Source organism: Eleutherodactylus coqui, chromosome 4, assembly GCF_035609145.1.
Source record: "Eleutherodactylus coqui strain aEleCoq1 chromosome 4, aEleCoq1.hap1, whole genome shotgun sequence".
NCBI classification, from domain to species: Eukaryota; Metazoa; Chordata; class Amphibia; order Anura; family Eleutherodactylidae; genus Eleutherodactylus; species Eleutherodactylus coqui.
Window position 1 is genome coordinate 36048938 of NC_089840.1, and position 105710 is coordinate 36154647.

Below are 105710 nucleotides of genomic sequence, written 5' to 3' on the forward strand. Positions count from 1 at the left end.
AAGACTTCTTCCAGTACTCACATGTACAGTCATTCTATGCCCCCACTCAAAATCCTGTGCTGCTATCTATACTGCATTAACCCCTGCAGCACACATTCCTTCAGTCATGAGCCACCAAGTCAGGATGTGATACAATGTAACATAACAATAAACATAAAAACAATTATAAAAATGATATTGCACCAAAGAGCGGCAGCCACCAATATACAGATGTAGTAGAGGCAGATATCTAGAAAAAAAGAAGTAATATATTGGTCAGATATGGATATAGTAAATGTCCCTGGAAGTTATATCAGAGCTGGAGCGATTGATTTCAGTCACATATGGATGCAAATGTCTTTGGGGGTTCCTAGCATCGATAGGGGATACTGCAGTCAGCCCCTCCGCAGGCTAAAAATGGCTGATAAAAGAAAACAGTAGATCGCTTGCACTTATTCTGCAATCAGCCCCTGCAAATGCAGAACAGTAGATTGCATTCACCTGTTCTAGTCAGCATCTCCCCATGATTTAAAGTACTCGCCAGTTTTACATTCAGCCTCCCATATCATTTTCTAGATAATCCAGATCTATAGTTATATATAAATCACATGTAAACCAATATAAAATAAAACACACTATATCCACATAGACATCACACATACAAATAATTTACATAATCCACAGCTATATCCACATAGACATCACACATACAAATAATTTACATAATCCACATCTATATTCATATATACATCACACATACAAATTATCTAGATAATCTACATCTATATCCACATATGCATCATACAAATTATCTAGATAATCTGTATCTATATATACATTAGGGCAGATGACCATGATTGTGCAACGTTTTGTGGGCATGATGCCCGCAAAAAGAAAAGTGGCAAAACAAATGCATTAATTTCAATGGTTTCATTTTCACTTGCGTGATTCTCGTGCGATATTACTATACATGAGAAAAAAAAATAGGCCTTGCCCTATCTTTCTCGTATGTAGTATTTATATGTGCGAGAAAAGATAGGTCCGGCCCTATTTTTCAGCTTTTTTTTCTTCTCCACGCAAAGTGTAAACAGTAAGACTTTGGACTGGTTCATGCACGAATACGCTCCATAGCGGCAATACGCCCATCTGAAGAAGCCCTCACACATACCACACATGACACACAATATCCACATATACATTACATATACAAGTTATCTAGATAATCCACACCTATATCCATACATACATCACAGAAACCGTTCAATCAACAGTATATTACACAGTCTATGGCCGGCAGTATTTGCGCACGTAAAATTTACACACACAATAAGCAAAGAATAGAACCCATTGATTTCAATGGGTTTGTTCACAATTCTGTATTTTCTATGCACGTGTTGCGCAAATAAAAACACAGCATGCTCTACTTTTCTGCGCATTTCTGCATCAAAGGTCCTCATAGACGTCAATAGGGTGCACAAATGCACGCGCAATACACAATGCGATGCATGATACGCTGCGTAATTCTGCTGGAAAAAGAACACATCTGGATCTAATTAGCTATTTCAAGTGGTGCGTCTTGTTTACCACATGCAAATGAACATGCCCTGTGGGTGGAAAAAGTACAGTAAAAAACGCCAATATACTCGCAAAACAGCATTATTCGTTCCATAAAAATGCAGCGTTGAGGTGCGCACAAATGCATGTACATTTGTGTGAAGATCCATATATGCATGTACATTTGTGTGAAGGAGCCCTCTATCCATATATGCATCACACAAGTTCTGTCCAGAAAACACACAGCTATGTCTATATATATCACACCTACAGTTCTATCTAGTAGATGCACAGATATATCCACCTGCATATCACACATGCTTTCTATCAAGACAATCCACATCCACATACACATCTCACATACAGCTCCATGTAGATGATAGTCATAGGCCATATACATCACAAATACTGTCCTATCTAGATAGTCTACCATTTATGCATACTACTGTATATACAATTGCATGTCGATACTAACAACCAATTTCCTTAAATACTGTACCTTCTACATATAGGTCAATCTAGACAATCCTCATCTGTGTCTATATATACATCAGAAATACTGTTCTATCTACAAATGTATGTAGCTATTCAAAATCAGTGTCCATATGCAGTATACAACACACATACAGTTTTATCTTGATAGTGCACGTCTGTATCCATATGATATACACACATATATATATATATATATATATATATATACATATATATAATGTATACTGTATATCATACATACAGTTTTATGTAGATAATGTATTTGCATATTCATATATACATCATGCATACAGATCTATCTAAATAAGCCACACGTCCCGTAGGTCGATACATATTCCACAAATACACTACTATGTAGACAATACACATCTATATCCCCACATTTATCATACATACAGTACTGTCTAGATAATAGATATCTATACCCATATGCACAGTACATTATACGTGCAGGTCTATCTGATACATCAGATACATCGGTCTATTCAGATCGTTCACAGCTACCTATACATTACACATACATACTCTCCAGATGACATTCGTCTACAATATATCCACGTGTACAACACAGAATACATTTCTATCTAGATCGTATTCATTTATATTGATATACACATCACAGATACAGTTCTGTCTAGATAATGCTCATCTATATTCATATATACATCATAGATATAGTTCTGTTCAGATAATACATATCTATAGCACACATACAGTTTTATCTAGATAACTTACACCTATATCCATATATACCCCACACCTATAAGGTTCTATTTAGATAATCTACATCTATATCCATATATACTTCATACATCCAGCGCTATCTAGGTAATCCTCGTCCATTTACATGAAGTTCTCATATTTATAGTTCTATCTAGATAATACATGTCTATTTACATATATACAATACACATATAGTTCTACCTGGGTAATCCTCATCTATGTCCATATATATATATGCATTACACTTTATATGTTCTATCTAGTTAATATACATATCTATTTACATATATACTGTATATTCGTTGTGTGACAGTCCGAGGACAATGTTTCGGTGCCTTTGGTTTCGGCTCTGGGCGATAGAAGGGTTCTGCTGTCGGATTATTCCGAAATTCGCGGATTTCTTGTTCCTATAGAGACGCTGCGACAAATTCAAGGGCAAGAGCTCTGCACACAGCAGGAAGAGGACGCGATCCGAGCAGAGAGATGATACAGTAATATTCTGTACCAGGACACAAAACCTACAGGATGCTGCAGATTAGAAGTATATACTGTACAATAAATGATATTATAGGCTTTAGAAAATTATATTTCAGGTATCCCTGTACATTATATGATAATATACGATTATTATATATGATGTATGAGGAGTGTATATCATGTATCAATGTAGAATATATATTATATTTAATGAACTGTATGAGGATTATATATTATACTTAATCATACACTAATGTTACATGATTATATGTATTAGCAGTATATATTATGTTTTGCTGTGCAATATACAATATAGGATTATTACAGTGAGGTATGAAAATTATATATCCTGTTGCACTGTACCATATATATTATAGGATTATGATATGTGATGTATGAGAATGATACATTCTGTTTGACTGTACATTAAATATTACTATAGAATTATGATATGTGATGTATGAAGATTATAGATCCTGTTTCACTGTACATTGTAAATTATTATAGGATTATGATACTTGATGTATAAGCACTATATCCTATATCAATGTACAATATATAACATTCTAGGATTATTATATGTCATGTATCACTGGATAGAATGTGTTGTATGAGGATTATACTGTATATAATTTAACACTGTAGAATATATCATATAATTAATATATGTTAGGATTATGTTTCATGTATCACTGCATAATATTATGGGCTATTATATGTGACGTATGAGGATTATATATTCTGTACTACTGTACAGTATCTGATATTTTAGGATTATTACATATATATATAATTTATTAGTGTATAACATATAATATTAAATTTTAATATGAGATGTATGAGTACTACATATTTTATTTCACTGTACATTATATAACAGAGTTAATATAAGTGATGTATGAATATTATATATCATGCATTGTTGTACAATATGTACTATTATAGGATTATTATATGCAAAGTATGAGAATTACATATTAAGGTTTGCTGTACATTATATAATACAACATTATCACTTGTGATAGGATTATATATCATGTATGAATGTGCTTTGTATAATATTACATGACTGTTATATGTGACCTATGAGTAGTACAATATCACTGCACATTACACAAGATTATATAAATAGGATTATTTGTTCTGTATAAATGCTGTTTACCATATATCACACTGCACAATATAGGATTATTATATTTGATGCAGGATGATTTTGTATCATGTATTATTTACTGCACATTACATAGGATTATCTGATTATGTTATTATGATAATTACATATTATGCTTCACTATACAATATGTAATATTATAAGATTATTACATTTGATGTATGAAGTCTATATATCCTCTATAATTGCAGAATATATAATATTAAAAGTTTATCATATGTGTTATATAGGGATTACATATCATGTAATATTTCACAATATACAAGTGGACCCTGACTTCTGAATATTAATTGGTTTAGAAATGACCAATGTAACTGAAACTATTGTATGCTGAGATCATAACTCTATGGAAAACTGGTAACTAGTTCTGAAGCTCCAAAATTTCACCTAAAAGTAAAACAAAATAAAGAGTAAAGCAAATTAAGCAGATAACTAATACATGTAAAATAAATTCTTAAACAGTGAACCAGAAATTGAAAAGGAGTTGCAGGCATCTGGTGTACAAAGGAGCAGCTCATTATAGTGCAGGTAAAGGGCAGTACAGAACATACAATATGGTACTGCAGAGAGGTGCTACCAGACAGCCAATCAGCACCTGCACTTCAGTAATACAGGTGTTTGACCAGTGAAATGCCTATGCTGATTGGCTAGGTTTTCCAGCAAAGTGCATATACTGCAGAACCAAGCTGTCTAAGCATTGTATGTTGAATCTGGCTTCAAGTTACAGTGGCCTGGGAAATACCATTGTATGTTGAAAATATTGTATTCTTAGGCCATTGTAACTTGAGGGATCACTGCATAATATTATATGATTATTATATGTGAAGAATTAGGGTTGAATATCATATCACTGTGCTACATAAAATACTATAGGATTATTAAATAAACTGTGAGAGGATTATTTATCATGTATTACTTTACAATATGTATAATATTATAGCAACATCACATGTGATTATAAAGATTATATACTGTATATTACTCTGCAATATATCAAATTCTGGGATTATTATATGAGATGTATAAGAATTATATATCATGTATCACTGTACAGTCTAAAGTATTATAGGATTATACCATGAAATGAATGATTATACAGTATGTCATGTATCACTGTACATATATAGTATCATAGGGATATTTTAGATCAGTATTTATCACTGATATTTGGCACAATTCATATATATCACATTTAATAATCTTATGTCTACTCTTAATCTTATACATAATCTAATAATATACATGGGGACATGTGATATATAATCCTCATACATACCATTAACATGCAAATGATATAGTATTGTGATACCTGACATATAATCCTCATACATCACAAATAATAATAATTTTATAATATATACTGTATAGTGATAAACAATATACATTTCTCAGACATCACATGTAATACTTTTATATAATGTATCGTGATACATGATATTTAATCTTCATAATCACATATAGTAATCCTATAACATACATATGTTACAATAATACATGATATTACATGATAGATAATCCTCATACATCAGATAATAATCCTATAATATATATTCTACAGTGACAAAAATGTAATCTTTATACATCTCATACTATATATTAATCCTCTATTATATATTGTACAGTGATAAATGATATACAATTCTCATACATCACATATAATAATCCTATGTTATAAATAGTACAGTGACATGGTAATGTAATTGTCATACATCACAAACAATAACTCTATATTATATATTGTCCAATGATAGATTATATTTTATCCTTATACATCACAAATAATAATCTTATATTGCACACTGATACACAATATATTGTCCTCATACACCACATCAAAACCCCTATATTACAGATTATACAGTAACACATTGAATATAGTCCTCATGGATCACATATAAAAATCCTAAAATATTATAAATTGCAGAAGTACATTATACATAATTCCCATGCATCACATATAACACAATATTATATATTATACAGCAATACATGATATGTAGTCATCATACCTCAAATATAGAAATCCTATATTATATATTGTGTAGAGAAGCGCATTGGAATAAATTGGTGCTATACAAATAAAGATTATTATTATATTATTATTATTTTATAGTCCTCATGCCCCCAAACCCTTTGATATTTTATATACACTTCTGATATACTATTCTCATATATAACATATAGAAATCCTAAAAGATTATATATTATGTTGGATATTGCATATAAATTTGTGCATATAACTCAAGATTGAGCATTGTGGATGTGGATACTATATACCTGTCATAAGGCTAAGGTAGATCATTATAGTCCCTGCTGATGTACTATTCCTAATTTTTATTCTGAGGTGTATGTTATATAGTATAATATTATATTACTCTTACAAAACCAGACTGAGCGCCCCTTTAATTCGAACCTCTCATTGCCGCCTCCAAGACTTCTCCAGAGCAGCACTAGTCCTCTGGAACGTACTACCCCCAAACTATCCAGGCAATTCCTGAAGCACAAAACTTCAGGCGTGCCCTAAAAACGCACCACTTCAGGGAGGCATACCATATCCCCTAAACCAACCCCCTCTGTACTCCGCCTGATAACATGCTCCCTGTCCTACCGACTGCAATCCCAGCTAGCCATAATCAACCACCCCCTGCAGTCATACCGATTCAGCCACTATACGGCTTGACCATTGTCTATGTGTATAGCATCCCTCACTCTCCACCTCGCCATACCGTGCACATCTCCAGCCCCTTTACCTCCTGTATCACCCCATTATCTGTAGTATGTAAGCTCGTTGGAGCAGGACTCTCACCCCTACTGTTTCCATCAACTGATTACTGCATGTAACCGTGGTTTTTGTATTTTTGTCTTTCTGTATCCCCCTGTCTTTGTAAGCGCTACGGAATATGTTGGCGCTATATAAATAAAGTTATTATTATTATTATGTCCACTGATCTACATTATTACTCTAGCAGAAAATTGCTGAGCACAGCTACTTTAAATCCATATTCTCTGCTATATGGAAGGATGTAAGACACAGTAAAGCATCATCTGATTATTCTGACTCTACCCTCCATCTTTATTTCTTCATTAGCTTTACTGCTTTTCTCACAGATTTTTCATTTTGTTTAAAGGGGTTGTCCCGCGGCAGCAAGTGGGTCTATACACTTCTGTATGGCCATATTAATGCACTTTGTAATGTACATTGTGCATTAATTATGAGCCATACAGAAGTTATCAAAAGTTATTCACTTACCTGCTCCATTGCTGGCGTCCTCGTCTCCATGGTGCCGACTAATTTTCAGCCTCTAATGGCCAAATTAGCCGCGCTTGCGCAGTCCGGGTCTTCTGCTGTCTTCAATGGGGCCGCTCGTGCAGAATGCCGGCTCCGTGTAGCTTCGCCCCGTCACGTGCCGATTCCAGCCAATCAGGAGGCTGGAATCGGCAATGGACCGCACAGAAGCCCTGCGGTCCACAGAGAGAGAGGATCCCGGCGGCCATCTTCAGCAGGTGAGTATGAAGACACCGGACCGCCGGGATTCGGGTAAGTACTACCCGGTTTGTTTTTTTAACCCCTGCATCGGGGTTGTCTCGCGCCGAACGGGGGGGGGGGGGGTGTTAAAAAAAAAAAAAATAAACCCGTTTCGGCGCGGGACAACCCCTTTAAGCACACAAAAAAGTCATTAACTTCAAGGGGTATTCCATTTGTGAAGCGATTTTTCAAAAATACCAGATATGAAAGCTGTTTGCGTCATGTTTATGCACTGCTGGCTTTAGGTATAGATCGAGCAGCCATTACCTTCTTATCCAGTCTTCCATTTCTGATGTTTCCCCACATCGCTATTTTCCAATATGGCCGCTGCATCCCTGCGGACATGCAGCTTGAAACTACATTTCCCACAATTCCCTGTTCTGTACTTCTTTCCTGTGCACATCCCCACTAAACGCTGCCCTGCTATTGGTCAGCAACCGGTCCTGAGAGTTGAAGAGCAAAAAAGTCATCTCTGGTCGTTCCTACTGAGCATGCCCGACCTGTAGCGCGGGAATGCCAACAGGACGTATCCATGGCAACCTGAATAAACACTTCTGAATTGCCAGAAGCAGGTGATAGTTTTTAGAACTACAGAAGCAGAATCCCATTGCAAACCTTAATAACCTTTGATTAATATTCATTTGACAGCAACTTTGCATAACCGAAACAGAATACCCCTGCGGTCACATGACATTTTCCTGGCATCATCGTCCAGATGAAAGGAGCCATGATGTCAGGAGAACAAAACCTGATCGCTGTGACCTCTGATTGGCTGCAACAGTCAGGTGGTAGCCGTTCCTAAGATCGGGAGGATCGCGGGGCTGCAGTGCTGGATCGCCAGGAAGAGGATGGGTAAGTACCACTGCTTCTATTTTTTTAACAGATGTGGGTCAAAAGACGGATTCTGCATGTGGGAGCCTGCAATGCAATCAGACTCTGACAGCAGCCGACGTCTACGCGTACCTGTATTTTCGCTTCATCAGTATAGCGGATGGTCGTGGCGAGCCACCCTCAAACATGCACAGTACAGATTTTCTTCTATTTTTTTTCCCACCAGGCAATGACGTGGAAGCCGCGACCTGTCCTCAATGTTAATTGTGGACGGGCCGCAGGTCAGGCGGCTTCCATTGACCTCAATGGAAGCCGTCCACACGGAATCCACACAAAAATGGGGCATGCTGCAATTAGTTTCTATGGGTGTGCCGGAAAAAGTGTTTTTTTCATAGCATGCTATGGACGGTATTTGCTGCAGATCCACGGTGCGGACAGTCACTGCGGATTCTGCAGCAAAAATCTGTTCCATGTGCAGGCGGCCTTAAGGTAGATAGAAGATAGACTACTACTATCTAATCTGCTCATCTCATACAATGTATAACTCCCATCATCCCTGTCCCCAGGAAGCCACAATCTACAGTAATATCTTGTATGGGTAGCTGAACCCAGAGCAGGAGACTGTGCTGTCTAATGGATTGTTATTTATCATCTGATGCTGCCACCTAATGGACAGAGAAGGAAACACATACAAGTCTTTAACATGCTGGAAAATCACCTCTAAACTGCCACTGCCCCCACTACTGCATTGTACACAATATATGATGCAACTTTGGATACCAGTTTTATTAATCTCTTAACAAAAGCTATTTTTTGCTTTTTCATTCCCACCTTTCAAGAACCATAATGTTCTTATGATTCAGTATGAACACAGTGATAAAAAAAATTAAAGGGGTATTCCAGAATTTTTTTCTATTGATGAGCAACAGGCTATCAATAGATGATCGGCAGGGATCTGCCGCCCAGATCCTTGCCGTTCAGCTGATTCCATGGGCTGCGGTCAGGAAGCAGAACGTGGTGACCACAGCAGAGCATCCCAAGGTTGGTATTGCAGGCCCTGCTGCAGCTGAATTCACTGGGAGCTGCGCTGTAGTACCAACCCAGGCTGCTGCACTATTTTCAGAACTTTCTGCTTCCTGCGCTGACTGCAGTGACAGCGGCCCTGGAAATCAGCTAATCGCTGGGGCCCCATCAATCATCTATTGATGAACTGTCGGCCATCAATAGGAAAAAATAGATCTCACAATTCTCCTTTAACCCCTTAGTGACCAAGCCTGTTTGCGCCTTAATGACCAGACCAAATTTTGGAAATCTGACATGTGTCACTTTAACATAGAATAACTCCGTAAAGGTTTTGCATACCCAAGTGATTCTGACATTGTTTTTTTTGCCACATATTGTCCTTCATTTAGGCGGAAAAAATAGACCGATAGAATTTGTGTATATTTATTAAAAGCAACAAAGTTCGGAAAATTTTGAAAAAAATCATCACTTTTTCACATTTTCAACTGCAATATCTCAAATATGTGCAAACATAATATAGAAAATTTTGATAAGATATATATTTCTATCTATTTACTTTATTTTGGCCGCACATTGGAAAAACTTTTGGTTTTTTTTAACCATTTAGGAGACGTACAAATTTAACATTAATTATTAACATTTTGAGGGGAGCACTTTATTTTCCTACACCAAGCCAAGCTTGTAAAGGCTCATAGGTGTCAGAATGATAGATACCCCCACAAATGACCCCATTTTAGAAACTGCACCTCTTAATGTATTCACTGAGGGGGTCAGGAGTATTTTGACCCCACCGTTTCTTTTCAGAAATTAATGCAATTTAGACGAGAAAAAAGAAAATTTCATATTTTTGCAAATATGTAATTTTAAACACAGTATTTTTTTCCATAGTGCAAATGAAAATGAGGATTTGCACCCAAAAATGGATCCCCCCATTTGTCCTGTGTTTAGAAACATACCCATTGTGGCCCTAATCTTATGTCCGTATGCACAACGGGGCCCAAACCGAAAGGAGCAGCCGGTAGATTTCAGAACAGACATTTTGCTTGAAGGCGTTTTATGCCCCATTGCCCACTTGTAGAGTCCTTGAGCGGCCAAAATGATAGAGAACCCTCAAATTTTGGAAACTAGACCCCTTAACGAATTCATCTAGGGATGTATGGCATATTTTGACCCCACAGTTTTTGAATGAATCTAAGCAAAGCAGAAGGAAAAAATTCCTTTTTTTTTTTTTTTTTTGCAAATATGTCATTTTAAAAATAGTTTTTTTTGTACAGCACACATATGAATGAAGAATTTCACCCCAAAATGGATCCCCCTGTTTGTCCTGTGTTTAGAGACATACCCATTATGGCCCAAATCTTCTGTCTGTACGCACAACGGAGCCCTAACCGAAAAGAGCAGCGGGTGGTTTTCAGAACAGACATTTTTCTTGAAGGTGATTTAGGCCCCATTGCCCACTTGTAGAGCCCTTCAGCGGCCAAAACGACAGAGAACCCTCACAAATGACCGCATATTGAAAACTAGACCCTTAACCCACTCATCTAGGGGTGTACTGTGTATTTTGGCTCCACCGTTTTTGAATGAATCGAAGCAAAGCAGAAGGAAAAAATTACGATTTTTGTTTTTTTGGCAATTGTTTCATTTTAAAAATAGGGTTTTTTTGTACAGCACACATAGGAATGCAGGCTTTCTCCCCAAAATAGATACCCCCCTTTGTCCCGTGTTCAGAGACATACCCATTGTGGCCCTAATCTTCTGTCTGGATGCACAATGAGGCCCAAACTGAACAGCACATCAAACTTTAACTGTCCTTTAATTTTTACGTGATCGCCATTATCCATGGATAATGGTGATCATGTGACCGGGGACCACTCACCGCGGCCCCCACATGACATCTCCAAGCTCTCAGCTACCTTTAGTAGCCAGGAGCAAGGAGATTTTAAATTTCCCCTTGCCCTCCCCAGCTTCTGCGCTTGCGTCCGCCATTTTGGCGATGGGCGTATGCGCCAAAGCTGGGGAGAGGTCCACAGATAAGGATCCTGTCTTGGGACATCGCCGGTGGCCTTAATTCAGTAATTTCACCTCCCCTTACGGATCGGATCCGTGACGGGAGGTGAAACTTTAGCTTTTTTTTACTTTTACGTGATCGCCGTTATCTATCTTGGCGACGGACGCGTGCGCAGAAGCTGGGGTAAGGTCTGCGGATAAATCCGGGGCCCTTAACTACCTAATTTCATCTCCCCTCATGGATATTATCCACTAGGGGAGATGAAACAAACTTTTTTTCTTTTTTTTTTTTACTCTTTTTTTAAACTTTTTAAAACTTTTACATGATCGCTGTTATCCATTGGATAGCAGCGATCATGTGACCGGGAACAGCATACAGCTCCCTGCTCTCAGCTACTCATACTAGCCGGGAGCAGGGAGTTTTTAAATTTCCCGGGCCTCCCAGCCCTCTGCGCATGCGCGTGATGTAATGCGTCTGGCGCGCATGAGCAGACGCTGGCAGCGGGTCCAGGGAGGAGAAGCAAGATGCCAGACAGCGTGGAGGACGGGGGGTGAGTATTCTCAGCTCCCCTTATGGATCCGATCCGTAAGGGGAGCTGAAACTTTAATTGTTTTTAACTTTTCATAGACTTTAATGCGATCGCCGGTATTCGGTGGATACCGGCGATCGCGTGACCGGGAGTGGGGTCCCGCGGCCCGGGATGACAGTTCCATGCTGTCGGCTACCTTTGGTAACCGGCAGCATGGAGCTGTCACGTCCTGAGCCTGCAGGGCTGTCATTCCCAGAGGATGCATGTTTTTACGTCCTCTGGAAATTAAGCCCAGCAGGCCACGACGTAAAAAGGCAATGGGCTGGTCACTAAGGGGTTAATATACACTATCATTCAAAAGTTTTAGAACATCTTAATTTTTTCATTTTTTTTAATGTCTCAAATGTACTTTGAAATGAAATCAGAGAACACATAAACAAGGTAAAATGAATAAAAATAATGGACTAACTTTGTTCCATCGAGTTAAATCTAGATTTCTGACTCTCCAAAGCGGCCCCTCTAGCTGATAGAACAGCTATAAACAATGTTTCTACAACTGCGTTCAGATATTGTTCAGAAAGTTGTTCCCAACATTGTTGCAGAAGCTTCCACAAATGTGCTGCACTTGTAGGTTGTTTTGCTTTCACCTTTCTGGCCGGTTTATACCAAAAAAGCTCTAAAGGGTTTACGTCTAGAGACTCTGCAGGCCATTCCATTCTTTGAAGCCTACCGGCTTCTTCTTGTCTTCTTACATAGTTGTGACATTATCTAGGATTAGGTTTTGAATCATTGTCTTGCTGTAATATGAACCCCGGACCAACCAGGCATGCATCAGAGGGTATTGCAAGGCATATCGAAATGCTGTGGGAGCCCCTTTTGTCTAGTGTGCATGTCACCCTGTGCAACTTGCCACCTGTGGATCCAGCAAAAGAGCCCCAGACCACCACGCTTCCTCCTCCCTGTTTGAGAGTTGGTGTCACACACGCAGGAAGCATCCTTTCACCTACTCGACGATGTACAAAACACCTGCATGATGCACCGAAGATGACAAATTCTGATTCATTAGTCCATAAGACCTCTTTCCACTCCTCAGTAGTCCACTGGAGGTGCTGCTTGGCTCAGGCAAGTCTTTTTTATTTTGCAATCTCAGCAGTGGCTTTCTTACTGATCCTCTACCTGTCAGACCTGCAGATAGAAGTCTTATCTTCACAGTTGAAATGGACACTTGCTTATTTTTCGCTGCATTAAGCTGCACTTGACATTTTTGCGCTGTGAGGTGCCAATCATACAAACTGCTGACTCTCAAAAACTTATCATCTGATTTTGTAGTGGCCCTTGGTTGGCCAGACCTCTTCCTGCCAGTTTACAAGTGGCTTTTGATGATATGGGAAACTGTACTGATTGCCACCTTGACTTTCTTGGCCATTTCCCTGTGGGTCAGACCTACACTTCTAGTAGTTATAATTGTCTGTTTGTCGTCTTTGGTTAATTGCCTTTTTCTGGCCATTATTTATAGCAATGTACTCTGTCCTGAAGAGCAAAACTGTCCAAATCCTGCCCCAGAGGGTGTTGTAATGCAGTCTGTTCCAACACTGGTTATATAGAATTAGAGGGTTTGAAAGTAATCTACAAAAGTTGAGACACCTATATGAATAGTTTGCACCCACTTTCAGACCATGGTTTGCTTTCTGTGCTGCAGAGCAGCTGTCCTTGATGTGTTCCCTGAAAAAAGCCTTTTGGTTAAAATATTGTTGCATTTCAGATTAAAATGTTATCATCTTTTTAGGTTTTTAACTTACTTTTGCTAGACGTGAACTGTGTTAAAAAGAACTGGAAAAATTGAGGTGTTCTTAACCATTTGACCAATAATGTAGTTTATGTTTTGCTAAGAGGCGCTACAGAGGGGACATTATAACTAAGAGGAGCCACAGAGGGAGCACTGTAACTAGGAGAGGTCACTAAAACAAAGAGGAGCCACAGAGGGAGCACTGTAACTAAGAGGGGTCACTTACACAAAAAAAGGACACAGAGGGGTCATTACAGTGTGTATTATAACTAAGAGGGGGCACCATAACTAAGCTTGGTCACAGAGGGGGCACTATTACTTTGTAGGGCCATAGAGGATACACTATTACCAAGGGGCATTGGGGGTAGCAGCAGGATGGGGAGAGTGTGCTGACAGGAGTCGTGACTGGAGGAAATTTTAATGGCTGTTTGGGCCCATGGAGAAGAAAAACAAAAATGGATGTTACTATTCAAAGGAGACCTGCGATCCCTGGAGGTTACTGAACTATAATCACTATTACTGTGTAGATGGGATATCTGTTCTTTAGAGAAATACTAGTACTGTGAGGAGTTTGGGTCACTGAGGGGCACTATTAATGTAAGGGGACACAAACAATATTTTTAGTGTAAAAGGGGCGTAGGAGAATGTAATTTGCTACATTTTTTACAAAACTTCTTTCCGTCCTACTAGGGTGTGCCCGAACATGCTACCTGTCAACCTTAGCCTATTAAGCACTGCCTCTGACAGGGACTAATAAGCTGACTAAGAATCTGACCCTGCCCGCAGCCGGTAAGCTTGCGTACCTGTCCGGGTCTGTACCGTGGATGTTTGCGGAGGCCGGCACACGTGCGCAGTACTTTTTTTTTTTTTTTTTTAAACTCCTGCTTTCCTGCGGAATCCATGGGAACTAGAACCTGCTATGTTAATTGCAGACAGGCCGCGGATCGGACAGCTTCCATTGACTTCAATGGAAGCCGTCTGTGCTGGAACCGCACTGAAATGGAGCATGCTGCGATTTGATTTCCGCACCCAAAGATCTGCAAATCAAATTTGCTTGCTTTAATTTAGGTGCGGACGCCCGTTTCCCTATGGGCGGCTAGAACTGCGGATCATCCGCGCGAATGCCCCGCACGGATTCCGCAATTCAGATCTGCCCATGGACATGAGCCCTAAGGTGTTTTTACACGGGCCGACAGTTGTTTCAGTGACTGCATGAGCGCTGATGTCACCGCTAAGGTCGTTAACGCTCGTGCAGTGCTTTCAAACTGAAAGTCCTGTCGGCGGCTTGCTGGCTTCTTGTCCGCTTCTCGCTTCCCGCATCTCGCTTCCTATGAGTCCCCATGACTGATGAATGGATCCTTAGGTATTCTGGTAACTTCTGCTTTTGGTGGATTGAGTCCATTAATGTCTTTATATGGGGGCAAGAACCATTATTCATATCTACATCAATAAAGAACCGTTCCCTACTGATCGTCGGCCTGTGGAACATGAAACAGTCAGCATAAATATGAGCAAACCTCATGCAGGGTGCATTCACATGGGAGGTGCGATGTCGCTGCGAGAAACTCAGACTGATATCACTCTTACTCCTGCAATTTCTGCTCCAAGTGTAAAGTGTTTTTGCATCTCAGCAACATGCTGTTTTCATGCATGCGAAAAATCGCATGCTGTTGCAATAGGAAAAATCGCATCGCACTCATGTGAGCAGCTGGGGTCCATCACTCAGGACCCCAGCCAATCAGCTGATTGGGCGCTTGCTGTCACACAGGGGTACAGCGGAAGCAGTTGGCTCCGATCCCTGTGTAGTGGCCGGCGCTTGTAATTACAGGCGCAGCTCTCATTAAAATCAATGGAAGCTGCACCTGCAGTTGCAAGCGCCGGCCACTACACAGGGGTTGAAGCAGCAGCTTCCGCTCCAGAACCTGCATGTAGCGCCGCTAACAGAGGGTGCTCAATCAGCTGATCGCCTGGGGTACTGAACAGTAGACAACAGCTGATCAACTATTGATGCCTTATCCTGAGGATGTCACTAATAATATTTCCCTGGAAAACGCCTTTAACAAGCGATGATTTGCCACATATTAACAGCAGTAGCTAGTGCCATCCAACATGCCATATCGTCAGTCAACAATTGTTAACAGGCGGAAAACCCCAAACACCAACTCTCCCAACTACAGTTTAGGACAAAGGCAGCCAGTGGACATATACTCTTTGTATCACATTTTGTATCCAAGCTAGAGGCAGTACAACAGGGTACTAGAGCCTCCATGCCCACCTGTATCACATCTTGTATCCCAGCTAGAAGTGGTCCAGCAAAGTACTAGAGCCTCCATGTCTCCCGTATCAAATCTTGTATCCAAGCTAGAGGCGGTACAACAGGGTACTAGAGCCTCCATGCCCGTCCGTATCACATCTTGTATCCAAGCTAGAGGTGGTACAACAGGGTACTAGAGCCTCCATGCCCAGCTGTATCACATCTTGTATCCCAGCTAGAGGCGGCACAACAGGGTACTAGAGCCTCCATGCCCGCCCGTATTACATCTTGCATCCAAGCTACAAGTGGTACAACTGGGTACTAGAGCCTTCATGCCCTCCGTATTACATCTTGTATCCAAGCTAGAGGCGGTACAACAGGGTACTAGAGCCTCCATGCCCGTCCGTATCACATCTTGTATCCAAGCTAGAGGCGGTACAACAGGGTACTAGAGCCTCCATGCCCAGCTGTATCACATCTTGTATCCCAGCTAGAGGCGGCACAACAGGGTACTAGAGCCTCCATGCCCATCTGTATCACATCTTGTATCCCAGCTAGAGGCGGCACAACAGGGTACTAGAGCCTCCATGCCCAGCTGTATCACATCTTGTATCCAAGCTAGAGGCGGTACAACAGGGTACTAGAGCCTCCATGCCCGTCTGTATCACATCTTGTATTCAAGCTAGAGGCGGTACAACAGGGTACTAGAGCCTCCATGCCCGTCTGTATCACATCTTGTATTCAAGCTAGAGGCGGTACAACAGGGTACTAGAGCCTCCATGCCCAGCTGTATCACATCTTGTATCCAAGATAGAGGCGGTACAACAGGGTACTAGAGCCTCCATACCCCCTGTATCACATCTTGTATCCAAACTAGAGGCGGTACAACAGGGTACTAGAGCCTCCATACCCCCTGTATCACATCTTGTATCCAAACTAGAGGCGGTACAACAGTGTACTAGAGGGTAAAAGTTTTCTGCAATAAATTCTCCTTTTGCTCTAATTCTGTAATCACTTGTATAATCGTTACAATCACACAGAACGTTTTGATTGATAACTTCTTCTAGCGGAGGGATTGGGTTGCTGACAATGGGTGAATATTGTCTCAGGATTTATTTTACTTTGTTGAACTGACTGTAACGAATGTCAGTATAACAAGATTTGGGGCCCTAATTTTTCCCAGGGCCACACGTCATCTAGAACCGTTCTGCTACAGACATATCTCCCAGGTACCAGGGTGCACGGGGTAGCTCTCGGCACTCATGGTGTTCACTCCTCTCCATCAGCCTCTGTCTGCACATGGTGGGAATTGACCTCATGACCCGTCTCTGAAACTCAACCCTGGCAGGGTCAGACACCCCGAGGAGCTCCTGACTGACCCCATGTCCCCCAGGATGGGAGAGGAAAGCCCGGTGTCTGGAGCTGATGCCCCCCTCTATGTTCTGTAGAGGCGTTAACCCATTCTGTGAAAGACATCAATAAAAACATGGTGGCTCCTCCTCTGACAAACCAGGACCGCCCCCTAAATATATAATACTGATTGGGGGGGTCTATATCATATTGTATAGAGGGAACATCTGGAAACTTCAAGGAAAAACAGCTTTCTCCAGACATAGAGGGGAGCTGTGGAGCAAAGCGGCAGAATCTAAGAAGGGGGGCAAAAGTATCCCCCCCCCCATGAGGCCATGTCGTCGTCATCATCATCATCATCAGACAAGGTGAACATTGAGGAGTGCATTCTGCAAGATTTCTACCTTCACAAGGGGGTTTTCCCTGCGAGTTGTATCAGATTCTAAGGCGGACTGAATTTGCACAGGAAAAGAATGGGTTAATTTAGACAAGTGATTTTTGACACATCTCTGCTTGTACGATTTATGTGCAATTCAAGAATCCCCCATTATATTCTATGAGAGGGTAGAAAAAATAACGGATCGCGATCGCATGCCATGTGACTAGCAGGTGAGGGCGATGTGTTTTCATTGTTTTTTACTATGGGAACATCTAAAAAAATAAAGTGCAGAGAAGTGAAAAATGAGGCAAATCAGGTGTTAAAATTGCAATAAAACCCCCACATCGCAAATGCACGAAAATCACACTAAAGCGGTCCTTACGTTTCTTCCTCCCCATCAGACTCCTGTGATGTTATATCCCATAATACAAGTGTCACTAATACTTCTCACAGCTGATAGTTTGTTACAATTGTATCCAGTCTGGACAATTCTCTGTGAAGGTACCTTTACACAGTAAGGGCTCATTCACACGAGGGAATTTGCGCAGCTAACATACATACGTGCAAAAAAAAACGTGACTATTAGAACAAATGATTTCCTATGGAAACATTCAGACGAAGGAATTTTAGACACGCCAAAAAAAAAAAAATTGCACATAAAAAGATAGGAGATCAGCGACTGAAATTTCCTGCCGCACAAAAATATAAATCCTGACCTATCTTTGGTGCCCAAAGCGCACAAGCCTGCATAGACTCATATGGGAGACTATGTGAGCTGGCCAGCATAGGGAGTTGAAGGGATTCCCCAGCAACGCGCCTAGAGGGGTTCCGCTGCAGAGTTAATGGGGGATTCCCCAGCAGTACAGCTGGAGGGAAATCACTTCATCTCCCCTGCAGAGGAACCCCACCAGTCGTGCTGAGATGAAGGGAACCCCTGGGGAGATGAAGGAAAGCCCCACAAAGTCCCCTCATCTCTCTCTCCAGCAGCGCATATTTTCAGTCCCTCCTGTTTAATGTGGAAAAATCGGGACTTCAGTGGGGAAAAATTGTCCGTTCAGACAATTTTTCCTCAGCTAGGGTTGCGATTTTTTTGCGCAGCCAACAGCTGTGTGAATTCCACGCCCGTGTGAACTAGCCCTAAGACTTTCACACAGGAGCGCAGGTCTGTCAGTGACTAGAGGCCGAGCAGGCAGGGATCTCTTCTGTCGTCCAGTGAAATGGAGCGATTCTGGACCTAAAGGTTCTCAAATCCAATCCACATGCTTTATTTTATTTGCGGGCGCCCATGCTTCCTTATGGGGGCTTGATTTGCAGATCTTCCACGCGGGTGCCCCACAAATCAAACCCGCCCGTGGACATTGGGCCTAACAGAAAGTAGCAGAACAATGAAGAATCTCTATGTGTGAGAAGACATTCCTAGATCAGCATATTTAGGAGACTTTATGGGTATTTTGGAACTTTTGAAAATGTTTTCTGTTGATGACTGAAAGGGACCTGCCGCTCGCACGCCGATGAGCCGATTCCCAGGGCATGTTGGTCATCCATAACATAAAAAAAACATTAAAAAGTCCCAGAATACCGCTTTAACCCCTTAATGCTACAGGACGTAAGTTTATGTCCTAGGCGCATGGTACTTAACAAAACGGGGCGTAAACTTTATGGGCTTAGAAATGAGCTTGCGCCATCCCGTAGTGGGAGCCGGACTCCTGCTGTAACAGCAAGGATTGCTGAGAACATCGAGCCCCGCACTAAACCGCTTATATAACCCAATCACTGTAGATCCCGGTATGTAAAGGATTCACAGAGGGAGCGTGCTCCCTCTATGGAGTCACCGGCACTCCACGATGCAATCATGGACGGCCGATGGACTGCCATGGCTGTGATTACTATTGTGAGCGACAATGCATTGCAGTACAGAAGTAATGCAATTCATTATTATAGCAGTCAGAGCTTTTATGGTTCAAGTCCTCTACAGGGACATAGAAAAAATAACAAAAAATAAAAATAATTAATTAATAAACACAAAGCACTTTCCCGTTTGTATAAAAAAATATAAAGCAATTAAAAAAAAAACCAAACACATATTTGGAATTATTGTATTTTAACTACCTGTGCAATAAATTGAACACACAAAAAAAACTAAAAGAAAAAAACAAAGGTAAAATGCTTATTTTGGTTATTTTGACTCCAAAAAAAAAGAAAACAATAAAAGTGATCGTATGTATCCCAAAATTGTACCAATGAAAACTACAGCTCGTCACGCAATAAACAAGACTCACCGAGCTTATGGGAGCCAATGACAGTGGCCGGAGAAGGGAGGTGGGAGTTTAGCAGCGTGTCTGTTAAACTCCCCCTTCTTCACCCCTTGCCGCTGTTTGCAATGAGAGGGGGTGGGACGGGGAAGCGCTAAGCTCCACCCATCCCATCCCCTGTCATTGCAAACAGCGGCAAGGGACGGAAGCTCAGCACACCAGCTCCCGCCCCATCCCGCTTCCTCCCCTTGCAGAGAGTCAGCGAGGGGGAGAGAAGGGGGAAGACAGCTTAGCAGACCTAAGCTGTCTCCCCCCTGCCCCACGGCATATACGCCGAGCCCGTGCATCAGATGGTAGGGTATATCGGCCAGCTGCTCTACGCTTGTGTGAATAAGCCCTTAGAGCGTGCTCTGATTTGAAAATCCGCAACATGATTATTTTCCGCAGCGGATTTCTTCTGTGAGTTATCGGCACTTTGTTGCAGGATTTGGCCGTATATTCTGCTATGGGTGAACTTACCCTCAGTAAACAAAGCTGAACGCAGGTGCATCGATTGTTCCGAAGGTTTGATCATTTGGCACCCGACTTGTTCGCTGGGGGCGGGATCAGCAGAATTGGCCACAATAGTTAATGAAAGATGTCCGGCAGTGGATGATAGGAGTAATAGTTCTGGCCCATAGAAACAAAATGCTTCGCTACCAGGTTTATTTCCTAGTCATGAGAACCAAGCCCCTCTTAAAGGGACAGGGTCCCATTTTCTATACATAAAGCTTGACAACTTCCCGTTGCAGCCTTTTTTTCCATTTTTGTTTGTCAAACCCACATTCAAAAAAATCCTAACTTATTTTCCCAGTGACACAACCACATGAGAGCTCGTTCTTCTGCAGGATGAATTGCATTTTTCAATTGTACCATTTAAAGTATTGGGGTGAAATGGAAAAATATCACAATTTCGGCATTTTGGGGAGTGTTTTTTTATGGGGTTCATTCTACAGTAAAGAGTATATGCTACCTATATCCTCGGGGTCTGTAGGATTACGGTATGACTAAATTTAAAACATTTTTTAAGAAAAAAGAAACAAAAAAAGAAAAAAACATTATTTCAGTCATCATCTTTTGACCACCATAACGTTTCTATTTTTCTGTCAATGGGGTTGTGTGGTGGTTTGTTTGTCTTCTGGGGCGAACTGTTGCTTCTACTACTTGCCCGTAGACATGAGCCCTTATTTTCACAGATTGTACTCTTATGGATGCAGGAATACCAAATATTTTTTTTCTTTTGACTTTGTGTTTCAATATTTCACAATTTTTGGGATCTCTGCTTGCTGTTACTGAATTGATTACTTGTATTTTCAAAAGGACTTCTGCAAAACAAGAACTTGAATCTGTTTGGTTGCGATGGCCGTCTGCTTCTCTGTTCATTTGCACCGATTTTGATAAATTCTCCCATTCTGGTTTAGAAATGTAGGCTGAGAACAAGTGCTGACTGAGTCTGAGAGGAGCTTGCTATAATGTATCAGCTTAGGCAAAATATCAGAAGATTGTCCTCACAGATACAATGCAACAGCCTTCTTACATCGTTTCCCCAAAAATAAGACCCTGTTCTATATAAATTTTTGCCCCAAAAGAGACATTAGGGCTTATTTTCGGGGGAATGGCTTATTTTACTTGGATAGCAGGCTCCTCAGGGACCCTCCTGACACTCTCCAGAGGCCCGCTGCGGTTCCTGTAGTCCTCGGCCGCCCACACAGGATTACCTCCTGGTTATGGGATTCATAAATCCCGCCTCCACAAAGCAATGGCTGTGATTGGTTCTTCGAGTGCAGCATTGATTGGCTCTTTGAGTGCCACGGCTCAGCCAATTACAAACATCAGGTAGTGGAAGTGGGATTTATGAATTGGCTGAGCCGTGGCTCAGCAATTCATAAATCCCGCTTTCATGATGCGATGGCTGAGATTGGTTCTTTGAGCGCTGCTCAGCCAATCAATGCTGCGCTCGAAGAACCAATCACAGCCATAGCTTCAGGGAGGCAGGATTCATAAACCAGGAAGTGATACTGTGTGTGCGTCCAAGGACTGCGGGAACTAGACTGAGCCTGATAAGTTATGTATTCAAAATTTTTTTTAACTAGGGCTTATTTTCAGCATAGGGCTTATATTTCAAGCCTCCCCGAAAATCCTGAAAAATCAGGCTAGGGCTTATTTTCTTGGAAACAAAATAGTATACAAATGAAGAAGCTTTATTGGTACAGGACTGGACAAGCCCTGGCAGCAGTATAGTCAGTGCGCCCCTCACCTGGTGAGAGGAGGTCAAGTGATAATTTACAGATGTGGTCATCTTAGTCCAACGATCCTGCAGACCTTGTCATACACAGGAGCCGCCAACTCCCGTGCCCTATGAGTCCCGCGAGTCAGCACCTCCCTAAGAAACCCCTTATCCCCCCTGAGTCTGTGAACCTCCTCCTGGATGGGCGTCAGTTTGGTGATCACCGCCTCCGCCACCACATGCTTGTACTGTGCGGTCTCCAGTCCACGGCTCTGCTTCACCACCTCCTCAGGAGAAAGGCCAGTCACGGCACTATGGATAGCCACCATGTTCGAGACACCCGGTCGCTTTTCGGGGTCATAGGTCACCTCTGAGGTAAAGTCTGTCACTGCCTTGCGGAATTTCATCACTATTTCATCTGGGGTGTCCGTCAGCCGCACAGTGGCCAACGTGTGGGGGTCCGATTTTGACATCTTCACCAAGGGGTCTCGGAGGGAGCGGATCTTCTTGGAGCTGCCTGTAAACAGTTCACACCATTACATGTCAGGAGGCAGAATGTCATATTAACCCCATCTTATCCCAACGTGGTCACCCAGCTTTAACAGGCTTCCGAATGAAGAAGCCCTCTAGTTACTATCAATACAGGAAGATGCAAAATCACATAACTAGTCCAGGTAAGATGGGTGGCAACTACTCTGGAAACTGTAATAGCGGCCATGTTGGTTGCCATGCAGCTTTCCTAGATAGTCTTAAAATTTCTGTTAGCGGTTAGTTAAATGGACTCACTGGATTCAAGACAAAATTCAGTCCTGGGATCAGAAGGGTTGGGGGGTATATTACCCGCACTTGTTCTTCTCTGCCATCTGATCTGGCGGTTCTAGTCCCAATTTTTGGCCAACCAGGACGGCTGTAGCAATGTTCGATCTAGCTAATTGCACACTGTGCACGGCTCTGTGAGCAGCACTGGCCAAACAGAGAGCAGGTATTGCGTATTGGTAATCAGACACGAAAAACGCAATATGGGGATTAGGTAGTCTGACAATTGTGTCGGGCATCTTGGGCAGCCAAAAACGGGACCCAAAACCGGCAGATCATATACCACCCATCCTCTCTGGTCCCAAGATCGGAATTTGTCCCAAAACCATAGGGTCATCTTAAGGACCCCAAACCCCCAAAGTGAAACAATGGCAATCATGTATCATCAACCAGCCGTCACTCACCCATCAGAGCTCTGGGGATAGGAAAGAATTCTCCATATTGATAATTAAAGATCCGCGCCAAATCCTGCGTCAGCTGCAAGTGCTGGGCCTGGTCATCGCCAACCGGGACGTGTGTGGAGCTGTGACATATGGAGAGAGGACATGGTAACTACACCGATCCAGCACTACTGACTGTATATATAGGCTGATTGAACATTACATCACACGCGAAGAGCTTCGATTCACTGACGCATCTCAGGCCATACCGTTCCCGAGTCACAGCTATTATATCACATTGGTAGACGCGTCTTTATTACATCAAGCGTACATGTATCCTCAGTAGGTAGAGGGAAGTAAGCTGCTACCAGCCCGCTCCGTCCCCCGCCAAACCCCTCTGATCCCAAACAAGGATCAGATTGTAGGCCAGTCCAGCCGGTGTGGCCTTGTTCATCTGATGTGTAGGCCAGCTTTAGTTAGAGCTACTTTAGTACATCCCAACTTAAAATCAATCAAAACCGACGCGTTTCAAGACATATTAAAGACCCCCCCCCACCTTCCCCGCCCGGGACTTACAGGTAGAGCAGAATATCAGCCGCCTGCAGCACCGGATAGGTGAAGAGCCCCACGCTCCCCTCATTCTTCTGACTCTCACTTTTCATCTGTCAGTCATTAAAAAAAAAACACAAAACATTTAGCCGCTCCGCCACAAAGGGTTAAAGGGGTTTTCCAGGGAAGTACTAATAACAATGCCTCCTCAGGATAGTTGATCGTCCGGGGTCCGCCGCTCTGGAAGATCAGCTGTTCAGGAACCCGCTGTCAGCGCAGCTCTACACGGGGTACAGGGCGGGAGATTACAATGTAAGCTGCGCTTACAGTTACAAGTGCTGGCCAACACACAAGGGTTGAAGCAGCAGCGTCCTCTTCGTACCATTTTGTAGCGACACTGACAGCTTGCGTCTGATCAGCCGGGATCCCAAGCGGTGGAACTAGTTGATCAGCTATTGATGACCTATCCTAAGGACAGGGTAGCAATAGTATTTCCTTGGAAAACCCCTTTAAAGCAACACTTCATGCTGGAAAACCTACATGTACAATTTTATATCTCCTGCACCACTTTTGCCTTATGCTCCAGTCCCAACCAAAGCTGCATTCAAAATTCTGCTGGTGTATGTTCATGTCTCAGGTTGTCTGATCTTATATCCCCTGCTGGTTCAGTGAAGGATATACCTCTGGTGTTGGACGGTTGTAGTTTTGCAGTACATATACAATACAGGACCACGTGCTCCATATCAGCTCCTTCGCAGGTAGGTAAGCGGTGCGCTCCGGCATGGACCTAAACTGTAGGTGCCCGCTGCAGGCGGTGCTATAGAAGTGACACCCGCCTGCAAAGGCTGAGATAAGAGCTAGTTTCAAATACATCTGTTTAACACTAAAGCTGCCACTGTCCATAGCAACGGTGGCATATAAACGGTTAAACAGAGGGGAGGGACTCCCTCGGTGGCTTCATTGCGTCCTGCGGGTCGGCGCTTCTCTCCATCAAAAAAGGCACCAGATGCGACCAAAGCGAACTGCGACAAAATAAGTCCCTTTAAGTCAGTGCGGATCTTCCTGAATCAGTTTTCGTCCATTTTTCGGCTTTTAGGACAAAACAGGAAAACTGAAAACAAAACGCTGATGTGAACCCAGCCTTACAGGGGGGTCCTGCTGTTAGATTCCAAGCGGCGGCACTGTGGATGCAGCTGTGACTGGAGTATAAGACCTGATGGAAAAGCAAAATTCTGAATGCAGATCTGGTGGTGACTGGAGTAAGACATGACGTAAAAGGATTGTGAATGTAGATCTGGTGGTGACTGGAGTAAGACATGACGTAAACAAATAGTGAATGCAGATCTGGCAGTGAGTAGAGTAAGACATGATGTAAAAGGATTGTGAAGGCAGATCTGGCGGTGAGTGGAGTAAGGCATGATGTAAAAGGATTGTGAATGCAGATCTGGTGGTGAATGGAGTAAAATCTGCTGTAAAAGGATTGTGGATGCAGATCTGGCGGTGAGTGGAGTAAGGAATGATGTAAAAGGATTGTGAATGCAGATCTGGTGGTGAATGGAGTAAAATCTGCTGTAAAAGGATTGTGGATGCAGATCTGGCGGTGAGTGGAGTAAGGCATGATGTAAAAGGATTGTTAAATGCAGATCTGGTAGTGAGTGGAGTAAAACATGATGTAAAAGGATTGTTAAATGTAGATCTGGTGGTGAGTGGAGTAAGACATGATGTAAAAGGATTGTTAAATGCAGATCTGGTGGTGAGTGGAGTAAGACATGATGTAAAAGGATTGTTAAATGCAGATCTGGTGGTGAGTGGAGTAAGACATGATGTAAAAGGATTGTTAAATGCAGATCTGGTGGTGAGTGGAGTAAGACATGATGTAATAGGATTGTTAAATGCAGATCTGGCAGTGACTGAAGTAAGGCATGATGTAAATGAATAGTGAATGCAGCTCTGGCAGTGACTGAAGCAAGACATGATGTAAATGAATAGTGAATGCAGCTCTGGCAGTGACTTGACATTCATACTTCCCATAGCGCTCACCTTCCACTGCGGCAGATGGCGGAGCCGCGGCAGCGACGTCAGACAACTGAGAATCCACCCAAGCTGAGCGTGTTCCGGGACCTGCAGGATATAAAGCAATGTATTTGAAATCAGCAGTATATATGGCTGCCGGCTATATACTATATGTACCCACTGCAGCCTCCATGACATGGACTGACCTGGGACTGCTGGAAGAGACAGCTCTTGGCAGGGTTCACCCCACAAGCCAGCAGACAGGCCGTCATGTCCAGCACGCTGTCCCGCAGGGCGTCCGGGTTCTGGGGTACAGTGATGGAGTGCAGGTCCACAATGCTGTACAGCACCGAGCTGAACTCCTCCTGCAGGCTGACCCAGCTCTGCAGCGCCCCCAGATAGTTGCCCAGATGGGGGATCCCGGTCGGCTGGATCCCAGAGAAGACGCGTGGGGTGGGGTTCTGGAAGACAGGAGGAACAGAGACCGAATATATATAATATATATGTCCACCATTATACACATTCCACAGCTACAGGCTCAGCTCTGCTACATCTGTGTGGCTAGTACTGTGGGAAGGAATCGCCCCCTGCTGATGTTTCTGACAGGGAAGATAAATGCGCAGTTTCCCCCTGAGCTGCGGGAGCTGACACCGGAATGACTGAACATAATGGGGGTGATTAATGAGGCCGATGGAAGTGGGGAGCAGAGTCCCCATCCCCCCACACCCTGCGCCGACAGCCGCTGCACACGTGTGCACACCCGAGCGGCTGACCGCAGCGACTATGTCACCCCCTGTTATAGAGAGCTACGGACAATGACCCCTCAGAGACAGAGTGACCCCCATAATATAGACGTCCCCCCTCTGTTTATTAAGGTCTTTGGGCTTTTAGAGTGTGACTGGTGCCGAGTGCCACCGAAGCAGCGCAGCGCGGACGAGCCCCGGCAGGAGTACATATGATAGGTGCCATAATACAGCAGCAACCAGAGAGAACTAGCTGGCAAGAGTGAGCAGAGCTGAGCGGAACCTTCACACTATTCCTCACAAGGCCCTTAAGCCATGTTCACTCGGGGCGGATTTACCATGGAAGCGCAACGCCTGTGCATTCACGCTTTTTTTTTTTTTTTAAAGTGTTTGAAAAATGGATAGATAGAAAAAAAAAAAATGCATAAAGATCGCAAGAAAAAGACTTGCACAGAAAAAAAAACCGAACCTTTTTTACGGATCGCATTAGCTCGTATAAATATAGCGTAAATCAGTGTGGGGACGGACCTACGGCGCGGGATTCAGGCAACAGGTCAGATTTAGAAGCAGATTTGAGGCAGAAACCTTGTGGGTTTCTACCGCTGACTGCAGCGGAGAGGCTAAAATCCGCACAAAATCCAAGGCCAATCAGTACATGGCTCATTCCATTTAAAGAGGGAATAAAAAAAAAAATATATATATATTTATGTTAATATTTTTGGATGATTTATGTTTTTATGACTCTTAGGGCTTATACAGACGTCCGTATATTGGCTGGGTTTTCACGCCCGGCCGATATACGGTGTCCCTCTCTGCAGGGGGGGAGGATGGAAGAGCCAGGAGCAGGAACTGAGCTCCCGCCCCTTCCCCGCCCCACACCACTATTTACAATTGGAGGGGCGGGACGGGGGCAGAGCTAAGTGCTGAGACTTAGCTCTTCCCCTGTCTTGCCCCCTCCTATTACAAATAGTGGCAAGGGGCGGGAGCTCAGTTCCTGCTCCTGGCTCTTCCATCCCCCCCCTCCCCTGCAGACAAGGACACCGTATATTGGCTCGGCGTGAAAACCCAGCCGATATACAGTCATCTAAATAAGCCCTTAAAGAGTATATTTTACTATTTTTAGTAGGTTTACATTCAAACACGTCCTGTCTGTTACCATATGAAAAAATAGATTTAGGGGTGTTTATAATGAACAGATCAGAACAAGTACAAAACAGACAATCTTTTAAGAGTATACTGAAAATAATGCGAAAGAGTCTTGATGATATATTAATTAGGAGAACAGAAATTTTGGGGAAAAAAACAAGCATTCTGCAATGGCTATTCATTTGCATGTCATTTACGAAGAGTTGATAGAAAGTTAGGAGGTAGGTATGACATGGATACATTTGTCACAGTGCAGAGTTTAACTACCTGTAGCTATTTTCAGACAAAAATATATTTTAAAAAATTAAAAATGTGAAAAACTTTGCGTGTGCGTGTCCTGTCCGTTACCATGGAAAGCACCAAATGTTCACACGGCAGAGCTCACCGCAAACATTTACTGTGCAAATTCCATCTGTAAAGACCGCGGCAAAACCTGCATCTTTTTGCCCAGTTTTTGGCGCAGATCCGTGCGTGGATTTAGCCCCATCAGTGGAGTTCCAATGCAGAAAATCACGTTCCCGTATCCAGAAGTGAAGTGAGGATTACTTCTTGACTTGGAAAGGTGGTTTTTTGCGGCGGAATTCCACACCCGGATATTGCCCACGAAAAAGATGTGGATTGTGACGTGGTTTGTAGAGGTGGGATTCACAAAGAGAATGAGTTCCGCCCTAAACGCACCCCACCGGTCGCTGCGGATTTGGAGAGAAGATTTCTTCAGCACAGAAAGATTTCTGAACACGGCCCAGGAAGGTACAGTGCAGACCGGCAGGCGTTATCCGCCTACTTACCTGCAGAGATAAGCAGTCGGCGGTCTGACATTACTTCTAGGCTGATGGCCGCCATCATAGAACGAAATAGTCTGTAACTTTCTAATAGACTTTATATTTCAATTTCTGACAATTTACAAAACCTCTGCTTCCTGTCAGTGAACTGGAGCTTCCATCCAGAGACTGAAAACCCAGTGCACAACTGAAGGTTTGTTACAATGTGTCAGTGCAGAGATGTCATTTCCTATTCCTAGGCCCCATCTATCCTGTGTGATTTATAAGGCCTCGTTCACACGGGCGTACTTGTGCTCCATATTACGCCCATAATATGTAAACCCCACTGATTTCTATTGGGGGGGGGGGGGTTAGCATGTACAAGGTTAACAGAGGGAGAACGCTCCTCTTTGACGTAACGGACCGTCCACAATATAAAAAAAAGGGGAAAAAATGCAGAAGATGGGTTGCCAAGGCAACTAGACACTAGTCGATGGCATCCAAGTTCGCTATGGTTTGTTATAAGCGGGAAGAGTGGCAATACACTGCAGTACATAAGTACTGCAATGCATTGTCTGAGCGATCTTGAGATTGCAGGTTCAAGTCCCCTACACAAACCTAAAAAAAGTGAAAAAAATAAAAACGATCCATAAAAGATAGTAAAGAATTTTTTTTTTGCGAACTTTTTCTTTTATTTCAAAATTTTAATTTTGCAGCAATGCAAAAAAATAAAGTTTCCAAAAAAGGGTTTTTATTGCAAGAAAGTGAAAAAAACTAAAATTATTATGGCATCGTTGTAATCGTACCAACCCGCAGAACAAAGTTATGGTTTCATCCATATTGCATCGTGTGGGCGTGTTCTTTCCCGCACCACCGCATTAGTGAGGGGCGGGGGGTCACATCAGTGAGTGGTGGTCACACATGCGTATAGTCATCCATTCATGTAGGGTATTCGGGTGTCCCGACGTGATGACATCTCTGTACAGCGCTGCGGAATACGGATGTGCTTTATAAGCAAGCAACATCTGACACTAAATACACCCTATAGAGACAGGAATCTGACCCTAGAGGGCGCTCCAAACCACCAGTAATCTCTATTTAGATTTTAGAGATTCTGGGTTATCAGTAATTCTCTATTTGGGGACAATACAAGGATCTCTGCCATGATCTGTTTATACCCAGGACTGCGACGGTAACAAGAGGGCATCCGCTACGTCTAGAGGAAAGCAGGTTTCATCACCAACATAGAAAGGGGTTCTTTACTGTAAAAGCAGTGAGACTGTTGAACTCTCTGCCTGAGGATGTGGTGATGGCAAAATCCATAGAGGAGTTTAAGAGGGACTAGATGTATTTCTAGAGCGCTACGATATTGCAGGATATAAACATTAGGTGACCAGCGGGTTGTTGATTCGGGTCTTGCAGGTAGGAACTATCAAAGGTTGATCCAGGGATTAGTCTGACTGCCATTATGGAGTCGGGAAGGATTTTTTTCCCCCTGAAAGTGCTAATTGGCTTCTGCCTCTTGGTTTTTTTTGCCTTCCTCTGGATCAACAAGGTGGGGGGTGAAACAGGCTGAACTGGATGGACATTGTCTTCATTCAGCCTAACATACTATGTTACTGTTCAAACACTAGAGGGCACTCTGGATTATCAGTAATCTATTTAAACCCTTAGAGGGCGCTCTGGACCACCAGTAATCTCTATTCAAACACAAGAGGGCGCTCTGGACCATCAGGGATTCTCTAATCAGACCCTGGATGACACTCCGAATTATCAGTAATTCTCTATTCAAACACTAGAAGGCACTCTGGATTATCAGTAATTCTCTACTCTAACACTAGAGGGCGCTCTGGACTAGCAATAGTTTTCTAGCCCATCACAAGAGGGCGTTCACCTCCTCCATACAGACAGACCAGTCATGTGACCAGGCCGCCGTCAATCATCTCAGGCTCCACGTGAGTGATGGATGGACCTGGACGGAGAGCAGCGACCGTCGGTTTTACCTGAACCCCACGTGGCGGGTCTGTAGTCAGAGGACGGATCCCCCTCCTCAGCCGGCAACGCGTGGCGCGCCTGACTATGGACAGCGCCATCGTAGTGACGTCAGCACGGAAGCCGAGAGCACCCAAAAAGTCACGTGACCAGGGGTGAGCGCGCGGAGGGAGCTGAATCACGTGACCGGTCGGGAAGCACACCTGTACTCTGCAGCACAGAGTGTTATAGCAGAGGGGGCCGCTGCTCTGCAGAGGCTGAGGGCTGGCTGGGATCTGCAGTGCACCGGGTTTGGGTGCGTCTAATGTGATTTTTTTAATTTTTATTTTGCATGCGTAAAAAATTTTGCCGTCTCAATACACCAATTTAGGAAAATACCACCAGAAAGCCCCCCCCCTTCTGAATGGGCCGCTGCGTTTAATGTCGGCACCTATTCGGGGGCAGGAGGGATCGGAGGGGACGTGCGCGGCGCTGCCTATTCCTGCGCCTAAATACCCGGAGGGAATCCATCTACCACCAACTAGCGCAGCGATGCGTTTACTCTGCGACAAAAGGCCACGAATGAATTAATGCGATCAGTGAGATAAATGCGTTGGCTGCAGTTTTGCATGATGAGCGTGCGGTAAATCAGCGGCACACACGAGCGGGTCGGATCCGGCAGCGAGAATTCTCGCCGCGGGACCCGACCCGAGAGCCTGCAGGGACAAGCGCGTACTCACCCGCGCCCGGCGGCCCCGGCTCTTTCAGCCGGCGCATGCGCAGACCGCAGCCGGCGGCCGGGTGAGTGCGAGCCCCGCACAAAAATAGGACATGCCGCGGTTTGTTTGCCGCGCGAGATTTCGTGCGGCCAAACCACGGCCGTCTGCATAGGAGTGCGTATTGTAATGCACTCCTATGCTGTCTTTCAGCGGCGGAAATCCCGTGTGCAGGCGGCCGCAGTCCGTAACTTGGGCGAAGGTGCGGATTATAAGAGACGTTTTGCCCTGAACATCCGGGCCGACCGTCTCCTCCGTCCGGCTTACACTGACGGCGCCCTAAATGGGGATCAATATCTGAGCGTACCCAAACGTGACGGACGAATAGCTCGATGTTTTGGCGCTCTACTCAGTGACGGAGAAATGTGCGTGAGCGGCTCGCCTGGAACGTGCGGGATCGGCCTCCATCTCCCTAACCCTTCTGGGTTTCTTCCTGTGTGGTCACCTTAACCCCTTCCTGCTGCTGCCGCCCTTTTACATATTTTGGTTTTAATTTTTTCCTCCCCACTTTTCAAAAATCCTGGCTCTTACCTGTCTGGCGCCACGCGGGCGCGGTTTACCTGTCTGGCGACGGGCGCGGTTTATCTGCGCAAATTGTAGTTGTCAATCATACCGTATAATGTATGGGAAAGTGTAAAAACTTCTAATTAGGGGAAAAAACTCACACCTTTTTTTGGGGGGGGGGGGGGAGTTTTTACGGCGTTCACAATGACGTGATTACAGCGATGCCAAATTTATACGTTTTTTTTGTTGTTGTTTATTTTGGGTAATAAGTACAACTACATTTTGTTTAAAAAAAAAAAAAGTCTCTCTGTCATCTTTTGACCCCCATAACGTTTTTCTTAGTTTTCCGTCGCTGGGCGTGACGTGACCTCCAGTTTTTATTGTACATGTATCTTTTTGATTGATTTTCTTTTTTTTTTATTCAAATTTTTCTTGGAGTCGGGGTGCCAAAAAGAGCGCAATTCTGGTCATTTTTTTTCTCTGATGCCATTTACCTTGTGGGGTTAAAAAAAAGGTATTAATAAGGCCGCCCGCACACGGCCGGGTCAGATTCTACATGCAAGATCCCGCAGCGGAATCCAACCCTGTGCCCAGACGGTGACCCCAGCGCAGCAGTCCGAATCTGTATTGTGGTTGTGCCGGCCGACGCAGTACAGATTATGCCACGTTGTCGCTAGGCGATGACGTGGATTCTGCGACCTTTCCGCAATGACGATTGTGGAAGGGCCGCTGATCGGAAACCACGCTGGAATAGAACATGCTGCGAGTTTCCCCCCACGAGCAGAAAATTGCAGTTTATTTCCACTCGTGGACATGGAAAAGCGTTTTTCCATAGCGTGTCTATGGGCAGTGAATCTGGAGGCGGACGCCAGTGTGCATTCAGCCGTACTAAGACTTTTACAGAGACAGCAACTGAAAATTTTTATTTTTTTATGTTTATCAAATTTTTTTTGATGTGATGTGCGGGAAGAGGGTTTTCAGGGTTTTCAAACTTTTAGTACATTTTATTTTTTACAGTTAAAAAAAACTATTTTACTCAATTTAACCCCTTTTTTCTTTTAAAGCCCCACAGGGGACCTGAACTTGTGATTGTCCACTTATATAGTATAATGCAGTACCATGGTATTGCGTGATATCCACTTGACGGTGAATGTTGGCTGTCAAAGATGTCCAGCACCCACTGTATAAGGCCCCCTGCACAGGAGCGGAAATTCCGCGGCAGGATTTCCCGCGGAATTTCCGCCGCTGGAAGCCTGCATAGGATTGTGTTAACAAACGCAATCCTATGCAGATGGCCGCGGCATGCTCTATTTCTGTTGCCCAGCAAGCCGGCACATCAAACAGCTGGAGCCGGCGGGCGCGGGTGAGTACGCGCTTGTCCCTGCAGGTGCTCGGGTCAGGTCCCGCGGCGAGAATTCTCGCTGCCAGATCCGACCCGCCCGTCTGCAGGCGGTCTATGGATGGCAGACAGATATGCTTGGTGCCTGTCAGGAAGGGGCCCAGTCAGCTGTCTGCAATGGACCCCCAGCAGCACCTCGTGACTAGTAGTTCTGTGAACAACAGCAGTGTGTGTATGTATGTATGTATGTATGTGTGTGTGTATGTATGTGTGCGTGTATATATATAATAATGATGGTATAGGGGAAGCAGGACTACCAGTCACCACCTGCGGTCTCCTCCAGTCCCACATGTTTGTGTTGTGGACTACAAGCCCCAGCATGGCCTACACTGCAGAGTAGGATGAGAATTCCCCCTGAATGGGGACAATAAGCATCTACTGATGTCACCCCGCTTCTGGCGTCGTCAGGAAAGAGCGCGCTGTAATGTGATGAGCCGTTACCCTGTGCGCCGGCCCCATGGGGGTCCCAGCCCTCACCCCCCATGTATAGCCAGGGGGTATTCTGTTTAATCCTCCCCATGTTAAGTCTCCCACTTCAAAGACCCATGAGGTGCCGGCGTCTCGCGGACGGGTTACACGGTCGTGTGGATGTTACATCTGAAGGCTTTGGGGCGCTGACCCTGAACGATGTGTGGAGAAAGTCACCGGTGAGACCCTCGCAGGCGACGCTCGCACGTTTTTCCTATTAGGCCATTTTTCATGGTGCGGTGTCACCTCAGAGGAGACAACGCCATGGCGGCACCTGGTATCTGTGGTACACGCTGAAACTGAGGGGGGCAGCCATCCGTAATAATGACATTTGGTATGTAAATAGACGGCGCTACAGTGTGCGCCGCGGAAAACCAGCCCCGCACCACGCTTGGCGCTGGCTGTCTGAGGTTACATTCACTCGGGCAATATCGGGGTGAGTTTTTCTTGCCAACGTACAATTTTTTTTATTTTTTTTCACAGAGATACGAAGGTTTTTGATTAGGAATCGGATCGCTTCTGTGAAATTGTGATCCTCGTGCGTTAGGATTGCAAGTGTTTCCCAATGACTTCAATGGGAAACGGCGCACTCTCCTGCCATGTGGTGCCATTGAAAACAATGGGGGAGGCGTTCTGCGGGAACGCCCAAAGGTAGAACGTGCTGCGAGTAAAAAATTGCGTGAATGAATGAATCTATTCAAAAGAATGGATCTCTCATTCGTGCTTGTTGTCTGCGCATAACACAAACCGGCGCGGTGATACTGTTCGTCTGAATAAGCCCTTAGGGTGGATTTGCATAATCCGCAGCATTTCCGCCCACGTCCATAACGCTAGACTGTCTGCTGCGGCGCTTAGTAACGGTCGCCTGGTGAGGAATGCGAGGGCTGCAGATCCGCAGCTGATTTCAAGTCAAAATGCGGATTTTAGTTCTATTTTTGATACAAAAAAATGCTGCAAATTTTCGGCTACGGACGATGCAGCATTTCCTCTACATGTGAACATGCCCTAAAAGAAAATCTCCTTGTTGCCCGTAGCAACCAATCACAGTGCCGCTTTCGTTTTACCTCAGCAGTATAAGAAATGGCAACCAATCACAGTGCAGCTTTCGTTTTACCTCAGCAGTATTGGAAATGAAAGCTGCACTGTGATTGGCTGCTATGGGCAACAAAGGCAGATTTACTTTCAGTGTTCATAAGCCTGTTGTGGGGCTACTCTTCTGTGGCCACCTTGTATAATGCCTCTGTAGCGCCACCTATTGGAAGGTCACTTTCCTATAAGTAAATGTTCAATCTTCTAACGGGCTTTGTAATATTTGGGAAAATAAACCAAAACCAGAGTAGCGTCTGCCATTTGCTTGCTAAATTTCCCAGAAAAGCATTGCGTGGCCTCAGGGCTTGTGCCCGTGAACGTATTGGGAAAACGCTGCGGGTCTCCCCGTGCAGTATCACAAGTGTTTGATATGACATGGGTACTATCTGTATTACATGTGTGATATTACACGGGGAGCCTCGCTCTTTGCGATCCGTCTTCTTTTCTTCCCTGTCAGCCTTTTCTATCCAGTTTAAAAGACTTGCTGGGACCCGCAGAGGTCTCTGACGCACCCAGTGACCCCTATACTGCAGCCGATGCACTTTTCTGCATAGAAGATGGATCACCGGGACAGAACCAACACTGGATTAAAAACCATTTGTGTAATACAGATAGTACTCGTGTAATATTAAACTTGTCTGATATTACAGGGTGGGCCCTCTATTACATGTATGATATTGTACTGAGAGCATCTGTATTAAATGTGTAGTATTACATGTATAAAAGATGTACATGTGTGAAAGCACATGCTTAATACAGATACTTCCAATATAATATGACATATGTAATACAAACATTTCTTCCATTTAATATAACGCGTGTAATACAGATGTCCCTGTGTATTATCACACAATAATACAAGCGCTCACCCATTTAATATCTATCATACAGACATTCTTCATGTAACATACGTGTGTAACAGACATACCTGTGTAATATCACATATGTAATACACCTCCTGCGCAATATCATGCATGTAATACAGAAGTTCCCCCACATTTAATTCCACACATATAAAACAAACCATACTCTTGTTATATCCACATGTAATACGCACAGTACCCATGTCATATGACACGTAATACAAATGACCCTGTGTAACATCACGTGTAAGCAGACATCCCAATGTGATATCGCACATGTAATAATACAGCTGCTCTTTGTAATATCGCGCATGTAAAAAATGCGCCCCCAATATATCATATTTGATACAGATGCCCCTGATGTTATATCTTGGATTTAATGCAGACATTCCCCTACTATGTAATAGCACACATATAATACACATGATCTTGCACGTAAAAAAAAACAACACCCCCATTATAATATCACACTTATACTGATGATCCCCCAATGTAATATTACATGTCATGCAGACACTTTCTGTGGAATATCACATGTATAATACCAATGCTCCCTGTGTGATATACATATCTAATACAGGCGCCCCCCCCCCCCCCCTGTGTAACCTCACACATCTAATACAGGCACTCCCCATGTAATATCACACATGCAATACAGATATTCCCATGTATTGATAATACAGATGCTTCTATTGTTTAATATCACATGTAATACCGACAGTGCCTGTGTAATATCACACATATAATATGGCCCCCTCTCTGTAACATGTAAGTCAGGCGCTCACGATACCGCTACAAGTATCTTTAGTAGACGATTTGTCAGTCAGGTGATGGATTCCTCGGTGATGAGAATATGGTGCTGATTACTCCGGATACCGCGACACGCTCGGTGTTAACTACATTATCTGTCAGTCACCGTTGTGTGCAGAGATATTACAGCGCTGAATCATTTACATGACTTCATCATAATGGGCTTAATCCTTGTAACAGTTTCCACATGTCATGGCGGCCTGCCGGGGGCGATCACACAGACGCTGGCAGCACCCGACGTGTCATATGACCCATTACATTATAATAACATGGCTGCGCCGCAGCATTATTACAGCCTACAGCACATTGCGCTCCCGCCTAACCTCATTTACAGGGTCCCGGGGGAAGGGGCGATGGCTGCAACTCATTACATGGGTCACCTAGCTGGAGAACACAGCACTCCGACTCCCCCGGTCCGGAGTCCCTCCATGTACAACAGGGACTTCAGCTCTGAAGGAATCGGGTCCATCCAGTCTTCTGTACACTGACATGCCAGAAGTCATGGGATAGCAGTATGTAAACTGCTTATAAGTTGGCCCTATACAATTAACGAGATTTTATGAAGTGGCGTAACCTCGGGGGGCGGCTTGGGAGTACCTGTATAAGTTGTAAGGTGTTCTTTTGTGAGTGAAGTTGGACACCGTCCAGCGCGCTCATGGCGATGTAAATTATTGGAAGTCATACAAGACATGATAGCGAGCGCCAGACGGATGGGACATCCCATTTCTAAAGTTGTGCGCGCATTTACTATTCCTCCATCCACAGTGTCACTTGTATACCGGGAATACATTGTAGAAGGCATTACCACCCACCGTAAACAGCGCGGTGCCCGCCCACCGATGCTTACTTGTGGCGACCAGCTGGAATTGTCCATGCGAACAGACAAGCGAATGTCAGAAATCCCCCCCACATTCACTGCAGGAGACCCCCCACACACACGTATACCGCAGGTTGCAGCAGTGGTCTTTAGCTTCCTTGAGATGTGGGAGCAGAAGACTCACCAGATGTCTCTGTTACCATGACGCCAGGCACAGCGCCTCCCCTGGGCTGTCAGGTCACTACATGGACCCTAGAGGACTGGTAACATATGTGATACCAGATGTTTTGGGTTGATCTGGTAGGGTTCATGTGTGGTGCAGACCCATGCAGCCATGGACCCCAGATGTCAAAAAGGCGCTGTGCAGGCTGGTGGTGACTCCCTACTGGTATGGTGTTCTCATTACATGGGTTGGGTCCGCCTAAACATGTCATTGACCGATGCCCCCTACGTCTCACTGCTCGGTGATCATTTGCAGCCTTCATGGACTTTATGTACCCCCACAATAAGTTGTCTAGAATTGGTTTAAGGAGCATTTTGGGGAGTTCCTCTGCCGTTCGCCGGACATGAGCCCAATCCAGTATTGTGGTGGAGCGGTCTATTCACACCGGAGGTCCTGCACCTACAAATACCAAATAGAAGTCTTCCATCCACTTGTGGATTCAATGCCATATCGAGGTGCTGCACCTCACCGGGCTATAGGGGGTCCCATACGATATTGATTCCTGTCCCATGACTTTTGGCATCTAAGTGTATATAGATCTCATTATATAAAGATAAGCTTTGCAAACTTCTAATAGTTGTGTGTTCCAATCCTTCACCGTTTTCAAGATCTCTGCTTGCTGTTGCAAAAATAGGAATATTTTTGTTTACAGTCGGAAGCTAAAAATTTCATCCCGCTCTTGTCGTATGCGTACAAGTGATTGGTTTGTTAGTGTTTCAGATATCGCTGCTATAAGGACTCCTAAGCGGTACTGTTGTATCTTGTCGACATCGGAAGCTAGGGGTGTTGGCAGCCCTTAGATGTTGTGAATGCCCCCGTCACGTCCCTAGCTTCCGATTGGCTGCATTGTCCGGCCGTGGAATAAATTAAAATAGCCGTGGCCAACACGTTGGCGGGAGACGAGATGGATGGCTGCCGCATCCAAAATACTGCGGCGGGAAACAGGTGAGCACTGACACCTCCCGACTACTGCTTTTCCGTTGTGGCCAGTGCTCCCATAGAGAGCAGCGCGGCCGCAATGGAAAAAGGACATACTGCGGCTGGGAACCCGCGCCGCAGCGACGGATTGGCCGTCCTGTGTGGACGAGATTTTTCACAAATCTCGTCCACATGGCAGGCTAACCCTGGGATTAGTGGCAGCAAGTGGATTTGCTGCAGTGAAATTCTGTACGGAATCTCAGTGGCAAATCTGCCCTGTATGAAGCCAGCCTGAGAGTTAAATTATTAGCTGTAAACAGCTAATAATGTAAGCCTAACACTTTAACTAACCCTCAAATCAAGGCAAAACTCATTCCACGCTACTAGGACCTTCCTACAGCCAGCCAATCACTTGCTTGGGGGCGTAACATGGGCGGATACAGCCCATCACTAGGTCTCCACCCATACTTGTGGTGGAGACAAGATACACCAGTACCCTCCTAAGCTGTGTGAGAGCAATAATAGGTTGTCAGCCTCTGGGTGGAAGGCAAGAATGTTCCCACTCATTGACAGCAAGCAGAAATCTTGCAAATGATGAAAAAGTGAAACCATAAGATGATTATGCACCGCTGAGGGCTCATTAATGGGTGAATGCAATTTTGGCCTAATTTCACTGCACGGGTGTGTTGTATGCTTTTTTTTTTTGTTGGGTATGTGTGTTCTGTTGTTTTTTTTAAAGTCCGAGTGGCATCTGATTTTCGTGTGCGCACAAAATAAAAAAAAATGCAAGGAGGTCCAATTAATGTCACTTTTCACATTTTCCTGGAAACAAATGCATCACACACGCATGTAGCATCCGTATTCGCTGCGCCTTTTTTTTTTTTTATGCTATCGTAGACTTTTACTGGTATTTTGGTTCATGAATACAGACATGCTTCTCCTCTACATTATTCCTGGCTGTTCTATGTGTGATATTGTCTGCTGAGCCGCTGTGAATCTAATCCCGTCATGTGTGATATTGTCTGCTGACACGCTGTGTATCTAATCCCGTCATGTGTGATATTTATGTTGAGCAGCTATGTATCTAATCCTGTCATGTGGGATACTGCCTGCTTAGCCGCTGTGTATCTAATCTTGTCATGTGGGATACTGCCTGCTGAACCGCTGTGTATCTAATCCCGTCATGTGTGATGCTGTCTGCTCAGATGTGTATCTAATCCCGTCACGTGTGATGCTGTCTTCTCAGCTGTGTATCTAATCCCGTCACGTGTGATGCTGTCTTCTCAGCTGTGTATCTAATCCCGACGTGTGATGCTGTCTTCCCAGCTGTGTTTCTAATCCCGTAACGTGTGATGCTGTCTTCTCAGCTGTGTATCTAATCCCGACGTGTGATGCTGTCTTCCCAGCTGTGTATCTAATCCCGTCACGTGTGATGCTGTCTTCCCAGCTGTGTATCTAATCCCGTCACGTGTGATGCTGTCTTCTCAGGTGTGTATCTAATCCCGTCACGTGTGATGCTGTCTTCTCAGCTGGGTATCTAATCTCCTCACGTGTGATGCTGTCTGCTCAGATGTGTTTCTAATCACGTCACGTGTGATGCTGTCTTCTCAGCTGTGTATCTAATCCCGTAACATGTGATGCTGTCTTCTCAGCTGTGTATCTAATCCCGACGTGTGATGCTGTCTTCCCAGCTGTGTATCTAATCCCGTCACGTGTGATGCTGTCTTCTCAGCTGTGTATCTAATCCCGTCACGTGTGATGCTGTCTTCTCAGCTGTGTATCTAATCCCGTCACGTGTGATGCTGTCCTCTCAGCTGTGTATCTAATCCCGTCACGTGTGATGCTGTCTGCTCAGCTGTGTATCTAATCCCGTCACGTGTGATGCTGTCTTCTCAGCTGTGCATCTAATCCCGTAACGCGTGATGCTGTCTTCCCAGCTGTGTATCTAATCCCGTCACGTGTGATGCTGTCTTCCCAGCTGTGTATCTAATCCCGTCACGTGTGATGCTGTCTTCTCAGCTGTGTATCTAATCTCCTCACGTGTGGTGCTGTCTTCTCAGCTGGGTATCTAATCTCCTCACGTGTGATGCTGTCTGCTCAGCTGTGTATCTAATCCATCACGTGTGATGCTGTCTGCTCAGCTGTGTATCTAATCCCGTCATGTGTGATGCTGTCTGCTCAGCTGTGTATCTAATCCCGTCATGTGTGATGCTGTCTGCTCAGCTGTGTATCTAATCCCGTCATGTGTGATGCTGTCTTCTCAGCTGTGTATCTAATCCGTCACGTGTGATGCTGTCTGCTCAGCTGTGTATCTAATCCATCACGTGTGATGCTGTCTGCTCAGCTGTGTATCTAATCCGTCACGTGTGATGCTGTCTGCTCAGCTGTGTATCTAATCCGTCACGTGTGATGCTGTCTGCTCAGCTGTGTATCTAATCCGTCACGTGTGATGCTGTCTGCTCAGCTGTGTATCTAATCCTGTCACGTGTGATGCTGTCTGCTCAGCTGTGTATCTAATCCTGTCACGTGTGATGCTGTCTGCTCAGCTGTGTATCTAATCCCGTCACGTGTGATGCTGTCTGCTCAGCTGTGTATCTAATCCCGTCATGTGTGATGCTGTCTGCTCAGCTGTGTATCTAATCCCGTCATGTGTGATGCTGTCTGCTCAGCTGTGTATCTAATCCCGTCATGTGTGATGCTGTCTGCTCAGCTGTGTATCTAATCCTATCATGCGGGATACTGCCTGTTGAGCCGCTGTGTATCTAGTCCCGTGGCGTGATGCTGTCTGCTCAGCTGTGTATCTAATCCCGTCATGTGTGGTACTGTCTGCTGAGCCGCCATGTATCTCAGGCTAGGGCTGCACGATGATTTTGGCCGCAACGTGTTGCAGGACCAGACCTGCTGTGTGACCTGCGACTCCACCCGTTCTCTAGCGGTGGGATGTCGCTGCACCACGCTGCGGTTTTCGGTCCCCCAACACGTCTCATGGCCAACATCGCAGTGTAGCCCCAGCCTAATCCCATCATATGCATTATGGAGAGCGACTAGTAGTACGCAGCAAGGCAGATTACGGGGGCAGTGATGGTGGACGGGGGTCACGGCATCCAGTCTGTAATAATAATATAATGGTCCATTATTGCAGACTTCTCCGGAGCTCCGCCACAAGCCCCACACCCGGCTGCTGACAGGTAGAGCGGCTCCGGTTACATTGCCGGCCCCGGGGCCCTGACACCCATGACTCGTCTGTCATCAGGACCCACTCACAGGTATGGCTGATGGCAGTCCTATTGGGTTACACGTGGAGACGCTGACCCCCTCCCCTGCGCCCCTGATGTAAAGTAACAGCTAACAGTATATACATGGAGCAGGGCTGGGGAAACACTGACATTACCAGTGCCATCAGCCAATGATGAAGGTTCTTTCAGGACATGTGATACAAGAATTCAGTGTAGCGTGGTGCTGATGCCATCCTCAACGTAAAGGGCGTACGTCCATGATCTGAAAATCACAGATCAGCTTGTAGTTCTAGGCCGCATGACTCAGTGTCAGGCAGGCAGTGCGCAAGTCCAGCTGTTGGGTTATTGCCTGCAGGTCTCCTGGTGAGAAGTGTGTATGTATATGGTGCAGCAGGACTGATAAATGTAAGGTTCTGCACATGGGCAGAGGAAATGCGTGTCACCATTACACACTAAATGGGAAACCACTGGGAAACACTGACATGGAAAAGGACTTGGGGGTTTGAGTTAACTGTAAATTTAACTGGAACAACCAGTGTCAGGCAGCTGCTGCCAAGGCTAATACAATTATATCGGGTGCATCAAAAGCGGTCTAGGGGCACATGACGAGAACATTATTCTTGCTCTTTACAAGTCACTGGTCAGACCACACATGGAATATTGTGGATAGTTTTGGGCACCGGTACTCAAGGACATATCGGAGCTTGAGCGGGTACAACGATGGGCCACTAAAGTAATTAACGGAATGAGCAGACTACAATACCCAGAGAGGTTATCAAAATTGGGGTTATTTAGTTTAGAAAAATGATGGCTGAGGAGTGACCTATTAACTATGAATAAATATATCAGGGGACAATACAGAGATCTCTCCCATCATCTATTATACCCAGGACTGTGACTGTAACAAGGGGGCGCCCTCTACGTCTAAAGGAGAGAAGGTTACTGCACTGACATAAAAGAGAGGGTTCTTTACTGTAAAAGCAGTGAGACTGTCGAACTCTCTGCCTGAGGACCTGGTGATGGCGAAGTCAATAAAAGAGTATAAGAGGGGCCTGGATGCCGTTCTTGAGCATTACAATATTATATGTTATAATCATTACTTCAGAGGGTCGGTGATCCGGGGATTATTCCGATTGCCAGATTGGAGTCAGGAAGGAATTTGTTTTCCTTAAATGAGGGAAAATTGGTTTCTACCACATTGGGGTTTTTTGTCTTCCTCTGGATCAACATTGGGGTGAAACAGGCTGAACTAGATGGACATTAAGGCTGAAAAACGACAAACCTACTATGTAAGACTCCTCAGTCTCCAGTACGCGGCATCATCCGCCTTAGACCTTTTCCTGCCCCTACAGTTCCTTCAGTTGCTGAGCGAGTTGTAGGGGATGAGGTCTGTGGCAATATGCCTAGGGGCAGAGGCGGCCATGGTGGCCGCGATGTGCCTGGGGGGGCAGAGGCGGCCATGGTGGCCGCGATGTGCCTGGGGGGGCAGAGGCGGCCATAGTGGCCGCGATGTGCCTGGGGGGGCAGAGGCGGCCATGGTGGCCGCGATGTGCCTGGGGGGGCAGAGGCGGCCATGGTGGCCGCGATGTGCCTGGGGGGCAGAGGCGGCCGCGATGTGCCTGGGGGGCAGAGGCGGCCGCGATGTGCCTGGGGGGCAGAGGCGGCCGCGATGTGCCTGGGGGGGCAGAGGCGGCCGCGATGTGCCTGGGGGGCAGAGGCGGCCGCGATGTGCCTGGGGGGGCAGAGGCGGCCGCGATGTGCCTGGGGGGGCAGAGGCGGCCGCGATGTGCCTGGGGGGGCAGAGGCGGCCGCGATGTGCCTGGGGGGGCAGAGGCGGCCGCGATGTGCCTGGGGGGGCAGAGGCGGCCGCGATGTGCCTGGGGGGGCAGAGGCGGCCGCGATGTGCCTGGGGGGCAGAGGCGGCCGCGATGTGCCTGGGGGGCAGAGGAGGCCATAGACGCTTCGGTGTGCTTGGGGGGCAGAGGCGGCCATGGCATCCACACCAAAAACTGCATCAAAATCTGCACTAAGTGGTGCGAATTTTGATACAGAATCTGCGCTGCGGACCCTCCATGTGACTGTAGCCAGATGCAGATTTTGCCTTTGTGAATTTCTATATTTGCTGTGAGTTTTCTGCTGCATAACATTGGCAGCGAATCCGCTGTGTGTAACGCCCCCCTAAGGACGCCTTCACATGCAGCATAATCAGGCGCTCGCTTACTGCAGCGGACAATCCACGGCATTTACTCTGGCCCCTGCAGTGGTCAGATCCGTCCGCGCTATTTCCTGCAGATCTCTGTTATTTTTGAAGGGTTATATTCCTCAGCATAAATTTGCGCCATAATTGGACATTCTGCAGATTTAGAATCCGCAGCGCTTTTGAAAGAGTTTTTGCAGCGATTATGGCCGCATGAAGAAGGCCAAACTCCTCATGTTTCTCCCCATAGAAGTCCATGAAGATGTTGTGCCCCTCCATTCCTACATCTTAGCTGTCACCATCTTGCGGATGTTCGTCCTCCTTGGTCTATGTGGCGCCCGCAGTTGGGGGGCTGCAGGATGGAGGGCACTGGACCAGAGCCGTGCCTTGTCGCCATTGGAGGAGGTTGTCCTGTGTTATCTGCGGAGATCAGCGGCCTCCTTGCTCCATGTCTGCACGTCCCCTTCTCCGCTGGGAGGAAGCAGCTCAGTGGTGAAGGGATGGGATTGATTTGGGGGTGCAGCCACTGGCAGTGACCTCCTGACACCAGCGGTCACCCCAGGGGGGATCGGTCTGTTTGAAGCGTGTGGTCAGGAAACCTCTCCAGATGGCTACAGGCAGGATCACATGACCTGTTAACACCTTGTGATCCACAGAAACTGCGGACCCCGACCTGAGCAATCCAGGGAGGAAGGAGTTAACTACTCAATATTATTATAGTAGTAGCTATTTCTGCAGGAGACTACTTTTTTTTCGTCTACATTTCGAAAGGAGAATGTACTTCTTGAGATACATCATCAGCATCGAGTATCACATTATAGGATCACATATGGAGGCTCAGCAGGGGGTATCACACATGATCGGCTTAGATACACGGTGGCTCAGCAGACAGTATCGCACATGATAGGATTAGATACACAGCGACTCAGCAGACAGTATCACACATTATAAGATTAGATACACGGTGGCTCAGCAGACAGTATCACACATTATAAGATTAGATACACGGTGGCTCAGCAGACAGTATCGCACATGATAGGATTAGATACACAGCGACTCAGCAGACAGTATCGCACATGATAGGATTAGATACACAGCGACTCAGCAGACAGTATCACACATTATAAGATTAGATACACGGTGGCTCAGCAGACAGTATCACACATGATAGGATTAGATACACAGCGGCTCAGCAGACAGTATCACACATTATAAGATTAGATACACGGTGGCTCAGTAGACAGTATCGCACATGATAGGATTAGATACACAGCGACTCAGCAGACAGTATCACACATTATAAGATTAGATACACGGTGGCTCAGCAGACAGTATCACACATGATGGGATTAGATACACAGCGGCTCAGCAGACAGTATCACACATTATAAGATTAGATACACGGTGGCTCAGCAGACAGTATCGCACATGATAGGATTAGATACACAGCGGCTCAGACAGGATCATACATGATAGGATTAGATACACGGTGGCTCAGCAGACAGTATCGCACATGATAGGATTAGATACACAGCGACTCAGCAGACAGTATCACGCATGATAGGATTAGATACACAGCGGCTCAGCAGACAGTATCATACATGAAAGGATTAGATACACAGCGGCTCAGCAGACAGTATCACACATGATAGGATTAGATACGGCGACTCAGCAGACAGTATCGCACATTATAAGATTAGATACACGGTGGCTCAGCAGACAGTATCGCACATGATAGGATTAGATACACAGCGGCTCAGCAGACAGGATCATACATGATAGGATTAGATACACAGCGGCTCAGCAGACAGTATCATACATGAAAGGATTAGATACACAGCGGCTCAGCAGACAGTATCACACATGATAGGATTAGATACACAGCGGCTCAGCAGACAGTATCATACATGATGGGATTAGATACACAGCGGCTCAGCAGACAGTATCACACGTGATGGGATTAGATACACAGCGGCTCAGCAGACAGTATCATACGTGATAGAATTAGATACACAGCGGCTCAGCAGACAGTATCACACATGATAGAATTAGATACACAGCGGCTTAGCAGACAGGATCATACATGATAGAATTAGATACACAGCGGCTCAGCAGACAGTACCACACATGATAGAATTAGATACACAGCGGCTCAGCAGACAGGATCATACATGATAGGATTAGATACACAGCGGCTCAGCAGACAGTATCATACATGATAGAATTAGATACACAGCGGCTCAGCAGACAGGATCATACATGATAGAATTAGATACACAGCGGCTCAGCAGACAGGATCATACATCATAGAATTAGATACACAGCGGCTTAGCAGACAGGATCATACATGATAGAATTAGATACACAGCGGCTTAGCAGACAGGATCATACATCATAGAATTAGATACACAGCGGCTTAGCAGACAGGATCATACATGATAGAATTAGATACACAGCGGCCCAGCAGACAGGATCATACATGATAGGATTAGATACACAGCGGCTCAGCAGACAGGATCGTACATGATAGGATTAGATACACAGCGGCTCAGCAGACAGTATCACACATGATAGGATTACATACACAGCGGCTCAGCAGACAGGATCATACATGATAGAATTACATACACAGTGGCTCAGCAGACAGGATCATACATGATAGAATTACATACACAGTGGCTCAGCAGACAGGATCATACATAATAGAATTACATACACAGCGGCTCAGCAGACAGGATCATACATCATAGAATTAGATACACAGCGGCTCAGCAGACAGGATCATACATGATAGAATTAGATACACAGCGGCTCAGCAGACAGGATCATACATGATAGAATTAGATACACAGCGGCTCAGCAGACAGTATCATACATGATAGAATTAGATACACAGCGGCTCAGCAGACAGGATCATACATGGTAGGATTAGATACACAGTGGCTCAGCAGACAGGATCATACATTGTAGAATTAGATACACAGCGGCTCAGCAGACAGGATCATACATGATAGGATTAGATACACAGCGGCTCAGCAGACAGTATCACACATGATAGAATTAGATACACAGCGGCTCAGCAGACAGTATCACACATGATAGAATTAGATACACTGCGGCTCAGCAGACAGTATCACACATGATAGGATTAGATACACTGCGGCTCAGCAGACAGTATCACACATGATAGGATTAGATACACAGCGGCTCAGCAGACAGGATCATACATGGTAGAATTAGATACACAGCGGCTCAGCAGACAGGATCATACATGGTAGAATTAGATACACAGCGGCTCAGCAGACAGTATCATACATGATAGAATTAGATACACAGCGGCTCAGCAGACAGGATCATACATGATAGGATTAGATACACAGTGGCTCAGCAGACAGTATCATACATTGTAGAATTAGATACACAGTGGCTCAGCAGACAGGATCATACATGATAGGATTAGATACACAGCGGCTCAGCAGACAGGATCATACATGATAGGATTAGATACACAGCGGCTCAGCAGACAGTATCACACATGATAGAATTAGATACACAGCGGCTCAGCAGACAGTATCACACATGATAGAATTAGATACACTGCGGCTCAGCAGACAGTATCACACATGATAGGATTAGATACACTGCGGCTCAGCAGACAGTATCACACATGATAGGATTAGATACACAGCGGCTCAGCAGACAGGATCATACATGGTAGAATTAGATACACAGCGGCTCAGCAGACAGGATCATACATGGTAGAATTAGATACACAGCGGCTCAGCAGACAGGATCATACATGGTAGAATTAGATACACAGCGGCTCAGCAGACAGGATCATATTGGCTACATTGGGCATTATGCTATATACTATGAGAACGGCTCTTTGCTGCCCCCTCCCTGGAGAGGTGACACAGAGCGGCTGCCCCAGGCTCCATCCATCACAGTCCTTCCTGCTCTCCAAATCCGTGCCACGTAACCTGCCCCTCCCCAGAGCCGGGGTAAGGTTACCGGTCGCCGATATTCTGCCTGGAGGGTGCGAGGCGCATGTCATCACCTCCTATGATGAAAGTCGGGCAGGGCGGAGGCGCGTGGTCCTGCGGAGACTGGGAAATGGTTAATTTGCCATATCTGTCTCTGTCATCGGGGGGAGCTAAACAGATCCAGGTTTTCAGTAACAAACGTAATAAATGTCTGGAAATCTAGTGAGCGGTAAATCTACGCCGATACCGCGCCCGGCACTGAAGACCCACTGAAGTCACATCTGCCTTCAGGACCCTTGGAAAGCTGGGTGTGCTCGGTAACTGTCTCCTCTGTAGGTAAATCCCAGCACTGTCACCAGGAACTTCAATGGAGAGACATGGCTGAAACCAGAAAGTAATCGCACTGATCAGATCCAGCGGGGGAGGAGTAGGGGAGAACATCAGCTCCTGGGGCACTGGCAGGGGCGTAACTATAGAGGATGCAGGGGATGCGGTTGCACCCGGGCCCAGGACCCTTAGAGGGTCCATAAGGCCTCTCTTCTCCATATAGGGAGCCCAGTACTATGAATAAAGCATTATAATTAGGGGCCCCGTTCCAGGTTTTGCATTGGGGCCCAAGGGCTTCAAGTTACGCCTCTGGGCACTGGATTCATATAATGGGGACAATGCAGCATTCGGGGGCTTCCTGCGCTGCCCTCGATAATTCTGTCCTAATGAGGACTACAGGGACTGAGGTGACCGGCTGCTGATTGGCTGCTCACATGTGACTTCCTTCCAGAAATCGGTGCAGGACCAGGGAAGAGATAGGAGCGTTATATTATGGAGGCACTATCCCTGGCACATCTGTATGGGCACTGATGTAGCAGTAACTACTCTGTCGGCTCTGCTATGTGATTACACTGAATGATCGCTGCATTAGGAACATCTTGTGGCCGAAAGAAAGAAGTTTGGCACCATGTAAAATCCCTTTTACAAGGGCTGGCGGTCTTCTAAGTGACTGCACGAGCGCTGATGTCACCGCCTGCACGAGCGCTGATGTCACCGCCTGCACGAGCGCTGATGTCACCGCCTGCACGAGCGCTAATGTCACCGCCTGCACGAGCGCTAATGTCACCGCCTGCACGAGCGCTGATGTCACCGCCTGCACGAGCGCTGATGTCACCGCCTGCACGAGCGCTGATGTCACCGCCTGCACGAGCGCTGATGTCACCGCCTGCTCGAGCGCTGATGTCACCGCCTGCACGAGCGCTGATGTCACCGCTAAGGTCCATGTGAACTAGTGAATAAATTACACTAGTCACTGACCGGTATCAGTGGTACTAATATACTGAGAGCAGCACAATCGATAGGAGATGAATGCCTAGAGCGCCCCCTTTTTTATGCCTTCTGTGGAATAACTCACACTTACAGCTAGTGCGCACCTAGCCTTATGCTGATAACGCCGTGGTCACGCATCATGTGACGAACAATCTGGTGGGCGGCTCAGACCCCTGTAAAGAAGGAGCACGAGGTGAACACATTACTAAACACCCCACAGCGGGACTACATTTTATATATAATATTGCATGTAACATCGCAGGGGATTGCTGCAGGTCCTACGTTACACAACTACACACACACTGCCATCTAGTGGGGGTATAACGCATTACTGACAGTAGCTAGAACTGGTACTATTGTATGGTTCACTGAGGGCCACATCAGCCTTATGGTTCCCTTTTAAAGGGCCGATTGTATAGTAAGGCCTTGTTCACGTGACCATATTTGCACAGCAAACGTTTGTGTTCAGAATCTGCAGTGAATAGAACCCTATGCAATGTGTAATCACATGGAAAATGAAGTGGCATGACCTATTATGGTGCGTATTATACACTGCAATAGGCCGTTGAAGTGAATGGATGGGGAAATACGCAGTGAATACACAAGAAACCTGCACATTTGCGCGCCATTTCAATGAGCCCCTCTGCGGTTTTTCTTGCATGTGGAAATACACAATGTATTTACGCACATAAAAACATGTTGTAGCCAAAAAACATGGTGTAAGGGATTTTTAAATCAATGCGCTATGCCTGTGTGGATAAGCTGTAATAGTGACCCACAGTAGTAACAGTGGCCCCAGTAGTAATAGTGACCCCCATAGTAGGCCCAGGGATGCCGCCCGTCCAGAGGCCAATAGCCGGCGGGGAGAGGTCAGCGCTCACAGACTTGAGTTTGATGCACATCCGGTGGGCCACATACTTGACATGTGTGCTGTATGTGCTATTATTGTATGGCTGTATCTATAGCTTTTACTATTGTATGTTTGTAGCTACAGCTGGAATAATATATATTTGATTCTACAGGTGATACTTTTGTGTGGGTGTATCTGTAGCTGGTGCTAATCTGTGGGTATATGTATAGCTAGAGCTAATTAATGTTTGTATCTATTCCTGGTAGTATTGTGTAGGTGTATCTATAGCTAGTACTATTATATGGTTGATCCTACAGGTGATACTATTGTCTAGGTGTGTCTATAGTTGGCATTATTGTCGGTTTGTATCTAAAGCTGGTACTGTTATATGGTTAAGTCTACAGCTGATGCGAGTGTATGGCTGTATCACTAGCTGGTGGTGATGTATGGTTGCATCTATAACTGGTATTATTAATTATTTTGTGTCTAGAACTGGTACTACTATATGATTGTACCTGCAGTTGGTGCTATTGTATGGTTGTATTTGCGACTGACGCTATTCTATGGTTGTATTTAGGACCGGTATTATTGTATGGTTGGATCTAGGATTGGCGCTGTTGTATGGGTGTATCTAGGGCTGGCGCTATTGTATGGTATCTAGAGCTGGCACAACAGTATCAGTGTATGTAGAGCTGGCACTGTTGTATGGTTGGATCTAGGGCTGGCACTGTTGTATGGTTGGATCTAGGACTGGCACTATTTTATGGTTGGATCTAGGACTGGCGATATTTTATGGTTGGATCTAGGACTGGCACTATTTTATGGTTGGATCTAGGACTGGCACTATTTTATGGTTGGATCTAGGACTGGCACTATTTCATGGTTGGATCTAGGACTGGCACTGTTGTATGGTTGGATCTAGAGCTGGCACTATTGTATGGTTGGATCTAGAGCTGGCACTATTGTATGGTTGGATCTAGGACTGCCACTATTGAATGGTTGTATCTACAGCTGGCACTATTGTATGGTTGTATCTACAGCTGGCACTATTGTATGGTTGGATCTACAGCTGGCACTATTGTATGGTTGGATCTACAGCTGGCACTATTGTATGGTTGGATCTACAGCTGGCACTATTGTATGGTTGGATCTACAGCTGGCACTATTGTATGGTTGGATCTACAGCTGGCACTATTGTATGGTTGGATCTACAGCTGGCACTATTGTATGGTTGGATCTACAGCTGGCACTATTGTATGGTTGGATCTACAGCTGGCACTATTGTATGGTTGGATCTACAGCTGGCACTATTGTATGGTTGGATCTACAGCTGGCACTATTGTATGGTTGGATCTACAGCTGGCACTATTGTATGGTTGGATCTACAGCTGGCACTATTGTATGGTTGGATCTACAGCTGGCACTATTGTATGGTTGGATCTACAGCTGGCACTATTGTATGGTTGGATCTACAGCTGGCACTATTGTATGGTTGGATCTACAGCTGGCACTATTGTATGGTTGGATCTACAGCTGGCACTATTGTATGGTTGGATCTACAGCTGGCACTGTTGTATGGTTGGATCTACAGCTGGCACTGTTGTATGGTTGGATCTACAGCTGGCACTGTTGTATGGTTGGATCTACAGCTGACACTGTTGTATGGTTGGATCTACAGCTGGCACTGTTGTATGGTTGGATCTACAGCTGGCACTGTTGTATGGTTGGATCTACAGCTGGCACTGTTGTATGGTTGGATCTACAGCTGGCACTGTTGTATGGTTGGATCTACAGCTGGCACTGTTGTATGGTTGGATCTACAGCTGGCACTGTTGTATGGTTGGATCTACAGCTGGCACTGTTGTATGGTTGGATCTACAGCTGGCACTGTTGTATGGTTGGATCTACAGCTGGCACTGTTGTATGGTTGGATCTACAGCTGGCACTGTTGTATGGTTGGATCTACAGCTGGCACTGTTGTATGGTTGGATCTACAGCTGGCACTGTTGTATGGTTGGATCTACAGCTGGCACTGTTGTATGGTTGGATCTACAGCTGGCACTGTTGTATGGTTGGATCTACAGCTGGCACTGTTGTATGGTTGGATCTACAGCTGGCACTGTTGTATGGTTGGATCTACAGCTGGCACTGTTGTATGGTTGGATCTACAGCTGGCACTGTTGTATGGTTGGATCTACAGCTGGCACTGTTGTATGGTTGGATCTACAGCTGGCACTGTTGTATGGTTGGATCTACAGCTGGCACTGTTGTATGGTTGGATCTACAGCTGGCACTGTTGTATGGTTGGATCTACAGCTGGCACTGTTGTATGGTTGGATCTACAGCTGGCACTGTTGTATGGTTGGATCTACAGCTGGCACTGTTGTATGGTTGGATCTACAGCTGGCACTGTTGTATGGTTGGATCTACAGCTGACACTGTTGTATGGTTGGATCTACAGCTGGCACTGTTGTATGGTTGGATCTACAGCTGGCACTGTTGTATGGTTGGATCTACAGCTGGCACTGTTGTATGGTTGGATCTACAGCTGGCACTGTTGTATGGTTGGATCTACAGCTGGCACTGTTGTATGGTTGGATCTACAGCTGGCACTGTTGTATGGTTGGATCTACAGCTGGCACTGTTGTATGGTTGGATCTACAGCTGGCACTGTTGTATGGTTGGATCTACAGCTGGCACTGTTGTATGGTTGGATCTACAGCTGGCACTGTTGTATGGTTGGATCTACAGCTGGCACTGTTGTATGGTTGGATCTACAGCTGGCACTGTTGTATGGTTGGATCTACAGCTGGCACTGTTGTATGGTTGGATCTACAGCTGGCACTGTTGTATGGTTGGATCTACAGCTGGCACTGTTGTATGGTTGGATCTACAGCTGGCACTGTTGTATGGTTGGATCTACAGCTGGCACTGTTGTATGGTTGGATCTACAGCTGGCACTGTTGTATGGTTGGATCTACAGCTGGCACTGTTGTATGGTTGGATCTACAGCTGGCACTGTTGTATGGTTGGATCTACAGCTGGCACTGTTGTATGGTTGGATCTACAGCTGGCACTGTTGTATGGTTGGATCTAGGACTGGCACTATTTTATGGTTGGATCTCGGACTGGCACTATTTTATGGTTCGTTCTAGGACTGGCACTATTTTATGGTTGGATCTGGGACTGGCACTATTTTATGGTTGGATCTGGGACTGGCACTATTTTATGGTTGGATCTAGGACTGGCACTATTTTATGGTTGGATCTAGGACTGGCACTATTATATGGATCGATCTAGAGCTGGCCATGTTTTATAGGTGTATCTAGGGCTGGCACTGTTGTATGGTTGTATCTAGAGCTGGCACTGTTGTATCTAGAGCTGGCACTGTTTTATGGTTGTATCTAGAGCTGGCACTGTTTTATGGTTGTATCTAGAGCTGGCACTGTTTTATGGTTGTATCTAGAGCTGGCACTGTTTTATGGTTGGATCTAGGACTGGCACTATTTTATGGTTGGATCTAGGACTGGCACTATTGTATGGTTGGATCTAGAGCTGGCACTGCTGTATTGGTGTATCTAGAGCTGGCACTACAGTATGAGTGTATCTAGAGCTGGCACTACAGTATGAGTGTATCTAGAGCTGGTACTGTTGTATTGGTGTATCTAGAGCTGGTACTGTTGTATGGTTGTATCTACAGCTGGCACTGTTGTATGGTTGTATCTACAGCTGGCACTGTTGTATGGTTGGATCTAGGACTGGCACTATTTTATGGTTGGATCTAGGACTGGCACTATTGTAGGGATGTATCTAGGGCTGGCACTATTGTATGGATGTATCTAGGGCTGGCACTATTGTATGGATGTATCTAGGGCTGGCACTATTGTATGGATGTATCTAGGGCTGGTTCTATTGTATGGTTGTATCTAGGGCTGGAACTATGCTGTATGGGTGTATCTAGAGCTGGTGCTGTTGTTTGATTGTATCTAGAGCTGGCACTATTTAATGGATGTATCTAGGGCTGGCACTGCTGTATTGGTGTATCTAGAGCTGGTACTGTTGTATGGGTGTATCTAGAGCTGGCACTACAGTATGAGTGTATCTAGAGCTGGTACTGTTGTATGGTTGTATCTACAGCTGGCACTGTTCTATGGTTGGATCTAGGACTGGCACTATTTTATGGTTGGATCTAGGACTGGCACTATTGTATGGATGTATCTAGGGCTGGCTCTATTGTATGGTTGTATCTAGGGCTGGTACTATGCTGTATGGGTTTATCAATACATCAACCAGCCCGGGCTCTCCGCTCTGCTAACGAAACCAGACTGAGCGCCCCTTTAATTCGAACTTCTCATTCCCGCCTCCAAGACTTCTCCAGAGCAGAACCGGTCCTCTGGAACGCACTACCAAAGGCTACCCGAGCAATCCAGGACTCGCAGAACTTCAGGCGTGCTCTAAAAACGCACCTCTTCAGGGAGGCATACCGCATTCCCTAAATAAACCCCTCTGTACTCCGCCTGATAACATGCTCCCTGACCTACTGACTGCAATCCCTGCTAGCCATCATAAACCGCTCCTGCAGTCATACTGTTTCTGCCGTCACACGGCTAAATGTCTGACCATTGTCTATGTGTATAGAATCCCTCACTGTCCATCTCACCATACCGTGCACATCTCTAGCCCCTTTACCTTCTGTATCACCCCATTACTTGTAGTATGTAAGCTCGTTGGAGCAGGACCCTCACCCCTATTGTTTCCATCAGCTGATTACTATGTAACCGCGGTTCTGTAATGTTTGTACTTTTGTCTTTCTGTATCCCCTGTCTATGTAAGCGCTGCGGAATATGTTGGCGCTATACAAATAAAGTTTATTATTATCTAGAGCTGGCGCTGTTGTTTGGTTGTATCTAGGGCTGGCACTATTTAATGGATGTATCTAGGGCTGGCACTATTTAATGGATGTATCTAGGGCTGGCACTATTCAATGGATGTATCTAGGGCTGGCACTATTCAATGGATGTATCTTGGGCTGGCACTCTTGTATGGATGTATCTAGGGCTGGCACTCTTGTATGGATGTATCTAGGGCTGGCACTCTTGTATGGATATATCTAGGGCTGGCACTCTTGTATGGATGCATCTAGGGCTGGCGCTATTCTATGGATGTATCTTGGGCTGGCACTCTTGTATGGATGTATCTAGGGCTGGCACTCTTGTATGGATGTATCTAGGGCTGGCACTCTTGTATGGATATATCTAGGGCTGGCACTCTTGTATGGATGCATCTAGGGCTGGCACTCTTGTATGGATGTATCTAGGGCTGGCACTCTTGTATGGATGTATCTAGGGCTGGCACTCTTGTATGGATGTATCTAGGGCTGGCACTCTTCAATGGATGTATCTAGGGCTGGCGCTATTCTATGGATGTATCTAGGGCTGGCGCTATTCTATGGATGTATCTAGGGCTGGCGCTATTCTATGGATGTATCTAGGGCTGGCGCTATTGTATGGATGTATCTAGGGCTGGCGCTCTTGTATGGATGTATCTAGGGCTGGCGCTCTTGTATGGATGTATCTAGGGCTGGCACTATTGTATGGATGTATCTAGGGCTGGCACTATTGTATGGATGTATCTAGGGCTGGCACTCTTGTATGGATGTATCTAGGGCTGGCACTCTTGTATGGATGTATCTAGGGCTGGCACTCTTGTATGGATGTATCTAGGGCTGGCACTCTTGTATGGATGTACACTACCGTTCAAAAGTTTGGGGTCACCCAAACAATTTTGTGTTTTCCATGAAAAGTCACACTTCACCACCATGCGTTGTGAAATGAATAGAAAATAGAGTCAAGACATTGACAAGGTTAGAAATAATGATTTGTATTTGAAATAACATTGTTTTTACATCAAACTTTGCTTTCGTCAAAGAATCCTCCTTTTGCAGCAATTACAGCATTGCACACCTTTGACATTCTAGCTGTTAATTTGTTGAGGTAAGCTTGTGAAATTGCACCCCACGCTTCTAGAAGCATCTCCCACAAGTTGGATTGGTTGGATGGGCACTTCTGGCGTACCATACGGTCAAGCTGCTCCCACAACAGCTCAATGGGGTTCAGATCTGGTGACTGCGCTGGCCACTCCATTACCGATAGAATACCAGCTGCCTGCTTCTGCTGTAAATAGTTCTTGCACAATTTGGAGGTGTGTTTAGGGTCATTGTCCTGTTGTAGGATGAAATTGGTTCCAATCAAGCGCTGTCCACTGGGTATGGCATGGCGTTGCAAAATGGAGTGATAGCCTTCCTTATTCAGAATCCCTTTTACCCTGTACAAATCTCCCACCTTACCAGCACCAAAGCAACCCCAGACCATCACATTACCTCCACCATGCTTAACAGATGGCATCAGGCATTCTTCCAGCATCTTTTCATTTGTTCTGCGTCTCACAAACGTTCTTCTTTGTGATCCAAACACCTCAAACTTGGATTCATCCGTCCACAACACTTTTTTCCAGTCTTCCTCTGTCCAATGTCTGTGTTCTTTTGCCCATCTTAATCTTTTTCTTTTATTGGCCAGTCTCAGATATGGCTTTTTCTTTGCCACTCTGCCCTGAAGCCCACAATCCCGCAGCCGCCTCTTCACTGTAGATGTTGACACTGGTGTTTTGCGGGTACTATTTAATGAAGATGCCAGTTGGGTACCTGTGAGGCGTCTGTTTCTCAAACTAGAGACTCTAATGTGCTTATCTTCTTGCTTAGTTGTGCAATGCGGCCTCCCACTTCTTTTTCTACTCTGGTTAGAGCCTGTTTGTGCTGTCCTCTGAAGGGAGTAGTACACACCGTTGTAGGAAATCTTCAATTTCTTAGCAATTTCTCGCATGGAATAACCTTCATTTCTAAGAACAAGAATAGACTGTCGAGTTTCAGATGAAAGTACTCTTTTTCTGGCCATTTTGAGCGTTTAATTGACCCCACAAATGTGATGCTCCAGAAACTCAATCTGCTCACAGGAAGGTCAGTTTTGTAGCTTCTGTAACGAGCTAGACTGTTTTCAGATGTGTGAACATGATTGCACAAGGGTTTTCTAATCATCAGTTAGCCTTCTGAGCCAATGAGCAAACACATTGTACCATTAGAACACTGGAGTGATAGTTGCTGGAAATGGGCCTCTATTCACCTTTGTAGATTTTGCACAAAAAACCAGGCATTTGCAGCTAGAATAGTCATTTACCACATTAGCAATGTATAGAGTGCATTTGTTTAAAGTTAGGACTAGTTTAAAGTTATCTTCATTGAAAAGTACAGTGCTTTTCCTTCAAAAATAAGGACATTTCAATGTGACCCCAAACTTTTGAACGGTAGTGTATCTAGGGCTGGCACTCTTGTATGGATGTATCTAGGGCTGGCACTCTTGTATGGATGTATCTAGGGCTGGCACTCTTGTATGGATGTATCTAGGGCTGGCACTCTTGTATGGATGTATCTAGGGCTGGCACTCTTGTATGGATGTATCTAGGGCTGGCACTCTTGTATGGATGTATCTAGGGCTGGTAGTCTTGTATGGTTGTATCTAGGGCTGGCTCTATTGTATGGATGTATCTAGGGCTGGCACTGTTGTATGGGTGTATCTAGGGCTGGCTCTATTGTATGGATGTATCTAGGGCTGGCACTGCTGTATGGGTGTATCTAGGGCTGGTACTATGCTGCATGGGTGTATCTAGAGCTGGCACTATATGGATACAGAGAAAGGAAAGGTTACACGAGCATTAATCCTACAGTATGTCAGAGCTGCGACTTAATATACGTTTCAGTTTCCAGCTCTTTGTTTTGACTCCCAAGAGGTGCCCTCCACCCCCGCGATGTATTCTGTATTATTATATTACTATGTTGTATTATTATTCTGCTCTGTTATTATATTACATCACATTATTATGTTCTACTAGGATTCTGCTGTTAGACATTATATTACATCATGTTATTAGATTGTAATCTGCAGCAGCTGCTCTGGTCACACGGTAATTCTACAATGTCATCACTTATAAACTATACGTTATTACGCCACCTGCAGATTATAACCCGGCAATACAGTCATTGTGTTATGGGATATGTAAATTATCTCCCTTAGGTCATGTGCAAACAGACAATTTAAATGTTGCACCCGAGACTCTCTGCCCCTATGTAGTGCGATGTGCGGGACGCTTTACGTTTATATGTACTACTTCCATCCGAGCTTCAGTTCAGGCCTGCAGGGAACTTGTTTTCAACGAGAGACATCGCATCACATCGCGTGCACTTTGTACATGGAGTGATGCTGCCGTGAGACCCATTGAAAACAATGGGGCTGCGATGCGAGAGCACGCACAAGATAGAACATGCCGCGTCTTGTTTCCCGCATCACATTGTGGTGCCATGCAGGAAAACCGCTCATGCGTATGACCCCATTCAAAAGAATTGGGTTCATATTTATGTGTCTCGCAAAACACAAATCTCACGCAATTCTGAAGCCCGTGTTAAGACGGCCTTAGCCTCACTTCACGCGGACGAGTGCGATATAGTTCTGAGAAAATCTGACCAATACCTCACCTGTAGAGATGAGCGAGCGTACTCGCTAAGGGCAAATACTCGAGCGAGTATTGCCTTTTGCAAGTACCTCCCCACTCGTCTCAAAAGATTCGGGTGCCGGAGTGGTGAGTTGCGGGAGTGAGCAGAGGGGAGAGAGAGAGATTCCCCCGTTCCTCCCCGCCCCCCACCGGCACCAGATACCCTTTCAGGAGAGCAGAGCGGTCTCCGGATCGCTGCCTTCTGCAAAAGTTGCGGCATCCCGGACAGTGCGCTCTGCGGGGTACAACAGCCGCACCGGCATCTAGTAGCAGCAGGGTGATGGTGTGGCACTGCGCCCCCACGCCATGACGTCAGATGCACTCTCGGCGGCGTCCAGGGCGCCAAATTTAAATTAAAATGGCAATTTAAACCAGCTAGAGCTCACCCTGCAGGATGCAAGCTCGGGATCACTTGCTAAAACATCCAGAACTGTCGAGCCAGACAAGGACAGCATGGAAGGTGGCAGGGGAAACCCACCAACTGTGAGTGGTCCATTTGGAAAAATGGCAGGAGGAAGCATCTAAGCAAAAACCTGAAAGCAAAAAGAGGATTAAAAGATGTGCATTATGTACTAGGAAGCTAGACGATGATGCAAAAAAGCTTATTTGTGCTGAATGTGCGGTGAAAATTGTCAGAGAGGAGCAACAATCTCTAGTGGACGGTCTCCGCCAAATGGTGAGAGAGGAGGTTCAAGCTGTAAGAGCCGAACCGATCTCCCAGCCCCAGCCTGGACCTTCTAGGCCAGCAAAAAGGGCCCAATCACAGTTATTTATCATCCACATCTGAACCATCCAAAGTGGATTATTCTGAGGGGGAAATTTCAGAGTCGACAGCGCCCATAACTATGGACAACGACAGCAAAAAATATTATTTTTCAAATCAAGACCTGGAAGAATGATATCGACAGTTCGCAACACTATGGAAGTGGTTAATATCCAACAGCCTAGATCTGTCCAGGACGAGATGTTTGGGGGTCTTGGGTCTCGGCGCAGGAAATGTTTTCCCGTAAATGAGACTTTTAAGTCAACTCATATCAGAAGAGTGGGAAAAAGCCGAGAAAAGGTTATCTATGTGTGGAGAATTTTAAAGATGGACTTTTGTTCGCACCTGAGGACACTAAATTATGGGACGAAGTACCAAAGGTGGACATTCAGGTGGCAAAATTAATTAGGAAAACCTCTCTACCGTTTGAAGACGCGTCGCAACTAAAAGAGCCTATGGATAGGAAGGTAGATTTTCTTCTGAAAAGAATGTGGGAATCCACAGCAAATCTGATAGATGCTAATATAGTGGCCACATTTGTCGCACGGTCTATATACCTATGCAGGGGGCGTGACCGAGCGGATGGCGGGATAAGTCACTCACCAGACAAGCTCCCGCGTCTCCCTGGCTTAAAGCGGCTCTGAGGCACCAGCAAACCGCGGAGAAGAACTGCCGAAGGAGATATGGGGAAGAAAAGACCCCTGCGCTCACTTTCCTGCACTCCGGTGACGAGGGGAGGCTTGATGGAGCGGTTCCTAGAGGGAGCCGACAGCGAGGCACAAGATGGCGCCGGCCGCAGCGCGCGCTCCAGACTGCCAAGCAAGCCCGACAGCACGACACCTGCAGGAGGGGAATGAACGTCGGGCAGATGAATGGAGGACGGCGCCGGGCAGTGTCCGCAGAGGGAGAGGAAACAGCATGAGCCCTCCAACGGAGAAACAGCAGGCACGGACGGGGGGAGCCCTGACAAGGGAGACAGTGAGTACACCGGGCAGCAGCCCATGCACACAGCCCAGCACAGACTCCCCACCAGTGCAATCCCCCATAGCAGACAAGAGTGGCAACACACCTTGGGAAAGCTCCCCCCCCCCCCACCAGCAAGTCGCACCAACAGTCCAACCCATAGCCCAATATGCAGAGGGACCGCCAGGCCAATAAACAAAATAAATGAAGAAGCATGGAAAAGCCGCATAATGGCAATTCCAACAAAGAACGAACTACATGAGCTATTTCAGAGGCTTGAGTCCTCTAACAAGCAAGCCATGGAAGCCATCCACGCAGACGTGCAACACTTAGGTCACAGAATACTGCAAGTGGATGAGGCGCAGGAAGGCACAGCGAACATACTAGAGTCGCACAGACAAGCAATCCAGGCGCAGGCTGACCAGATTACAGGCCTCATTATGCACCTCGACGATTTGGAAAATCGGAATAGGCGAAACAATATTCGCATACGGGGTTTGCCTGAGGAGGTAGAGGGACAACAATTAGAAGCATGGGCACAGAACTTCTTTCAAAAACTTCTGGACCGCCCGGTGGAGAGCCATGTGGAGATAGACCGCATACATAGAGCTTTAGGACCCAGAACATCTGACCCCAACCGTCCTAGAGACGTTATTTGCAGAATTCACTTTTTTAAAGAAAATGACGCAATTCTTAGAAAGGCGAGGGAAAAAGGGGACCTAGACCACGATGGAAGAGCTATCATCCTTTACCAAGACCTAGCGCGTCATACCCTGCGCCTGAGAGGGGCCCTTAAACCACTACTGACGGCCTTAAAATCCAAGGGGATACTATACAGGTGGGGATACCCCTTCTCTCTCACAGCAAGAAAGGATGGGAAATCAGCCATCTTTCGTGGCCTGGGCGACCTCCTCAACTTTCTGGGAACTTTCCAATTACCGATGGTGGCGCTCCCAGACTGGCCGTCGGTCCCGTCAGTGTTAGCCCCTACTTTGCAAGAACAATGGCAGACCATGCAGCCAAAAGCACGTCGAGAGGGACGGCCCCACACAAGAAAGGACACTTGAATACACAACAAGTTATATCCGATGGGGAACCCCCTCAGCCGCTGGAGCGGAAACCCCCCTACTGCAGTTTAGATTCAAAAAACAAACTGGAGGACCCCCAGACTTGCCCTCTCGGCATCTGCCAGACCTGACTCAATCGGGACCAGTGGACTTGATTCTCGGGGGGGGGGGGGGGGGGGGGTCAGGGAGGGGGATATTGGGCAGTTGGCAGCAAGAGCTTCGCCTCCCAAAGGGGGCAGTTCGAGAGACACAATCCTCAGTGCGATGGTTGCCGCATTAGGAGATTGGCTACACCCTCTTCACACGGACTGTTCGGATTTAAATGCATAGTTATGTTTATAGTACACCCGGTTGGGTTATGTTACAGTTCTTTCTCACTCTTCTTAGAGTTCACAAATAATGTTCTGGTGCCTCTAGAGCTACATACCAAAGTCCACTTGTGGACTTATAGCATACCCTACACATTCCCCATCCTGGGGGGGGGGGGGGGACGTGGGAGACCGGGACTCTCCTTAGCCAGTACCGTCGCGTTCCCCACTTAGGGTGACCAATCGCAAATTTAGTGCGAACACTGGCATTATAAATGCCAGCAGTCTACCCAACAAGCGAATGCAGCTGCCTGCAGTTGCAAAAGGCCTCACCTGATAGGCCTTTCTCTGTTTCCATCTTACTACTCACTGAACTTTCTTCCTTCCACCTCTCTCTGTCCCCCCTCTCCACCCCGCTTGTTCCCCATCTCCAGCCCCATGACCCTCAGTCAACACCCCTACCAACACAATCAGATGGCTGACCTTACCTTTAGCACCCTTAACGCAAGAGGGCTTAACGGACCAGCCAAGAGGGGGCAGATCCTGGACCACTTCCACCGCAAGAAGATAATAATAGCTTTCTTACAAGAAACGAAGGTTCCCCAGTGCAGACACCGACACTATACCACATGGCATCATAGCCCAAATCCGACAAAAAAAGCAGGCGGCACATCAATAACAATACCCAAAGGCCTGCCACATAAACTCTTGTCCTCAGAGGTGGATAAGAACGCGAGATACCTGTTCCTAAAAATCCAAATTAATAATGATGTGGTAACACTGGCTAACATTTATTTCCCTAACCAAGGGCAGAAGGTCTTCGGGATCCGGGTGCTGGGGGGCTCTGGAGGCCTTTGCAGGAGGATCCACCATCATTCTCGGCGGAGACTTTAACATAAGCATGGACCCGGCCTGTGACTCCTCGGGGGGTAAGTCGGGGGTTTCCCCCTCAACAATACACAGACTTAGAACAGAGGTAGCAAACCTACTTTTAGTGGACCTATGGAGGACACTGCACCCCAAAGAACGAGACTTTAGTTACCATTCAGCAGCCCACAACAGTTATCACAAGATAGATTATTTATTCATTTCACACACACTGTTAGACAGGCGACCCACATCTTCTATAGGCCAAATTATTTGGTTGGACCATGCTCCGGTTTGGGGATCCATATCAACCAGAGGAGGAGATAAAAATAATTTCGAGTGGCGACTAAATGATAATCTCTTAGATGACACCATATGCGCGCAAGAAATTCAATAAGCAATAGACTCCTTCATTGAAACACACTCCACCGACCCAACTGCGGCACCCCTGAAATTGGAAGCCCTCAAATGCGTATTGAGGGGCATATTTATATCGCACGGGGCTAGGCTTAAAAAGCTAAGAACAGCGAAGCTAGCGGAACTATTAGCGCGACTCAACAAGTTGGAGAACTCCAACAAAAAATCACCCGCAGCAGACACTACAGCAGAAATCTCGGCCACTTGGATCGACGTTCTACGCATTTTAGATCAGGCCTCCCACTGCCAACGAGATAAAATGAAGGGAAGGTTTTATGAGACAGGAGACAAATGTGGAAGGAGTCTAGCTAGAGCTATAAATCCTAGGCCCCCGCAGACATACGTATTCGCGATCGACAAACCAGGAGAGGGGACAGTACACGACAACACGAGAATTCTTGAAAGCTTCCAAAATTACTACCAGAAACTTTATAATTTACGGGTGGAGGAGAACGCTTCCCCTGGAAATTCTGAAGGTGGAAGGGACACATACATAGCCGCACACACCCCCACAAGCATAACAAACGAAGAAGCGCAAGACCTTGAGGCAGACTTCACTCCACAGGAACTAAAAGAGGCAATCCAATCACTGAAGGTGGGCAAGAGCCCAGGCCCGGACGGGTTCACAACACGCTTCTACAAAAAATTTGCAGAAAACCTGACCCCCCTGATGCTAGAGGCGCTTAATAGGGTCTCTGGGGGATCTCCCTTCCCGGCACAGGCACTGCAGGCAGTAATTATGGTCATCCCCAAACCTGGAAAGGATCCAGCAAATTGTGGGAGCTACCGACCGATATCCCTCTTAAACATCGATACAAAGTTATTTGCTAAAATGCTGGCGGGTCGGCTGCAAACCCATGTGCCAAACTGGATTCACGTTGACCAGGTGGGCTTTGTTCTGGGAAGGGAGGCAGGGGATAACACCATTAGAACCCTAGCACTCATATCCAGGGCGAGGGAATCGGGGTCCCCCCTATGCCTCCTCTCTGTGGACGCCGTAAAGGCGTTCGACAGAGTAAATTGGGGTTTCCTGGAAGCAACACTAAAACAAATAGGGCTGGGCCCCAGATTCTGCCAGTGGATCCTGGCTCTCTATAATAACCCCTCTGCAAAAGTGCTAGTAAATGGGAAACTATCAGAACGAGTACAGATTAGAAATGGAACGAGGCAGGGGTGCCCCCTGTCCCCCTTTCTTTACATCTTAGTAATGGAGACCCTGGCGAACGCCCTCCGGGCTAACACAGATATCAGGGGGGTCCAGGTGGCGGGCGGGGAGCAGAAAGTGGCCCTGTATGCCGATGATCTGCTAATCTACAGCTCAAACCCCAGAATAGCACTACCGAGTGTCCTGGAGGAGTTCCGCAAGTTTGGTTGCCTCTCTAACTTTAAGGTCAATCTGAGCAAATCAGAGATCCTTAACATCAATATACCTGACGTAGAGGAAAAAGACCTGAGACCTGCTTTTCCGTTCCGCTGGAAGGGAGATGGAATTAAGTATCTTGGAGTAGTGATCACTCCTAACACAAAAGACTTATTCCAAACAAACTGCAAGCCATTAATAACAAAATTAGAGGAAGACCTAGATAAGTGGCGGACAGTGCCCCTCTCCTGGTTCGGGAGGATCAACTCAGTCAAAATGAATGTCCTACCCAGATTTTTGTATATCCTCCAGACTGTGCCGGTGCGTCTCCCAGGAGCATACCTGAACAGGATTAGGAGAGTTGTAATGCGGTATGTCTGGGGGGGAAAGAGGGCCAGACGCAACTGGAAAACCATGGTAGGCCCCAGGGAGACTGGGGGAATGGGGGTCCCCGACATCTCCCTGTACTATAGAGCGACGCTAACTAGACGAATATTAGACCTCCTAGAGGAGAGATCCCAAAAAAGATGTGTGCTCTCAGAGCAAGCCTCGGTACCGTATAGAGGAGTAGTACTGATATGGATTCCAGGCTCCGGGAAACACAAAAACTTGGGGCTGTCACCATTCATAGAAGAGCTCGTATCAACATGGGTGGGACCCGCAACTAAAACAGGAATGATCAAAAGACCGGGTCCCTTGACTCCGATAGTGGGGAACACCGATATTATGACCTTCTATAGAGGTTCACCAATCACTGATATATTGATAAAAGACCAGACAACGGATATCCCTAGGGTGCAAGACATGTTTGGGACAGAAGGCCTTAAGTCTCTTAGGGAAATACTGGGGGGCCACGAGCCACCAAAAGGAGCATGGTTTCAATACCTCCAAATTTGCCACTACATTAAAACACTAGGGAGTACTCAAATAATGAGACCGCCACTAACTACCTTTTAGACACATTTTATACTTACTAGAACATCCAAAGGGAAAATCTCAGATTTATACAAATTTATGATAGGAAAGAATAGAACAGAAAACAGACCTGCTCTAGAAAGAGAATGGGACAAGGATCTGAGTGCAGTACCCCCCCGGGGAGTCATGGAGGAAGGCCTACATCCTTACGCACAAAATAAGCATTTCCAGCAGGCTTCAAGAATTAAATTACAAAATCCTCACAAGGTGGTACAAAACGCCGGCTGGGCTCGCCAGAGCCTTCCCCCAGTACCTGGACACCTGTTGGAGATGTCTGACTGAGAAAGGTACCTTTGTCCATATCTGGTGGTCGTGCTCCCTGATTGGCCCCCTTTGGCAAGAGGTAGGTGCCCTTTATTCATGGGTAGTTAGGGAACACACTCGACTGACACCAGAACTAGCACTCCTGTCCATGTTCCCCGGCTCCGTGGCCCGGACTTAAAAGTCGCTACTACGATTCTTCATCATGGCCGTCCGCCAGATAATCCCCAGAAAATGGAAGTCAAACTCGCCACCCACCAGGTTGATGTGGATGGAGGCGTTAGACAATATCAGCTATATGGAGGAAATCTGTGCAAAAGACGAATCGAGCTATAACGGGTACCAATCGACATGGTCCGCCTGGGTGGCTCTCAGAGACTCCCCAGAAGTGTCAACATGGGTCGCAAATGGCTACATCCCACCCCCACAAACAAGCACCATCATAATGTAGGCAAAAGATGTTGATTGTCGGGTCACCTTGTCGTTACCCCTTGTATCAACCCACCACCATCCACAATTTCTCTTTCTACTAAACTGTCACTCCCTCTTTCTTCCTATAACTTTTTTGTCATGCTCTTCCACGCTAAATTTCCTTCTTACTTCTACGATTATTAGGCAACAAGTTGTACTAGCTATAAATGTTCCTAATAATCTGAATAACTTGACAACGTCTTATCTCGGGAACGAGGTAACACACAAAAATGAGACATAAGCGTATGGAACACAAGTTACTGTTTATTACATGAAGCGGTTTAAGGCGATAACGTGACAAATTTATCTGTTTTGTTATATTTGCTACACTAATGTAACTGTATAAAACACATTTTGAACCATATATACGTATGCAGAGGCGTAACTTGAAGCTCCTGGGCCCCAATGCAAAATCTGTAACAAAGCCCCCAACGATAATTCTTTATTCATAGTTCTGGGCTCTCTAAATGAAGAGGAGAGGCCTTATGGCCCCCCCTAAGGCTCCTGGGCATGGGTGCATCCCCTATAGTTACACCAGTGCACTTATGGCTCTCACAATTGGAGTCACATTTAAAACAGAAGACCTCTAGGGAGGAATTGTTGTAGTGTATCCCACTACTCAAAACCGCTACGGGGTTCCTAGCTGATGCCTCGGCGGAGTCAGTGCGGTTTGCTGCCAAGAAAGCGGTGCTGGGAAATTCTGCTAGACATGCTTAGAGCTTGGCCAGGAGATACGGCCTCTAAAATAAGCCATGTTCAATTCCCTTTCAGGGTGAATATTTATTTGGTCCGGTATTAGACATAATCCTGGAAGAGGGCAAGGGATAAAAAAGAGGATTCCCAACAGATTATCTTCCTTAAAGCAGTTCATTCTTTTTCAGACAGTCGTTCCAACTCAGACACCAGAGAGGCAAGGGTAAGACGGGCAGGTGGTCTTATCCAAAAGGAGGCAAGGGTAAGAATCTCCTCCTTTCCCTTAGATCCAAAAGCAAATAAAACTACAGGACCAGTGGGGGGTAGGTTATCTCAGTTTGCAGGAAGATGGTCCCAGATTTCCGGAAATCCCTGGCTTCTGAAGATGGGGAACAAATTTGAGTTTTCATCCCTCCCCCATGGAAATATTTGGTTACCCCATATCAAACACCTCTTCAAGCAAGATTGGAGAAGGGGGTTAAAAATTTGTTACAGATGGGAGCTATTATCGCAGTTCCTACAACGGAGTGCAGTTTTGGTTATTTGTTTTTGGTGCCGAAACCCAATGGTTCTAAGTTAGGGTGGCCTATAAATTTCGAAAAATCTAGCCTAAACTCAGATACTATGAAAGTTTTTCTCGGAGTTCTTTTGGACTCTTCTAAAGGTTACTCTTTTTTACCTCCTACTAAGAGAAAATATATAATCCTCTCCATTAGTAAGTTTAAGGGAATGGACTGGGTCTCTATAAGAGAGAGTATGAAGGTCCTCGGACAAATGACTGCTTGTCTGCCGATGGTCCCCTGGTCTCAATTTCATTCCAGATCTTTACAGCAGTAAATCTTGTCTTCCTGGGATCGTAGACAATTCTCACTGGATAAAAAGTTTAAGTTGCCCACCTCGGGGAAAAAAAGTCTTTAGATTGCTGGTTATCACCTCACAACCTTAAAAAAGGGGTACACTGGTCCCTATCCCTGTCCATCTTGGTACATACTGATGCTAGTGGGTCAGGTTGGGGGGCACAGATAGCAAATGAGAGCCTGCAAGGTTCCTGGTCGGCCTATGTCTGCTCTGAATCTTCTAATTTTAGAGAGCTCAAAGCAGTGTGGGAAAACAGTTGGGAGAAGCTGGACCCAGGAGAATGCCCTTTGAACATGGACATGTTCCATTTTCTGACGGCTCAGTGGGGATACCCCTAAATAGATCTATTTGTGGGAAAAACAAACACAAAATGCAGTAGATTCTTTTCCCTGAACCCCACGGACAATCCATCATGGCAGCACATACTTTGCCTCCCTGATGAACTACTCTACATTGTGTGTGTAAACATAACAGCATGTTGTTTTTTCAGCAACAATAAAAGTTTGGGCCACGTATCCATTGTGATGATTTGAAGACACTGGAGATGGATGGTGGGGGGCAGCCTAAAGAACTCTCCTCTTCCTGTCCCAGCGAGAACAAGAGGGCAACCTCCATGTGTGCCGCCATGATGGACTCATGGAAAAGGAATTAACCGTAAGAATAATTCCAGTTTTTCATGCTTCCATAGGGATAGAGATGAGCGAACGTGCTCGGCCACGCCCCTTTTTCACCCGAATACCGCGATTTCCGAGTACTTCCGTACTCGGGCGAAAAAATTCGGGGGGCGCCGTGGCGGCACGGGGGGTAGCAGTGGGGAGTGGGGGGGAGAGGGAGAGAGAGAGGGCTCCCCCCTGTTCCCCGCTGCTACTCCCCGCATCGCCACGCCTCTCCCCGCCCCCCGGCGCCCCCCGAATCTTTTCACCCGAGTACTGAAGTACTCGAAAATGGCGGTACTCGGGCGCGTAAGTACTCGAAACGAGTACGTTCGCTCATCTTTACATAGGGATGATTGGTAGAGATGAGTGAGCATTGCCCTTAGCGAGTACCTGCCCACTCGAGAGAAAAGGTTCGGCTGCCGGCGCGGGTGACAGGTGAGCTGCGGCAGTCAGCAGGCGGAGCGGGGGGGAGAGAGGGAGAGAGAGATCTCCCCTCCGTTAATCCCCGCTCCCCCGCCGCCGGCACCCGAACCTTTTCTCTCAAGCGGGCAGGTACTCGTTAAGGGCAATGCTTGCTCGAGCAATTGCCCTTAGCGAGTATGCTCGCTCATCACTAATGATTGGCGATTTTCTCAACAGATTCAGCCAAAAATTAGACATTCTGCGATTAAGTTTAAATTTATCTATTGAAAATAATGATCTCTTTCTCACTCTCCCCCCCCCCCCGCTCCCCCCTGCTCACCGCCGCAACTCACCTGTCACCCGCGCCAGCAGCCGAATCTTTAGAGAGAAGCGGGCAGGTACTCGAATAAGGCACTACTTGCTCGAGTAGTTTGCCTTATCGAGTATGCTCGCTCATCTCTAGCAGCATTATTTGGGCATTGTATGGTAGTACTATTTGCACACTATATGGCGGCATTATTTGGGCACTGTATGGCAGTACTATTTTGTTACTGTACGGTGGCATTATTTGGGCACTGTATGGCAGTACTAGTTGGGCACTGTATGGTGGCATTATTTGGGCATTGTATGGCCGTATTATTTGTATGTATCAATTATGCTGACACATTGTTCCGATGGGTGCTGGGTATGACGCTCACTGGATAGTTGCCGTCATCCGTGTATTCCCGGATGGTACAGGTCTTGTTTAATGTGTCCCATCAGTCCCCTGGGCACCCCACCCCCTGACCATATCCATCAGCCACAGGACAATGCACTGCCCCATACAAAGCCGGAGGTCAGGGCGGGGTTAATCCTTTACGGACTGTTTGTTCATGTGAAAAAAAGACGACACGCGGCGAAGAACTGTGGTGTTATTGGCCGCGATTGTCCGGCGGAAGGCGTCGTGTCTTGTACTTTGGACAGAGAGGGGTGCAGGGGCCCCCCTCCTGAAGCCAGTCTTGCTGGATCCGGAGCCTGTATACAGGTAAGTGGCACATGTGTGTGCGCCCGGTGTCAGGGGCTGCGGAAGGGGGCACAGGCTTCGGACTGCCAGCTCTGCAAATCTCTTAAAGGGACATTGCCGTAATCTACTGTGCTGGGTTATTACCGTCCTCTGCTAGAGCCGATGTCCCCATCACTGCCGCCGCGTCCGTCCTTCTTCACCTGTCCACATCTGTCGGTGGCCGCATTAACACGGACGATATTCTTGCGCAAGTTTGGTTTGTTGTGAGACGCACAAAACTCCCACGAAAATACAGCCGTTACTTGCGATGGGAGTATTTACAGGGGCCAATTTTCTTCCGATTAGATGCTGGAAGATAGAAAAATCGCAGCACGCCATTTTTGTGCGAGTCCCGTATGGGAATAGGACTTTCACTGTGTGGTCTCCCGCACATCGCACGGCACACGGACAAAGCTGAGGTGTCCACTGGCTGTGCAATGCGAGTTGCGAAAAAGAAACTCGGGTGCGACCCGCTCTTGGCCGTGTAAATACAGCCTAAGGCAGGATTCACATCAGCGTATGCGTATTTTCACACACATTTGCGCTGCGTTGTTGCGTATTCACAAACACAAGTTTGTTTTTACGGTACTTTTTAGTCATTCACATTGTGCGCATTGGCGTGTACGAAAAAACACTCTTTGAAACGGCCAATTAGTGTAATTAATTCAAGATGTGTTCTTTGCGCAAAAAAAAGAGCATGCTACGTATTTTTTTGTGTAATTGACTTGCGCACGCCAAATACACGCATGTGAACAAAGCCATTGAAATGAATGGGTTCTACTTTCTATGCATTGCGCACGCAAAAATACTGGTATGAGTCTGGGGGCTTATTCACACGGAGGTATTCGCGCAGCGTATTGTGCACGCAATGTGCAGCGACTGGAACCCGTTGATTTCAATAGGTTCTTTCACATAAGCGTATTTTACGCGCATTTCGTTCACCAAAAATGATACGCAGCTTGCTCGCTTTTACTGTGCATTTGCGCACAAAAATAACATGTATTGAACTAATTACGTTTATTGCCCATTTCAATAAATGGGAGCGTGGTTGCATGTTGTTTGCATGTGCAAAAGGTACGGTAAAACATGCACATGCGCAAATTCGCAGCGCGTGTCAATGCGAGGATGCCTGTGTCACACCGGCCTGAGGGTAGTTTCACACAGGCGATCGTGATTTTGCTGCGAGAAAATCGCAAAGGTCAATAGCACTTTCTAATGTTAATATCGCAGTCCACGAAAATCGCAAGTTGGTGCTTTAAATAGGAGGCTCCATAGGGAGACATGGGAGATGAAAAATCGCACATCTCGAGATAAAATCGTCCAAAAACTGGCGGTGCAGCAATTTTTTTTATTTTTTTTTCCAATGTGCAAATGGTCCGTGTGAATACACCCTAGGGCTCCTGCAGACAAGCACAGTTGTACATGCGAGAGCGTGACGTGATTTGTGCCGTGAAGGCAGCGCGATCACATGCTTACAGGCGTGTAGCAGCGCTGTTTACTGAACCTTTTTCCGCTGCTGGGACCATTTACATCGCCGCGGGACACACCGGCGTCGTGATTTCAATGGCTCTGCAGCCTAATTGGTCCCTGGTGTTATCACGAAATTGCGCAGTTCAGTGTGTGATTTGCATTTGCACGCTGTCATAGACTCCTATGGTGCCACGGTTCCACAAAAAAGTATATTTTTGTGCAAGAAAATTGAGTGCCCACGCAATACGCAGGGAATAGGACCCACGGATTTCAATGGATTCGTTCACAAAGCGCATATTTTGCGCGTTCAATTCCATCACGCAGAAAAATACACAGCAGGTTTTATTTTTTGCGAATAATTAGGCTAATTAGTAATTTGAATGTACGAGACCTTGGCTATAGTTTTTTTTGGGGGGGAGGGGGGGTTGTTGGCACATGTAAATAGTACATTAAAAAACGCAGTTGGGCGCGCAAATACACGTGACCCCCCCCCCACACACACACACATAGGTTAGATAAGGTCCTGATGATGTGTTTTATGCCTCATGGAATTGTGCAGCGGTTTGTATATTTGCGCATACTTTTGCGCAGCTCTCACAGACTTCTATAGGGACCTTTTGTGCAGAAATACACAGAAAGATAAAGTATGTCCTTTTTTTTTTTTTCGGGGGCGCGACCGAAGTGCTTGCAAAAAAATTATGTGAAAGAATGCATTGACATCACTAGGTTCTATTCTCTGCGTATTGCGTGCGTATATTGTACACGCGCAAATACATCCTTCTGAAAATGTCCTAAAACTCGCCATCTACATGAGGATTTTAATACAGAATTGCCGGCAGAGTAACGCCATTTTCAATTTCGCATCAAAATCTGCATAGAGGCATTCGGATTTTCGTGCTGCGTTTTCAACGTGTTGCACCCAAATTTCCGCCCCTTTGGAAGGTGCGTACTAACTTAAAGTTTGGTGTAAATGCGCACTTAAGGCTCGGTTCACACGGGACGGAAATGTTGTGGAATGTCCGCAGTGCGCCGTACGGAAATTCTGCGAGACTTCTGCAGGGTTTTGAAGCGGGCTTCCATCCTGTATTCCGCTGCGGAAATCTCTCCCCATAGAGAGAAGAGAGCCGGCAGAGGAAACTGATCCAAAATTCACATGGCGCCGCATGTCAGTTTCCGTGCGGCTTGTCGGCAGCAGAGTGTGAACGACGTTTTTGCAAATCTCATCCACTTTGCTGCTTAGTCTCCGTTTTAAAAATGCACGTGGAATTTCTGTGTACCCAGCTTAGGGCTCCTGCCCACGGACGGATATTTGCTGCGGAATCCGTGGCAGGCGTCCGCACTGTGATCCGCAGCAAATAGCACCCATAGCATGCTATGGGAAATCGATTCTTCCTGCACACTTGCGGAAACCAATTGCGCAATTTTTTTGCGGATTCCATGTGGACGGCTTCCATTGAAGCAGATTCCACATCATCACTAGGCGATAACGCAAGGAAAGCAGTAGTTGACAAAAAAAATCTGTATTGCGCATGTCCGTTGGTGAGGCGTGAAGAACATCTGCAGTACAGAAGAAAAAGAAACTAACCAGGTACACACGAATTCCACATGCGAAATCCGTCTCATGTGGAATCCAGAACTGGACACAGTATTCCAGATGAGGTCTGACTAAGGAAAAGTAGAGGGAGATACTTACCTCACGTGATCTAGACTCTATGCTTCTCTTAACACATCCCAGAATTGTGTTTGCCTTTTTGGCTGCTGCATCACATTGTTGACTCATGTTCAGTCTATGACCTATTAGTATACCCAAGTCTTTTTCACATGTGCTGCTGCTTAGCCCAATTCCTTCCATTCTGTATGTGCTTTCTTCATTTTTCTTGCCCAGATGTAGGACTTTGCATTTTTCCTTGTTAGATACCATTCTGTTAGTCGCCGCCCAATGACCAGGCTTTTCTAGATCTTTTTAAATACTCTCTCTTCCCTACTATTAGCTATCCCTCCTAACTTTGTGTCGTCGGCAAGTTTGATCAGTTTCCCATCAATTCCTTCCTCCAGATCGTTTATAATAATGTTGACCAACACTGGGCCTAGGACAGAGCTTTGTGGTTCCCCACTTGATACATTCTTCCACTTGGATGTGCAGCCATTTATGACCACTCTTTGAGTACGATCACTCAGCCAGTTGTGAATCCACCTAACAGTTGCCTTGTCAATCTCATATTTGGTCATTTATTCAATAAGTATAGTATGAGATACTTTGTCAAATGCTTTACTAAAGTCAAGATATACTATATCCACCGCATTACCCTGATCAACCCAGTCCGTGATTCTATCATAGAAGGACATTAGATTAGTCTGGCCTGACTTGTTTGTTACAAACCCATGCTGGCTCTGGTTAATGACTCCATGTTCATCCAAGTACTTGCAGATCTGCTGTTTAATAATTTGTTCGAAGATCTTTCACACAAGAGGATGAATATTTTATAGGCTGTGCATATAACACGCCGGAGCTCCTGTCATCCTTGTCTGCAGTAACCTCACAGATCAGAGTCCTCCCGGCAGCAGAAACCGCTTCTGTGTTACCCTCAAAGCTGTGAGAGCGAGAAAAGGGCGATCAATTATTAATCCGTATTATCTGTATCACAGGTTACATCTACGTAGGATGTACTGAACCTGATATATATATATATATATATATATATATATATATATACTTATACTCATACTCTAGTCACACACAGAGCAGCATTCTCCATTCTTTTGTTACATCATGTCTAATATCCTAGTCACATCCAGAGCTGCATTCAGGACCCTGCTATTAGATCATGTCTTAGGACTCATGTCCACGGGACAATTCTGATTTTAAAATCCGCAGCGTTTTTCCCACACGCGGATCCGCGCCCCATAGGGATGCATTGGACACCCGCAGGTAGTTAAATACCTGCGGATGTCATTTTTCCCTTCAGGCGCGGATCTGCGTGCGGGAAAAAAACCACGACATGCTCCATTTTAGTGCGGGTCTCCCGCGGGGACGGCTCCCGCAGGCTTCTATTGAACCCTATGGAAGCCGTCCGGATCCGTGGAACACCCGTACTAGAATTAAAACTCACCTGTCCTGGATGCTGCGGGTCTCCCCTCTGTCGCGGCCGGATCTTCTTTCTTGTCCTGCTCACACAACAGATGGGTTTGTTAGAGCAGATTCACACGAGCGTATGCGTATTAGTGCGCACCTGAACATATCACTTTTGCGTGCGCATTGGCGTATTTTACTGTACATTTTCCGCCTGCGTGTAAACGGCGATCGTTCAGTCGTTCGCATTCGCTGGTACTGAACGATATATCTGCCTGTATAAACGAGCGGACTCTGTCATCGTTCGCTCTCGGTCACATAATTTATCGCGCCGTGTAGAAGGAGCCTTACAATGTATCAGTCCGGAGTCCACAGAGGGTTATCTAGACCGCATACACTGTAACAAACCTTCAGCTGTGACAAGTACGAGGTCAGGGCGGGCTTTCTGCTGGTGTGGACGGTGTAGTGACGGCCATATTGGCTCTACAGACCCAGAAGAGTTGGGTGAGCCCCTGTGAGGGAGCAGTAGTGGCGGCCATATTGGTTGTAGCACCATTGTATAACCCCAGGTCCTCGGTGCAGCGTTCAGCCGGCGGCGCTGGGATTGTGTAACGTACATCACTCGTCAGCAGCTCTGGGGGGGAGGTGACGGTCCTGGGCCTGGGGACATGAACATACAGTCCAGGACTGAGAGGATGGCAGGACAGGAGACCCCTGAGCGTAAGAGGTGGGGGTCTGCAGAATGTATACTGACGGGTCTTGGCACTACATACTGTATACTCACTTAAAGGGCCGGTACGGTCTGTTCTCACGGAATCTTCATAGTGTAACGAAAAGTTCTGCAACCATCTAACCAACTCTGTGTGTCAGTTCCTCGCTAGACGGCTGCATTCACACAAACGATTTTCAGATGCGAGTTTGGGCTAATTGTGATCTGGACGGAATGTGAAAAGAACTAATTATTTACAATAGGTTAATTCACGAGTCCGAGATGTAAACATCACAGCATGCCCTATAAAATCGCACTTGTATGTAATGTAGATGCCATTTTTATTTTCACTATGGAAAATTGGGATTTTTTATTTTTTTGCAAAACTCATCACAATCGCAGAAAAACTCGCCCGTGTGGATATGCCCTAATGCTGTATTATCACGGATGACTGCGATATTGGTCTGAGTATCACACTTAGGCCGCCTGCATACGGCCGGGTCAGCTCCTGCTGCATGAATTCTCGCAGCGGGACCTGACCTGAGCCCCTGCAGCACTCACCTCTTCTGTGGTTCCGGCTCTTTGATGTGCCGGCTGCCGGCCAGCTGGCACATGCACACAGAAATAGAGCATGCCGCGATTTGTTTTCTGCGCGTGATTTCGCGTGGACAAATCGCAGCCGCCTGCATAGGATTGCATTTTCTAACGCAATCCTATGGCAGCTTCCACGGGCGGAAATTCTGTGGGAAATCCCGCCGCGGAATTTCCGGCCATGTGCATGGGGCTTTAATCGTAAGCTGGCGATTTTTTTTTTTTTTTTTTCCCCCCCCCCCCTGCAATTGTTATGCGTTTTACGAAAACAACTCATTACATCACGTTGCTGCATATAAGATTTTTCACGTGCATGAAAATTGCATGTTGTTTCAATAGCAAAAGTAGAAAACTCGCATGAAACTCATCTACACGGAAGTGCGATACCATTTTTTTTCCTTCCATAGGATCCAACGCGCTGCGATTCTTCGTCCTCGCATTATTGCCGCAAGCGAATAATCGCTCATGTAAATTAACCCATGGAAATGAATAGGTTATTTTCCTGTGTGGGTTCCGTTCATCTCGCAATCGGATGGAACTCGCACGCAAATATTCTTCGAGCAAATACGCTCTAAGGTCAGCGCTGCAGCAGCGCAATCTCCCCTGCCCTGGTAGTTTGTTACAATGTATCAGTGCAGATGGCCTGCATCAGTCTGGAATTGGGTTTATTTCAAAGGACCTGAATGCAAACTATCTTGGGGCTCTTTTATACGAAATGATTATCATTCGGATTGTCGCTAGTTCGCGGGAATCTGAAGAAAATCGTTCAGTGTAAATACTGCGGCGACTGAAGACAAACGATAATTGTTCGCTTATTGTTCGTCAGTTTCTGCCGGCATAAAAACTGGATGACAATCAGACCGCGTAAAACAGTCGTTCATCTGTGAATGGAGGATATAAGCGCCCCGCTCCTCTTCTGCGCCCGACCGTCGTCCGGTGTACAAGGACTCTTCCTGTAGATTATGAGACGTGTGAATCGCTAGTGTGTTTTGGGCCCAGATCACACTTTTCCTTGGCTTTCTACAATATAGAGGACTTGGTTTTTTTTTTTGCTGCCCTGTCCCAAACTTTTGGGTGACCACCTTTACTTATGCTATTATGACTGCTGCAGAAACCAGCAAAATTGTAAGTGCAGCTCTAAATGTAATTGAAGTATAAGATGTGATGTAACTGCAGAACTGTGAATGTAGCTCTGGAAGTGCGAGGAACGTAACAGCAGAATCGTGAATGCAGCTCCGGGTGGGACTGCAGTATAAAACATGATGTAACACAGAATGTTGAATATAGCTCTAAATGAGACTTGAGTATAAAATGTGATAGAAAAGCAGAATTGTGAATGCAGCTCTGGTTGTTACTAGAGTATATGACATAACAGCAGAATTGTGACTGGAGAATAAAACACGATGTAATCCCAGAATGTTAACAGCAGCTCTAAATGTGACTAAAGTGTAAGATGCGACGTAAATACAGAATTGTGACAGTAGCGGTGGATGTGACTGAAGTATAGGACATAACAGCAGAATTGTGAATGCAGCTCTGAATGCGACTGGAGGACAATGTAAATCTATATAAGGTCGGGAACACACTTATGTATTTTGGCTTAGTGTTTGTGTCCGTAATACACAAGTGCGTCCCGGCCTGACCGCGGGTTTCCTGACTCGAACGCCGAGTATCATACATTCCTATAATGCTGGGAGTTTGTGTCAGCAGATCGGTGGTCAGGCCGCGACGCAGGTCCGTACTACGGACACAAAGCCGAAATACACAAGAGTGTTCCTAGACTAAGGCAAAGTATCTATAACGATGCAATAAGCTGTGATTTCCAAGCTTTGGGGTCATATACCATATACTGTACATGTATGATCCTGTCTTGTCTGTTCCAGTGGTCGCCTGTAGGGTGGCGCTGTCCTATATAACTTTTCTCTCTGCTTTCTCCGCAGGTCGGGGCAGGGGGATGCCGAGATGTCCCTCATTTGCCTGTCGGACTTTGAAGCTTACGCCAAAGATCATTTACCTAAAGCCACATGGGAGTATTATGCGGCGGGGGCGGATGATTGCTGCACTCGGGATGACAACTTACTCGCCTTCAAGAGGTATCTATAAGCCTAGGGACTCAGTGTGAAATGAATGCTGGGTAATGACTGACATGATGTTTCGCTGACGGTTTTTGCTCCGCAGGATACGCCTGAGGCCCCGGATGCTGCGAGATGTGTCAGTAACGGATACCAAAACTACCGTGTTGGGAACAGAGATTAGCTGTCCTATTGGGATAGCGCCTACAGCCTTCCACTGCTTGGCCTGGCCAGATGGCGAGATGAGTACGGCCAGAGGTAGGAGTACGGGGTGTCATAACCAGTGTAGACCAAAGCTATATGGGACCAAAGCGGTACATATATAATCATATACACAAGAGGCCCAGGTTATACCAGCAGGGTCCATATCACTGTATACAGGGTAACGTATAATTTATACCAGCTGATACAAAAAGTCTACACCCTTCTGTTAAAATGCAAAGTTTTGTGTGGCACAGAGTGTTAAGGCAGCAGAAATGCAGTCCTAAGCTCTCGCTCATGACCTGAAGGTTGCAAGTTCAATATCCACGTGGTTCAGGTAGCCGGCTCAAGGTTGACTCCGCCTTCCATCCTTCTGTAAAACGAGTACCGAGCTTGGTGGGGGGGGGTAATAAATTACCTAAAAGCGCTGCGGAGTACGTTGGTGCTATACAAATGGATATTTAAAAAAATACAAGAAGGCTGCATCATTTCAGATTTATTTCCACCTTCCGTGTGACCCGTTATCTGTACAAATCCCCTAAAAAACAAACTGAAATCTTTTAGGGTGGAAAAATATAAATAACACAACTATTGTTGCAGAAGTGTTCGCACCCTCCCTTATTTGGGGATGTGTTTAGGATTAGCCAATCACAATTAACCTCCTGATAAATAGTATGTTGCCTCCCTTCACCCTAGCGTACTATGTTACTCCGCTGCCATTATTTACAGGGATTCTGATTTCCCCCATATAAAGTTCGGCTTTTCTAGGATTTTGCTGACATTTTCTTAGCTGGTCTATAAAGATCTTACAGCCCATCAAAGGGATCTGACAGTTGGAAGGTGTCAGTCAGGAGAAGGGGGCCACGATATCTCCAAGGCGTTACACATACCATGGGGCACAGTGAAGATGTCATCAAGAAGTAGATTAAATCTGGCACAACAGTGATGTCACCAAGAACTGAACATCCCTCAAAAACTGATGAAAAGACCAGAAGAACCTTGGTCCAGCAGGCAGCCAAGAGGCCTACAGCAACATTAAAGGAGTTTCTGGCAAGCACTGGTTGTGTAGTTATGTGTCAACCATCTCCCGTATTCTTCATATGTCTGGGCTGTGGGGGCGGGGGGCAAGATGGAAGACTTTTCTAACAAAGAAAAACATCCATGGATATTATATGGTCTAATGAGATCAAGGGAGAACTTGTTGGCCATAATTCCAAAAGGTATGTTTGGCACAAAACCAACACTGCGCATCACCAGAAAACCACCATACCCGCAGTGACGATGGTGGAGGCAGCATTACGTGGGGGGCTTTTTATCTGCTGCTTGAACTGGGGCTTTAGTCAAGGTGGAGGGAATAATGAACAGCTCCAAATATCAGTCCTTTTTAGCACAAAACCTTCAGACCTTGGGTAAAAAGCTGAAGATGTAGAGGAATTTCACCAATGACCCAAAGTAGACCTCCAAATCACCAGAAGAATGCCCTAACCAGAAGACGATCAAAGTTTTGGAATGGCCAAATGGACAGATAAGGCAGAATGGGCAAAGATTGCCAAGTCAAGATGTGCCATGCTGATAGACACTGACCCAAAAAGACCAAATACTGTCATAAAGTCAAAGGGTGCATCAACAAAGTATTAGGCGTCATGTCCATGGGCGCGCATGGTGGAATCCCGCAGCGGTTTCCACGAGTGTTCGCAGCCATGAAGCCAAAAATGACAGCATACTCACCTGTCCGGACGCTGCAGGTCTCCCCTTCCGTCGCAGACTGATCTTCTTTCTTCTGCCCGGCGGATGCGTTCAGCACACTGGCAGCGTGCCGTGTGCACTTTCTTTTTTTTAATCTCCTACTCTCCGGTGGATCCCACGGCACAGCACAAAAACAGCTGTGGCTGTGCCGCGGATATGGACGGCTTCCGTTGACTTCAATGGAACCCGCGGGAGCCGTCCGTGTGGGAGATCCGCAGAAAAATGGAGCATGCTGCGATTTCCTCCCGCGTGTGCGATCCGCATGCCGGGGGAAAAAAATCACATCCGCATGCATTTATTTGCCCTGCGGATGCTAATGCATCCCTATGGGCTTCTGGAGCTGCAGATCTCCTGTGCGGGAGACCAGCGCGGATTTTATAGTTAAAAATCTGCACGTGGACATCGGGCCTTAGGCCTCATGTCCACAGCAAAATAACATTTAAAATCCGCAGTGTTTCTCCTGCACACGTGATCCGCACCACATAGGGATGCATTGGACACCCGCAGGTAGTTAAATACCTGTGGTTGTCATTTTCCCCTGAGGCGCGGATTGCGTGTGCGGGAAAACACCCGCAGCATGCTCCATTTTTGTGCTGGTCTCCTGCGGGGACGGCTTCCACAGGCTTCTATTGAAGCCTATGGAAGCCGTCCGGATCCCTGGCACAACCGCAGCTGAATTTCTGCTCTCCGGCGCGGGAGAGCAGGAGTTAAAAAAAAAATTGAGTGCACAGCGCATGCGCGCGGCACGCTGCCGGCATGCCGAGCACATCCGCCGGGCCATAGAAAGAAGATCCGGCTGCGACGGAGGGCAGATCCACAGCGTCCGGACAGGTAAGTAATTCTTCTTTTTAGGCCTCATGTCCGCGGGAAAGGAGGGACCCGCTGGGATTCTGCATGGAGAATCCGCGGCGGACCTGATTTTCCCCGTGGACATGAGGCCTTAGTCTTAGGGTGTGGACATTTATGCAACCATGTTGTTTTTTTTTTTCTTTCCAGCATAATAGATTCCAGTTTGTTCCTCTTTGTACGGATAGCGGGTCGCAGTGACGGTGGAAATAAATGTGAAATGATTAGAGATGAGCGAGTATACTCGCTCGAGTAATGTGCCTTAGCCGAGTATCTCCCTGCTCGTCTCTAAAGATTCGGGGGCCGCCGCAGCTGACAGGTGAGTTGCGGTGGGGAGCGGGGCAGAGCGGGCGGGAGAGAGGGAGAGAGAGATCTCCCCTCCGTTCCTCCCTGCTCTCCCCCGCAGCTCCCCGCCCCGCGGCGGCACCCGAATATTTCGGGACGAGCGGGGAGATACTCGGCTAAGGCACATTACTCGAGCGAGTAGTGCCTTAGCGAGTATACTGGCTCATCCCTAGAAATGATACATCTTTGTCAGATTTTTTTTAAATGACAAAATACTTGGCTTTTTAGGCCTCGTGTCCACTGGGTAAATGGAATTGCGGAATCCGCAGCGGATTTTGCCCATAGGGAATTATTGCCATCCGCGGGTCCATTAAATTGATTTTTGCACCCGTGGATGGCATTTTAAAAGAATTGCGTTTTTCATGCGCGGAAGAAAAAACGCGGCATGCTCCATTTGCCGCGGAATCCGCGTGGATCGGCAGCATTGCTATCACATTGATAGCAATGTGTGCGGATATCTGCATGTAAAAAAAATGCCATTTAAAGCAAATCCGCAAGGAATACGCCGTGGAAATCCGTGGCAGATTCTGCGCGGATTGTATTTTTTGAGTGGACATGAGGCCTTAATGAGTTTGTAGACTTTTTTAAAATCCTCTGTATAACAGGAAGTGAAAGAAACAGATCAGCCGGTGCCAATAACCCGCGGGATAAAAGCGCTTCATTATTCCAACTTAATATTAAAATCCATGCATAGTGAACAAAGCCAAGACTTGTAGATGAGTCCATCCATCGCGTTTCTGATATACCTCCATTTTGACACCCCATAAATGTAAAACTTGCCCCATCATGTGATGACATAAAAACCAATGGAAGCCATTACCTTCTATATAAAGCGCGAAATCTGTTTGTGTCGTATACGGATCCACAGTTCTGGTCCCATCTGAGTGACATTCTGCCTGAGCGTTCTTCAGCACCCGGCGACGAATACTGGCGGAATTAAAAATTGAAAACTCACCAACTTCCCCTGTAATTTTTGTTGCCCATAGCAACCAATCACAGCGCAGCTTTCATTTCTTATGCTGCTGAGGTAAAATGAAAGCTGCGCTGTGATTGGTTGCTATGGGCAACACAGATTTTCTGTTGGACAGCTTTCATAAGACTGAGACGCGGGGCTCGTTTTTGTGGCCCACTTTGTATATTTCAGGACTGTTATTCATAAAATCGCCGTGTAACGCAGCGGTATAGCTTCTAGTTTTATATGTGATACAGTATAAGAGGATCTCCTGCCTTCTGTTCAGACCTTGCGGATGTCTGGTGTCCATTTTAGGAATCCATCTTGCCTCCATATTCAGCAATGTTCTCCTATACTCCTCCTCTCACTATTCGCTGCAGTTTTTCTTTACCCTGAAATGAAAACCCTTATATGTATCTCATGGGAATGTTGGGATGCCTCAATCCTGCCTTTGCTGTGGAGCGGTACACTGCCCCCTGCTGGTGTGATGTTCAGGGGGGCCATTACATACGACAGTCGGTCCCCCCTAGTAGTGGTACGAGGGACAATGACCACTCAGCCATATGTTCAGGACATCCTGCAGCCACATGTGTTACTCTCATGGCGGCTTCCAGCAGGATAATGCTCGACAGCACACACAAGGGGGTCACAAATGTCCCCACGACATTATCACACTTCTGTGGCTGCCCGGTCACCAGATTTATCACCAATAGAATATGTATGGTACCATCTGGGATGCCAACGTTGAAAGCCTATGAGTTTGCACGATCTAGAGGCTCAGTCACCGCAAATGTGGACCGATATGCCGCAGGATATCATACGGAACCTGTATGCCTCTATGCCTGCCTGTATCACATCTTGTATCCAACCTAGAGGTGACGCAACAGGGTACTAGAGCCTCCATGCCTGCCCGTATCACATCTTGTATCCAAGCTAGAGGCGGTACAACAGGGTACTAGAGCCTCCACACCCACCTGTATCGCATCTTGTATCCAAACTAGAGGCGGCCCAACAGGGTACTAAAGCCTTCCTGCCCATATCACATCTTGTATTCAAGCTAGAGGCGGTACAACGGGTACTAAAGCCTCCATGCCTACCTATATCACATCTTGTATCCAAGCTAGAGGTGGCCAAACAGGGTACTAGAACCTCCCTGCCCGTATCACATTTTCTATTCAAGCTAGAGGCGGCCCAACAGGGTACTAGAGCCTCCCTCCCCGTATCACATCTTGTATCCAGGCTAGAGGGGGCCCAACAGGGTGCTAGAGCCTACATGCCTGACGTATCACATCTTGTATCAAAGCGGCCCAAAAGGGTACTAGAGCCTCCATGCCCACCTGTATCACATCTTGTTTACAAGCTAGAGGTGGTACAACAGGGTACTAGAGTCTTCCTTGAAGTATTCAGTTTTCCGCAATATATTATTCTTTTGCTCTTACTTATATCAACATTACAATCACACAGAGAAAGTTTCATTCCATTCTGAAAACTTCTAGGGGAGAGATTGGTTTTGAGAATGCTGTATGAAAGCTCCCCGCACAGCGCCTCCCATAACTTCTCAACAGAGGCCTAAATTCTGCAAGAGGATTCATGCGTGACTGGGAAGTTTGAGACCTCTGTAGCACAGATAGCACTCTGGCCTGGTGACCGCCTAACACTAATTCAGAGACCATAAAACTTTCATATCTTTATCAGTGGACTAATTAATTCTTTATTTCTCTACTCTGTTCTTGTATTTTTTAAGTGAAAAATGAATCACATTCATGTCTTTGTAATATGTATGTGTGCATATATATGCATGCCTCTTCGGATCTATTTCATTATGCCTGAGGAAGAACCCTGAGAGGTTCCAAAGCTTGCTATATCATCATGTATTTTTTTAGCCATTAAAAGGTGTCATATCTACAAGACTACTTGGTTCCTCTTGCTGAGAACAATCACATTTTGCTCTACTGGCTAACACAGTACCAAACTTATTTCAAAGGTACCTTTAGGCACAGTGATACATACAAACAAGCCTCTTTGTCTGCATAATCACTGATCGAGTGGTGGAGCATAATGTCACATTGTTTTGATAACGGACAGTAATTTTTTTAGTCCCAGAAACACCCATTTATTCCTAACCAATTTTGGATTCAGGGTTTCCTAGGGGGCTTTCTCTTTCTGACATTTTACAATGGTGCCATCTGCTGGCTAGAACCAGTACTGCAGTATGTGACATGTCGGAGAGGCCCCCAACAACAGAGTGGCCAGTAATATACAGTCAGAATACCCTGCCGGACGTCTTCCTACAGGTACAGCACACATTGCATGTCATTGTATAAAGCAGGCACAGCTGGGGGGCCCGCTCCATAGATGATGGGTATCAGCTCTCTTTGAAAACAGTCACCTGCCTGCAACAGCCAGAATTGAAAAGAACTCAACCCTTTAAGTGTCACTGTTGATTTTGACAGCAGAATTTAAATGTAGCGATTGGATAGTGATGTCCCAAACAGCCCCCACATGATGGGATTGAGATTGAGAGGACACTGCAACATGCTGCTCAGGTGCCAAAGCAGCCAGAGCCCCCAGGTCTGCCATGAATGATTGTCTACTTAGTTGCACCTGTGGCATGTCTTAATAGGATACCTGTCAGAATACAATATAATGCAATACCATAGTATTGCATTATACTGTATAAGCGATCAAATGATTGTAAGTTCAAGTCTCTCATGGGAACAAAAAAAATGTTAAAATTATTATTTGTAATTATTTCAAAAAATAAATATTAAAAATTGTCGTGTCAAAAAATAAAACAAAAAAGTAAAAATATGAAAAATTGGTATCGCTGCATCTGTAAAACTTTAATTTATTAAAATATCACATTATTAATCCTGCATGGTAAACGCCATCCCAAAAAATTATGCAATGCCAGAATTGTTTGCTTTTCGTCATCCTATCTCTAAGAAAAAATGTAATAAAAAGCTATCAAGAAATCATTGCATCGAAGATGGTACCAATGTAAACTACAGGTCACCCTGCAAAAACACAGCTGCATCAACAGAAAAGTAAAAAAAGTGATAGGGATCAAAAGATGGTGACAAAGAACACATTAAAAAAATAGTACCACATAAAAATACTATATAAATGTGTTATCACTGCAATCATACTGACTAATAGAATAAACAAACCCGTAAGTAGCTATGTCACTGGAAAAATAAAAAAATTTTTTTTGGAAAGTAGGGAGAAAAAATGAAAAAAAACCAAGAAGGGCTGCAGCGGGAAGGGGTTGCATTCCAGGTGGTCTAGGATAGTGAATTGCTGAATGGTTAAAGGGGTTTCCCGAGATACAGTTTTCTCTAAAAACAGCTCCCATGTGGCCAAAACTCCCCGCAAGTCTCCCATCGTCGTCCCCAGGTCTACCTGGTGATGTCATGTGTACCGGCTGCTGTCAGCATGTGACGTCCCATAAACCTGCTGCATCCAATGACCGAGCTCAGTGATCATCCCTGAGATTCTACGTTGGCTGCAGAAGGCTATTTACGCACAGGCTGACTGCAGCCTGTAAACATGACATCACCAGGTAGACCTGGATTAGTCGATGGGAGACTTGCGGGGAGTTTGGGCCATGTGGAAGCTGTTTTTAGAAAAAACTTTATCTCGGGAAACCCCTTTTTAAATATTTGACGGTCTTAGAGACGGAATACATGGTAAAACCTCTGATGGCTTAAGATATTAAAGGGGTTAATGGTTAAATCCCTGGTGATCTAGTGTGAAGGGAAACATGGCATAGTTCCTGGTGGTCTAGGGTGGTAATGGGGTTAATGGTTTAGGACACTGAAAAGCTTAGTACTTGTGCTTGGTCTGCATATGGCCTGTATCTTCATTGACAAGGATTATGATTTCCTATTTCATGTGATGTTTGTGTTTGGCAGCGGCAGAGACCCTGAATTTATGCTACGTGGCCAGCACCTACTCCACTTGCTCTGTTGAGGAGATAGTGACCGCCGCCCCTGATGGTTTCCGCTGGTTCCAGTTGTATGTATATCGGGACCGTAAGCTGTCTGAGCAGCTGGTGCATCGGGTAGAGGCGCTGGGCTTTAAGGCACTGGTACTCACTGTGGACGTTCCATACACCGGCAAGAGGAGGAGCGACATCCGAAATAACTTCCGACTTCCTCCTCACCTCAAGGTTAAGAACTTTGAGGGAGTTTTCGAAGTAAGTGGAGCCGCTTAATGTTGACATATCAGTTTTATTATATCTTTAGTACCTAGTGATTTATAATATCCCTGCTGTGCTGTGACTTTTAATACAATACCCCCAGCGTCTAGTGAGTTTTATAATAATATCCTGTTGTCTAGTATTATAATATCTCTGGTGTCTATTGAGTGTTATAATTATTCATTATGTTTGATATCTTTTGAGCTATATTGCAATATCCCCGGTGTATAGTGAGTTGTATCATAATATCCCGTATGTCTAGTGAGTTAGAGCCTAATATCCTTGATATTTAGTGAGCTTTCTTATATCTGTTAGGGCGCCTACCCACTTGTGTCGCCGATTTGCGCGCGTGAAAAACTCGGCGTTTTCGTGCGTTTTTTTGCGCGTTTTTTGCGGCGTTTTTTGCAGCCCTCCATTGACAATCATGGGTGCATTAAGAGAAAAATAAGGAGACATATGCAACTGACAGTTCCTATGTGAAAAAACCCCACGAAACGGAAAAAAAACCCCAGATGGACAAGAACACATTCTATACTAATTGCTCTTGAGAAAAAACGCAAAACATCACAGGAAAAAAATCGCAAGTGGGTAGGCACCCTTATCTAGTACATTTTACACTATATCCCTACTCTCTAGTGAGTTTTATTATAACATCGCCAGTGTCCAGTGAGTTTTATTATAATATCCCTGGTGCCTAGTGAGTTATATTATACTGTCCCTGGTATCCACTGAGTTAGAGCATGATATCATTGATATTTAGTGAGCTTTCTTATATACCTGTTATCTAGTACATTTTACACTATATTCCATCTCTCTAGTGAGTTTTATTATAACATTGCGAGTGTCCAATGAGTTTTATTATAATATCCCCGGTGTCTAGTGAGGTTTATTATAATGTCCCTGGTGTCTAGTGAGTTACATTATACTATCCCTGGTATCCAGTGAGTTTTATTATAATATCCCCGGTGTCTAGTGAGTTTTATTATAATATCCCTGGTGTCTAGTGCGTTTTATTATAATATCCCCGGTGTCTAGTGCGTTTTATTATAATATCCCCGGTGTCTAGTGAGGTATATTATAATATCCCCAGTGTCTACTGAGGTTTATTATAATATCCCCAGTGTCTAGTGAGGTTTATTATTATATCCCCGGTGTCTAGTGAGGTTTATTATAATATCCCCAGTGTCTAGTGAGGTTTATTATAATATCCCCGGTGTCTAGTGAGTTAAATTATAATATCCCCGGTGTCTAGTGAGTTAAATTATAATATCCCCGGTGTCTAGTGAGTTAAATTATAATATCCCCGGAGTCTAGTGAGTTAAATTATAATATCCCCGGAGTCTAGTGAGTTAAATTATGATATCCCCGGTGTCTAGTGAATTATATTAGAATATCCCCGGTGTCTAGTGAGTTATATTAGAATATCCCCGGTGTCTAGTGAGTTATATTAGAATATCCCCGGTGTCTAGTGAGTTATATTAGAATATCCCCGGTGTCTAGTGAGTTATAATATCCCCGGTGTCTAGTGAGTTATAATATCCCCGGTGTCTAGTGAGTTATAATATCCCCGGTGTCTAGTGAGTTATAATATCCCCGGTGTCTAGTGAGTTATAATATCCCCGGTGTCTAGTGAGTTATAATATCCCCGGTGTCTAGTGAGTTATAATATCCCCGGTGTCTAGTGAGTTATAATATCCCCGGTGTCTAGTGAGTTAAATTACAATATCCCCGGTGTCTAGTGAGTTAAATTACAATATCCCCGGTGTCTAGTGAGTTAAATTACAATATCCCCGGTGTCTAGTGAGTTAAATTACAATATCCCCGGTGTCTAGTGAGTTAAATTACAATATCCCCGGTGTCTAGTGAGTTAAATTACAATATCCCCGGTGTCTAGTGAGTTAAATTATAATATCCCCGGTGTCTAGTGAGTTAAATTACAATATCCCCGGTGTCTAGTGAGTTAAATTACAATATCCCCGGTGTCTAGTGAGTTAAATTACAATATCCCCGGTGTCTAGTGAGTTAAATTACAATATCCCCGGTGTCTAGTGAGTTAAATTATAATATCCCCGGTGTCTAGTGAGTTAAATTATAATATCCCCGGTGTCTAGTGAGTTAAATTATAATATCCCCGGTGTCTAGTGAGTTAAATTAGAATATCCCCGGTGTCTAGTGAGTTAAATTAGAATATCCCCGGTGTCTAGTGAGTTAAATTAGAATATCCCCGGTGTCTAGTGAGTTAAATTAGAATATCCCCGGTGTCTAGTGAGTTAAATTAGAATATCCCCGGTGTCTAGTGAGTTAAATTAGAATATCCCCGGTGTCTAGTGAGTTAAATTATAATATCCCCGGTGTCTAGTGAGTTAAATTAGAATATCCCCGGTGTCTAGTGAGTTATATTAGAATATCCCCGGTGTCTAGTGAGTTAAATTAGAATATCCCCGGTGTCTAGTGAGTTATATTAGAATATCCCCGGTGTCTAGTGAGTTATATTAGAATATCCCCGGTGTCTAGTGAGTTATATTAGAATATCCCCGGTGTCTAGTGAGTTATATTAGAATATCCCCGGTGTCTAGTGAGTTATATTAGAATATCCCCGGTGTCTAGTGAGTTATATTAGAATATCCCCGGTTTCTAGTGAGTTATATTAGAATATCCCCGGTGTCTAGTGAGTTATATTAGAATATCCCCGGTTTCTAGTGAGTTATATTAGAATATCCCCGGTGTCTAGTGAGTTATATTAGAATATCCCCGGTGTCTAGTGAGTTATATTAGAATATCCCCGGTGTCTAGTGAGTTATATTAGAATATCCCCGGTGTCTAGTGAGTTATATTAGAATATCCCCGGTGTCTAGTGGGGTTTATTATAATCTTCCTGCTATCTAGTATTATTAGATCTCTGGTATCTATTGAGTGTTAGGATTTCCCAGGTGTGTATTCAATGTTATAATTATTTAGTATCTTTAATATTTTTTGAGCCATATTATATTATCCCTGGTGTATAATGAGTTGTATAATAATGTCCCGTATGTCTCGTCAGTTAGAGCCTGATATCCTTGATATTTAGTGAGCTTTATTATATACCTAGTATCTAGCAAATTTTACGCGATATCCCTACTCTCTATTAAGCTTTCTTATAATATCCCCAATGTCTAGTTAGTGAGTTTTATTATAATATTATTACAGCCACGGGGCCTGTGGACGTGACAGCACCATGCTGTCTACTGCCAGAGGGCTTAGTCACACGGGCGCATCGGCACCCGTACACGGGCGCCGATGCGCCTGTGTGACTGTGCTCTTACTGCAGGAAGAAGACGGCCGTACTTCAGGACGGACGACTCCCCGCAGCGCAGAAGAAAGAACACATGACTGGCAATGAAGCCAGTCAAATGTTCTTTCCTCCGGCACTGCAGAGAGACGTTCGTTCTGAATTGCGTCCGTCTCCTTCTTGCAGTAATACGGGCGCTGATGCGCCCGTGTGACTAAGCCCAGATGTAGCTGAAAACCTGGAGCTGTCATGGGGGGCCACAGTGAGTAGCCCCCGGTCACGCGATCGCCGCTATCCACCAGATAACAGCGCTCGCATAAAAGTGTTAAAGTTACATTTAAAGATTCAGCTCCCCTGATGGATTAGATCCATGAGGAAAGTTGAAAGTACTCACATCCATCCTCCGCAATGTCCTGCGATGTTCTGGTCCTTCCAGGACCTTATGTCACCCTCTGCACATGCGCCAGACGGAAGCGTCATGCGCATGCACAGAAGGGCTCGCTGCCCGGGAAATTTAAAATCTCTCTGGCTCCCGGCTACACATGATATTTTAAATAGAGAGATATCACCAGGGAGCATATTAGCATTTTACTCCCCACTTCTATAGGAGTCAACCTAAACAACCAATCACCGTGAATCAGCCAACTCAAATAACCAATCACCAGGAATCAGCCAACCCAAATAACCAATCACCGGGAATGAGTAAATCCAAACAACCAATCAGGTTGCAAATGGTGCGGATTTGGGGACTAATATAGATATATGCCACCAGGGACCGCTGAATGGATAATGGTGATCATTTAAAGAGAAAAAAAAAGGTTTTTAATCCGTAGGAGAAATGAAATTACTTATCTAAGGCCCCCGGATTTATTAGAGGACCTTAACCTGGCTTCTGCGCATGCGTCCCTTGTCAATATGGTGGACGCATGCGCAAAAAATGCGGATTGCCGAGGTAATTTAAAATCTACCTGCTCCTGGCTACCAAATGTAGCCAAGAGCTTGGAGATTTCACTGGGGGTCACGGTACGTGATCCCTGATCACGTGATCACTGCTATCCAATGAATAATGGCGATCACGTAAAAGTAAAAAGGAGTTAAACTTCACCTTCTGTCATGGATCTGATCCGTAAGGGGAAGTAGAATTACTTGCCCAAGGCCTCCGGCAATCTTTATCGTAAGACCTTTCCCCAATTTCGGCCCATGCACCCGTCAGCAGAATGGCGGACGTAAGCGCAGAAGCTAGGAAGGGCCTGGGTAATTTAAAATCTCCTTGCTCCTGGCTCCTAAAGGTAGCTAAGAGCCTGTAGCAGTGACCGAGGGCAGTGGTGGGCCACGTGAAAAAATTTCAATTTTTTGGCAAAATTTGGTGCTTTTATTAAATATACGCAAATTCTATCGGTCTATTTTTACCACCTAAATGAAGTACAACATATGGCAAAAAACAATGTCAGAATCGCTTGGATATGCAAAACGTTTACGGACTTATTCTACGTTAAAGTGACACATGTCAGATGTCCAAAATTTGGCTATGTCACCAAGGAGTTAACATCATGTATTTTTCTTAGCCATTAAAAGGTATCATATCTATAAGATTATTTGGTTTCTCTCACTAAGAACAATCACATTTTGTGTAAAAAAAAAAAAAAAAAAAAAAGCCTCGCTTCCGTGAGTAAAACGCATGTGAATGTAGCCTTACTCGTCGCCTCTAGTCAGTTTAACTCGTCATAGAATGGTAGGGTTGGAAGTGACCTCCATGGTCATCGGGACCAACTCCCTGCTCAGTGCAGGATCACTAAATCCTCCCAGACAGATGTTTGTACAGCCTTTGTTTTAACACTTCCATTGAAGGAGAACTCATCACCTCCCATGGTAACCTGTTCCACTCATTGATCACCCTCACTGTCAAAGTTTTTCCTAATATCTAATCTGTGTCTCCTCCCTTTCAGTTTCATCCCATTGCTTCTAGTCTTTCCTTGTACAGATGAGAATAGGGCTGACCCCTCTGCACTGTGACAGCCCTTCAGATATTTGTAGACAGCTATTAAGTCTCTTCTCAGCCTTCTTTTTTGCAAGCTAAACTTTCCCAGATCCCTTAACCGTTCTTCGTAGGACATAATTTGCAGTCCGCTCACCATCTTGGTAACTCTTCTCTGAACTTGCTCCAGTTTGTCTATGTCTTTCTTATTCCAGATGAGGTCTGACTAAGGAAGAGTAGAGGGGGATAATGACCTCACGTGATCTAGATTCTATGCTTCTCTTAACACATCCCAGAATTGTGTTTGCCTTTTTGGCTGCTGTATCACACTGTTGACTCATGTTCAGTCTATGATCTATTAGTATACCCAAGTCTTTTTCACATGTGCTGCTGCATTTCTCCTTGTTAAATACCATTCTGTTAGTCGCTGCCCACTGTTCAAGCTTTTCCAGATCTTTTTGAATACTCTCTCTCTCTTCCCTAGTGTTAGCTATCCCTCCTCGCTTTGTGTTGTCGGCAAATTTGATCAGTTTCCCCTCAATTCCCTCCTCCAGATCATTTATAAAGATGTTGAACAACACTGGGCCTCTAATCAGTTTTGCTCGTCGCCTCTAGTCAGTTCTGCTAATTAATTTTCTTGGTTTCTAGTGACTTTTAGAATAATAAACTTGATCCCTTTGCGCTAAAATAAGAAGGGAAGCTGTAGTCACGTGTCCGCAGCCCCCGGGTTCTAGCGCTACGGCCCTACTGATCTCCCGGCGTTCTTTGGGGAAGATGGTGTCACTTGCTGTTAACCGATTGCTGCAGCATCATCATTCAGAACTCCTCCCCTTCTGGGCGCCGTGATGCTAGGAACTCCGACCGATTATGCTTCAGCCTCCGATTGGCTGTAGCAGCCATTTGATAGTGGGTGACATCATCTTCCCCAGGAACGTGGGGCCACAGCGCCAGATCGCAGGGGCCGCGAGAGGTAAGTACAGCTCCCTTTTGTTATTTTAGCACCTTTGGACCTGTGTAGGGAATGTTGTTTGTTAGCTGGACAAGCCCTTTCATAATAATTATCGCAGGTGTATAGTAAATGTAATAATATTAGTGCTGGTATATAGCGAGTGTAATAATATCCTGGGTTTCTAGCGAGGTTTTATTTAAAATCTATGGTTTTATTATTACACTGTTCTAATATTTCCTGTTCTATTATCCCTCGTTTCTCTTGTGTTATATAATATCATTTCTGGGTCTAGTAAGTTTTATTACACTATTTGTGTAGTCTATGGAGTTTAATAATAATATCCCTGCAGCCTAGTGAGTTGTATTATAATATCCATGATGTCTTGTGAGCTTAATCTTATAACTAGATTCACACGATGTTCACTGCGCGAATATGAAATGGGTTCATTCGTCCCATTGAAAACAATGGGAGAACGTTGCGATCATCTGCCGCCGCTGTGACAGCCACGGCGGGGATTTCCTTCATCCCCGCAGGGATACAAGGCTGTTTCCATGTGAAAACACCTCGCACCCAGGGGTTTCACATGGATTGCGAGGGTGCTTCACAGCCCGATATCGCCCCCTCGCCAGTGTGAAGGAGCCCTGAGTCTCCCTAGCGGGGAGATCTGTTGTCTAGTGTGTTCTATCATATCTGCTGTATCGTACCCTGGTGTCTAGTGAGTGCTATTGTAATTTTCTTGGTGCCTTGTGAAAGTTATTATAATGTCCCTGGTGTCTAGTGAGTTTTAGCATTCTATCCCTAGAGTCTAAGTGTCATTTTAATATCACAGGTGTGACTTGAGATTTGAAATAATGTCCCTGGTGTCCTGGAGCTGTGAGTTTTATTATAATTTTCCTGGTGTCTAGTAAGATTTCAAATCGTATCCTCAATGTTTAGTGAGTTTTATTATAATTTTCCTGTTTTTTAAAGACCTTTAGAACAATATATCCCTCGTATCTATAGAGTTTTATTTTGATATCCCTAGTGTCTAGTGAGTATTATGATAGTATCCCTGGTGTCTAGTGAGAGTTATGATAATATCCCCGGTGTCTAGTCAGTATTATGATGATATCCCCGGTATCTAGTGACTATTATGGTAATATCCCTGTTGTCTAGTAAGAGTTATGATAATATCCCTGGTGTCTAGTGAGTATTATGATGATATCCCTGGTGTCTAGTGAGTATTATGATGATATCCCTGGTGTCTAGTGAGTATTATGATAATATCCCTGGTGTCTAGTGAGTATTATGATGATATCCCTGGTGTCTAGTGAGTATTATGATGATATCCCTGGTGTCTAGTGAGTATTATGATGATATCCCTGCAGTCTAGTGAGTATTATGATGATATCCCTGGTGTCTAGTGAGTATTATGATAATATCCCTGGTGTCTAGTGAGTATTATGATGATATCCCTGGTGTCTAGTGAGTATTATGATGATATCCCTGGTGTCTAGTGAGTATTATGATGATATCCCTGGTGTCTAGTGCGTATTATGATGATATCCCTGGTGTCTAGTGAGTATTATGATGATATCCCTGGTGTCTAGTGAGTATTATGATGATATCCCTGGTGTCTAGTGAGTATTATGATGATATCCCTGGTGTCTAGTGAGTATTATGATAATATCCCTGGTGTCTAGTGAGTATTATGATAATATCCCTGGTGTCTAGTGAGTATTATGATGATTTCCCTGGTGTCTAGTGAGTATTATGATGATATCCCTGGTGTCTAGTGAGTATTATGATGATATCCCTGCAGTCTAGTGAGTATTATGATGATATCCCTGCAGTCTAGTGAGTATTATGATGATATCCCTGCAGTCTAGTGAGTATTATGATGATATCCCTGCAGTCTAGTGAGTATTATGATGATATCCCTGCAGTCTAGTGAGTATTATGATGATATCCCTGCAGTCTAGTGAGTATTATGATGATATCCCTGCAGTCTAGTGAGTATTATGATGATATCCCTGCAGTCTAGTGAGTATTATGATGATATCCCTGCAGTCTAGTGAGTAGTATGATGATATCCCTGCAGTCTAGTGAGTAGTATGATGATATCCCTGCAGTCTAGTGAGTAGTATGATGATATCCCTGCAGTCTAGTGAGTAGTATGATGATATCCCTGCAGTCTAGTGAGTATTATGATGATATCCCTGCAGTCTAGTGAGTATTATGATGATATCCCTGCAGTCTAGTGAGTATTATGATGATATCCCTGCAGTCTAGTGAGTATTATGATGATATCCCTGCAGTCTAGTGAGTATTATGATGATATCTCTGGTGTCCAGTGAGTATTATGATGATATCTCTGGTGTCTAGTGTGTGTTATGATAATATCCCTGGCGTCTAGTGAGTATTAAGATAATATCCCTGGCGTCTAGTGAGTATTAAGATAATATCCCTGGCGTCTAGTGTGTTTTATGATAATATCCCTGGTGTCTAGTGAGTATCATGATGATATCCCTGGTGTCTAGTGAGTATTATGATTTCTCTGGTGTCTAGTGTGTGTGTTATGACAATATCCCTGGTGTCTAGGGAGTATTATGATAATATCCCTGGTGTCTAGTGTGTGTTATGATAATATCCCTGGTGTGTGGTGAGTATTATGATTTCTCTGGTGTCTAGTGTGTGTGTTATGACAATATCCCTGGTGTCTAGGGAGTATTATGATAATATCCCTGGTGTCCTAGTGTGTGTTATGATAATATCTCTGCAGTCTAGTGAGTATTATGATGATATCCCTGGTGTCTAGTGAGTATTATGATATCCCTGGTGTCTAGTGAGTATTATGATATCCCTGGTGTCTAGTGAGTATTATGATATCCCTGGTGTCTAGTGAGTATTATGATATCCCTGGTGTCTAGTGAGTATTATGATATCCCTGGTGTCTAGTGAGTATTATGATGATATTCCTGGTATCTAGTGAGTTCTATTATAATCTTCCTGGTGTCTAATGCCCTTGGTGTGTAGTGAGATGTATTATAATACCCATGAGCTACAGCATATATGACTTCCTAACAAACGGTGTATTTCTTCCTGTCTCTTTAGGAACACTGTGGCCCCGATAATTATGGGGTCCCGGCCAACACACTGGACCCGTCCATCAGTTGGAAGGATATTTATTGGCTAAGGAGTCTGACCCGGCTACCAATCATCATCAAGGGAATACTTACTAAGGAGGATGCGGAGTTGGCAGTAGAACATGGTGTACAGGGAATCATTGTGTCCAACCATGGGGGACGCCAGTTAGACGGGGAACTGGCCACGGTATGTATATCACCTACGATGTCTAAAAAGGTGTGGCATATTCCAACGTCTGAGATGTAAAATGATAAATCGGTGTGTGGCAATCACACCACTGCCTCTGCTACTGCTCTGACACTTTCTCATGCTTTACACTGCAGTTCTGCTTCTTTAGGATACAGGTATGATTAATGACTCTCATCGGAAGCTTAGGCTTTTGCTTCATCTATCCCTAATGCTTTACACTGCAGCTCTGCGTGTTCAGACAAGTTGCAGTGTTTTTATATATAGCAATGTCTTGCTTGTGCTTTCATAACCATGTATAGTAACTTGTGACTGGTGCAACCAAGAATAGCCGTTGCCACCAATTCTGAGGTCAGTGCCCATACCGCAGATATAGTGTACAGTACTCATGCCTGTGACACTCCATGACTCTGAGTGCACCTGAACCTTCATAGGACTTGTGTCCACAGATTGATGCCCTGTCTGAGATTGTGGACGCGGTGCAGGGTCGGATTGAGGTGTATATAGACGGGGGGATACGGACGGGGAGTGATGTCCTGAAGGCATTGGCCCTAGGAGCAAAATGCGTGTTTATTGGACGCCCAATCGTGTGGGGTCTTGCATACAAGGTAAGATACATTTTTCATGACTCTTCCCTCCCAATGTTGGTCCATCGTTAGATCAGATATTGGGGTGTAGTCATTAAGGTGCTCTTGTCTCATATACATAGCAATGTCTGTCTTGCATCAGGGAGAAGAAGGTGTCCGAGGAGTGCTGCAGATCCTGACTGATGAATTCCGTCTGTCCATGGCGCTCTCCGGTGAGAGTCTTATACTGTTACTCACATAAGATCACCACTGTCTGTGGGCGCTGGGTAGTGGAGCTTACAATCTAAGGGCTCACGTGGATGGACGTATATTTGGTTCGTGTGAAAGAAATGGTTTTCACAGAAGAGAATACTTACATGCAATGTTCAGTGTCTGTGAATATCAGACAGCACATGGACTGGTGAACATGCTCTTCAATATGTAAGGATATTTAAAGCTGCCCCTCAGTGCCAGGGTTACCGCTTATGTCCTGTGTACTAGCCCTCTTGATGTCCCAGTGTGTACTGTGTCATTGTGCTTAGTGGACCAGTGTCTACTAGTTCTGTTTGAGATGAGCATTGTACTTTGTACCGCAAAGTCTCCGTGGATTAGTGGTTAGTGCTAGCTGTCACCAGTGCACCTCCAACTGGTTCTTGGCTTCTCTCCCACAGTGGGGTCACCCTTTTCGGGGCGGCTGCTCAACATGAGGGGCCAGTCTGGTTTAGGTGGTTCTGGAAAACTAGGTCACTATTTTCACAGTCCCTTATTGCATTAGACTAAAGTTCTCCTGGTTGGACTGTAAAGTTTTGGTTTACCTGTCTACCGGTTTGACTCCTGGATCAGAACCAGTGTTTTGATCCAGAACTTATCACCTCTGATCGTTCTAACTAGTTGAACCAGATGTGACACAAATACAGTAAAGGCCCATTTAGACACAACGATTAGCGCTCAAAATGCATGCAAAAGCCGTCTTTTGAGCAATATCGTTGTGCCTAACTGCACTGACATCGTGCAGTTTTCGTTATTGAGTCGCTGATTGTTCTCTTTTAGCATGCTGAAAGACAACGATGAGCCTTATCAAGAGTTCATAGCGGGAAACAGCTGATACTATTGTTTCAGCTGTATGCCGCTCGGTGAACACTGCTAGGGTATGAAGAACACAGCGGTCCAGCTGTGTTCTTCATACTCTGCATGAAGCGCAGAGCTGTATACCAGCTGAGCGCTCTGTGAACAGCCGGGATATGAAGAACACAGCGGTCCAGCTGTGTTCTACATACCCCACCCGGAGCGCTCAGCTGTATAACAGCTGAGCGCTCCGAGCAGAGAACAGCTAGATGCAGAAGACAAACGTCCCCGCTCGTCTTCTGCATACCCCATTCGGAGCGCACGTTTGAGCGATCACCTTGCCCTCTAAATGCACACAACGATTATCGCTCAAAAGACCTCTTTTGAGCGATAATCGTCGTATCTAAACCAGGCTTAACAGTGTGATAATGTGGCATAGTAAGACTGACAAAATGCCAGATTAGCCTTCTGAACCAACACTTATGAAACATTACACTGACCAGTCTTGGCGCAACTTTCTTCGAACAAATACGATTCACAGAGTCGTCAGCACCTGACTTTTTCAGTTTATTGATACATCAGAATGCATAATGTGTTTCAATGCAATATGCCTCATCCTCAGACAAAAGCTTTACTGTATACAGCTCTAGCAAATATAAGAAGCTTAGCGGTATACAGAGACTGGAGCCAGGTACATCGCTAAACTTCTTATGCTCACCACACCTGTATACTAACCAGCTTTTGTCTGAGGAAGAGGCATTTGGCCTCGAAGCGCATCATGTGTGCCGATGTTTCAATAAACTGGAGTCAGGTTCTCGTGACTCTGTGAATTGTAGTAGTTTCAAGAAAGTTGCGCCAAGCCCCAGTGTTTTTATTTTTTGCCTCCTGGTTATTTGATGCCTCCTCCTTTTATTTTGGCATTTACTTCGGCTGGCAGCACTTCCAGCCAGAGCCTTTTGGCATCACTACCCACTTGGATTTGCCTTACTCTTGCCACATCTCTATGGATCACAACATCCTTTGACATTTTATCTATCTTCTCTGCTGTTTTAGAGGATTAGTAGGTTTTTGGACTATTTGGTCCCTAGATTGCAGGATTTAGCTGTGTATTTATTCCTCCCTTCTGCTCTACAGGGTGCCGAAATGTTGCTGAAATCAACCGAAACCTCATCCAGTTCTCTAAACTCTGAAGCTGGTCCTCATAGGGAAGAGTGAGAATCTGAAATCAACATAATCTTCAAGATGCTGGGAGAAAGATGAATAAGATGATGATTACGTCTCCGGCGCTCTGAGCCCCCACAATGGATCCTCTTTAAATGAACTGCGTATAAACTGGGAAGAGTGCGGTGATAATTTATTGTGGTTTTATCACAAGCTAGAATGTGAATAGGCGTATCACTTACTGTGCCATGATTCTTCACTTCTGGATCAGTTCTCGACTGCTGGACCTGCAGCACTTCATTATCTTGATTTCTCCTATAGCTTTACCCTATATCTGCACAGCCTGTTACCTCATTTAGGCAGTCACCATTACTGGATTCTAGGTCACACTTAATGATTTTATCTTCTGTAAAGTTTATCTAGAACATGTGGAAATCTGCAAAATCATCAAATAAACGAGAGAAAAGTTGAAGCAGTGTTTATTTCTTAAAGCGACACTTCATTATTGGAGCCTATTGCACCCCAGGGTATAATAGGGACTGGGGAGGGGGCAAGAGACTGATTCCTCAGATAGAAGCTGTGATTGACACTACAAGGGTAATAAATCCGTTTAGAACATCCTCAGATCGGGTCTATGATAAAGGTTACAGAGGTAACAACTGAATCTAAAACTTCCTGTTTTCTTCTCTATAATTATCGCTACAAGGGTTATGACTGAATCTTAAGATCTAGATAGACTACAGAGATACTGACTGAAGCTAGGACATCCCCAATAATTAGTTATAGAAGGTAGAGTAATAATTGACTATAGACCATCCTCAGAGGAAATGGCAGAATCTAGAACACCCTTAGATGAATGTTGTGATAGACACTACAAGGGTAATGCCTGAATCTAGAACATCTACACTATAACAGAGGCTACTTGGATACCGATGCAGTCTGGCATGTTCTCACATCTACTCTATGATAGGGAGCTACGAAGGTCATGGTTGAATCTAGAATTTTCTCAGTTCTTCTCTATGAGGAAGGTTGCAGGGGCAATAATTGACTCTAGAACATCCTCTGGTGAAAATAATGATAGACCCTACAGGAGTAATAACTGAGGCAAGAACCTCCTCAGATCTACTCTATGATAAAAATTATTGGCCAATGAGTAATTCTAGAACAACCTTAGATGAACGCTCTGATAGATACTACATGGATAAATGCCTGAATCTAGAACTTTTTCAGTTCTCTCTGATAGAAATTACGTGGATAATGATCGAGTCTAGAACATCTTCACATGAACATTATGAGAGAGAGTACAGTACAGGTGTGATGACTGAATCTGCAATAGACACATCAAGAGTAATGACCATCTGGAACATTCTTAGATCCACTCTATACGTGTCCATACACATTAGGCTCTATTTCCATGGGCAAATTTAACCCTTTCCAATCCAATTTGTATCCTGGTTTTCCTAGGGGGCTTACTCTTTTTCTGCCATTATACAACAGCGCTATATGCTGGCTAAAGCCGGTACTGCATGAGGTGACACGTTGGATAGGCTCCGACAGCAGAGAGGCTGGCAATATACAGTAAGAGAACCCCGACGGACGTCTTCCAACATCGGAGCTGTACAGCCTTATATCATCATGTCTTCAGGTGTCAGACAGTGGATTGGAAAGGGTTAATGTCCAAGTTTGCAACTGACAACTCAGACAGAACTCGGAGCCATTCGAGTGAATGCAGTCATTCACACATGGGATTTTTTTTTCTCCATGGCCTGATGGTCCGTGTTAAAACATCACAGCGTGTCCTATTGTGTGTGACTAAGGTAAAACAAATGCTGACCCCATATATAAATTGCAGCATCCAGAATCACAGTGTACCCACGCTCAAATAACACTGGGCTGAGTGTAACATGGCAAAAGGAAAAAGGACCTGATCTGGCACTGGAATAAAATCCAACTTCTATATTGAGTAAAAATTGAAAGCGTATACATACATGGCTGCAGATCGCGGGTCAAAAAAGTCCTAGCCTACACGTTTCGAACTGCAAGTTTCTTACTCAAGGATTAAGTGTTTCGGACGACCAATTGTTTTCAATGGGACCTTTAAAGACCTTGCATGCCATGCAAGGTGATATTTCCCATTGAACTCAATTGGAAACACTTGTGATCCTATGATGCCTGTGAAGCAAGTACTGGAGGATCACAACTTCACAGAAGCGATGCGAGGCGTTTTTGCATGAAAAATGCGTCGCATCTGCAGGTAAAACGCACGTTGACAAGCGTGATATCGGTCCGGGTTTCACGCCTTAGGACATGGCGGGGGAGGGTAATATCTCATTCTAGTGCATTCTCAGATGTACCTACAGATGAGCCTTAGTAGATATGCTAAAGAGTTCCTGCTGAAATTAGAACATTGTTGATCTCCTATTGAGGGGAAACATTATGTACTCCCAATATAAACAGTCGGTTCTCTGCCAGCATGAAATGGGTATTCTCTATTGTCCCTTCCATTCTTTATATCTTATCAGCAGAGGCGCAAGGACACTGAACTCTGGAACAGTTTAATCTCTGCTCAGGGTCAGGCAGGAAAGAATTCTGTGAAAACTTTCAAGGCCTCGGGTCCCTTCCTGATGAGGCTGTCCAGTCTATTTCTAGTTCTTCACTTACTCGGAAAGAGTCTCGATTAACCCAACAAAGCACATTACAAATGGGGCATCCAGGGAGAGAAATAAAGGGTTTACAAATAAATGGGAGACAACCTACTAAGTGCTGCAAACTGTAACGAGGGATTATGACGTTTTTATGGAGGGGATAACCTTGATTTAAAGAATATGTTGTCTGGGAGACAGTGTCCATCTATAAATGGCATCTCCATAAGTAGCATAATGTAAATATACACCCAAGACCAGACCTCCTAATGAAAAGCAGGACTCGCATATTGATGACCTTTCCTCAGGATAGGTAATTAATATCAGATTGGTAGGAGTCACCTGCTCAGGATCCCTGCCGATCAGCTGTTTGAAGTTCCCACATCGCTCAAGTGAATGCCACTACACTGCTTTACCAAGAACAGCACTGTACATTTCACAGCAGCTGTGCCTGGTATAGTGTAGTGGCCCAGAGTTAGTGGGGCCCCTCCATAATATTATATGTCTGTCTCATGCTATTGTCTTGTCAGTGTTTTATGTGTAGCGTCGTCAGAGTTATGTGTATTGCACCTCTGCAGGATTGAATGGGTTAATGTCTGGGTTATGTCTGGAAAATGTATCGTTGTGTAAGTCATGTGACTATGTTTTATATATGTGTATGTGTTTGCAAGAATGCTAGGGAGAGTTTCGTCTGACAGAGTCTAATCTGGGATAATCTAGCCTATAAATCTAAGAGAACAGAAGAAAGTTTTCGCAACCATCCAGAAGTTCTACTGAGTGAGCCACACAGACACTGATCAGTCCATGTGAGGAGAGAATGGAGGAAGACAAGCCATTCCCTTCGGCTTGGCCTGGGCCCAGTCTACCCAGGATATGGCGGTACTACCACTAAGCAATGAGTGAAAGAAGGACCGCTGCTTGGCTAGAGAAGAGGGCACAAGTAATGTGAGTGTGGCCAGATAGAGAGTGAGAGAGCCACCACGAGTGGAATCACACAGATAACTTGGACTGTGGATTTATCCGCATATCCCGAGTAATTCTCCTGGGTACACCACTTTATCTTGTTGTACCTCTGCCAGCACTGTTGATGTACTTTGAACGTTGCCAAGTTAGTGTAAATGGACATTACCGACCATTCCCGGTTTTGTTCAGAAAGTTTCCCTGTGTGTGGACTACTTTATTATATCACCAAGATTTACCGCAGAGGATGGAACAGAGGCACCACTTGTGACAAATCAATTACAGGCAACCTCTGGTTACTTTTCCTGTGACCTCCCCCAGCAGTAACTTGGTCGGGTCTCAAACTACCCCCAGGGGAAAAGATGGTAGAGCCCCGTGACAAGGTCTTTACCTACCCTGCTATCTCCTCTGCTATGGCCCCGCTCCTCGGATGCTGCGATAGCATCTCATTCCCATTTGCTTAAATAGGACTGAGCTGTTTTTAAGCCATGTGACCAATGAACGCAACATCATACTCTTGAGAAGAGGCTGTGATGCTCACTTGTACACCTCGATTACCTCAATCAGCTGATCGGTGGAGTCCCAAGGGGTGGACCCCCGCCAGTCTCCTATTGATGACCTAACCTGAGGATAGGCTGTCAATGTTAGTCTCCCTTTAAAAAAGATCTCAGATCCCCTATTTATACAGATACCAGAACAGATCCCCCCCCCCCCCCCCTATACATTGAGATCCCAGACCAGCCTTTAGGACAGACTCCCTGAGAGAGACATGCAGTTATTCACCTCAACTTATTTCTGCACTTCTCTTCCCTACCAGGCCATCTGCATACAAAGTCCTGACGCTGGGGCTGGACAAGATAGCCGCTCATCTGTCTGGAGTTCTCACAGTGGCCTACTAAATGCACACATACGCTGCATGGATCTGTACCGGTGATGGGGGTTAGGCCATGTTTTGTCATAATCCAATCCATGGAAATATGAGTTAAGAACTTGGGGTGATTGAACCTGTTTTTGATTTCTGGACATCAAAGCAATGGAAAGCTGCGAATAAACACTTCATAATAAGGAGAATATAAAATACAGTACATACATGGAGCATGATAAGAGGAACCGGACAGTATGGAGAACCATGTAGAAAGTGCTCATCATGAGACTCGGGAATGATTTCTGCTCCAGTGATGGATCATAAGTGATGCTGACCTTTAAGGTGACTTGTACCCATGAAGATTTATATGGCTGACCTACAGTTGGCGTCACTATTCCCTCCCCACCGCATGTTCCGGCCTTCACCATCTCTCATCTTCAAGGCAACATTTTCATCAGGACGTTGTCTGCAGCAGCAGCGCCTGAGAATAAAGAGGAGTGCAGGGAGCGGAAGGCCAAATATGATTTCTTTAAAAATCATATGGCGGCTGGAAGATCACCCCCTTTTTTTCAGGGAGTCCCCCAAACCTTCCAGCAAAGTTGGCAAGTAAAAGATCATATTTTGATCTGTAGTAATCTCCTTATGTATCCCTTCATTCTTGCAGGAACCTTGCGATTGGATGTAGATCAGTGGCCATTTCCTGATGACAGTGTCACCTTGAAGATGAGAGATGATGAAGGCCAGAACATGCACAGCGAGGGAGGCTGGATGGTGATGCCAACTGAAGGTCAGCCATGAGCAGGCTAGGAAGCTGAGCCCGCTTCATGCCTAGTGGCTGTTAGCTGTTTCACACAATTGACAAATACCAGCAACAGTCGTGATCATAGCTATGCAGATTACAGACGTTTAACTTCTTAAATGCCATGGTCAATGCTGAACGCAACATTCGAGATGGTAGACAGAAGGGTGCCTCCGTCACCCTATTAGCCACCCCTTTTAACCAATTGCACAAGGTGCAGATGGTTATCATGGCAGCCTGAGGACTAGTGAATGCTCCCAGGCCTGCCATTGATTGATGCCTATTAAAGGAGATGTCCCGCGCCGAAACGGGTTTTTTTTTTTCAACCCCCCCCCCCGTTCGGCGCGAGACAACCCCGATGCAGGGAGGTAAAGAAAGCTCACCGGAGCGCTTACCTTAATCCCCGCGCTCCGGTGACTTCTCTACTCACCGCTGAAGATGGCCTCTTCCTCCGTGGACCGCAGCTCTTCTGTGCGGTCCATTGCCGATTCCAGCCTCCTGATTGGCTGGAATCGGCACGTGACGGGGCGGAGCTACACGGAGCTACACGGAGCCCCATAGAAGACTGCAGAAGACCCGGACTGCGCAAGCGCGGCTAATTTGGCCATCGGAGGGCGAAAATTAGTCGGCACCATGGAGACGAGGACGCCAGCAACGGAACAGGTAAGTATAAAACTTTTTATAACTTCTGCATGGCTCATAATTAATGCACAATGTACATTACAAAGTGCATTATTATGGCCATGCAGAAGTGTATAGACCCACTTGCTGCCTCGGGACAACCCCTTTAAGTCCTTCCTTTGGCAGGGATTAATAGTTTATTGGTAAAAGTACAATATACTGAAATACTCAAGTATTGCAATATATTGTACAAGCAATGTCAAGTTAAAGTTTTAAGTATTTAAAATGTAAAATCAAAGAATATCCAAAGTTCAAAAAACAGCATATTTCCATTTTTAAAAGAAAAAATCTAAATGATTAAAAAAAATTAAACAAAATTGTTATCGCTAGAGATGAGCGAACCTACTCGTTTAGGGTGTTTTTGCACTTGAGCACCGTTTTTTCCGAGTAACTGACTACTCGGACGAAAAGATTCGGGGGACGCTGGGGGTGAGCGGGGGATTGCAGAGGGGAGTGGGGGGGGGGGGGGGGGTGAGAGCTCCCCCTGTTCCCCACTGCTACCCCGCTCCACCACGCCGCCCCTCGCTCATCTCTAGTTATCACCATATCGGTTAAGTCCAAACTATTAAAATACAAACTATTATGTATCCCAGCCAGTGAATGCACAATAACAGAATTGTACCTTTTGATGCCACCCTCCCAAAAGAATGAATAAAACGGAATCACAAAGTCACATATATCCCATAGTGAAACCATAAAAACTACAGCTTGCCCTACAAAAGGCAAGCGCTCATGGAGCTCCAATGACACAACAATAAAAAAGTTATGGAACTTGGAATATGCCAACAGAATGTAAGGCCCCCTGCACACGGGCGGAAATTCCACGGCGAGATTTCCGCCCGTGGCCACTGCCATAGGATAGCATTAGAAAATACATTCCGAGGCAGATGGACACGATTTGTCCGCGCGAAATCACGTGCTGAAAACAAATCGCGGCATGCTCTATTTCTATGCGGGTCTTGCGGAGCCCCGCACAGAAATGTCACTCCCCGGGCCGCCGGCTCCGCTCTGCGCATGCTCCGGCTGGCCGGCAGCCGGCACATCAAGAAGCCGGGGCAGCGGGAGAGGTGAGTACCGCGCTGGTCCCTGCAGGGGCTTGGGTCTGGTCCTGTTGCGAGAATTCTCGCAGCG

At 45.3% G+C, this 105710-nt stretch overlaps 2 protein-coding genes across 7 annotated transcripts; one reads left to right on the forward strand and one right to left on the reverse strand.

Annotated features, from left to right (window-relative positions):
- Positions 1-22556: 22556 nt before the first annotated feature.
- On the reverse strand, positions 22557-31149 carry WARS2 (tryptophanyl tRNA synthetase 2, mitochondrial). The gene is made up of 6 exons (XM_066599234.1): positions 31015-31149; positions 26568-26822; positions 26389-26469; positions 24376-24461; positions 23824-23942; positions 22557-23120 (listed from the first exon to the last, which is right to left on the reverse strand). The coding sequence occupies exons 1-6, from the start codon at positions 31102-31104 to the stop codon at positions 22672-22674; spliced, it is 1080 nt and encodes a 359-aa protein (XP_066455331.1). The 5' UTR covers positions 31105-31149; the 3' UTR covers positions 22557-22671.
- Positions 31150-31191: 42 nt separating this feature from the next.
- Positions 31192-99110, forward strand: HAO2 (hydroxyacid oxidase 2). Of its 6 annotated transcripts, XM_066599237.1 has the most exons (9): positions 31192-31298; positions 41992-42115; positions 77914-78066; positions 78152-78303; positions 86050-86333; positions 95622-95840; positions 96275-96448; positions 96570-96639; positions 98606-99110. In XM_066599237.1, the coding sequence occupies exons 2-9, from the start codon at positions 42084-42086 to the stop codon at positions 98659-98661; spliced, it is 1140 nt and encodes a 379-aa protein (XP_066455334.1). In that variant the 5' UTR covers positions 31192-31298; positions 41992-42083; the 3' UTR covers positions 98662-99110. The 6 variants fall into 6 exon arrangements, with proteins under 6 accessions (XP_066455334.1, XP_066455336.1, XP_066455338.1 ...); XM_066599239.1 differs by lacking the exons at positions 31192-31298; positions 41992-42115 and adding an exon at positions 68543-68687; XM_066599241.1 differs by lacking the exons at positions 31192-31298; positions 41992-42115 and adding an exon at positions 70043-70115.
- The last annotated feature ends 6600 nt before the right edge of the window (positions 99111-105710 follow it).

Coding starts and splice junctions, on each gene's coding strand:
- HAO2 (XM_066599235.1), top strand. CDS start 75,342: ATGAACATACAGTCCAGGACTGAGAGGATGGCAGGACAGGAGACCCCT. Junction 78,304..86,049: donor CGAGATGAGTACGGCCAGAG/GTAGGAGTACGG, acceptor TGTGTTTGGCAG/CGGCAGAGACCCTGAATTTA. Junction 95,841..96,274: donor TAGACGGGGAACTGGCCACG/GTATGTATATCA, acceptor GAACCTTCATAG/GACTTGTGTCCACAGATTGA.
- WARS2 (XM_066599234.1), bottom strand. CDS start 31,104: ATGGCGCTGTCCATAGTCAGGCGCGCCACGCGTTGCCGGCTGAGGAGG. Junction 26,823..31,014: donor ACCCGCCACGTGGGGTTCAG/GTAAAACCGACG, acceptor CCTGTCTTCCAG/AACCCCACCCCACGCGTCTT. Junction 23,121..23,823: donor TATCCCCAGAGCTCTGATGG/GTGAGTGACGGC, acceptor AACTGTTTACAG/GCAGCTCCAAGAAGATCCGC.